The sequence below is a fragment of the Diorhabda sublineata genome, chromosome X, assembly GCF_026230105.1.
Source record: "Diorhabda sublineata isolate icDioSubl1.1 chromosome X, icDioSubl1.1, whole genome shotgun sequence".
In the NCBI taxonomy this organism is placed as follows: Eukaryota; Metazoa; Arthropoda; class Insecta; order Coleoptera; family Chrysomelidae; genus Diorhabda; species Diorhabda sublineata.
This window is the reverse complement of record NC_079485.1, coordinates 12,913,666-13,035,561: the sequence shown is the minus strand read 5'-3', so window position 1 is coordinate 13,035,561 and position 121,896 is coordinate 12,913,666. Positions and strand designations below refer to the sequence as shown.

Sequence of the window (121,896 nt, the reverse complement as noted above, 5' to 3'; positions counted from 1 at the left end):
GAAATCAGTCACATATTTTCTAAATTTCTTGAAATATTATTTTTCTTTCCGGTTTTAAGAAGATACGAAATAGATTTCACATTTTCGCGTCTGCTCCAATTAGATAAAATTGATTTGCAAAAATCCTTCGTACCGGCCTATTACATAAGTATTTTTTTTTCAATTCGGACTTTTACAGTTCTCAGAGGTTCGTCTTGTAAAAAATATATTAATGTACCATTCATTTGAACACAATTGCAAGGTGTGTGGTACTAAATAACGCTTTTTACAATTTCATATACGCTGACGATTCTACACTCTTAACTTCCTTTCTGTTCATCCGTAAATGAATTCGGTGCAAGTTATTCCACAATGTGGAATTATTTATAAGCATTGCGATGATTTATGCATCTCTCGTGGGATTACTATGTTTTGTTAATAAGAAAATCCGTTTATGGTGAAAATTTTCAAACGACATTTTTTTTTTTTTTTTTCGAAAACAATTATATTTATTGATAAGTTCACGTGAGGAAAAACGATGATTTCGACTTAATTTGGTTCATTTTATTAATTAGGATCGAGTACTCATGTTTTTATGCATATTCCAATCAAATTGCGGATTGAATGAATTACTATCTGACTTGCTGGGTTAATTTCATTTAAAAAAAAACGGAAAACATAAAGTTTCTCCAGTTATGATTCCATCCTGTAAACTCCCTATAGAGATTTTAAATAAAACGAAACTCTACGTTTTTTAATCGATATATTTATCAATTTTTTTACATTTAAAGTACATATTATATTACAAAATTACAATCCATCACATTCGTAAAGAAATCAATACAAAATAATTCGAAAAGTCAAATTGGAAGCATGAAATTATCACTCAAACGAGTTGACAGTTGACATTTTTGTTAAATAACTAAGTCCTGTGGAATACCGGAAGTATTTATTACATCAAACTTAGAGCAACTCAAATTCGTTGGCACGGTTGAGCATGCTATCCGCAAGAAAATACTAGTGTACAACAAAGGTGAAAAACTATTTGGAAAAACGAAATCTATAGTTACTGCGTCAAGTTAATCTCATATTAAACTCGAATGTATAATCAGTGTAAACAACTGTGAGATAGAGAAAAGAAAGATAACGCGCTGTTTCACTATCATAACAAAGTATCCAATCACATTTACCTTTGGAGGTTCATAACAGATAGTTTGTATGACCCTCTACCATCAGCCGATCTTCCCCAAAATCAAGATTGAATTACCTGTTGCATCAATTACTAAAACATGGTCTGATCAAATTAGACCCCGGTGTAAACTACGCGCGTAGTTACAATTTTTTTAGTGTGAACTCCGTGTAAAGTTTGCGCACCATATTTGAATGAGTTCGAGAAATTTTGTATTTCTAATGAAATTCCAGCTATGGAATCGTTGACAATATTGTAGAAGTGTTTTGGACGCAAAACATTCCTCACGGATCGATTTTACATATTATGGTCGATGTGTTTTGGGTAAGTCAATATTAGACTTGTACAAAAACACAGGAATCTTTTGCAAATGTAAAATCCAGTAGAGATTAATTGCTCAGCCTCCGTATTTAGTAGATTTGGTCTTTTAGAAATTCAAAAATCCGCTTTGGGGAACGCGTCATTAAAAGAAATTCGCTTAAGGTATTGAAAGCCTTTCCAGCCGAAACTGACAAGTGTATGGGAAATTGCAATAGCGCTGGTATACTATTACTGGCTTATTTTGAAGGCGAAATTGTCAAAATTTATTCACATGAAGGTTTTTCGAAAACTATAATCTTGAGATCATAACGAAATTTTGTTAAATATTCGGTGAAAATATCAAATTTAAAAGATGATCTACAAGAAACTTACGGTTCTTTTTTTCCTTGCGTTAATTTTTCCGTGATATTTATTCAGTTATATAATATTTTGTAGTTGTTTAATAATTGTAATTAAATGAATCACCCACATTTTGCATCAAATTTTAATACGAATAAGCTACTTTTATGTTGAAGTGTCATAAATTGCGTTGCTCATGATAATAAAAAATAGTAGACTGCTATTCAAAGGGAATAAATAATTAAGTGCGAAAAAACCATAGACAAATAAAACAATTCGTCATATGATCGTATTCACCCACCGCACCGGTCCTACCAGGGTAGACACAACTACAACCCGATTAATTCGATCAGTTTCTGAACAACGATGAACGTGATCCGGGTTAGTTCCTGAAAAGTCCTGTGCTGTATGGTTTTTTAAGTAAAAATGTTTGAGTTTCATGTAAGTTTAATGTAATGAATATTTAGTATATACACCCGGTACTTCACTGTTCACACAATATTTTAATAATTGTTTTCTATTTGAAACGCCCTCAAAATCAACTATATTAATTATCAAAATTATTAATTTGTATTTTTACTCGCCCTTTAGAAGGAATATCAAATAAACGATATTTTTTTATATTCATTCAGAAATTATACTAATCAGTTTAATACAGGGTCGTAAACAATTTTAGGAAGATTAAATCAGCAGGGTAATTGAAAATTAATTTCGATTCAGGAAAAACTGTTTGAAAATAATGATAATTTAATAAAATTTATTTCAAGTACAGTCTTAAAATTTTGCTTTTTTGCACATAACCTCAAATCTAGTTTGATTAAACATAATTCAGTCCTTTGAAACGACTTAGTTATAAAATTTTAAGTAAAAACTATTTAAATGATACTTAAAATTAATTATCTCGACTTTACAATATCATACATTTTTTTCTTCACTTCAATAAACATTTTTATGAACTAGTTATAAGAGTACTACCTCCTCGAAACAAATTTTGAACAGTTTTGTAACACTTATTCTAATGTAACAAGGTGTACCAAACGGCATTAATTCGACTGTACCATAAATAAGGTTTGATCATAAAGCTTCAGTTTGACTTTCGACCATCTTTATTATCTCGATATAATTCTGGATGATTTGTTTCTCTATATACAGTTTCTCTTCTATTTCTAGGTCTCTGAAGGTCTCTTTGGACTGGGTAGACTTTGAAGTAACGAATTTATTCGATCACGAAAACGCCCGTCTTTAAAGCAGCAGTCGAAAAGTCACTATCATCTTTTACGAGCCCCTGCTCAAGGTGACAAATTTGTTCCAATATTTTTTTCTTTTCCCCAGATGTTGAATTTCGAAATCCATAGTTCGAATTGATCTGGCAGTTTTGGGAAGACATATTTTTGATTACTTTAAAGTTTATGGCATATTTGAATATATTCAAAATTTGTTTTAAAGAAAATTTAGAGCTATTGGAGGAATCTTCTCATCTTAACTAATTTTTATTCCTATTTATACTACAAGTCATTTTTTCGTATAATTCTACGCGCTCTTTTCGTGCATTTCTTGCAATTCTTCTTCTTCCTTTGATAGAGGTATAGTTGAATGATTATATAATCCTTGAGCCATCAGCTGAAGAGCGAGGGGGTTTTTCTGACCGGATGCTTTTTTTATTTTCGCCCTTTTATTTTGGAACCAAATTTTAATTTGAGCTTCGTTCAAACCCAATTCGGCGCTTAGTTGTTGGCGTCGTTTTTCGGTGAGGTAACGATTTTCTGCGAATTCGTGCTTCAGTCTTGCCAACTGCGCGCCGGAGAATGCGGTACGAGGTCGTTTCTCTTCGGGAGATCCCGCGGTACTTACCGCCTTACCTCCTCCAGGTTTTTTCGGCCGTCGAGTTCTAGGACCTGAAACAACGAAAGCAACAAGTTAGTAATACGTAAAAAATCATATTACACCCAGAAATAAAGTCCTTCATGGTTTTTATAATCTTCTTCGATCCGTTTCTCAGCTAGTTACAATTCCTCAAATTTATCATCCCCTATATGTAGATAAAATTAAATTATCCGGTAAGAACTTTACAAAAATAATTAAATTTTGGGGTTTTTGTGAATTGATACGGAATATCCGAATATTTCTCACATAGAAACGTTTAAAACTGGCTTAAATAATTTCGAATTTCGCAGTTTGGCAAACAAACTGATGGCCGATCAAGAACTTCGCTTTAGCGGCGTCTCTAATTACAAAACTGTCAGAACGAGCTACGAATATACTAATATAACTGTCACTATTCACGTCTTAGTATCACCGAATATATTCTACAAATCATTGGCGTACTTTGAATGACTTATATTAATTGATCACGATTTCATATTTATCTTATTATATTTTTTTAATGTGCCTCCGTGTATATACTACATTCTTCTGATAAACCACATTAGAAATATTTTTACATATATTTTTCTCTAATAGTAATTCTCATGTAGATCTGACAGCAACGTATATACTAAAAATTGATGATAAATCAAAATTCCATTCCAGAGATTAACTATTTTTAAACACTCTGTTTTTACGTTCAGTTTAAGTGTGACGTAGACAAATAATTTCTTATCGACTGCTATATTCACACTCCTACCATTTACTAATTCCATCCGCAACAATTAATTTTCCTTCTAAGTTTCTGGCAAGTCACCGTTTCATCATTTCGACTATCTCGCGGCTTTGAAAGGGGAAGGTTGAAAGACGTGCCAAAAGATGCCGTGGGTGAATTATAAGCGGAACTCAACATCGATTGTTTCCGCAACGACTAATCATCACAAATTTATATGAAATTTTTGAATTAATTGGTATGGAATTTTTCGTCAAGAAAACGAATTGAAAGGGATGAAGAAATTGAATGAGCGACGACATGAAAAAAAAAAAGAAAAATGAAACTGTGATTCAGTATAATAACAATAATGGAAGATTTGATGTAATGTTACCTTCTTTATCGATAAATAAATGATTCTGACTCATACTTTCTCGAATTCCGTTCATGTGAGGTCCGCAACGAGCGCCAGTTTAAATGAAAACAGGCCTAATTAATTACGTTTATGGCTTAACTAATTTTGAACAGTTCTTAACACTGTTATTACTTCGACATCCCACGAAGAAATTATTTCAGATCGATCGGAATTTCCAACAAAAACCAAGACCTACATGGGTAACAAATAATTGTCTAAATAAACTAAAGTAGAGAAACAAATAAATACAAAAATAAGAAAGACAAGAGATAGAGAGACAGACAGAGAAATAGAGATACGGTGGAACAGAGAATATCAAAAATCAAGTGACACAGACAGAGAGAAAGAAGCAGGCAGAGACAGTGAAAACGTGATAAATAGAGAGTCATACAGATTAAAATATAGAAAAACTAAGTTACAGAAAATCAGAATAAAACTGAAACAAGAAGACAGACAGTAAGACACAGATGAAACCAGATATAGAGGAAATGAGAAATAGATGGAAAGATACAGGCAGAAATATAGATAAATTGGGCTATAGAGAGTCAGAAAACAGGGAAGCAAAGAGACAGTCAGAAAGAAAAAGAAGCAGACACAGACAGTAAAAGACAATGAAAGGAGATCTAGATAAAAAGAGACATATAGACATAAATATGGAAAAACTGTAAGTCAGAAAAATAGAGATATAAAGAGACAGTCAGATACAGGAAGAAGATTCCACAGGAAAAAATAACAGGGTGTCCTATATGAAATGACGGATGTTTGCTAGTGTTGGATCTTTGTCATTTGTCCTCGTAAATTTTCCAGCATTTCAAGATATCTTTGGACAATCACGTGACCTTCAAAAATGTAGGTACGGACCCATGAAACCACCCGTATGTATACCTGCTGACACACATACGCCCCATACATGTTTATTTCTTCTTAAAAGAAGACGTAGTGTTCCAGAACACGCAGTTATGCTGTTTGGCCCAGTTCAGCTTCATCTGACTACAAAATCGAACTACGGATTATCCTGACTGCATCCAACGTACTACTCGCAAAATTCCATTCCACGTTTCAACATTCGTCGTAAAGAACGATCGGATGTTTAAAGTTCTCCCGATAGCCGCACTGCAGATTGGTTCGGATGCTCAACTGACGCCAGCGCCACTGTTTCCATATGTCCGTTAGTTGTTACAGATACAAAACGCGACGCGTCGACAACAGAGCCTGTTTTTAAGAATTTCTGGTACGTTTTCCACACTGTTGAATGGCGAGTTCGGAAATTTTACTGCTCATTAACATGTTTTTCGAGTATATTACTGAGGTTGGAATTTGGTCGACAATACATTGGAACCCGTTCAAATTTCAATCCCTCCTGCGCCGGATAAGATGATAACAACAATTTTTTGCAACTGCCAAATGGGATGCAGTGCTAAATGTGGTCGCAAAAAAGTCTGTTCTCTGGCATGTAGGTACCTACACCTTGTCAAGGCTGTAATATTGAATCACCAATAATGGAGGATCCGTTTGATACCAACGAGGCAACATGCAATACATCGCAATTTATATGCACTCAGAATGAAGATAAAGAAGAAAATGAATTTGAAAGTTACGATTCGAACGATTAAATTTCAAACACTACCTCATAGGTGCGTGGAAACTTGCATATCTCAGAAACGGTGGCTCGTAGGAAAAAAAGTATTAATACGTTTTTTTTGGATAATTTCATGATCTACAGTTTTTGTTTAAGGTATTTTCATGATAAAAATTGCTGCTTTGCTGAAAAGGACGAAAAACTCCTTTTTTTAACCTTTGACTTAGAATAATTTTTTTTCCAAACAAGTGAATTATGGGAAACTTTCAAATTTTATTTTTGTTTATATTTTAAGCAATTTTACTGATTTTCAGCTTGGTGGAAATTAATGTACCTTCGAATGTCTAAATTGACTAAAAGCGGGAAATTCATTTTAATATTTTTGCCGATTTTTCGTTGTCTGACTTATATCAATCTCTGTATATACAGATATTTTTAATAAGCCCTGTATGCATAGTTTTATGGAAGAATTTCTGTCAAAAAATTGAGAAGTTCTGGTTATACATCGAAAATAATACACAAAATATTTTGACTAGTTTCCATCGGAGCTTTACGAATCGGGTTTTGCCCGGTTGTCAACTGATTTACTTTGAAAAGCGTGAATTCAAAATTGCGATCAATACAGAAATTACCTGTGCGTTGAGGACACAAAACATACCCTTAGGATACACGTTCTTGAAAAATAATTTTTAAATTTGAACACGACATTAACTCGATTCAACACAGCTTTGAAAATTATATTTAAACGGCATTTTCATGTCGAAACACCCCCAATACAGAGTCAGGAGTTGCAGTATTTTGGTCTCTGAAGATGATAGTTTGGTTATTGAAACGCGTCTCAAGCGATGTAACTGTGTTATTATGGTTATAGATCCACCAAATGCTATAGAAAATTCAACTTGACAATTTTAAGAATAGTAGTATTATAGCTTACGTGTGACGTCTGGATAGTCGTATACTTACTTCTTCCTAAAACAAAAAAATACATTCATGAGTATAATTAGGTTGGAAATATTCAAAAAATGTAATTAATGTAAAAAATTCGGTTAAACATCAACATCAAAATTTATAGATTATATTTCAAACAAATAGTCTTACTTTTTCAACTATATTTCATTGCAGCTAATTATAATTTCTATTTATCGATAAATCAAGCATCAATCTATAATGAAGTCTAATTAAAATCTAATTATTATCCGAGGTACAGAGCGTTTAAGTTGATTATACATTTTTTTTTTTAATTCAATCAATTTATTTTACAAACTTTTTATTGTGGCGATTTATTTTCGTAAATATATATTTATATATATATATATATATATATATATATATATATATATATATATATATATATATATATATAGAAATATAGAATTTTTATGCAAGCATGTCAAATTTTTTTTAAATTCCTGGATTTTTTGACAAAATGGTTGAAAATGTACCTTTATAGCTAAAGTATGCGATTTATTACATAGTTTTGCCTAAAACATCCAAAACTCATGTTATTTTCAGGATCAAATATATAATTTTCCATAAAATCCAATTTCTTTTTAATTTTTTTCAAGTTTCCGCGTATAATACTTTTTTATACGAGCAACTGATATCCTTTTCGAACTCCTCGTATCAAAATACTCCTTTTCTACAGAAATTTGCTGAAATCCGAAACAAAATTTTCTCGATTTTCAGAGCAAAGTACACACTTCGTATAATCACGAAAAAAAATTATTTTTTGTATGATAGTATCAACATTCCTTTTTCGATTTTTTTTTCTATTACAACGTTGCAACTTCACAACTGTAGATACTATAGAGAGCGTCTATTAAGTTTCCTCGGATTTCATAAAAAAATTCCTATACCTCAGTTTAAAGATGAAACTAGTACCAGCAATTTTGAATCCAAAGAATGATTTTACCAAGGTCTCAATTTTCATACACCCCCGCTTACGATTGTGGACCACTTCGAGTCTCCCGTGGACTCCTGGACCACTTTGGAAATCACGCTGATAGGCTATCCTTCGAATATGCATGCATATGTTATTTATTGGACACCCTCTATATTTTTCAATCAGCTACAATTAAAAATGGCAAATACATTTAATCAGTTCCGAAGATTGACAAAGGAATTTCTGCTAGAAAGACATTATTCTGTGACAGAATCCTACAATTTACCGTAATCATATGGCAAAATTCAATTTAGTATAATATATTATACAATGTGGTCCGTATGTATGGAATAAGTTCAATTTCAGCGTTATTAAAGCGTGTATTAAAATATACCTACTTAAGAAATAATCAGATATTTTCGTAAAATATTAGTCAAAAAGCCAAATTGATATGAATCTAGTAGGCTGCTATCATTTAGGTATTTAAAGTTACCAAAAGATGTCAGTATAATATTAAAGCGCCGTATTAAATTTAAATAAAGAACATTTGTCCGAGACTCAAAGAATAAACACTTTAATTATGATTGCTTGTGATGATAAGATAAGAACTCAAAAAGTGGTTTGTGAAATTTTTGATAATAAATAGCGTGGTCAACACGTTTCGCAGTCTACACTTAGCAAAATTGAACAAAAGTTTCGTGAAACTGGACATGTAAAAAATATTGAAAAACCATTTACTGATGAAAAAAATTTAGATGTACTTCTAGAGATTGAGGAAAATCCGCATGAGACAATGGAGAGTTTTTCATAAAGAAAAAAAACATCCTTACAAAGTTCAGTTGGTTCAGGAGTTAAATGAAGATGATCCTGATAAAAGGCAAGAATTTTTTGAATTGCTGAAGGACAGAATGAACGCAGATTTGCAGTTAATAAGCACAATAGTTTTTTTCTGATGACGCGATGTTTCATTTAAACAAAACTGTTAACAAACAGAACTGTAGATATTGGAGCAGAGAAAATCCTGACTGGATGTGTGAGGCTCACACTCAATATCCTAAAAAAGTGAACGTTTGGGCTGATATTATTAGCAATAAAATTTTTGGCTCTTATTTTTTTGAGAGCACAGTTAATGGTGAGGTTTACCTAGATTTTTGGATTAACTTCTTAGTGCCTATATTACAAATACTTTTTCCTGATGTTAATCACCCAAATGAGATAAATCGATCTATTTACTACCAAAAATACGGAGCTCCACCGCATTTTGCACGTCCAGTTGAAATTATTTAAACGAGGATTTTTCTTATAGATGAATTGGAAGTCGTAGAACGTTCGAATGGCCGGCTAGATTCCTCGATTTTATTCCTCTCGATTACTTATTATGGGTTTATTAAAAATAAAAGTATATTTCAATAGATCATACAATATTGCTGATTTAAAAAATGGGATATCGGAAGAAATTAAGAAAATAACTCTTGAGGTCATACAAAATGTTATAAGAAAATTCCAAAATCGCCTCGGTTATTTTGAACATTTAATTTATTTGTAAAGTACACTGAAAGATAAATTTAAAATTTTAAGCGACATTATTATCCTTATTCTACGTAAAATTTTGAGATAGACATTGTCAAAATTTTACATCTTAAAAATTAATTTTCCCTAATTCAAAAACTTTATATTGTCGAACCGAGGACTAAAATATCTTTCCAATAAGGTGCCACACAACCCCCTTTCTTATTCAAAATTTTCGAGGTGGTGCTTATAATTCAGAGTGGGTGCTAGATGGGGATAATATTTTCATACTATAAATTGTCAATTTAAGAATAAAAATTCACAAAATATATACGAGGTCTGGCTATTAAATAACGAGACTGCGCTCCTAGTGGGCGCCTTAGGCAAGTAGTGCATTGGATATCTAGATGTCTTGTCTATGTACGTCCCAAAACACATTTCAGTCACTATTATAGTATTTGTGCAGTAGCGGTTTGAAACGTGGCAATATGAATTGTGGCCTATGGGAACAATTATTTATCTCGTGCGTGTGTTTTTGAGTGGTGTAAACGTTTTAGTGATGTCCGAGAGAGCACTGAAGATGACTAGCGTCCAGGTAGCCCTGTGAATGTTTCAACTCTAGAAACAGTGACCAAAATCAACTAAATTGTGAGTGCATATCGTCGAATGAGCCAATGAGCATCCGGATATCGAGGATGGAAAAGTTCAAAAAGAAAAAGTGATAAAAAAATTTACTCGAGGAATTACACATGAGAAAATTTGGTGCGAAGTTGGTCCCAAAAAAACTGACTACAGACCAAAAGCTCTTTTGTCAACAGGTCTGCTCAGATTTTCTTGAAAGTTTAGAAAGGTTAGAGATAGATGTGCTCTGAAAGGGACCCGATTTGAGTCGATGTAAGCGGTAAAGCATCTCCTAAAGGTCCTCACCAAAGAAGACTTCCAGCACTGCTTCGATCAATGAAAAAAACGTTTGGAAAGGTGTGTGGCGAGGAGAGGGAAGTATATTGGAGCGGAGCATTCGAATGTAGAATAATTTTTATAATAAAACCCTTTTTCTTAACCAGTCTCGTTATTTAATAACTAGACCTCGTATTATAATAATTATTATCAATCCAAATTATTATTTTATAGCATCTAATATAAAATTGTGTCGTTTTGTCCATAAAATTGTAAAATTTTTTAATGACAAGTTTATCTTTCTGTTATACAGAACAAATTGACATAAATGAATACAATTTTTACAGTAAGCAGCAATCGTCAAATACATTTAAATCTTAATTCATTGAAAGTACCTATCACGCGCTATTAGTGATTATAATAATTATGCGCATAATTAATTATTCATCACCAGCAGTTACTCCGTAACATCAATATTAATCGTATAAATTAGGATAATCATATCGAGGACTTGAATTTATAATCGAATTGAATTATAGCGTCTACTTTTTTCTATACAAAATAATTTATGTTGATACAAAATATAAATTCTACGCGTTCAAATTCTTGTATTGTTTTCGCGTTTATAGGAAATATGATATTCTGTTCCATCTTGTCATATTTCATGTTTATAGAGACTTATTTTCTTCGTTGACTTTTATGCTTATCTGAACACGAGATCGATGAGTCACACTGTGAGTGTAAATTGAGATGTTTCGAAATGTATCCTTGAAAAAAAATTATAGCCGAGCTAAAATTTCTGTTATTCATACACGGCGATTCATAAAATCTTTTGATTATACCAAGAGCAATAAAGATATAAAAATATGAGACATTGGGTTAAAAAACATTCTCCCGAATAGGTCTGAGTAATATTGAAAATTATTTCCAAAGAAGAAAAACTGCAGCATCAGCTCATCGAGAATTGTGTACTTTTTAAGAGGCCCGAGTCCAATTCAATCTTAAATAATAATCTTGTCATAGTCAAGTAAAATAAATTGGAACCATTTAAGTAAAAATATAATCGTGATTCCCTGATGAAACTATGAAACAAATTATTGCATATGATGAGAAGCGGACGATAATCTGCTGAAGAGATCGAGGTTGAAGCCCAAACAATCTTCACAAACCTTTGTTAATGAAAAGGAACTTAATACTTAGTGTTTGATGGGATTGAATGGGCGTTGTCTTCCATCCTGATAACCGTAGGCCCCACATATCTTTAGTGATTAGCTCCAAATTAAGAGAGGCTTGTTAAATAAAACATGTAACTGAAAGAAGGTGCATGCTCGATCTGATCGACACCACATGAATTTCATACCTTCGCTGACAGACATTGTTTCTTTGCCATTCATGATTTAGGGTGTTGCAAATAAGTAATTGCTCTTTAGCTTGTGGGGAAGCAATGATGAATGAATGAATGAATGAAACATGTACTTATTACGTGTGGCTTATTGCTGATCTGACAACACGCACAAAGAACCCATCGAGCATACATTTAGATGTATAATAACACATCAAGAACAATGTTCAACTTGCTCATTATTTATTTACCTAAAATTTTGTGATTATCAGATACGATAACCATATAATAAATCGGATCACGGTTCTGCACGTGACAATATGACAAGTAGCTCCATCTGTGTGCACACAAAGGAAGCAAATTTTCTTAACAGTATGTAGATTTAAATTTGTTTTAAGGTTTTTTCTGATCTTCCCTCGTAAAAAGCGATTTAATTACGTATGTATGTATGATAAAAAAATACTAATACACGTGGAAAAATGATTCAATTTTCCGAATATAAAAATTTAAAAACGCTCATAAACTCAACCGCAATATATCCCTATGATATCCAGATAATAATCCCCTTTTACAAATAACTCCCTGGAGAATAAACTTCACGGCGTCAAACCTGTAGAGTTAGTGTTAGATCGCGACCCCTCTTCCTGTAAATGGATGTAGTACGCGTGTTCCGATGACGTTTTCAATATTAAAGCGACCCTTAAGTAAGCCGATAAGAGACGTCGAGGGACCCTCCCGGATTTGCGAGGACATTCAATTATCGAAGCGGCTGCAAACACTGCGATAACGACCGGAACACATCCCGGATTTATATCGGGATACGGTCCGGACTAAATCAACAAGACATTTACATAAATTTCCTTGTAAGCTTGTACTTTGTACATGGAAAGTAAAGCGGCATAAAACACTTATTAATTGTTATATAAAATTATATATACAGGGTGTTATATATAATTAGAACTAATATATTTAATATCTTGGAAAGAAAAATTTTGATGAAAAAAGTGATAATTTCAAGAGATATGTTGATTCGTAGAATTACTATTAGGGGAGGACGTGATTAAAAATGGAAAAATAAATATGAAATTTGTATACCTACTTTTAATAAGAATGGAATACGTCTCAAAATCTTTACGCGTCGAAAAACTGTTAGTACAGTCCTGGTAGCGAAGTTAGTAGTTAATCGAAATTAGAAGTATATTGGACCGACAAAACTGTTTTATTATTCGTTTTGGGGGTAGTAGAAAGAAAGGGTGGTGTATTGGTGCGAATCGTTTGAATTTTATTGGATTTTATTTAGGTACTCAGTTTAGATCATATCTTTTATCTTTTGCACGCGAAGAATACGAATAGGTATGGTTAATTTTCGTATAGAGATGTGATGTAATTTACACGATTATTCTAACAGTTGATCTGTACAATAACTATGATAAAGTTTCTGTAGACACTCCGTATAATACAGTTGTTACATGGAGATGTTTTGAAGTTAAGATGAAATAAATGTTATAAAAATATAAATAACAGATGATAACCCCTTTTCTACGCCTGCTCTTTGTTTTTGTAGTGAAAAATCGTAGCAGGCGTTGATTTTAATGTACAAACATAATCTAGATCGGAATATAAATAAACGAACAACGAATTTCTTCTTTCCAATTGTTATTCTTGTCTCTTTCTTCGAGACTACCGAAACTCTCTCGACCTAGAGAGTTTACACACATATAGGAGGTCCATCGGTAAATTAATGTGCTTTATATCCTTAATTGGTGGCCGGACTTCGCGTTGTGTGGTCCTTTCGTCTCTCTCGGTTTTGTAATCGAAACTATACATCTTTCTCCGTTGCCGGTAACGTAGACAAATATTAGATAAACGTCCGGCTAATGGGACCTTTTTGTTCAAACATAACCTTAATGTTTCTTTGGACGTTTTTTTCTTCTTTTTCTCGTTAGGTCGGGCCACTATTTTTCTTAATTAGAGTCATTTTAATGGGACGTTTTGCATAAAATTATTCAATTTCGAACATTTTTCAAATAATTAAGACATATTCGAATACCTTCAGCGACAAAAAGTCGTCGTCCAACGTTTTTATGCAAATCGAAAAAATATTTTTGTGAAAATAGATTAATTTAAAAATAATTTGTCTGCAAATGATCGAATAGCATTCTAAAGCGAATTTTAACAAAAACGTTAATGAAAAATGATTAAACGGATTTTGAACCTAAATTTTATACTTTCATCAAGCTTCTGTGACTAGTTTTTAGATCGGTTTACGTATATATGGGAGACATAAGTAGCCAACATTTTCGTATCCGACCGTAATCACAAGCTTAACACTAGTAAGTAGTAGAAAAAAAATTCTTTCTCCAAAAATTCTCAAAAACTAAAATTCTGTTTTGTAGGAAAGAAGAAATTTCTTAAACAAGTTTCAGTTTTGTTTCTTTCCAATTATTGAGAAAAATAAATCCATTTTTGCTCCGCCCTGTACATATATAATGAACCTAATGTGCCAAAGGCCGTAAGAAATTAACTCGTGCATATCAAAGCGGAATTACGGCTCGTTTTTCAACATACAGATTAAAGTGTTTATTTTATTAAATACTATACAAACATTCACAAAGAAACGTTTATTTCGAAATTAATAAGCTTGGAAAAAGTTGAAACACTTTTTTTCATCGTTTACTTATCAATGAAACATTTCAGGAGCTCCTGAAAACAATCTACAAGGTGATCAATTAATCCAGTTAAATAAAAAACAGATAATTTACAGAAAATTAAAAAAAATAGTTTGTGCTGAAGCGTCCTAATGAACCTCACCCGATCTTCATCGTTCACTCAAAGGGCTAGTGCGAATTAAATTTGTTGATAAAATCATTTGATTTATTTATAATAATAAATTCGAAAGTTATACATTCCAATTGTCTTAATTAACATTTTTGAACATAACATCTTGTACTGAAGCGGTCGGATAATCACAAAACTGCTATTTATAACGTAAACCAGACATAATAAGAAATCAATTTTTTAAACTGAAGTATTTCAAAAAACTTAAAACGAATGTTCAACATTTTGGTTAATATTTTGTATAAGATATGAAATACTTAATGATATATTCATTTTTTTGCAAAATAGCAAATCTTATGTACTAATTTTGTACTATAACCGTCAAAACCGATCTCACAGTACATTTTTATCGTGAACCAAAAGAGATATTGTGAAACCGACAACAAACAACGCGTTTTTTATAGAAAACTTGTCTATAATTGAAATAATACTACATTTTGTAAAATATCTAATAATCTTCCGAACTATTAGAACCTGAAAATTAATCATCTGTTAGTAACAACAACATAATTCATTCCACCCGAAATTGAGACGCTTGCCCCCCTACTACGCAGCATGTGAGATAGTCTCTCGTCTTTTTTGGTGACGTCATGAATAGTTAGTTGATGAAGACATCTCATCCTGTGGCAGCTTCGTGTGTGGCATTCTTTAACTCATCCCAACGAATATGTGAACCGATGGCATGGCCTGTATTCATATACATATGATATGTGTAAGAATATGTGGCAACGCTGGGTTACTGGAAGTCGATAAGTAGTTGACAGAAAAGATTTTACCTAATTATTTTGAAAATTAGGCAAATTAACAAAAAAGGTATGTCAAGATTTAAATTAGAAAAGGCGGAAATGTACAGGCAAAATTATTAAAATAAAAACGATTTAAATCAAAAAGTTTAGTTACATTTCTCTTGGTCGGAGGTGAAGCAAATAAAAATATGCCAAAATGGCATTAGAAAGGCGGGAAAATATTTGAAAAATGTAATACAAATAATGAATGGAAATATTAAGAGACCATAAGCTTCGTTACTGAAATACTGACTATTAATTTGACAATGACATTCATACACTCTGTTAAAGCTTTCTGATAAACTATATTATTTTGTAGTGCGTAAATAAACGAAGATGATGGTTTTTCGACGCGCGAACACGCGCCTTTCGATTTATTTATGGTCATCGCAAAGACCAGACGTACCGGAAATTGTAATGTTTAAAATCGTTTCATTCAAGACATCTTCTCCTTTGTATTTTCCCTTTATACAAACTCTGAGGTGGTAATCCAAGCAATTCCAGTGAATTTAAAAACTCCGTGGATAGTTGACTACATTATCCTGGTTTATAAGGCTGATTTGAAGTAAGCAAACTGTCCCGGAAGAAAATTCTGAATGGTCGCAACTTTATTTTTCGTTCGTTCAACCAGCTAATTATGGTTATTGAACTGTTGCGCTATATCTGGGGAAAACACGCTAAATAAGCTTCTCTTTTGAGTCTGCGACGTGTGTGAATCCGGTGGAGGTGTCCACTGCGACACTATTATTTCCAATGCTTCGCAAACAAATTTGCAGTTCCATCTTGTTGCAGAAATACTCGCATCTTGGTAATCACTATCACAAAAGATCGACAAAAAAAGCACATAACTTGAAATTTTCACCAAGTAATGAAATTTCGAATACCTAGGAATCCAAATTTCAGGATTTGGAGACCGATAGAGAACGAAGTAAGACAGCAAACAACTAAGGCCTTAAGAATAGCAGAGACGCGGCCAGAAACAGCGAAAACCAAAAGAATGATGGAAACAGCAGAGATGAAAGTGCTACGTGGGATAGCCGGAAAAACTCTACTGGACAGGGAAAGAAGTGAGAACATCAGAAGATTGTGCAAAATAGATGACCTCAACGAATGAGTTCTATCAAGAAAGAAAGAATAGAATTAGCACATAAGTCGTATGGATAATAACAGATTGGTCAAGATAGCGCGCGATAAAACCCCATTGGACCGAAGGAGTACCGGCCGACCTAGAACAAAGTGAAGCGACAACCTTGAAGCAAAATAGGAGGCAAAGAGGTCGAAGAAGACTATGCCTAATACACAGAAGAAGAGGAAGATAACTTGAAATGTCACTATCATTTTGAACCTTCTCTGGACTTCCACAAATAATTTAAGAGCAAAATTAACCAATAATAGCTAATTTATAACCAAGTACCATGGCAAACATTTTATAAGAGGTGCAGGGTAATAAAAAAGATATGATCTCGCACATATTTTCAAAGAAAAATGATCATGTCGGATAACCAGAAAACCATTATAGCTCTTATACTAGATTCGGAATGCTTAAAGAATCTAGTTATTCTATACTGGATATTAGCATACATTAGAGTAAAAAGAAAATATCTAGCAGATAAACTATCCAAGAAATACCCTTCAGGATGATAGAAAGCAGAAGACAAGAAATTTCTGGGCAACTATTATTGGTAAAATTGAAGAATGATTAATCGTGGGTATCAGTTCCAATCCAGATCCCAATATTACACTGTCGCCTGAATGGACACCACAAGATTTGGTTAATTGAAATATTTGCTGAATCTTATGAAGGATATTAGATAAAGACACGAACTGAAGCCAGTAGGTACTTTCTAAAATAGTTCTTAGAAGAGGTTTTTATAGCTTTTCTCCCCCTACCCCATTTCTTCATTTTAAATTACATGAGAAATTGTGGGTGTCATATTTGTAACCTACCTGGTAGGTGGTAGATATCTCGAACATATTTCCTATCCCATTTAAACCTTACCATAGAAAGTGGCGTATTATCTAATGGTATGATTAATTAGTTGATACAAATGTTTTTCGATAAGAAATTTTCATTTGGTTCGGTAGTTCATATTGAGTCATTTAACCTTATATGTCTAAATCCGTTGCGCCCACCCACCTTGAAGACGGAAAGAGTCGAGTAACGAGACACACGTGAAAAAAAACGAATACGGCGCATTCCGACATATCAACGAACAGATGTATGAGTTTATGGGACGTATTTTATTATTATTATTATTATTATTATTATTATTATTATTTACTTTTTAGCTTGGTACGTATATCTCAGGTGATTATGGAGAGAAATATCGCGAAATGAAACGAACGAAATTCGTGTTTATACATAGTGGTTTTTCGGAAGACTTTGTTATATTAAAACCCTGTATATATACGACATGTCGTATTCAAGATGAAGAAATTCGGTCATAATGCAATTTATACTCTCTGTAGATAACATTAACAAATTTACATACTCATATTTTTTTTTATTTGGGGTATGGTAAAAAATTAAAGTCTGGGTTATTCTGTTCTGAATGTGTTCTTGATAAATTCTTACGTTCGCGCCCGCGCTGTCGCTTGTTTGAATCCGAGCTCGTGTTGGAAACTATTTATAAAAATCCATTTCATTCGTTTGGAACAAACTTGAACGCGAACGCGAGCGTCAACGTGACTGCGAGTGTGAAAATTTGTATATAGACCTTAAATATATGCAGAATTTGTAAGTTAATGTTTCTTTAAGATAGGAAGGATCCGATGATACCTAGCCCGTATGGCACGGCACGCCAATCCTTATTTTTTTTTAATTATCGCCCCCAATTACGTTTAGGGAGATTGTTCAGTTTTGGAAATACGGAACACATCAATTTGATAAAAAAATTAGCACACTTAAACAAAAACAGAACTGCAATCGACTTGCATCAAGTTTTATCATAATTTTTTTTATCAAATTTGTAACAAATTAAACGGAAGCAGTACTTTTGTTAATTGCAGTATTTGAACACTTATCATTGAACATAGCAAAATTTTTTTCCTCTAATATTAACATTGTATTTAAAAACAGTTTAAGTGTAATAAAATGATATTTGGCAGTTGATTTTAACAGATTAACATTGTTTTTACGTGGCATTTTTCGTCATATTTAATTTAATTGCAATAATTTTAACTTTTACTTGTTTTGTACAGTTTTGGCCATAGCTTTTGTTAATATCAGATGTATTCCTTTTGATAATGCAATTGTCGAAATCAAAGTTGGTGAAGCTTATAATGTATCCCATTATGTCAGTTTGACAAATGTTAGGGACAGTGTTACCACACAATATCGTCGCATACAAAGGGATCCATCCGCAAAATGTCAAAACTCCGCTTTGAATAATGACCCGAGACTCTGTTCGATCTATTGTTCGTACTTTTACCTTTCATCCGCGCTATTATATGAGCTGTGACTTCGGAAAACATGTTTGTTTATCGATGCCCCTTTGTGTATTGGATTTTGACTTCGTTCATTCAAAATAAATCGTTGATAAGCGAAATTATGATCCATGACGTTAATTTAATAATTTCATCAAAAAGTTGATATTTAGTTGAGTAATATTTCTAAAAACTTGGTAATTATTATAATTTTTATTAATAAATATATAAATGTGATGTTATCAATTGATATCTGTAAATTTTAATTTCAGTTACGGAGTTTTGGTGGAAAAGTTTACGAGTCTTGAAGATCATACAGACATCGTTTCCGTTCCACCAAAACAAAATTTCTTCAATTAATGAAGTTTTACAGTTTTCTCTACTTCTACATATTCGATTAAGTAAAATAACAGTTTATTTTAATAATAATTTAATTGTCTACAAATCAAATACATTATTTTTTAAATAATACCAAAAAAAAACGGAAAAAAAAGAATTTTTATGTTTAAATTTTTATATACTTATAAGATGATGTGTATAATTCGTTCTGTACATTTTATATTACTATTCATGTATAAAATAAATTAATAATGAAGTCCTATAAACAGGTATAATTCATCGTTTTCTTAATATCGTCGATTATGTTGAAACGACTCAGTTAAAAGAAAAAGATTAATTACTCGTTACTCCTATTACCTACATACTTTTCCATACATTAACGTTATACACAGAGTCATAAATCCGTCAATCAAACTGCCTCACAAAGACGTCTCGTCCTCGATGTTTATTGGTTGTAATTTTTTTTGCTTTCGTACCGAGAATCGATTCTTCCAACATGAAATTATTTCATTTATCGAGATAAACAGCTGCCTTGTTTTAATATATGGTTATAGGTTATGTTATAACCATATAAAAGTGCAATTTAAAAATAGCTTAAATAATCTATAGCGTCTATAATGGATTATTGGAAAAGTTTTTACTTAATCGTATATATTTCCCACAAATGTGTAAATGAACAAACCAAAAATAGTGACTAATTTACATACATCTTTTTGCTATCGAGTAACGTCAAATTAATTTTGGAATCATTTATTTCTTTTCATGAAAGCACGTTTTATTGTCATTCTATTCAATATTTTATTATTTTCTTTATCACAAAATGAATCAATTCTGTATGTGATATAAAAAAAGTTAAGAAACGCGTCGTATTAGTGCCAATCATTATTTTTTTGTTGTGGGAAGCCATTAAAAACACGGAAATTCATCGAAGTTTATGATATCAATTTGATAGTAAGTGTCTTAGTAGAACTGCTGTATTTAATTAAGCCAAAACGTTCAAAGATGGCCGCGAAACCGTCGAGAATGAGCCGCATGATCGTCGACCACGAACAATCATCACACCAAACTACATTTGCTGCATAGAACAACTTATTTTGGATGACCGTATAATTAACTCAGAATTAGTACTGGTAGTTTATAGCCTATCATTCACGAATACATTCAACATCGAAAAAAATCGACGCGATTGGTTCCCAAACTGTTAAACTTTGAGTTTGTCGGCGCTTGCAGGCGAAATACGAGGCTATGGGGGTGGTCTAAAGAGAGGAAGAAGGAGGAATGAGCGCCACTACAGGTAAAGATAACCAGGTCCTGTATTTTGTGCTGTACCTTCCTGCGACTACCACAGGTTTGGACCACTGAAAAAAAACCCTCGAAGGTCAAAAATTTACGCACATATGGTTGCCAGAGTTGTCCAAGGAATTCTTCGATACCTACCGAGATCCAAAAGGTTCAGGAGAGGTGACGAAAAAAGTTTTTAAAAACAATAATTCAACTCGACAAGAAATTATTACGAACGATATTCGCTTTCTTCTTTCTATGTACGGAGGTCCTTAGAAAACTACTTGCTTAGATAAGTATCGATATGTCGAAACAAGTTCAATTGGCTTGTCTTCCTTGCTCCAACCTCAGTTTCTGGTCATCAACATCTTTTTCGGGTATAATACCAAGTTCGAGTGTGGCTTGGTTATCAGCTAGACTCTACAGACTGGGGCTGGAGTTGGTCAACAATACGTTAGAAAACATTAGAACACGTGCGCCGGAAAAACTGCAGCTGCAAAAAGGCATGCAGTGCTGAATGTGCTTGCAAAAAATTCTGTTCTCTGGCATGTAGGTATCTACACCTTGTCAAGGCTCTAATATTGAATCACCAACAGTGGAGGATGCGTTTGATTTCGACGAGGCTACATGAGACAAATCGCAATTACATGCACTCAGAATGAAGATAAAGAAGAAGATGAAAAAACGCAATACCTTATAGATAGTGCTTGTGCATATTATGACGATTACAACTTTTTGAATCCTTATATCTCAGAAATGGTGGCTTGTACAAAAAAAGTATACATACGTTTTTTGTAGATAATTTTATGATCTACAATTTTTATCTGAACTATTTTTATGATGAAACTTACGGTTTTGCTGAAAATCGCGAAAAACTAATTTTTAGTACCTTTGACCTGGAATAAAATTTTTTTCATACTCGGGAATTGATGGGGAACATTCAAATTTTATTTTCAATTATATTTTAAACAACTTTATTGATTTTCAGCTTGGTGGGAATTTATCTAGGTCCGAATGTCTAAATTGACCGGACTATATTTCAAGCAATGAGCATTCTATTGTATATGATCTTATATCAGGTTATAAAAATTGACCGATATCAACCAATCTTTTAACTCAATTAATAAGACATCCTCTTATTATAAACGGCTTATCTGTGCCTCTAGATTCAAAATACATACAAATTGATGAATTCCGGAGCTAACAGTTACAAAAAATCACCCTATATCAACAGATGACCATGGAAATCATATTCTATTTTCAGTAATTTTTAGAATAAACTTTAAGTGAAGAAAAATATTTAGAGTTAAATCAAATTTTAATAAAATAAACAAAGTATATTAAACGCTATACGCAATTGAGTAAACAATGAGATCTAATATTTCCATTTAGATATTAGTTACCATGGAAATTATGTTAATGTTTAACAGTTACGATAGATTTTAACGACATTGTAAATCCATCCATGCTATCTGCAAATTATTGCTAATTTACTTACAGTTATTAGTTGATTCTATATCGTGGCTCAATGATTAAAAGTAAGAGAAAAAATTTATGTACATGGTCTGATCAAATTAGTTTGTTTACGATACATACTTAAAATTGTTTGTTTCTAATAAAACTATGGAATCGTTGAAAATGTTGCAGAAGTGGAGTAGCCCTAACGAGATTAATATCAAAAAAAAAACTTGAGGAAATGGAGCTCGAAAGTATGTTGAGTATGTGGCGTGTTACTGCTAAGTACGTACCAGAAGACCTTTTGATAAAATAACGTCGATTAGATGTTGCAAAAGAGATAATTAACAACGTAGCTAAGGACGAGATGATGACACGTAGGATTGTAGACATGGCGTCGGGATCTAGTTAGTGGTGCTCCAAAAATGAGTCGGTAGAGTTTTGAGGTTCACCATGAATTCGTTCCAGAAAATCAAACGTTCAAAAAAGAGTACATTTACCGTTTATGTAAAGCAATTTGTGATTCATTTTTGACCAAACATGAAACTAGAGTAATCGCTTATCCACATTTGGTTTTCTGAAAATTTCCCTCTTTTCGAAACTCAAAAATTCGCTTCAGGAACGCGCCATGAATATATTAAGGTCATAAAAAGAAATTCGTTCAAGGAATTGAGGCTATCCTAGTCAAGATTTACACATTATGGAAAAAGGCGATAATGAAGTACGTAAATTTTATTTTTGGTCAATCGGGTCAAATTAACATGCTGGTAATATATATCTTAGGAAGATTATTCTCATATTAGACGTGGTACGTTGTACGAAGTTGGGAAAATATGTAATAATTATAACAATTTATAAAAATTAATTAATTTTAATACCATCATACATTTGAATGCTCATCGAGAAACGATTCGCAGATGTCTCAAAACAAACAAAATTTAAACTTTCTAAATAGAAATTTTCTCACATATTGCAAGAAGGCGAAACGTTTGTAATATTGTTTATCAAGAAGAATGTTTAAATAACAGAAATGTTATTAAAAATTTTCTTAACCGACGCTCACTACAATTCGTATCTTCATAGAATTATCGTTATTGGTCAGTTGATATCCCCAACAAAGTAACAAATTGTAAAAACTAAAAATCATCAACGGGTGCGGGCTAGTAAACAAATTATTAATCCTTTTATCGAAAATATTAACTTACAGACCTTTTTAGAGATTCCAAATATCGATGTTTGTGGTGCCTTTCACAAGTTACTAATTGAGAAACGATTAAATTCACTTACCCATTTAGATGGGTGTTCAAAAAAACTGTGAGAAACTTAATATTACCTAATGAGAATTATTGAAATGTCCGCTTGAAAATAGCCGGTCTATTGGGTGCGTTCAAAAAGTATAACCACTTCAAAACGGTCAGTTTTTCAAGATCATACTTATTTCAAAAAGTATAGTTGAAATGCCCATTTGAAAATGGCCAGTCTATTAGGTGCGTTCTAAAATTATAGCCTAAATGCCCTCTTGGAAATAGCCAGTTTATTGGGTGCGTTCAAAAAATATAAGAAAATAATTTTCATATCTATCTACTTATACGAGGTATAAACAAATATTGTTTATATAAAATTTTAAAGATAACCATTTAAAAACATTGTGGCATAAATATTTGTCATGTAAATAAATCGCTTATTTAAAAAAATAAGTTCTAATTTTACTGTATATTTTCAATCGAGCTACACAATATTTTGAAACTCCATTTAGTTCTATGAGTCTTTTGACACACATTTCGTTATTTTTAGAATAATCCTAAACGTGAAACAAACCGATAGAAGGAAAGCATTGAGTTCGATAAAATTTGTAATGTCAAGAAACGTGATTTTTCGAATAATCTTCATGAAATTCTTCCAAATTACGATCAATATTCATTTCCTGCGTCACTTATTTCAAGCACAAAGTATCCGTTTTAACCTAAAAAATAATGAGAGTCCTTCGAATAACAATGTTTAGGTCTTTTGTTGCCGTTTTATGGCGTTCTAAGTCATAAATTAGTTTTTGAAAAGGCACGCGTCGAACGTCATTCGCTTGTCAAGTCTAAAAATATCGACGAAATTGTAGAAGACTAATAAATCTCAAGGTTTCATCCTTGGTAATCGAAAGGTCGTTGTCGGATACGCTGGGACGCGAGCATCTTCATTTATATAGAGGACAATATACGGATATTTCTTTGAAAGTAAACGGTTTTTACGGTAATCATCCTGTATATCTGAATTTGTGTCTACACGACATACAAATGAATTAGAAATTGAAGATCTAAGGTATTTTGTAGAATTATTTCAACTAAATGTACATAATCGAGTACAACTTTCAAATACTTGTAAAAAATCCACTTTCCCATACGAGGCTGCTACTTAAGTTGTGAGATATGGCAAAACTGATGTGAATATGTCAAATCTGACATTACCATTTATAAAGTTTGAAATTTTTTATGGTGAACGTATTGTCACACGAGTCCTATTTGAGTTTTTCACAGATACTTGGAATATTATCAACAGTTTCCCGAGTTCAATCGTGGTCGCATTTCGCTACAGGTCGTCCAAAACACTCGCCTGTTTTATCGGTATAACTGGACATCGCTGCCGTTCCATTAGAAGAACGTAGTACGATTAATTTTGAATGGTACATCAGTATTTGTTTGCCAAATGTTTTCGAAAAACTCGAGCAAACCAATTTCTCATTCTCAACCACGACACATTAATTCAAACAAAAACGTTCTTGAACAGTCAAAACATCGAATTGATGGGTCATCATCAGCCGTATAGTCCGACGGTTTCTTCTTATTACCTCAGATTGAAAATAAATTGCGAGGTCAACGTTTTTTTACACCCGAAGAAACGGTTAATGCGTTCAAATAACATGTTTGGGAGGTACCCCAATCGAAATTGGTACAAACGCATTCAAAAGTGTATTGATCTCAATGCAGAACATTTCGAAAAACATTAAAGCCATATCCAATTGAAAATATTTGTTTTTATTTGTCTGTCTCTTAAGTAGCAGCCCTCGTATATATACAGGGTCGAATAAAATTGTGACTCATTCGAAATTTATTTTTAGTGTAAACTTAATAAATAAATTTTAGAAACCTTCTCTCATTTTCTAAGATTTGTTTTACAATTAATTTGGAAAAAAGGATTTCCCGAAACGCCCTCGTATGTTATATAAAAAAGTCACGTATGCTATTATTAAAAAAATATTTTCAGTAATTTCGTTTTATATAAATTATTATTTTATCAAATTTAAGATCTTTCCTTGTATTCTACATAAAATTTTTTATTTATAGAATATAAAAAACATATGATCCTCTCCCTGTAATTCATATAAAACTTTTTTTACATATCCAATAAATTTATATAAAGAAAAAACAATTTAATGAATCTCCCTCGTATTTTAAAATTTCGACAATCCCATAATCGGACTTAACGCGATGATACCTCACACAAAAATAATAAAGAGAAGTATTTTATTTAAAATTATCGTTCCCGGTAGATCTCTTGTACATACCTACCTACCTACATAATAATAGCGGGTACAGCAGAATCAGCGAAATTTCAGTCGCACACTCAAACATATGCAGTCGTACAAATACAGAGAACGAGTTATGTCGCAAATTATAATATTTATCCGGTAAGAAAATGTAGAAATCACGAGAGGAACTGTTAACAAACTTTATCTTTAACAAGTTGCAACGTGTGTGGTCCCCTCGGCACGCGAGATACTACAAATCCGACCGGCCGGTTTCAAAACACACACCTATTCATCTAACGCCACGATGTCTCTGGACATCCTATAGAAGAAAAAATCACATGGTTCATTTTATATAAAAATTAATTTATCAAAAGTTTATAGAAATTATGAAATTTTTAGTCTGTGTAACATCATAAATCTTTTATTGACCTATAATTATTTAATTTCGATTTTCATAGCACCGGACGACGGTGATTCAGTTACTACCGTATTGAGAGACTAAAGGGCTATTAAACTATTAGGCGCCAGTGATATATGAGTCACAGGACAATGGACTCTGAACCCGATCTCTAGATAATCAACATTGATAGGTATAAGTAGCCCCTTAAGGGACTTACTGTCTGAAGATGGTAGGATGTCCCCGATTTATAATTATAAAGTTGTGATTTCGATATTTTCGATGCATAAATTGTAAATATAGGATGTAAACATTAACAAAAAATTTGATGAATTAAAAAAATTTGTCTTCGAATCGTCCAGTGCTCTAACTACTACGCCACCAATCGCCATAATATCATAATTAAATTTGTTAGCTATTATCAAAACAATAAAAAAAATATATTAATAATTCATAGTTTATCTCTATTAATTATAATAAATATTAATATATAATAACGATTTGCATTTTACGACATCTTCATAAAAATTTTTACATTTCAATTATAAAGAATATAATTTATATCTTTTCTATAGAGAAGTTAATAGGACCGGAATTTAAAAACATATACAGGGTGGTTAATTCAATTTTCCGATACAAATATAGCCGAAGTATAATTTATTGATCAACGAGTGAATAAAAAGATAAACAACCAATAAAAATAAATCGGTGTAAAGGTGTAAAACGCGATCTACCATCCAGAGACAAGAAGGCGTCAAAATAGGCTTCAGTTTCGGCAACAGCTTCTTCATTTGCGCTGAATTTCTTATCGACGATCATTTTTTTGAAATCAGTAGTCACTGGGTACTAGATCTGTACTATACGGTGAATGAGGAAGCGATTCGAAATGTAATTCGTTCAATCTAACCATCGTTGGAAATAGTAGTTTTTTCTTTGATATTTCTTCATTTTTGCATTCAAACTATCCAACAACTCTATCTAGTATACGCTATTGATTGTCTCTTGCTTTTGGAGGTAGTCGATGAACAATATTCCAAAATACTGAAGCCATAACCTTCCCAGCTGATTGTTGCGCCTTTGGACACATCGGACGTGGTTCACCGACTGCAGTCCACTCAGATGATGATCGTTTTTACTCCGGAGTGAAGTGATGGATCCATGTTTCATTCGTTGTCATATATCGACGATTTATTATGTGTAAGCATAACCCAGCACTGCTCTGAACCATCAACACTTTGTTTTTTTTTGATCGTCTGTGAGTAAAATCAAATGTTCACGCATAATTATTAACACACTGCCTTCTGATATCTTCACGGCCTCAGCTGTCTCACGCAATTTAAATTTACAATTAGATAAAATTTTTTTGAAGTTATTTGACGACCAGAACGTCCACCATCATCGGTGTCTGTACGACCACGTCCAGATTAAACTTTAGAAACTATTTCTGAGCTTGTAAAGTATTCATATATCCATTGTTTAAAAAATAACGAAAGTAGCTTCACTTAAATGGATGTCACTTTATTCTGACTCATCGAAATGTCATGAAATTTGACATATAGTCTTTTGAAAGTTGGTGCTTCATATACGTCATATGGATTTGTTAATAGCAGCGCCATATGTGTGTTAGTCACACGATTTAGTAAGTGAATCTTTTACACCGAAAACGATTCAATTGTATCGATTACCTCTCGATTTCTCGGTAAATAAAGATCGATATTGAAGAGCAGATGTTTCCTCGACGTCCCTATCAGAGATTATTGGTTCCAGTTTTCCCTATTAGGTTTAATGTCTTTCTCTAAAGCAGAACCAAAGAGATCCATCTGTAGTTGAAATTCGCTCTGTTGACGTAACCGAAAATAAAATTAAAAAAGAATTGGATGTGAAATCCATCTGCCTTTATTCGATTCAGCTGTTTAGATAAAGCGAGAAAATTATTCTTATTAACAGAAAAAAAAATGCGTGAGTAATTAGAGGAATGTATTATGATATCATTGTGTGTGGTCCTATTAACTCGTTCGAACCTGGTCTGAAAAGTCGCGTTCAAATATATCGAATATATTTTATACAGGGTGCACATTTATATTAAATATAACTAAATATAATCGGTTCGAATGCTGTTAGTCTGTGAGATACAAGGTGATAAAGAAATACACATTTCAAAAAATTTTTTAGTAATAGTCTCTTTCAAAAAAATATAAAACCGATTTTTTTCACCAAGTCAATCGTCAGATGTTGAGAATCTCTGAACAATCACCTTGTGTAAGGTTTTACTTCGTTTATTATTTTATTCATTTCTCATTTATCCTATGAAATTATCCTAAATACGGCTCTGATTTTTAGTCGTTAGTTTCTAGCTTTTTATCGCTACCCCCAGACTTCATCATACTCTTCTTTTATCTTCGGAATTTCTCCGACAACTTTTATTTTTTGATCGAGTTTCCATTTTGGTAATCTGATAAAAGGGTCGTGACGTTTTAAGTTGATTAACCCTTCATAGGTAAGGGTGAGAATTGCGCCAAATGCGTTACAATACACCCATAATTAATATCATCACCGTAGGGTGAAACCTGAAATATATTTTCGTTATATTTGATCTAGCTATCTAATTATTTAATATTTAATCAAAATTGTAGTTTTCGATTATGTTCGTTCGATTTTAATCACCGAAACACAGTTAATAATCGATTATAATCGCTTTTAACAAATCTAGCGATCTTAATACATCAGAATGTTAAAGTGTGTTTATTCTAAGTTCAGTTCTGTTTGATTGATTTTTGATCGATATTTTAGAATAATTGTACCAGAAATCGTCGATGTTGTGCGTAAACTGATTCAGTTTTGATTGAATATTTGGTTGTCAGAAAATTTGTTCGCGTTAGATCATAGCTCAAAAAAAAGCTCGGGTCTGAATTGATTCGCCCTTCCGCAGATCAAAAATAAATTTCGAGGGCAACGTTTTTCTATACCTGAAGAAGCAGCGTGTTTTGGAGGTACCTCAATTGGAAGGGAACAAAATGTTGTATTGATCTTGATGGAAAATACTTTGAAAAACAATAAAGCTATATCCAATTATTAATGTTTGTTTGTATCAAAACTTAAATAACAACCCTCGTATTTGCGTATAAAAGCTGGGAAAATAAGTGTAGTTTGTAACGACCTGTTCTGTTTGATCGATTTTCACAAACTTGGAATATCGTTGGAAAAATATCAATATCATTGTGATAATTTTAAAATGATAGTGACGAGTGGGTACCTACTATTTTTTTGCGAAAAATTTTCAGTATAATGATTAGTATTTTCAACGCGTGTGTTGTTACAAATAAACGGGAGGAAAAGGAAAATTGTTAAAAAAACCCACTTCTATTTGGTCAATTCTCACAATCTCAATTAGTTTCGCTCTACGATTATAATGGATCTTTTTTGAAATGAAAGTACTTTCTATCTCTTACTTATCGATTTCCCCATATTTATGTCATATTATTTCGTAAGGCAGCTCACATTTTTCTTAAACGTTTCCTAACCAAATGAGAATTCATACGATTCCCCTATATATCGCAACCGATCTCGTTGTCAAACAGAGTTGCCGTTAAATCAGTGCGAATCTGATTGAAAAGTTTTTGTATACATAGACACCTACGAAATCTTATTTAAAAATATGTTCGATAAATAGAATAAGTAAACGAGTCGATTAAAATGAATTTTAAGTAATGTTTAATGCCCTGTATACTCTAAACATATCGCGTATCGTGTGAAACCCGCATTAAAATTAAAAAATTAATGACTTGTATAAAAAAAGGAGAGACAATTACGAAAAAACGGTACGAACCCATCGCGCGACTGTCTTTAGATGCGATCTCAGACCACAGGAATTAAGTAGAGAAGAAGATCTCTCGGGTTAAACGAAGGACGATATGTCATGTCAGATCAAAAAGTACACAATTCATCAGCGGAGGCCGCGTGGGTTGCTATGCCGCGTATTCATTCATAGCATCGTGCGCCACTTGGGTGGTCCCGTCGCAGCTCTTCGATTAAATCCGTCATTATTCGTTGTTTGTTGGTTGATTATTATTTGCACTCATATTTAATCCGAAATTTACCGATTTACAAACGATTTCGAGTGAGTATAAGAGGACGGGCTACTGTAATCGTTTCTCAATTGAAATTATAGTCTTCTTCGATTACGGATTTTCAAGATCGTGTTCGTAGGAAATCCGAAATCGTATACTTACAAGGAGCGATCGAAATGTTTGCTATTGGTAGTCTACAGTCGCGGAAAAAGTTGTAGAACCGCCGTTTAAAAATTATGTACGTTATCGCGATATTGAGTTGCTCTAAATGAGAATGGTCGTCGAAATTCGTGACTAATAAACGTAAAGTTGCTGTCGGTCTTTCAAAGTAGTCGGTTCGGTGACCACGACGTCCGTACAGTGGCGATTTTCTATATATTTTTTCCAGGATAAAAACATATTGCCAAATTAACAATACTTATTTGTTAATACTTATTATTACGACTATTTATTAAAAAAAGAAAAAAATATTTTCTGTTAATTACAAAATCTCCATATTTCCAGTTTTTTCTTTGACATCGTCGTTAGTTTCTTCATTTCATTTCCCCGTAGGTACATTCGAAAATGATTAGATTTAGATAGCGTCAAATTTATGTTTATAATTTACAGGATATAGTTAGTTGATTGTATCTATCATCATTTCTAGTATCAGAACGGTCATTAACATTTAAAGCTCACAGAATCGAAGTTCTAAACGAGGACTAGCTTTAAGGAAATCATATTTTCGTCCTAAAGATTCAAGAAATAAATATAACCCGATCCATTTTGATCAGGTTTTTTAACCGTACGTATATTACTTTATCCTTATTTAGTATCGTTTTGCTCTAAGATTCATTATGTATTGATAATTTCATCCATTATTTCTCTCTTTATCTTCCTTTAATGTTCCGAGAATGATCTCATGTGATGTTTTGGTATAGACAGATAATTTTGAAAACTTTTTCCTGGTGTATGTTTTTTTTTCACGAACTTTTTAATGCTTACCACTTTGATTTGTTTTCCCTCTAGGTTCTCGACTTAACAGAGCTGTCAAACGTACTCTCCTCCAAACTCGAGGAATTAAAATATCCATAATCGTATTGAAAAATTCGAAACGTCTCGACGGCGCCGCTGTTTCGACTTCTCACGCTACCTCTCGTGTATAAACTCTAATATTGACTTTTCAGATATTTTACCCTTCGGCTTCATTATATAAATGATATTTTAATTTATCGCAGCGGCCATATTTAGGAGTTTACCATAAATAATACAAATAATTTTTTGTAATAATTGTGAATTATATTCAATTATAATCTATAATAAAAGGATTACACTAATTTTCCTATAGATTTATTCTGTTATTTAGTAACTCTCGTTAAATAACGATCCATCTCGAATATCGACTCGATTTAAATTAGAGTTGCACACAAGCAGCTACGAAATTTTATCTAACAAAACATCCTGTATAATTTAACGATTTTATTAAAGCAAAATACGAAGTGAACAAGATTATATAGAAGAGAAAACCTCTATATGGGACGTTTGAGTTTTATCTTTTGCGTTTTATGACAAATAAATTGTCGTAAAACACTTTGGGGGCGTTTGTAGAATACCGCAGATCTACAATTTAATTAGAGGCGTTATAAATTCTATCGAATACACGTTTTCAGGTGAAACGGTCCATTAGTCCAGGCGCTAATAATTAGTAATTACATATTCTACAAAAATTATCAATATCAGCATTAAACAAACCAAAATCGAAAAACATAATTTCAATTTAGTCATTAATTCTTGTATACGTCGGTATGAATTTAGGCCTAAATCTCGTTTAAAATAATGCGAATCGAGTTTTCTGAAATTTTTCGTTGAATAAGCGCCCGGACTGTTATAGAGGTGCGACTTGGAAGTAATAAAGCCGGATCAAAGTAGGTATATGAGAAAGAATCAGGTGTATAGCCTTGATTGAATCGTTAAATCGTTTATGTTATAGTAAATCGATTGAACGCGTACTTAATGATATTATAAATCGATCTTTAACAGAAAATACGATTAAGATATTTTTGAATTGAATGATTAGATTGTGTAAACCAAAAAAAAATTATCTATATAAACTTATTAAATTCTCACGAATTTTTTCTACTATCCAATATAAGAATAGGTATTGTCGAACGTACTATTTTATCAGATTCACAATATGATGAATATTATGAAAATTGTATGAAACAATTTGTATTGTGATGTTGAGATGTACTGTCTAACGTAGTTTTACTTAAAACTTATATAGCAAATATGTCGTCTTGTTATTTTTATTAATTTGGTACTATTTTTATAACTACTTATAAGCAAACAAACCAATTTCATTCATTTTTTTTAGTTTACTAAATTAATTATTTGAAATTGCTGTTTGAGTGTTGGTGTGAAATCTTTCTTTTAAGCAACGATTAATATGTGAGAGCTTCAAATTTGATAGAAATCCAAAGAAGAAAAATGACCATAAGTCAAATTGATGAGAGCTTCATCGGAAATAAAATATGTAAAAACGGGAAGTGTAATGGTCGACATCGTTAAAGAGAAGACTAAAATTAACCAAATTCGGTAATATAACGTCTGCTACTGCTTTCCTACTCATTGTAGTGCACAAAAGAAGCTGTCGATGACTGGAAGATGGTGCTAAAACTCAAGTGAAACTAAAATCTCCAAATGGTCGCGATAGAGTACAAAAAAGACGATTCAAACATTTTCTTGGAGATATGCTTTAGACTTTTATGGATGATTTGAATGTAATCAAAATGGATATCTCATAGTGGCCATAGTGCAGCTCCCATTTAAGTGCAAGAGCTGGATCTTAGAATTGTATAAAATTCCTCAAGCAACCATTCAAAGCTTGATTTGTGGTATAAAATTCATACATTTTAGTTGCAGAATTTTTTACTTAGATGTAAGATGGTCAAGCTACGATACTATAAAACTATTTAAACAGTTATATCCTAGTACGAGGGTTGGTACTTAAGTTTTGACATAGACAAATATAAACAAATATCTATAATCGGATATGGCTTCATTATATTTTCAATATATTCTTCAACTAATCCACAAGTATAGCTCAATCTCACAGATGTCTTGCAATCAGTTTAAGCCCAGAATCGATGTTTTCTGGCAAAACAGACGATTTTGGATAAACTTCACGAAATTAATGACGAAACAAGGTGATTCGAGGCGGTGCTTCATCACTAAAAATTGAAGCGAGTTGATCGGTAAACTGCAGTTGGTTTAATCCACCTCGAAAGTCATGGAAAATCATCGCGATGTTTCAAGTATCTGTAAACAATTTAAATAGCACTCGTATGACAACACGTTCACCATTAAAAATGATAATGGTAATGTCAGATTTTGCATATTCACATAAGTGTTGCCATATTTCGAAACTTAAATATCAACCCTCGTATATTTAAATTGCAGAAAGAGCCATCCTGTGTTGTTATTATTCCAGGTTTTGTAATTTGCTTCGTCCGCTAATCGAAAGGACTATAACAATTTCGAAATAGATAAAACCGATTTTTGGAGTAAACTTTTTTTTCAAAAATATCCGGTTAAACGGGAAACATCCTGTATAAACGATGTGAACAATAAATCCAGCTTATAGCGTATTTAATCCTAGTAAATCTTGAATAATCTGTTGCGGATAAAGGTGGAATTTTTCCGTCTAAAAGTTGCTGTTATCGTTTTATGCGTTATTCTCATGTGACTTGTTAATCTCATTTATTGCCACATTAGCACAAAATTATTATGTCGTAGCTGTTAAAATCTTACGATATATTTTTTTAAATACCAACCGCAAGGTGGTCCTATACGTATATGCGACAGTGACAAATCGAAATTACAGTAATAAACGCGAGTTATTGAACGAAGAAAGAAAAAAAAACATCAAATTTTAATAGCCACATTAATATTTGAATACGAGGGAAGATGCAGAAGATCGTGTAAAATCGTTTCCATCATTTTGAGAATACTGATACGGATTTGTCGTATTATTGATAAATACAAAATGTAAGTTTTATATTTTTATACATGAATCTATTCTCATGTTGAAACCTCTTCTGGCTGCTACTGGTAACCACTTTAGTGCAGTCCCTGTCGTGAAACATCGATTAACATTTAGTTTCAAATAACAATACGTGAACATGTTTGGAAGTGTACAAATTTATGCATTAGGCCTCGACTACTCGAATGCTTCAAGAAGCTTAAATGGTAAACAAATAAATTATAATCACGCAGATCCAGATTCAATTGCCATGATTATTATAGGAAATCAAACTTGTGTCTATGGCTATGACTCCGAGATGTGGATTCAGAATTCTTAATGGGAAACTAGCGGCTCGGCTAGCCCTGAAAAGGCCCTTCAACCAAATTCGAACCAGTACCGACTTCTTGATCTTCGACTGTACGATACGAGCTCGAATATTACAAGGGAGTTTGCAAAAGAGAGAGGATAAAGTCTAAAAAGGGTTCGAATGGCACACCTTGACAAAAAATGCTTTTGATCCGTGAATTTTTTTTCACTCTGCACACCCAACCTACTCACACCAAATTTAGCAGTTTTCGGATTTAGAAATATAACCTTTGAGTGTTTTTAGATTATATCGTATATCCTCAGTCAGTAGGTTATTTATTGAGCCTAAAATCGATTTCTATGGTTTGTAGTTGTAGTTTTGGTGTTTTTCGCTTTTAGTTTCAGTTTATTTTCATTGTTTTTCTGTAAATTCATTACAATGATAACTTTTTTTGACAAATACAATAAATTACGTAACATTTGAATAGATACCTTCCAAATCCTTTCTGAAAACATAGTCAGTAGTAGACATATCGTGACATTATAGAGCAAAAGGAGATTAAAACTTTTTTGGGTGGTCCAAATACGTTAGAGGTTAATAGTTATTTCTTTTTCCATTTTTGACTAAATGTTACATACTAGTAGGATCGTTCGACCTATTGTGAACGTCTACCTTCTTAATCGAGTTGTTTATTCAGTAGTTTAAATCGATATTTTTGGATTTTTTTATTAGTCATTCGAATGAAGTAATTTTGACGTAGCTTCTTGGAAAATTGATAGTTCAATTCACTTTGTTTTTGTATATTTGATAAAAGTTCTCAATACTGTACTGATTTGTATCTTATATATTTTTCCTGAATATCAACTTATTAATTAAGTTCCAAGTTCATTTGCTTTTTATTGTAGTGATTCATATGTAATTTCTGCATATATAGGTAGGTATATACCTACCTGTACAAAATATAATCACTGTAAATAATTTATTTTCTTTATCAAATTTTCTTTGTTTGGAAAAACTAATTTTATATTTTATAAATTTCTAATAAACATTGAATCACTCAATTCTCTGTTACCACTTGTATACTGAGTGTTTCAATATAAATAATTTTCAATCTTATCTCCAATGATGTTCAGTTTAGATGAAAATGGAATAAATTGATAAGATATTAATGACAATTTTATATAGATACTAATTAATACCGCAAATACATAATTGTAAATGTGAAACATCGTTTTTTAATTATTTAGATTTTGATAGTGGAAGAAAGAAATTTTGGGCTTTTAAGAGTGGACTTTCTAATTTTACTTTACTCTATTTGTCTCTATAGTTGTGTATATGAAAAAATATATGAATTTACTCGATTTAGATACGTTTTTATATACCATAATTCCATCTCATCGCAGCTCTTCTTTGCAAAGTCATAAAGATCGAGCAATTTTTTTTAGAAATACGGAATTAAATAAAGAAATTCTTTCTAACGATAGTTACTTAATGTGCAAAAATAGTAGATGCTTTTTCATAAGGGAAATCTCATTTTTCAAAATTTGTTATTTGCAAAATTACAACCTTTTGTTTTTTGTAAGTTTTTTATATTTTATAATATTACTACTTAGTTATCTAATAAATAAATACCTGAACTCGGTCGATCACTATATCGAGTACAATAAACCCAGGCAGGCCACAAAATAGGTTGTTTCTCTTCCTTTTTTTCTTTTTCTTCGGTCCTACTCAAATCCACAGGTCCCGTCGGCACCACTTTGGTAGTACTTTCCACACATTCACGAACCACCCTCTTCGGAACCGTCTTCTTGACATGCAAAGGATCCGTGATCCTCCTGCCGAAATCTGCTTTCAAAATATTATCGATGGAAAATTTCAATCGAGGATTTTCTTCGTCCGAAACATCTTTTAAATTATGTTTAATGTTTACGTCACTAAAGTTCGATTTTGTACTATTAACTACTGGACTAGATGATTCTGATATTTGTATCAAGTGATTTTCGATGTTTTTAAAGGTCAGCGGCTCTTCGTTACCCACTGATAACACTGTTTCTTCACTACAACAGCTCGCGTTGTCTATAATATCACTAGAATCCAGGGATACCGAACCGTCGGTACTTTCCATCGTAGTTTGTCGGGTAAAATGTGTAAATAAACTACTCGTCAGAGCCGCCATTTCGCACATAAGTCACATTTTAATGTCGAATAACATAACTTTTTAAAAAAATAAAAACACCAAAATATTGTGTGCTGCTCTTTATGAACAGCAGATGTTCACTTCACGGCACTCTGAGACTATCTGACGGAACTAGTATCGTGAAGGGCGGAGTTACTGTTACCGTAGGCGTAACTCAGAGGCGTTCACATCGAATGGTACACGATGGGCTCATATTTAAATTTATTTATGGGTTTGCTTGGATGCACAATACACCAATTATACTGCCTTGAGGTGTACATAGATACATATGAACGTTTTTGGAGTGATGTCTTGTTTGAGTTGTTGCTAGTTCTAATTGATTGACGTGTTTTTTTTGTTAAATTCTCATCTTTATCTCTATCATTTTGATGTATGAATTATACGAATTTTGACATAAATATGTTATTGAAATTATATTTTCTTGTTAACTATTAGGTACCTACCGTCGGACAAGAGAGATAATTAATAACCGATTTATATAATGTCTGATATGTTACTTACAATTTATTTGAGCTAGCTATAATTGAGTCCATATTTTCTCTATCGTAAATTTGAACTACATATTGGCAATATTGTGGTACATTATCAAAAATTATGTAATTTTTCATGGTAAAATTAAAAACGTTGATTTATGGTAACGTTTTTGGATAAATCATTTTTTTTTCGGTGCCAATTTATGAATTAAATCAACTGAAAAGTCGTTATTGACTTAATTAAGTTATTAATTAACAGTAACCGGTTATTAAACGATTTGCAGGTTATTTCTAGCGTGTAATTATAATTAGCTACTTTATAATTGAATGTTTCATTCAATTCGCCGTAACTAATTTGAATCCGCGTGCGAAATACCTTGAGATATTTTCACTAGATAATTAGATTCATCGGTATTTATACGGAAACATTATTACTAACTATAGCACCCCTCCAAAAACTACGTAAAAATAGAATTAGAAAAATGACATATTGATATGCCATGTTAGCAAAAATAGTTTCTCCCTATATTTAAAAATAACAAATCTAGCTTCTGTTTGAACCAAAAGAAATGAAGAAAATGAATAGAATAGCATATGTTACTTTTTCCTAGATCTGAGGAAATTAAATAATCCCCACGAAAGAGCATACTGATGCCCGCCATAGATATTTCCGAAAGTATATTTGCCTTCTGATGAAGGAATAGGTATTGAGTAATCTCCATAAAAATGAAGGATATTTATGGAAATCCTGTGAGGGTATATGTATCTACATAAGTAGATCTACCATAGTTCCAAAAAAATTATGTCAAATAGTAACAAAATAGTTTATGAAAACGTAGGATTGTGGAATTGGGAAAACGCAACAGAATATTAGGTAAGCGGAGGTGCTGTACGTTTAAGTATTATTAAAAAGAAAAATTCAATAATATAGAAAATAAAATTATTATTGATTATGGAGTATAACAATAATTTTTTGTTATTTTCAACGATATATTATTTTTCAGCTCGAAATGTTCAATTTACAAGTTGATGATTCATTACGAAAATATGATTTTTTTCAATATAATTTCTTCGCTCTGTTTAAAAAAGCTTCATTCGCGTGAATTATGTACTTTTCGAGTTTTTATCCACAATCTTCTAAAACAACAGAAAAAATATATTTCTCGATCAATAGTATATTCGGAATATTGAACGATTCAATAAAAAAAAATAATAAACGTTAGTATATACGTGGTAGGTTCTTAATCACAATATATCGTGAATTAATCGATCGCTTCTCGGAATCGATTAACCGATTTATTAGTGAAATAAGAACAATTTACCTGATACGTGAATTCAACATCCAAACAAGAATTTTTACGATCTTCGCAAATATATTGCGATTTTAGCTAATGAAATGATAATTGCTTCGACAATTACACGAGAAAAAATGCGAAAAAGCGCGTCTTCGCTTCTAAGAAACTATCATCGACTTTTTTTTATTTCGAGAAACGTATTATAAACTTACACTGCCACTGTTACGTTATATATGGCATCTCGAATACCTACGGAGAAATTTTAATTACTTACGTTATGATGAGTTTATACAATCGAAAAGATTGATTAGAAAATTGTTACCGTCTGTTTGCAATATTTTTGTTTCAAATTTTGACTTCATTTTTTTCAGAACACATTTGCATTTAGGTATAGAATAATATAATTGAAGTTCTCACCTATTAAGACTCGTAGAAATGTCGACGTGACTGTTTATTGGTACTTCGTTATATTGAATTATGCGCTGTTGCCTGAATTGCCAGATTAACGTCCGTATCCATGAATTAACACTAAGTACATAGATAGAGAGAGAACTGAACTTTAGAACCATCTCACCCACAACCAACGTACAATATTTTTTTATTAATTCATTGTTGATGTTTAATAATAAAATTTAATAATTTAAGTAAAAGAACCTTGAACTACGTACCTACCTATAACGTATTTATGATGTGAACATAATATATTACGAACCACGTACTATTAAATGACGATAAATATTTTTAAGTAAAGAATTCGTTGCGATTCATCTGGGAATATTTGACAATTACTTATAATGCGTATGTTTCTAATTAGAGTTTTAGAAAACTCGAGTTAAATATGGCAACACCGATTAATTGATCAACTATATAGAAAAACTTTGCCACAGAGTTAAGATGATTGCCTACGTGGAAACCATTTTATTTTATGAGAAAAGATCTCGGTAAAGCGAAACACTTTTTAATGCACGTAATTTCGATTAAGTATTTTATTTGTTTATAATTTTGAGAATTTCCTACATCAAAGAGTACCGGCGGCACGTAAAACCGCCGCCGTCATCATCGTCGATAATAATTGAAGCCCGACCGTCATCGTCAATAGTTAGGTAATACTGGTACTTCTATGGAACATTAAATAACGCGGTACCTTTCGAACAATGGAACGCGCTACCTTTACTTTTCGAAAACATAACACGGAATTCTATTTTTGGTTTACAGTATACTATAACAAAACCTTTCTTATTCTCAATTGTTCGAGTGATAGCGATAATTATCACAAACCACTTATTTCTTTCTGAAATTTCTGAAATGAGTGAGATTAATTGATCAGCTATAAATGCGGAGCATTCTCCAGCGCCTTAACAAGAAATAGATCCTTTGGGTTGAAGTACTTAAGTACTTATATATGATACAGTGAACTATACACAATAATGGAATCGGACCAATTTTGAAAGGTCAGATCTGGCTGGAATATAATATTTTCTTGGAAACAATTATGTCTCAATCCATACGAATGTAGGATCTATAAATCACATTATACCTTTTGAGATCTTATATAAGTACTTAGAGGTATTTATAAGAAATAAAAGCAGACGTAACATATTTTAAGTTAATACCGCAACCGCATCTGGCCGAACATACCCGCCGATTTAATCCATAACAAATCGAAACAAAACTAAGTCGTAAACAACAAAGAAAGGACGATATATCAATTTCTAGGTTAGCGTTACCAATAAATCATGTCCAAATAACTCACCAAATTGACACCTACCTTCCTTATAGAATCCCTTCCTCTCTACACGATATTTACGTCAAGCTCCTCCTCCATCGCTTCGTACCACCCCACAGAAAGGAGTGGCTAAATAACCAATCAGTGCAACGACGTGTGTGGTCTTCAGATCTTTATTACATTTTCTGTTGCCAATTTAACGATTAGAAACACGGTAGGGGGGAGCAGAGCATCGCTAATGATACTTCTCAAGATAGTTCATCATCATGTACACACACACACATATATATATATATATATATATACGAGGGTTGCTACTTAAGTTTTGATATGGCAACGCAACACTGACGTGAATATGTCAAATCTGACGTTGCCATCGATCATAAAGTTTGACATTTTAATGGTGTGCTATAGTAGTAAACATTCATCTTGATCTAAAAATGGAATTAAATTAAATTTCTATAGGCATACTTGAGCATAAATTGACATTTGGCTACTAAAAAGATTTGTTCTCATTGGATACCGCATAATATGACAGCCGCTTAAAAAAGCGTCGTCCCGATTGGTGGAAAGACATGTAGAAAAAATGGAATCGCGGTGCTTCGAAAGACGTATAAGATCGTGCCAGCCGACGATTCATGGATCTAAGCATATGAACCCGAAACTATTGGTTTTATTTGTCTAAATAATAAGAATAGCGAAATATGAAATATTCATTATCACACGAGATAAATGACGTAATAAAATTTGATTGTGGTAAATTCATTTAACGACCGTAACACCGTAACGAATCGTTTATATTAGGTACAGGATATTTCCCACAAAATGTGTGTAAAATGTGTGAAAGAATCTTTATAATAATTAATTAAAAATTAATCATTTTTGCAATTATGAATTTAATCTATTCAATAACATTATATATAGGTACATATATATACATAAGTATATAGATATATATTAATTTCTTATTTCTTAGACCTTTTGATATATTATTGCATGTAAATGTTCTTGATTTTAGGTCTCTTCTGTTTCAAAATTGGTTTTTTTTGATAGTTTTTAAAAGAAAGATAAATTTTGACGTTTCGACTTTTCTTTAACTCTTTATATGATATTGACACTGACAATTTGTGTATTTATATTGATCACCTTCATCATGAATATCAAAATAAGGATACAAGGATTAGTACAAGGCACTTGATATATAATATTACACCAAAAAACAGAAGAATTAATATTATATATCAAGTGCCTTGTACTAATTGTGACGCTGTCTACATAGGGCAAACATATCAGTATTTAGAAAATAGACTAAGAGGTCATCAATACGATAAAAAAATAGAACTGTATTACGAACCATGAGATATCAAAAAAACAAATTCAATTATAAAGATTCAAAATTCTTGAAACGGAATCTAATATAGGAAAAATAGAATTTTTAGAAATGGTTCACATTCATAAGAACGAAAAAGCTGTAAATGATAAATAATTTAAGTAAAATTTATAGCTCTATTTTGTAAATTCTAATAAAACTACAAATATTGATTACTGCTATATATTTGAGATGTAAGGACTAAGGAAAAAATTAATTTTTATTATTAGAACAAAGGTCTAAGTTGATTTTATCCTTATTTTGATATTCATGATATTCATTTCCTTATAAATTTTAACATTCAAGATAAAAAGGTTTTTTCGAAAATAGCAAACTTTTTTCTAATAACTATGAGGGATATTAAAACTAAAAGGATTGAGATCAGGGATTGAGAAAATGTTAATGCAGTTGGCTACGTTTGAAAATTTGATTTTCTCCATACTTTTTTATCAAATAAAAATTCAAAGTGAAAATTGATGTTTTTCAATCATGAAAATAAACGCCGTGGAATTGTAATTGTAACGCTATCTGTCTATGTATAGATCAAAGTATGTTTTCTGTCAATAAATCGAAGGAAACTTCTTCAATGTGTAATTAAAACAAAGTCTCCATAAATAAATTAAAGAAAACTTCCTTTATTAAATGTATTTGAATATATAGTATAGTATTAGTATTTATATTCCACAATAGATGACTCTAAATGTTTTTTAGAATAAATGTATGTACTGGAACAAGTAAATATTTACATCACTCATAATTATAAACACTTTTTTTATAATCACTTACTATCGTAAAATATTTCAATTTCTCATTTTATATCAATTCTATGAAGTTGTAAATGCCGCGACATCTGTATATGAATGGATAAAAATTTTTGCTTCTAAAAATAAATCATCGGAAACTGTTTTTTATTGAATGATTATTAATAAGTTCTACAATAGATTACCTTCAATATTTTTTCCAGAACTCATTTATTACAACATAAAACGAAAGACACTTATATTGCTTATTATATAATTACAAATTTTGTTTGCAATTACGTTCGACCTTTCAATTGTAAAATATTCCTCTTAAATTTTTTATTAACACGACACCTATGTGTAAATAAACAAAGCTTTTTCGATTCACACTTCATTTCTTAATAAATTATAAAAATTTTTGTTCAAAAATAAATCTTTCAATTGATGATTTTTTATTTAAACTTTTACTGATTTATTAGAAAATGCTAGACATACAGATGAAAAGAGCTTCTTGAGAATTCATTTAAAGGAAATGCTAATAACATTGCTTGTCCTCCAAGTTGCCAAATAAAACGTGAAGGGTCTATCCGGTCGGATCGTGAGTGAACTAAGAATTCTTGGGGTGATTAATCGAGTTTAATTGCCGTATTTTCTCTTTATAGCTAACAGAAAGAATGTGCAATTACAAACTTTTTAATTTGTCTTCTGTCATTTTGAGTATTTTCTTTAATTACGTTTTTCACTGTCAACGCACATAATTAGGAATCAAATAATTGTTGAATATGTTGTGATAGAAAGGGAGAACAACAAATTATTTTTAATTAGGGAGGCTGCGAAATTACTGTAAGATGCTTCCAATTAAATTGTTTCTATCATCACCAATTGCCGAACACATTTGTATGGCAAATTTGATGTTATAAGGGAGTAACAAATAACCAAATGTAGTTTTTCTTAACTTTTGAGGATTGAAAATTTTGTGACGTTGCCAAAGAGACATTTTCCAAGATCTAGCGAAACTGGATGAATTGGTGTACAGATATATTCATGTCAACGTATAGCAAACAAATTTTTCTGAATTTAGAGAAACTACACAAAATCTTTTTATGTCGGTATATATAAAGCAAATTATGAACTTTTGAATTTTCATACAGACCAGTGTTATTTTAAGAAAACTTGAATTCAAACAAAAACATGACAAAATAAGGAATCTGTATTTAAAAAAAAATAAGTTTTTTAGCAATTTCATATTTTATTAAATCAACAAATAAATATAAATGGCTATAATCTGTGATAGAATCAAATAAATTTTCGATGCCCAGTTTCTACTAATAATGTTTCCATTTTAAGATTTATGTCGTTTGTGATATAGGGTTGAAGCGTCCAACTAGCGGCAAAAAACATCGCTTCATCTGCATTTCTAACATGAGCTGTATGTTCCAAAACCATATTTTTAACCTCAAATTAAATGACAAAAAAATTATATACTTCAATTCATAATGTAAACATACCTTGGATTCTTCCGAGTAGCTAGCAACTACAGTTTCAATCAAAGTAACCATATCTTCTACAGTTAAAGAAATAAATACAGGATCAACTCTTTTTTCTGTTTTACTTAATGCTAATATTTGTTCTTTATAAATTTCCAATTTTTCTTTACAAGTGTTTAAATGTTTCGTAATTACGTACAAGTCGTTTATAGCATCTTCTAATTCGTTAGAATATTTGTTTATATTTTCAGATTTCAATAGAATGATTCGTTTAATAGCTTGTGAACCTTTTATGTGATAATTATTCCAATTTTGAATATTGTTATAAATATCGGCAACTATATCCCTAATGACTCGAGCAGATCCCGTTAAATTTTTATTTGGAGAAAGGCTTACAGGACTCTGAGGAACTGAAATTATTTAATAGTTAAATTTCGTGTCATAAAAGTAAAAAAATACTTACGTTGTAAAGGTTGAAACTTTGAAGGCGTTAAAGATTTATTCTGCATCTTTTATAATGAAATATGAATATATTGCTACAATTTGTTCAATATATTTTAAAAATGTTGTCAATTATTATGATTTTTGTGATTACATTTTAACCTCCAAAAAAAGTCTTCTTTTTTAAAGACTATCATACATTGGAATTAGTTTCTTGCAGATGCGCTATAATACTCTCCACCTTTATATTCGATAAAATAATTTTAATATGTGATAATTAATACGTAAATAGTAGGTTGAAATAAATTAAATAAATTAAATACGTAAATTATACTATTTGAGTATGTTTGGATGAATTATTTCGCAAAATAGCTAGGGCCAGGAATATTTTTCAACAAAAAGAATCAATTTTATAATTAATACTAATTTACCTTGCAGTATAAATAAAATATTTTATGTTAATATTTTTTAAAATATAGTTTTGAATACACATTCAAGAAAACTAAATAATTTAGAAATAAAAAAGAAGAAGCTATTAATGTCAATATCACAATTTTAGGTTATATTATTCTGAAATAATGAGTTGTTTTATAAATTCAAACCGATTCAAATATTTGGATATTCCTGTAATAAAAAAATCTTTATTCTATTTTCAAACTAAAAAGACTACCAGATATAAACCTCTCAGAAATTTTTGTACACACGGTACGTATTTGATCTACTTTGTAATGAGGTACTTACTTTAGAATACACGTTTTATAGATAAACTCGACGAAAAGGATAGTTTTATACCGTTTCTTCAGAGGATAAATCTAAAACGTTCAGAAGCTAAACGTAGTATCGTAGTACAAGTACAATCACCACAATCTTTCAAAGAATTATGGTCGTTTTGCAATTCTATAGGAAACGTTAAATGTATGTTGCATTATTCAATCGGTATTGAACCAATGGTAAGATTATATTTTTAAATTACCGTCTTTTTCCAAATATATGTTTTTAGCATTTTATTATTGTCGAATTTGATAAAGAAACAGACATCGAGAATATAATGAAGTCTGGTATTTATGCAAATAGGAGTGTAGGAATGCCAACAAAATCTCATTTTTTATGGTTTAAAGCGCCTAATAAAAAAAGTTCTATATTAAAAGAGATTAAAAAATCTATCCATTTATCAACAGAATTCGGAACTAGGATAAAAGACGAAGAAGAAATAAGAATGACATTAATTAAATCTGTGAACGTAAATATTTTAGATTTTATTAAAAGATTTAGAAATAATTCAATTAAAGATTTCAGATCAGATAAAGACTTTATATGACATCACTAAATTAAATGATATTGGAACTCGTTTGAGATATTTAACTGCCTTACAAATAGAAGACTCTTTAAGGGGAATGTTTCCTCATGCTATTGCTTATCCTTTCGGATCCAGTGTGAATGGTTATGGCAAAATGGGATGTGATCTAGATCTGTTTTTAAGACTTGCTGATGATAAGGTGATTTGTATACATTTATCCTACTATCTCTTTCAATATAAAATATTCATAAAGAAATAGAAAATCGTGTTGATAAAACTGTCTTGGCAAACTTTGTTGTTCTCCATATCTTGGGAAAATTATAAGATTGATGATATGTTAGTGTATGGATAATATACAGTATTGTCAGACATATCTATATTTCTGCAATATTAGGATAACTGTAAAATAGAAACATAGTATATAGAAAATTGCCTTGCCTTGATATCAATATCTCTGTGTTGCCAAACTTATTTGTAAATTTGACGGATTGTCAAAAAGAACAATGCAGAAACGGAGATGTTGTAAAATGTAATTTTTTCACATATCTAGGGAATAGAAGTTGCTGATAGAGTTGCTTATAAGGTAGGCGGTGTTGCTGAACATTTTCTTCTTGAGGTAGAGAAAATTCATGATTGAAATTCAATGACAATAAACAGTTTTTTCTAAGTTTTCATATAAATCTTTTCAATGGTACAATATTGAAATGTACATAATTTTTTCTCAAAATCTAGATACCTATAAAAATTGCTGTTATGGTTGCATATATAGGATATTGCTCTGTTGCCAAATGTAATTGTCTAAAATATGTGAAATTTCGTTAAAAAAAATATTTACGTTTTTAATATCAGATAATAAAGAAAGTCATTCATTTCCTTTATATATTTTATGTAGATAGACGAAAATGGTCGATTAGTTTTCCACTGCAAACCCTTAAACGGATCGGATAGATCGACAACACAGAGATGCATGGAAACGATCGGCGATATAATCCACAACTTTTTACCAGGATGCGGACAAGTTCGAAGGATCTTGCAAGCGAGAGTACCGATAATTAAGTACCACCAACAATTAACCGATGTCGAATGTGATATATCGATGTCGAATATGTAAGTTTACAAAACCCAAAAATGGAAATTTAGTATAATTATTTTTTTTGTGTAGGTCTGGCGTACACATGTCGGATTTTCTATACATTATGGGAGAATTAGACGAACGCGTACGACCGTTGATATTCGCTATCAGAAAATGGGCGAAAGCTAAAGGAATTACGAATTCTTCTCCTGGTAGATGGATTTCTAATTTTGCTCTAACTTTACTTGTTATTGCGTTCTTACAAAATCCCTCCTATGGAAGACAACCGATTTTACCATCTCTGAATAAACTTACGGAATTGGCGGGTCAGTATTTGTTGGTATAAATAACGTTCAAAATAAAATGAATAAATTGAAAAATCATTTGAAAATTAGTTAATTTGATAAATTGAGTTGGTTATTCTTATACTGAACATACTGTTTACATTCTATAAAGATGATAACTTGCAGAAATGTACAATACATGGTGTAATTTTTAGTGTCGGTGTAGTGGTAGTGTAAACAGCATGTTCAGTTTCAATCTGAAAAATGCCAGTTTAGATGTCGACCAATCATGAATTAAAAGAATGACAAATGACAGTGACAAACAGCAAATGATATGATTCAATAAATAAATGAAATGACATATACCAGTTACAAATACGATGACGATAATTCGAAAAACAAAAAACAGTAGATAACAATTATAATCATTGTAAAATTGAATAAAAATGATAGTGAAAATCGTTTAATAAAGTGAAACGTTAATTCGAAAAATAAATGGGTCAATAAGTGACAGTAACAATGACTATGACATTGACAATAACGAAGATAATCATTACAAAATTGGATAACACGACAAATGACAGTAATAATGATAATTATAAAAATGAATGAAACGGGCAATGACGCCTGACATTGACAATTACAAACATTTGAAAAGGAAATGAAACGAAAAATATATGGAATAACAAAAACAGCAACGAAAAATGACAATTACAATGATAAATGACAGTTTTATTGAAGAATAACACCGTCAATAGTGACATTTGTTTCATAAATGACAGTTACTAAATGACTTTACTTTATTCGAGAAATGAAATGATGAATGACAGTTACAATGACGAATAACATTGACGTTAATAACAAAAAATGAAACGACAATTAAGAAGAAGAAAAAAATATAATAAAACGATAAATGGCAGTTACAGTAACAAATAACATTGACAATTACGATGACAATCATTCAAGAATCAATAAACAAATGTTAATTATACAAAAAATAAATTAAACGGCATGTAACAGTTATGATGGCAATAATTCGAGAAACTAATGAACTGACATATGACAGTAAGTTTATTGTCGATAACAAATTCAAAATTAAGTAATAAAAAGGTGAAATGAAAACTATTCCAGGTGCGAACGACCGGTTCCTATTAGAAGACGGTACAGACGTTTCTTTTTTAAGAGACGTTCGTAAATACAAACAACAAAACGAAAATCGCGATTCTTTGGAACAACTCGTACGACAATTTTACGAACATTACGCTCAATTCGATTTCGAAAAAAAGGCGGTGTGTTTGAACGAAACGGTAGACGTATCGAAACCGGAATTCAGTCCCATTTATATAATAAATCCGCTAGAAAGAGGATTGAATGTAAGTAAAAACGTTAGTACAGAAGAAGTGATTCGATTCCAACGGGAAGTTCGAAACGCCGCTTGGATTCTAGAATCGCAAGAATCCAAATCAGACGATTGGGGATTATTATCGTTGTTATATGATAATTCCTCTAAAATCGTTAATCGAACTAAACCTGGACGATTAGTGGAAGTTCGTAGTTTATTCGATAAGGAAGCTGAAATGGAAAGAAGAGGTCGAAGTAAGGTAATTAATAAACGTCGGTAACGTATTTTTTGAATAAATTTTTTTCGAATTATTCGTTTTATTTCGTCCCTTTATCCATCCGCCCCTCGTATTGCATCTCATACTTATACTGCACCAATTGATTAGTTATTTGGTAATATCGTACTGCACAGGAATATTTTCCGTTTTCTCTTCGCATCCTACCAATTGCACTAATAGAAGAAGATTTCCGTTTATCCTGGGTAAGGATACCCAAGAGTACACATTCACCCCAATAGACGGTATCTTATTGACTTACTGCTTGAATAGAAAAATACTTTTTTCTCGTATCTTACTAATTTTGTTATTTTAAAAATATTTCTCGTTTACTTATTGTATCCTTTTGACCGCGTTAATTCAAAAATATTTTCTTCTCACCCCTCGTATCGCATAACTGCATCCACATTGTGTCTCATAACCATTTGTCTGCATAAATTGAATAACACATTCTATTTGCCCCTTATTTGGGTTAATTTATATCTATTTTCATCATCTACTGAGTGCGTCATTCAAATATTTTCCATTTACCACTCTTAATCTAGAGACAGCGTTTTTGTTTTTAAATAGTCGTCTAGATTTACCCTTCATATTCTATAATTTTCGGTAACTGAATATTTCCCTGTTATAACTTGTTTCTCAAAATTTTTTGATAAATGTAAAAAGGTGGTAGTAAAGAAAATCGCAATTAATGGGTTTATTTATTGAATTTTTTTACTAGTAATCAAACTTACTTTAAATATTGATCATAATAACAATGTTTCTAAAAACAACAACAAAATACTATTACAGAAAAAACTAAGTTATCACAAATTTATCTAAAAATATTTTCCAGTACAAAATTATTACATAAAATTCTCAAAGATACATTTCTAAAAAAAAACACCAATTCGTTAAAATACTATCAATTAAATTAAAGGTTGAACACAAAAATATTGACCAATTTTATAAATACATTCACCAATGGAAAGTTATATTTTTTATGAGTAACATGGACTACACTATTTTAAAATTAAAGATCCTCATGAAAATTGCAACAATGTATATAAAAATGCTCATCCAATCATATAATGTGGACTGCAAAAACTATGAATTATACCTAATACTATATTAAATAAACTTTTAAACAATCATAATTCCTATGGAAAAAATTTGCATGATCATTTATTTACAAATTAGTGAACCAAGAAAAAACGAAGTGCAATATAGTTAATACTTTAGTTAAATAATTTGAATTTTACATTACAATGTGATCATTATAGTATCGAAAATATTTAGATTACGTTCTCGAGCAAATTACTGCTAATACCTAATAAAAAAACTAAATTTAACAAACTAATCGAATTATTGGTTAGTTTTCTTCAAAATGTTCGGTACAATTTTTCTAAGATGTCTGCTTTTGTCTTTGTGCTTGATGAAATTGGGTGATGTTGAAGTTTCTGGTGATACCAGAGGCAATTGATGTATAGGCAGAATTTGTATAAGAAGTGAAGATGGCGACGTAATTTTCGTTGGGATAGGCTGACTAGAATCTTCAGTAATGATGGATGTAACGACTGCCCCTGTACACCATAAATAATTTAGTATATAAAGAAAAAAATGTCTATGAATTTACCTTGATTTGTAACTGTTCCACATTTACTATGTAGCAATTTGAGGTCTTTTAATTCCCTTTTCAAATTTTCATTCTCCTTTCTCAAATTTGCAAATTGTTCCATCATTTCCTTCAACATTTGCCTTTTCCTCTTCCTACATCTATTTTGAGCGGCTCTGTTCATTTCTCTCAATTTTTCCAGTTTTGTATTGACTACAATTTTTGATTTATTTTCTTTGCTGTTGATGCCATTTCTCGATTTATCATCATTTTTATCATATATTAAACCTTTAGATAAAATGGGTGGTGACTTATCTTTAATTAATTTATTTTTAATGTTTTCTTTTATTTTTTTTCTAACGTTCACTGAAGAGTTGGAATCGTTACTAGTACCAGGAATTAGGCAAACTTCACAATCACTATTATTTTTTAAACATTTATTGTCAATATTGTGCGGTATGATATGGGGAGTATGTAAAGTATCATCTGAATTATTATTAATATTGGATGGTGTAATCACCGTATCACCGTTTTTAACTGCTCTCTTGAAGATTTCGTCAAAAGGATTGACATTTTGTAAATCTTGAAATAAACCTATTTCTTCACAATTTCTGATGAATCTAGTTGGTGTTGGAGTTTGATCTGCCACATCGTTCGACGAAATTTTATTAACTAACCCCAAATTTAACATCATTTCGTGTTTTTTTCGGTGCCAATCTAAATGATCTTTATTAGTAAAAGTCATATCACATCCTTGTACATCGCAAGCAAAAGGTTTTTCTTGAGAACCTTTTTCTTTCTGCATATTATCACTATAGATACGTAAAAATGTAACAAATACAATTATTTATTTGTCGATCATTGCAAACTTATATTATATATAGTAACTAATTGGTTTGTTATTTTTCATTATTAAAAACAAATACTTAACCCCTTAACTACTAATATTCTTCTTCTTTTTCATTAAACTTAAGAAACGTCAAATTTCATCTATTTATAATTATTGAATATTTTTTCAACCGATATATCATTTTTCTTCTTTTTAAATTTCTAATTCAATATGTAATATTTAGATCGTGTTTAGTTTTCAGTAATGCCGAAGCACATAATAAACAACTGAAAATTTTTGTCTGATAAACACAAATTCTTTTTTTTTCTATCAAATATGTCTTTTTTTTAAACGTCAAAATGTGTCATATTTTGTGGCAGTTTAAAATAATTTTTATGATAAATCAAATGACTAACATTTTTAATACTAAGAATAATACACTATCTTAGTTGAAATATAAACTCTTACCAGTATATCATTATTTTTTTAATTTATTACATTATTAATTGAATCCTTAACGTTATTCAATATAGCTGGTAAATTTACGCGTCCCAAATCAACAATCGAGAAGACGAAAATAATCTTGACATTAAATTTGACAAATGTGCAGTTCAAAGTAAAGGCAGCACAGTGATTTTGCATTTTTTATTAAAAAAAAACGAAAATGGGTTCAGTTAAAGTTATAACGGACGAAGCACATTTTCAAGCCGAACTTACGAGTGCCGCTACTAGACTTGTAATTGTAGATTTCACTGCGACTTGGTAAATAAAATATTAAATATGCATACAGACATCTGTTTATTAGTTTTTTAGGTGCGGGCCTTGTCAAAGGATAGCTCCGGTATTTCAACAATTAGCAACGAAATACCCCAAAGCGGTTTTTTTAAAAGTAGACGTTGATCAATGTCAAGAAACTGCAGCGGCTCAGGGCGTTTCGGCTATGCCCACATTTATTTTCTACCGTAATAGAACTAAAATCGATCGTATACAAGGTGCAGATCCTACAGGTTTAGAGAATAAGATCCAACAGTATTATGGAACTGATGATACTGAAGAAGGAGAAAGTGTCGCTGGACATGTAAGTAACTTACTTTTTCTTAGATAAATACTTATATTGAGATCACTTTTAGATGGATTTATCTCCGTTTATATCAAAAGTAGAATGTGAATGTTTGAACGAAAGCGACGATCATCCTTTTACTCATTGTCTAACATCCGGAGGAGGATATTTACAGTCAGATTGTGATGAACAAGTAAGTAAATGTAAAATATTGAATTGATTGATATTATGTATATTTTTTTCAGTTAATAATCTCAATTACATTTAATCAATCTGTGAAGATACACAGTTTGAAAATCAAAGCTCCATCTGATAAAGGTCCTAAAAACATTCGAATCTTCATCAATCAACCGAGAACTTTAGATTTTGATCTAGCAGATAGTTACACTAGTGTGCAGGATATAACGTAGGTCGATTCAATATTTATCTTTTATAGATTGAAGATTACTTCAGTTAAAAGTGACTTGAAAATATTCACCCTTCAGTTTTGATTAATAGTATTTCGATGGTTGATTTGTAACAAAAAATTTAATTCATAGTCTTTTTGGGGTCAATTTTTTATTTATAGCGTTTCTAAAGTAATTAGATTTTTTGATCAAAAATTTCTAGTGTAATTTCATATAGTATTTTGATGTAATTTTAGATTGACGCCGGAAGACGTCGAAGGCAATAATCCAGTGAATTTGAGATATGTAAAATTCCAGAACGTCCAAAACATTCAATTTTTCGTCAAGGATAATTTGGGAAATGAAGAAGTGACTCAGATCGATCATTTGGCTATAATTGGATCGCCGATCAGTACTACTAATATGGGCGATTTTAAACGCGTCGCCGGTAAAAAAGGAGAAAGTCATTAAACTTTGATTAAATCTCGTTTTTTACCTTTTTTAGAATTTATTAATTAATAATAAAATATATGCAAAGTGGAAAGTGATTTTATTTAAAATTGTTTTAGACATTGCATAACTATATTTCTTAATTTCATTCTTAAATTTTCGTCTGCGTTACAAACTACATGAGTGTTATTGTCTTCTAATTGAATTAGTGCATCTTCGTCTTGCTGAAACGAAATTTCAAAAATTTAACAAAAAATCTCCAAATAAAAAAATTGAATTGTACAATTAAGAGATTTTTAGAATTCAACAGTTAAATTTCTTTTTGTATTTCGTGAGTAAAATGAAAAAAATATTTCGATAGAATAAATAAAAAATTTATAGTATTTTTTAATTAAAATAGAATGACAAAATCACTATTAATAGAATACCATTATATAGTCAACAGTTTTATAACTTTAAACTTACATCATTTTCTTTTGTGAAAGTTTTTATACTACAGGGGAAGAATTAAATGTTAAATCAGATACATACCAAATGTATAACGACGACGTTACCTCCTAATGATTCGACTTTAGCGTCGGTAACACCCTCTTGCGCTAATTTTTGTAAAAATTCATGTGAATTCAGGGCGCCCCATTCGTATTTGATAGATTGATTAGTAGATACATTATTATCCTTAATTTCCTGAAAACGTCGAATTATAATCGATTGGGTAATAAATTATTGAATCTGTGTTGCCGAACGTAGATTTATTTCTATGAGAAATAGTAAATTAATGAGACATTGTTTAAGGAGCACATTTTAAGACATCCCGATATTGCCTAACATACCTCCAAATATAGAAAAATACATCAGTTTTCTTGGAGCACATGTAAATGGAAATTGATGATTTAAGTAAAAATGACTCGTCATAAATAAGTTTATGTAGATATGGTGGTGACAAATATACTTTTTCCTAGTATTTGAGGAAGTCGACTATTTTGTATTCAGAAACCAAGTAATCGTCTTCAGAGACTGAAGATAAACTAAAACCAAATAACTTGTGTATACTGTTTTATATAAACCTTCTCCCGTGAAAATTAATTCCAGCGGGAAAAAAACCCTTGGCGGGATTATTCATATTCATTCCTTGACTACTAAACTATGTAAGGAATCGGCCTTTTATCCCTATTGCTTTAAAATGCACCTGATACCTTTCAATCCTGTTTATACAAAGGGATTGGAAGGAATATTTAGCATAGTGAGTTTTAAATATGTTTAATCACATTAAATTAATTGTTGGGCCATCCTAAGGATAAAATACCAAATTTTGAAAAAAGTGGTATATATGAAATTAGCTGTGGTGATTGTGAAAAATGTATCCAATAATAAATTTTGAAAAGCATTGAAATTGCTAAATGTAAGAAGGCCAATTCCTTACAGCCCACCCTATAGTTTAGTAGACAAGCAATAAATGTGAAGATTCCTACTAAGGAGGTTTTCCCTCTAGAATTAATTTTCGCGGGAGAAAGTTTATTGGTTAGGTTAGGTTAGGGAAACAGGCAAGTCAAGTTATTTGGTTGTAGTTTACCTTCAGCCTCTGAAGACGATAACTTTGTAATCGCGCGTCTGACAGTGTAATTTTTCGATAATGTCGGGTAATAAAAGAATCGTTATATAGCCATTTATAAGAATGCGGTATTGATAAATGTATTTTGTTTATATTGATGGATTTTTTTGTCCAGTTATCGTTATGAGTTATAATGAGATGCGATGTTGCCGGACATAATTTTTTTGACGTACCTGTATATTTCGAACATTATCTTTAACGTTGAGACATCCCGTTACTGTCGATAGACTGATACCGGGTTTCACTTCGACGGGGACGATTTGTCTAGCTACCGTCGTATCGATATAAACTTGACCCTGTTTTCTTTTTAAAGGTAAATTCAATACCTCGCCCCATTTATAAGGTATCACCGAACTTTCGCTATGATTGCCGATAACTAGTTCAGTTAAATTCGGCGCCGAGACCGGCGGTTGCGTGTAACATTCGGGAACGACCAAAGTTTTCGGTTTTAGGTCTTTGATCAATTTGTTGGCTTGAGTAAAATTCAATGAAGTATCGATTGCGCAATGAGCCACTTTTATTTGTAACGGTTGGTAAGGAGCGAGAGCCTCGATATAATCGAAATCCGGTTCTGTAAACAAAATGATTAATTTGTTGATATAGAAACTTTTAATTACATCATCTTTTAATTAATATGGTAAAACACAAAACAATTTTTATTCAGCAATATCAATTTTGTTTTCATTACATTGGAGATCATCACAAAACGATAAATTTTGAAGTTTCGACTTTTCTTTAAGTCTTTATCAAAATATGATATTGACACTGACAATTTGCTTATTTATAGTGATCTATAGATCACCTTCATTATGAATACTAAAATAAGGATAAAATCAACTTAGAACTTTGTTCCAATAAGAAAAATTATTTTTTTTTTGGTTTCCACACCTCAAATATATATCTGTAATCAATTAAATTTATTAGAATTTACATAATAGAGCTATAAATGTTACTTACATTATTCAGATCTTTTTTATCATTTATAGCTTTTTCGTTCTTATGAATATAAACAATTTCTAAAAATTCTCTTTTTCGTGTATTAGATTCCGTTTCAAGAATTTTTGAATCTTTATGTTTTTTTGATATCTCATGGTTCGTTAATGCAGTTCTATTTTTTTTATCGTATTTATGACCTCTTAGTCTATTTTCTAAATACTGAGATGTTTGCCCTATGTAGACATCGCCTTACTACAAGGCACTTGATATATAATATTACTTTTTTGTTTCTTGGTGTTGTAGATTTTAATTTAGTGAAATATTTGGATAATGTATTATGTCGTCTATGACTTATACTAATATCATATTTATTGAAATAATTCTATAATTGTTGGGAAAGTCCTTGTACATATGGTAAGCAAAAATGTTTTATGTTTTAATGTTTCGTTTCAGTTTTGTTTTTAAATTGATTATAGTATCTGTTCATCTTTTTCTTGAATATGTTATTTATCATTTTTTCTGGATAATTATTTTCTTTAAATGCAGTTTTTGCTTTTTGAATAGCTAAGCATAGCTTATTGGAACAAAGTTCTAAGTTGATTTTATCCTTATTTTGATATTAATGATGAAGGTGATCTATAGATCAATATAAATATGCAAATTGTCAGTGTCAATATCATATTTTGATAAAGACTTAAATAAAAGTGGAAACAAAATAAAAAAAACTAATTTTGAAACAGAAGAGACCTAAGATCAAGAACATTTAGATGCACATATATAGATATATATATATATATATATATATATATATATATATATATATATATATATATATATATATACATGATTATAATGAAGAAATTTATATAAAGGTGGTTTAATTACCTGTAAAGACGATACAATTACGTGGATTGTTACCCCAGAGTTCAATGAATTGAACGACGTCGCCGAATCGCAAACTGGGATGACCGCAAAAAACGACGCAAGGCTAGAACATTTATTTAAAAAAACGAATCGAATTTTAGTTGATTAAACAAGCTATTTACCTCCTGAAAATCGGTACTGAAACCTTCGGAAAAAATATGTTTGAAATGTTTCAATTTGTTATTTCTTACTAATAAACCGTGTGGGAACGGTTCGTCTGGTAAATAAACTTTGTTCTGTTTAACTGATGATAACCATTCGGCCATAATATTAGAATACGCTAAAGACATATCGGCTACCGGAGATACGAAAAACATCGGACAATTTGATACACCCAATTCTTGCATTTTGCCAGAAAGACATTCGAAAAGATCGTAAACTACGCCTGTAGGGTAACAGGGTATGAGTACGTTACCGCCGCCTCTCAACGTTAAACCTACAATTCAAATATTTAAAGAAAAAAAAAGGTTATTAATATATACGTATAAATAATAAATACGTATGGTAACAATGCAATTTTCAAACATTTTTATATAAAAAGTGATCGAGTTTTTCAAAATCTAGAGATAAAAAATATATTTGATGGAATCACTACTCAAAAAGTATAAATAAAATTTCTTTAAATGTTTGGAAATAAAAGTATATGTTGAAATAAAATTTCTCTAAAGTCAATGAAAATAAGTACATTTGGAAACGTCTCTGTTTCCAATATTTATACTGACAATGAGTCCAATTACCGGAAAAACGAAAAAAAGTTGATCAACAATGTAATTGTCATGAATCAAATTTAATAATTGAATATACTAAAATGAAAAAATAAAAAACACATATGTCTGATGGAACAGCAATTAAAATATTTTATTTTATCCAGGTTTTATCAAATTCCTTCCATTCTTAGTAATGCTATTGAAATTAATTTATTTGAGAAAATGCACTCACCAACGACGACACAAAGTACTCCCAACATAGAATCCGGATTACTGATTGGAGTTTGAGTTAAATCTGTCATTATTAAGACATCGGCGTTTTTTAAAGCGTGATGATCCATTGGTCTCGGATGTGTGGTTAATGTACTAGACCCGCTCAAATAAACAATTTTTTCATGTTCAGTACTAATTATCCAATTGGCCGAACCTAAACACAAACCTGAACTAGCTGGAATTACTTGTAGCGCTCCATATACGTCCTACAAAACAATATTTTATTCATTTCATTTCACAAATAAATAAAATTACCCACGATTTTTTCGTTGTATCCCACCATTTGTATTTTAGATAAACTCGAGTTGACATTACTTTTATTATAAATTTGTTTCCAAGATTTTGGTTTGAAAGCTTCATTTAAGGGATAGGGACATTTACTTATGAAATTTTTCCATTGCGAAGCGAAATTATATTTGGGACATTGTTCGATATAAAGAACTATTTCTTCTAAAAGTAATCTAATAAAAATAAAAAAATTAGACAATTTAAATTTACTTATTGAAAATACAGACCTTCCGAATTGTAAAGTTGGTTCAGTAGCGTAAATAGTGCCCTTAAAGCCCGTACCTTCCGTTACGAACGGTAAAGCCATCATACATAAATAATTAGAAATTAATATGACATCTACTTGAGAAAAATCTATCAATTTATCTAAAGGTGGACAAAATTCGGGTGGTGAATCTACGAACGCCCTATCGCCGTTTTCCTTCAGCTCCTAAAATTCAAATAAAATGAAAAATATTACTAATTGTATCAATTTACATACGCCTTCTAAATCGGGGTCTATCGTATCGCTCGGCATCCAGTTTGGTAAATTCGACAATTTGTTGGAAGGTACGAACGAAAGCGGTAAAAAATTTAAAAGAGATTGCATTGAAAGACCGCAATCCAACATCATGGTTATCTCACGAAAAGTTAAAATGTGACAGGGCTTATTAGGATCGTTACTTAAGCAGTACTAAAAAGAATATTTCGATTACTTACATACATTATATCATTATAAGACCTGTATACTTACCAGCTTCATTTTTAATTATAAATAATTTTTATTATTAATAATTACACTCTAAGCATACGTTATGTTTATAACAAATTTCAAAACGTAAATATAACCATACTTTTTCTGCATCTTCTTCTTTCATTACATTCCTTCCGATTTCAACAATTTACCCAGCTTATTTCTCCTATCGATTTTCATTAAATTCGTATTACAGATAATTTACCGACTTTCGAAAGTCACTTTGCTTAATTTTTTTTCTAAAAAATTGAAAAGAAGAAGTGATTTTTTTTTATATAAATACATGTTAGTAAGTAGTTCGCTAAATATACAGTTTTTTTTCGAAATTGTAAGCTGTAGCATTTATACATCTAGGGCCTCTTATAATTTGAATATATTAACTAAGAGAGTAGTGATGTATATTAATTGTAATAATATCCACTTACCTTAAAAACGAAATAGAAATCCAAATTCAAAGATTCTCAAATAAAAAATTATTCTAAATGCACAACCAACGAAACTCAACAATAACACAACGAACACAATACAATAATGAACTCAAATTGCAACTTTGCTACAGGCACCCAAAATGAGAAACTTTACCACAGCTTAAGGGTTGAATATATTTTAAATAATTTTGGCGCCATCTGTTATTGGGGTAATTCGGCAATCAAAGCTAAGAAAACACGTAATTCAAGCTACGACGTACAGTAAGAAAAGACGTGCTGTGGACGCCAACTCTCCACTGCCATCTATTGGTGGCGTCCACCTCGTCAAATGATATCCTCATAAGGTTAACCTACTATCCTATTCTTTATACAATGCCATTGTATAAATAATGTGCAATTCTCTGATCACAAAAGATGTCTGAACATTATGAGATTCATTTGTTAGTGTTAGTAAGCTAGTGATTGTGGCTAGAAAAATAGTTTCTTTTTTAGCTAGAAGGCTAGTAAGACAACTAGTACGCTAGTATCTCATGCGGTCTTGTTTTCATCTTACTCACTTCAATTGTGTTAGCTGAAAATTAACTGGCATCATGTAAAGAACAATAAATTGTTTTATACCAGGACAGTATTACACTTTACTAGATTGCTATTCTAGCTCCCCCTTCTCCTGGGCAATGTATATACATTCTTAAATGGGGAACAGCAAACGATTAAAAGTATTTTGAATATTTAATGGATTACTAGGAATTTCTGTCAATTGTAATCTGCCACTTTATTGCCCATATTATTAAAATTGTAGGCTTCCAGTTGTTGTTTGTATCAACAATTCATATAAATTAATCCTGTTAAACCTTCAGGATGAATCGACACTCAAAATTGTAAAGAATGTAATATCTTTTAAAGGACTATATTATATTACATGTCACAAGTTGGTTATAGTTACAGTATTGTATATGGAAAAAATAATTTCTAGCGTCCTGTAGTTTACAGTAGAAACATTACTTAGTTATTACTTGTTTCTGATTTATGAAATATTAACTTGATGTTTTTTGAATCTAATGAAATTTTGTGAAAGCCAATGCTGGCACATGAAAGTTCATGTTTTTTCATGTGTTGACGATACAAAAATCAATGTTTTCTCTCTACCTTTTAAGAATACTTGATACATAAAAATAATTTGAACAAAAATTACAACTAGAATAAGATTTTCTAATGTACTACTTTTTTTCACAAGGTATTGAGATATGTCACCAAACACACTTATATTATTTGAATGAAATATTTTTAAATATTTTGTGTTAAGTCTTAAACAAATGTTTCAGATACTAAGAATATATAAACATTTTATAATAAAATGATAACATTCTACGTCATATGTTTAACTAAATTTTTCTTGTAAATAAAGTACAAGTAAAGTACTAATAATAAATATTTGCACTCAATATAAATACGTGATCGTTTGATAGAAAATCTTGTAATTTCCTTACAAATTGCTTTATTTAACATTCAGATATTTTTTAAATTCCTATAATAAGCCATAAGTCACGATTCAACGTTTCTATTTTATAGCAAACTACAAATTTTAAAAACAATTTTAAAAAGTATAAATAAAACAATTATATTTGAGTAATAAAATTTCCCATTCTGAATGAAATTAACTAAAATTATACTATTTTCACAATATATAGAATAGAATAGAAAAAACTAATGAATTTCGTCATAAATATTTTTATTGTTTTATAATGTTGTGGTTTTCAAGATTTATAGACCTATGTCTAAGCGAATAAACCACTAATCCAGTCAGAAGACTATAACATACCTTTTAAAGGCATCAATCATTTCTTTGGGCGATGTCAATCAGGCTTCATGCAGTTTATCTTCAATTAAATATTATGGAATACCAAGTTGAAGCTGTTAAATGAATGGAACCCAACAGTTTAATATTTGTGTGTCCAAATAAAAAGCTTGTTACATGCAATTTATCAGCTTGCATTGTCGCGATGCTTTGGATTGATTTTTTGTTTTGATTTTCGAACTACTGATCGGTCTTATCTTTCTTTTGTTCTTATTATTATTATAATCATCGAATATTTATTGTCTACTGAATATGGTAATATATTTATGTGTTTAGTACATACTCATATATTTGTCAATTTAATCAGCCGGGGATTGGAAAATGGCATAATTATTCTTAATTTTATGAGATGATTGTTTTTTGGTTCTTTTATTCAAAACCAAAAACAGAAAAAAATACATAAAATTCCTACAATTTTGTTTCTTTGAAAGATAATCCTTACATATTCGTTAAAAACTTTTATCAATATTTTTTTTACTTCCACCATAAAATTAGCGCAGGAAGAGTGATAAAGCATGTTATGTAGGAGTATTTGTTTCAAACAAAAGATAAGAAGAAGAATGATTCAATACATAAATATCAAAAATAAATGAAACATTTGATTAAAGAAATAATTGATAAAAAATTGGAGAATTCTTTTTACTATTCAATTTTAGTTGCCAGTATTGAAATTAAAATTTTAATCCGCGAGCTTATTGAGAATTTCGCATAAATGGGCACGACGATACTTAATACACTTTATACCATAGGTGGGGAACCTGCGGCCTCCGCGAGGTTCTTGTGCGGCCCTTTGCCACCTAGTACAAAATGGTAGAGTTCGTTTCAAACAACTATTGTACATCAACGCCAGTTGCGTGAAAAATCCCGCCAGACAGTCATATTGTAACATGACGTCAGAATACTAGTCTGAAACGGATCCTAGCACGCATGAGCGAGGCTCTGGCCCACAGACCATCCGTTTCAGACTTGGACACTCAATGTAAACAGTTTTCAGCGCCCCCAAGTTGCAATAAGAATGAACTAAACGAAAAAAGCCGGCTTATCTGTGTGTGTTTTTCCTTTTTTCTTATTTTTTTCCTTTTTTTATTTGGAAGGAATATTGGGAATTAAGAAATTGTAGAACTTTCAGGTAAGGGAAAAATTATTTATTTGTCATACAGAGCAGCCACATGCTAGCAGACGATATGTTTACATCGATATTGATTGGTTGCATCATCGATTACACAGAGCAATTGATTAGTCAGCTGATTGTCTTTGCAAAAAAAATTTAAATTAGCGCTAGCAGCGCCAACTACCTTGTCTAAGAAGTAAACAAAACTCGATTTCAGATCTCCCATTTGAGTGTCACACCTTGCTTTGGCTTCTCTGACTCGCATCTCTCAACGCTTCTCTGTTGCGATCTTCAGTTAACAGTGCATGCTTATAACAATTACATGGTTTTTATTGTTTTTCTAGAATGTTGAATATCCATGCCTTCGAGAACATGCTCGTCGTTTACTTTCCTACTGTTGCGAGACAACATTTTCTCTCATGTCAAAAATAAAAACAAATTTAAGAAGGCAAATTACACATTTAAAGGATCAATCAAAGCTGTGTGTTACGAAGATTACTCTATTACTGATAACTAATGTTTGCATCTCGATACTAACGCTGCTGTGACCGGCTATTCTTGTGATACTTGCAACGTCCAATATTTTGAAGAATATAGCCAACTACCAAACTGTTGTGATTTGCCAGTATCACTTCATCAGTCAGTATTTCTGGTTCAACTTTTATTCCATTAATTTCAGTATTGTGCGTAATGTGAAAATGGTTAAATAAATTTATTCAATAATTTTGTAGCCGCTTCTGACCTTTTTTCTAACATTATACTGGTAAATGCAATTAAATTTTGTTTAAAATAATTCTCGTCGAAGCCATATTTTTCCAAATTATTTAAAAGGTATTCTGTAATGGTGGATGGAAAAAAAGGAATCGTTTACGTTGATTTTATTTATTTCCAATTTTAAAAATATAATTAGAGTAGATTCTTAACCTAATGCTGTAGATTCATCAATGAGAATCGAAATATTTCCACTTGTTTTAATAATTTCTGAACAAATTCTTAATTTCATATTTTTGAATATGTGATTAATTATATTTGTGCAGGGATATCTGGCTGGACCGTAAACCAGGTGCCAAAATTGGCATTTAATTCTTGCAATTGCAATAAATTATAATAATCCGAATATGGTCGGTCGTGTTTGGCTAAATAATAAGCAGTTCTAAATAATAAAGACGTGCTCTTAATAGACGCCTTATTTAAATTGTCTATTACATTTTCTATTGGCTGATGCTGTTCGCTGCTTAAATTTTTTTCTGAATTAATGTGCGCAGTTGTTTTCGTGTCTTCAAAAATTTTTTTTCTTAATATGACGTTTTATCTTTACTTTGATAACAGTAGTACTTATTAATCTTATTATTACATTGTATGTAATAAAGGTTTTAATGCATACAATAGTTTTGTGTGGCACTTATTCACTAACTAAAACTTCCACTTTCTATAAATGTGCTGTCGCAAAGATGGTTTGACACTGATTAAAAAAATGGTTTTAAATACTCAAATTCTTACACTAAGGGTGGGAAATGTAAAAACCACAAAGATGGGAATCTCCCAGCAATGCACATTTCAGATGAAAATCGGTACGTTTGTCGGCATTTTTCTTAGCATCACTGTAATAAACTAATAAAGTTTAAAACATCTACCAATACTGGAAACAGACATCTGAAAATTCTAGTTCACAACAAATGTACAATAAAAATTCTTAGCATTACCATTTGGGTATGGCAATAAACTATACCAGGGATGAGTAACGTACGACCCGTGGGCCGCTTGCCCAAGGAGTAGACAAATTAAGGCCTTGGCATCAACCAGGAAAAAGGGATATTATTCGTTTCTTGCCACTGAACGAATAACCACCCTATCTCCACCCTTCCCTTGATAATGGCGAGTGGGAGTCGAAACGTCGAGTATATTTAAAATTTCAATGCGGTTCAACTCGTGAACCTAGTTCTTTGGTTAATTTATTCATATTTTGATAGTTTTGACTTAAAGAAAAGTCGAAACGTAAAATTTTATCTTTTCTCCAAGCCGTTTCGACATAGTTGTATATATATATATATATACAATTTTAATTGATAGAGATCTAAAATCAAGATTAACAGAATCACCAGCTCACCAGTTAGCTCAAGACCAGCAGTGATTAATAGCGTTCCTTTTGCATGAAATCTCAGATAATATGATCCCATTTAAGTGTAGCTTATTCAATACTACCTCCCACTTAATTTTACTCAAATCAGAGAAATTGAGATATACATATTTACCTCTCTCTTTACAGATGCAGCACCCTTTTTTTTACGGAAATAGCTCAGTTCGCTCAGTATTTGACGGATGATTGAAAAGTTTGAGGTTATATTTACTTGTTGTTTGATTAGTGCCCACTGAGTAACATCGTAGTTAAGATTTGCGAATTTATTTTGCATTTTTTGTTAGAATACAATGAACTGGATGCATTTTTCAGTCTGTTATTCCATTTTATCAGCTTTATTCAAAATAAATCAGATCATTTGTAAAAGGAAAGTGTGTTAGTTTCCTCGATGTCCATTTGAAATTATTGACCACAAGAGCTGAAATAGATCCCCTTGATTTTTAGATTAGTTAATTTACTGGTTAACTTTTGTCTAACAATACCCCGTGTTGTATAAATTTGTTGTAATTACCTCTGGCGTACACTTTGCATTAATATCAGCATTCCATAGAAGAAATGAAACTTGATTAAAATTTTACTTAACAATTTCTGCTATTTCAGTTATTCTTTTTCCTTTTCTCCGTTGACTTCTATAACGCAGTCGCCGATTTTAAGACCTGCTGCACTCATTTTATCCACACTTACTACCCAAGGATATGGATCCCATTTGCTCCTAGTCAAATGGAACCCGCACTGCTCACTATTTTTTTCGATTTCAATTAATCTTATTGATGGATGATAGTGATCTTCGTCAGTCTCTGCTAACATTTTGTATTGAAATGGATTAACAACAATTGACTTTTAGTATGCATTTTCACCTACATGTTAATTTTTCAAGGTAGGTAGTTGTTTGCCTTTAGTAGCTACAGAATACCATTGTGCAACGAATAATTGCTTATATAAGAATTCATACACATAAAATTCAAGTTAATCAAGTGAAAGTCACTATAATAATTTTAATACGTTTAGGTCCTCAGTAATAAAAAAGAATACACAAGTTACATCTAGAAAAATACAGACGACTTTAAAAATTAAAACGTAAAAAGATTATATTTCATAAATACTTAATCAGCATTTATTTTAATATTCAAAATAACAGGAATTCTTGTAAATACCATTTTAATGAATTTTGTTAATTTAATTGTTGAGCTCAATTAAATTCATTCAACATTTGTAAAATTGTAACTTGTTTTTGTGAATGAAGTTTTCTAAAAATAAAATTTCGAAAGTAAAATTTGTAACTCGGTTTTATCATTTGAAATTCATATGTATAAATATAATGATTGTTTTTACGAAAATTTTATAGTTATGTGTTCAATCAGTTTGTTACATATTTTTACGTCACACACGTCCAGTGAATGATGACAACGGAAATTTATCCCACTTATTTTCAAGTTCGTAGACTTCCAGTAGGTAGCACAATATATTATTTACATAATGTAACTACAACATATATCATCTTCAGATTGATGAAAAGTATCAACGTTGAAAACCTTTGTTATAATACGCTTTTAATTTTTGTAATATTATCTAATTAATAGTTGAAAAACAGTTAACAGAAAACATCCATGGGCGGAGAATTTATTCTCACACACTTAGGATGAACTTTTTCAGAAACCAAAAATAACACGTTTACACTTAAATACAAGCTTAATGACTAGATTTATGACGATTTCTGAAAATTCCAAACACAACGTTATAAGTGTAACCTGTCGTCAAAAATGCAAGCAATATTACTTGTTGGCTTTTCAGAGCCGCAAATTAATATCCATTGTCGTTTCAATGATAATGATATTTTTCCATATTTGATGAGTTTAAAATAAATTGTATTGCTAACATTGGAGCAGAATGGAATAACCTATTGTCTTATCTTATTTCTTGTTTATTTATTATTATTATTCATATTAATTATGCAAAAGACTTATGCTGCCGGTATTATTTACCTATCCCGGATACAAAGTATCAAAAGGACTAGGCTCGGTTCACATAACGAACTTGCGCACTGTGTGGCAAGTATTCAATGATACAGGTTTCTGGATATCGGCGAAAGTGTTTTTTGGTAATCTCAGTTTGGCGATGCTATCGTGCAGGGTCTTAGGCACGACGCCAGTTGCTGACATAATAACTGGGACTATTTTCGCTGTGCCACATCTGTTTAATCTCAATTGCGAGATCCGCATATTTGGCCAGTTTCTCCTGGTGTTTGTTGAGAACGTTATGGTGTTTGTTCGGACTGAATTGACTCTTCTCTCAACCACCACGATGCTAGGTCTGTCGTAGTATAGTCTAAAATTGTCATTTTCAAGCACCTGGTACTTGTAATACGGTGTATAAGTATTGAGAAGACCAAACTTGTTGGCCAGTTTTTGGTGAATAGTGTTGCACACTTGGTTATGCCGGTGTAGATAGTCGGTATTAGCTAATACACTACAAGCAGATGTTGTATGTTGGATAGTCTTTTATGTTTTTGGCACTTTCTGCATTTGTCAGATTGAGTGTTCGGATCCTTAATAATATTTTTCTTGTAGTTATTCGTGTTAATAACTTGATCCTGGATAGCCATCATGAAGTCTTCGATCTCTGGAAAGAGATTGCCGCTAGTAAGCCATCTGTTTAAAGCTTCTTTGTCAAGATGCGACTGGTTGACATCGTGATGATGTCTACCGTGTAATGCCTTTCGTGACCACTGTTCTAGCTTCTCGGTGTCCAATACTATATTTAAGTCAGATTCTGGCGATGCGACGTTGAGGAGTGAATAATACTTATCCGCGTTGGATATAACTCGGTGTAGAGTTGAGATTTCCGATTTAGTATGAAAGAATTCACGTAGTTTCATTACCTGTCGAGAGTGCAGGCTAAGAAGGTCAGTCAAGCCTCTTCCACCCTCTTTTCGGGGTAATGTTGTTCTAATAGTGGATGACTTCGGGTGGTGGTTGCTGTTCTTCGTTATCATTGTTCGTATCAACCTCTGAATACCCTCTAGCTCTGTTTTCGTCCATTTCAGGATTCCAAAAGAGTACGTTAACCCGTTCGCTGCGTGTGACGCCTAATGGCGTCAAACGATGCACCTACTAGGTGCGTATGACGCCATTTGGCGCGTCAGTAGGTAATATTCTATATAGCTTAGATTCAATCAGCACTGACCGGAGGCAATTATATTCTCGTCCGCACATTCTTAAAGTTCTATTGCAGGTGTTTTCAAGGTCGTTCGTGATTTGGCTTATTTTTCTAGTATTTACTGTTTGAGATATGAGTGATATAGACAATAATCAGGCGGGTTCCTCAGGTGTTAAAAGACACAAAGTAACAATAATAAATCCAAAAAAACTTACTTCTTATGAGATGGAACAGTTATTATACACTTCAGACAATGAAGATTTGAATTTTTATCCAAATTCTGATTATGACGTTTCTTCAGAAAGTGAAGAGGAGGAAGATAATGGTACGTATCGAGGAGTAGTAATGAAAGGTCACGAATTTCTCTATGGAAAGATCTGACACTAGAAGAATTATTAAAATTTTTAGGATTGGTGTACCATATGGGTCATATCAAAATTAACAAACTGCAAGACTATTGGAGGAGTAGTCGGCTATTTAATTTGAAATGCTTCTCTGTCACATGAGTCGAGACATATTCTTGAACATATTGAGATATTTGCATTTTGCCACCAATCCGGGACCAAATGAACCTGAAGCTGCCGATCGTCTACACAAAAATCGACCAGTCATTAATTATTTTAATGACAAAATGAGAGAATTATATTATCCAGGCAAGAGCCTCTCACTAGATGAGTCCATGGTTTTGTGGAGAGGTAGACTGTTGTTTTGCCAATATATCTCAAAGAAACGGCATAAATATGATCTTAAACTTTATATATTGACTGAGCCAAATGGACTTATATTCAAATTCGCTATTTACACCGGTCAGTTAGATGAAATGGCTGGAAAAGTTTATCCCCAGAAGGTTCTGGGGATCTGCATGTAACAAAATATTACCTCAATAAGGGACACTCTAGATTTATGGACAATTACTACAATAGTTGTGAGTTAGCTCGAGCCTTACTAAATAATAAAACATACTGAACTGGAACCTTACGGAGTAACAGGAAAAGTAATCCCAATGTAGTTTTAAAAACGAAACTGAAGGTTGGAGAAAGAAGAGCGCAATATTCCGATGGACTTATGGTTGGCAAGTGGAAAGATAAGAGAGATGTGTTGTATATCTCTACAGAATTTGAGAACCAGATGGTAGAGGTAACCAGTAAAAGAGGGGTTGCCAAAAAGAAGCCTTTACCAGTTGTAGAATATAACAAATATATGGGTGGGATAGATCGGCAAGATCAGATGATGTCTTATTACCCTTCCCTAAGAAAAACATTATATTGGTATAAAAAACTTGCTATTCATATTTTGCAGCTTTTTTCTCCTGTTCAATTCTTACTTGATTTTCTGCAAATACTCTGGCAAAAAGTGGCATTTTACGACTATCGTTTAGCAGTAATTGAAAAGCTATTACCCGATCCCGACTTATCAAAGACAGTTGAAATAACAATAACTAAACATGTACCAAGCAAAATTCACGCCAAGAGAACGCCAAAAAAAAGATGTCGCTTTTGCTTTCAAAAAAAAAAAAATCAGAAAAGATACCGTGTGGGAATGTAAAGTTTGTGCAGACAAATCTGGATTACTGGCTGACCCTTGTTTTGATCTTTTTCACCAAAAAATACAGTAACTTTTTTTCATCTGTTTTTTTTAATAGTGTTGGACATGTTTTTGACATTTTTTGAGTAATAAACTTGTATTTTTTTGGAAATTTTTTAATTTTTTGCTGTTTTTGCTAAAAATAGGCATATTAAAAATGTACATTATCTATAAATAAAGTTTTCAAAAAAAACCCATTAGCACTGGAGCACGGTTCATGATATATGATACGCAGTGAAAGTGTTAAAACAGGTGTGGCAAATGTATTGATTGCCTGGACTAAGTTGCCTGTATTTCATTCGGATTTCATAAGTGACTTCACTCTTTTGGTGTATTGATCCTGGATTCTAGCTTTTGCCTGCTTGAGGTCCAGCAGCTTGGCCTAGGGTAAGGTGAGAGTAAAAACTGGAGCTGCCACTGGTTGAGGTTGAGGTAAACTTAGATGATAAAATAATAGACCAAAGCTGGCCGCATCAAAAGTCTGTATACAATTCCAACCGGAAAAAATATAACTCCCTAATTTGTGTTTTGCTGAGGGTCCGCCAAACGCTGTCCAATATGGGCCGAACTTCACTGCAGTTTTCAGTTTGTTTTCGGTCCGATCTCGGTTTACTAAAATATTATTAAGTTAAAAAAATGTATGTACGGTCAAATCTGCAATGGGATTTGAGCGAAACTTCATGGACTGCAACGGATGGTAAAAATGAACGTATTTTTTACTTGATATATTTTATCAAAGCGATAACGGTTTTGAGCTCATAAAATGTGTTTAAGTGGTTCTGCACCACCAAATAAAACTTGGAACAAAGAGATTTTAACAAAAAAGGAAAATCTGACTTTAAAAAAATATTGACCAAAAACGATTTTCAGCTAACCGGGTTCTATTACAAACATCAATTTTCTTTATACATAAATATGAAAATAATGAAAGTAATAAATGCTCTATTTTTGTTGTTCGTTTTTTGGAATGTACCCTATATAAGGGGACTGTTAAGTTCTTTGATGTTTGTTTTGTATACTTTCAATTTTTTCTTTATTGTTTATCAACACTATCAATTTGAAGCACCTTGTATAAAAAAGATACATAGTTATATATAAGTATAATTTAGAAGAAAACGTATCAATACAATTTCTATTTCAGCAAAATATACATTACTATGAGTATTTTTTTATATTCTGTTCTGGAACTGGTAAATACATGCATTAAACTACAAATTAATCGGTTGCTCGTTTCATATGTTGATTTCTATCTAGTAGGCCATACAAGCTATTAAAATTTCAACAGTGTTTAGGAAAAAGTGGAAAGTTTCTTGTTACAAAATACTCCATTTATATTCGGTTTGATGATTGAAATTTTACTGTGTCGCCATTCATTTATTCTGTTTCGATCTGCATGCTTAATCGATTTTTTTATGGTTTCGATTCCTATTGAACTGTAATACCTGTGAAAAAGACACCATGTTTATTTTCTGACTAAATTCGAAATCACATACATTTGGTGATAATTTTAATAATTACTTAGAAATTTGGCTTAATATAATATGGTGATAAAAAAAGTGCCATTAAAAAAATGATTAAATTTTTAGTTTTTGTGGTGGCTGCATAGGTGGATCAGTCATTGGTAGCAATGAGTTTTTATTAATGCAAGACGCTATTTCTATTTAAAAAATAAGTGGATTTTTTAGTTAACTTTTTTTACTTAACCAGATTTCTAGAGTGCGTAGAATTCACCAGATATCTCAGTAAAGTGACTTCGAAAAAGTTCGGATTCGCAGGTCATCACAAATATATTTTTGCTTTTCTGAGTCAGGGTGGAAAAAGTGCTTTTTTTCAAGCACATGGAAAAGTATATTAATTCTAACGAACAATATTTTGATCATAATTACTTGATTTTAATTATTAGATTCGAAAATAAATAGGAATACACTACGAGAATCATTCATACTTTATAAAAAACTATCTGTATTTTGTGACGAAGTCAATAATGCTGTTTATTTAAATATTTATTAATAAGTTTGGACCATGTTTACCGTGCTCAGAGTGTGAATTCATATGTTTACAATTATTGTGCATTTTATGGAAATCTGTGTAAATATAATATACCTACTGCCACATAAATCAATAATATTTATTGTTTATCGTGCTTTTCAGATAAGAACAATTACTGATTAAAACTATATAAATATCTAAATGTAGAAACCATTTATTGTAAAAATAATATCAGATAATATGCTATGTTTGCGGTGATGACGCATTCATTTTCTATAGATAGTGAATACAACGTCCTGTCTCAATTGAACAATATAAAAAGTATTAAAATCGTTTTATTTCAATGAGCAATCAAAATTGTCAAATCCCGCATATCTTTTTCTTTCAAAAATGGCCTTTTTGGTTTGCTGGATAAGAATTTACAAAAAATATTTCTTGAAAGTAATAAGTAAAAAAAATCATTTTGACGATTTTTTACATCTGGCACGACAATTGCTTACCTCTTGTAAAAAAATTCCACTTAAAATAAAAATTTCACCATCTAATCTGACATATTTTAGTTATCACTAAAACATGTAGAAAAAACTTTTTCTACTTAAGTGATATTCACTATCAATTATAAAAGCCTAATATCTGATCAATACTCAAAAACATATTTAACAAAATTATATTACTCATTTTTGAAACCTGATTTTATGGTAATTCGCAGCTTTACTTTTAAATTTATACATGATAAATTCAGGATTTTATATTCAAATTGAATTTCCATGACATTATTTCAATGAAATGATTCTTAATTTAAATTATTTATGTAGACAATTAATAAATACATTTATAGATGTACTTATAACGAGATACCTTGAAACCGACATTGAAGTCATACATTGTTTCTTCCTGCTTCTAATTAGTATTGTTTAAGGTACGTTCCAGATTGCTAGTCTTGATTATAGTTTTAACAAATAAATTGTTTTAAAAAAAATCACCAATATTTTCAATAATTACTAGACGAAATCAGTTATATTTAAGAAATAAATTACGGGTGAACCTATAGTTTAAAACTCATTTACGACCTACCTTTGTCTGTAAAAAACAACCTATGAAAATTATAAGCATCATTAAATCAGTTTCAAAATAACGGAAATTCTCACGTAAAAATAGAAATTTACTAACAATTTGATGTTTTGTCAACAAACATTTTAAAAGAATATTGTTTTGGCCAATTTAATGAGACTCGTTTCAATTATTAATAATTTTTTCTAGTAGTGTCCGAAAATATTTACATTTCCAATAAAACTATACAGGTTATAAAGAAAAGGTAAGGTATTTTTAGGATAGTAGAAATATACATAGATAAATCTTTATGTGAAAATGAAATAAATCTGTACTGAAAAAAAGAAGAAAAAATTATATTTGTAGATCTGTGTTATTAGTTTACATCGAGAAGTTTCTCATTCAAATTTACTATTATAGAAAATTGTGATATATGTTTAATTGCTTAATCAATTTTTTACTATTTATTTATTATATTTGTAATTATTATTATATTTGTAATCATTACCTATATCCCGTTATTTTCCACAATAGTCGAATAGTCGAATAAAAAAATTTTGTCTCATTGAAGTATATAGTGAAAATCAATTTCATTTTCTGTAATTGCGCCAATCTAATTACAGGAAGAGGAAGATATATATTCATTCAATCCTTTACACATAAGTTTCTAGTAACATGCTCCGATAACTGTATAATATTTTATTATATTTCAGTTTACATAAAAAGCATAGATCAGCATCTATTATGTTGTTATATCATACTCATAAATATAAAATAGATACCATTGAAACAAGATTATTCCGACCTTCATTCAAAAAAGTGATTAACGATATTATTCATCCTTAAATCCTTCTACCGCAAGTAGGTGAAGGTAAACTATAAGGTAGATTGTCTATAACTTCTTCTTTTCACGGATATTACTATTCCGTTAAGTATATATATATATATATATATATATATATATATATATATATATATATATATATACTATATATATATAAGCGGTTTCTTATTGGGAATGTGGCAATGAAACACCAAAATGGACTAACTTTAATATATTTTCCGAGCTTTCGATGTATCCATCGTCTGGGACTGAAATTATGATCAAATACTAAAATTTTACTTACATTAATTAATTAAGATTTCCGGTGATTTTTAATATTATTGATGCTTGTAAAAATGTTTGATATGATATGATAACATTAAATTTCAATAGGTTAGGTCGTTATGAATGTAGTTGAATATTCATTGGCTAGAATATAAATGATAATAAATTTTATAGGTTAGTTAGTTATAAGTGAAGTTGAAATTTATAGGTTAGGTGAGGTTAGTTAATTGTCAATGGCGTTGAATTTTTATAGAATTTGTTTTTTCAAAATCCAAAAGATATGCCTAAATTACACAAAATTACAGGTCATTTAAATCATTTTTCTTATTATTGATTGGTGCTTTATCTTTTACTTGAGTAAAAATGGATTGAATTGTATGATTTTACCAGAAATATAACACTCGTTTCTTACGTACCAAAAAAAAATAAGGCTGTTCTTGTAGTATCATCTTCCCTTGTAGTCGCAGGAGCCGTCGATGGCCACTTACCGTATTTTATAGGCTCTTTGATATAAGCACTGTCAACTCATTTATTTTATATAATAGTTATCCATAAAATTACGAGAAAGAAAGGCCTGATTTTATAAAATTGGTAACGCCTCATTTAGAAAGAAGGTCGAAAAATCCAAAGATAAACAGAAAATTGCGACTAAGTATTTTTGAAATTCTAGGTAAAACAAGTACTGAAAGTCTACCGGAAATTAGAGTGGAAACGTTAAAAAAAAAAGAAAAAACTGTTCCCTTTGCTCTTATAAAAAAAAAGAGAAGACCGGCGTATGTTTGTTACAATTGCCAAAATCCTATCTGCCTGGAGTGTGCGAAAAAAATGTGTCCAGATTGTGCGTCAAATTGATGATTTTTAGACATTGTCATTTTTTTCAGTTTTAATGTTATGAACTTAGTTTTGGATATATTTTAATTTGACTCTTTCTGTATACAGAATAATAATAAATTCATTAAAAATTTTAGTATTTTAATTTTTGTTTCGAATGTTTAAACGATAATGTCAAAATAATGAACATTTTAAACTCCGTTAATAAATCTCGGTCCCCACTAAAGTTTGTATTTTAATTTGATTTCTAAACATAATTTTCATATCAATAAATGTATAAAATACATATTTCAATAATTAATAAAAAAAAAATTCCATAAATTAAAATTTATCCTACATTTATAATAGGCGTCTCTGAGACGTATGGTTAGTGACAACGTTACATATTTGGTAGGTTAGTAGTTAAGTGTTTGACTATACTAATTTAATATTATGTTGTTTAAAGATTCCAGAATGTTTAGGAATAACTGATTTTATATATGGTAAAGGTGTATAAATATATGGAATAGAAATGTTAGAAATGACGTTTAAAAATGATGATTCAATGTTCGTGTCAATGTCAAATGAATTATACAAAATTCGTTTCTAAAGATATGGAGCATATGAGTTTTCATAGGAAAGTTTGGAAAGTATTTTAATGTTTTTTTATGGAAATTGGATCAGAAATTTTGAGGACTCTATTTTTCATCTGTTTGATTAAATTAATTTTAGTGTTTCGTGGATGATATGAATGATAATTGATATATCTGCCAGAACTTATTGGTTTCCTATACCAGTGAATTAAAATTTTATTATCTTCGTTTCTTATAAATTTAGTATCAAGGAAAGGTAACGATTTTTCAGTTTTCTCATTTTCTAGTAAATTGTATATAGGGATCAAAACTATTGAAGTAAAATAATAAATTATCAATTTCATTATATGTAAGGGATAAAATTATATCATCTGCTTACTTTTTAATGAAGAATAATTTGAAGGGTAAAACAGATATTACAAAGATATAATCCATTACGTAATCTGCTAATATAGGGGATATTGAAAACCCCATTGGTGTTCCAAAAACTTGTCGGTCATTTTTATTATTATAAGAGTAATATGTATTGTTAAAAATGAATGTTATTAATTCTAATAGAGTTTCTTTATTAAGTTTGCAATTTTCACTTATATTGCTCCATTTATTTATCGTATATATTTAAGTGTGCATTACTAAATAGGGATATTACGACCAATCCTAACAATACATAATGCGGTGGTAATATCATATTATCAAAAGTTTCTTTTGACATGACTCGCGCCTGACGTCACGCTGGAATCGGAATGTTTTCTTATCCATTAAAAGGTTGAAGTTGTATGTACTTACTGGATTTTCGTGTGTTTGTGATCTTTTTTTGTGTTTAGCGGCTATTATAGAGTTGACCTAAGTGTTATTATTTCCTTTTAAAAGTTTGTACTTTATATTATGAGATCATAATGCCGTCGTTAAATGCAAAAACATTAATCGAAATACCAAAGAAACAGGTATTAAATACTTTGGTTTTCAAAAAATATAGACTTGGCGAAGCAGTGGACAGGACTTTATGGTAGAAAAGATAAAATTAATTTAAAATATGGTAAATAAGTGTCGTTAATCACAAAATAACACACACAAATTCTATTTTTTTTTTCCAATAATTATACTTATTTTATGTTGTTGTTGACTCACTCGTAGAATTATAAACAAAAATTATTTCAGTCTGGTTGGAAATATTTAGATAGGTTAAAAATATGTTGTTTATTTTAGCGCCTGTTTGTTCCATTCATTTTGAAAAGGGTAGTTCCATATAATGCAAAGTGTCTAGGTTTTAAACATTGTTTATCAACCCATATATGATCCGCTGGAAGAAATAAATAAAATATAGCCATAATATATACGAAACAATATTATTAAAATAAATAATTTCATAATTTTGCTAATCATATTTTAAATAGTCCTTAATTCTGAACTCAACCTAATGTGGAATAGTATTGTCATACTTGACAGAGATAGTTTGAATGGAATTATTATCTCTTCATTGATGAATAACTTATCAAAATCAAAATATCAAAATTGTTGCTCCATTATACTTACATTACTTTGACCGTATACTTTTTTAAAACGTTCAATTCAATGTTCATGGTGTGCAAGGATGAAAATTGATAAACATAATTACAATAATACTATATTATGTTATGTAAGCAAGTTATGAATAATTATATTTTTTTCATGAAATATTCGTCTATCCATAATAATAATATTTGCTGAAGCTATTGGTGTTTCTCCAATTTATAATGAGTCATCCGTTCTTAAACTAATGATGTTATTTAATGTTATGCTATGACTCTATACAGAAAAATGTGTTTACTCATAAGCCAATTACATTTTGACTTTAATTTAGATTGCCAATAATTGTTGAATACTGAGTAAAATAGAAAAGATGTGTATTTCCCAACTTTGAAGAATGTGATGTTACAAATTCAATGGATACATAGAAACAAAATATAAAAGAACACTTTTCCCTCCCAATTGTTTCAGAGACACTCATAGGTAGCTGAAAATAGAAAACCTATTTTTAGTTTTTCAATAAATTAGGTATGTTTTAGAAGAAAATTTATTGTCGATGAAATATAGCAAATGTTAACAATATGAGCTAAACATCTAAACATATAGAGTGTCCCATTAAGAATGGGACTTGAAACATCAAAATTAGATAAACTCAGTCTTTTTGGTAACAATGTTTGCTTTTCCAAACTTAAAATCTATTATATTATTTTTGATAATGCATATTCTCCAAACGTAAATACAGTACAGCATTTGGTTTTATTGAGTACGTAGCTGTAAAATAATTCATTTCCTACTGTACTTTTTTAACCATTAGAATTTTATATACATTGATAAAAGCTAAAAATCAAGTTCCTTCACATTAACTAGAAATCTGTTTCTGTACTTTTCACATACTTCTTTTTTCTTCTAGCAACGTTTTTGTAGCTATGACGTATATATCATTTCTTGAATGATGCGTTTCTGATGACTAAATTAAATATTGATTTTACATATTTTTTATCAAAAAAAAGAACCACTTAAATGGTAATTTTTAACAATGCTAGCACCAAACGGAAATGACATGAACGAAGTTATTCAACCTTATCCAAAAGCCATGGTCACATAATACAGTTGCAGCAATTAAAAATTGACATGAATACTTACTTGATAAGAGCTGCCCATGATGTAAATCGTCAATATTCTCATAAATGATTAAAAGATATTTAAATATAGTGCCGAGATCATTTTGAACAGAGGTTATTTAAGTCGGCAGAATTATGTTGTTAAATTATAAGATATTATAGGGATTAACATAAAACATAAATGTTTTGAAAACATATTTATTTTTCTTATAACAAAATATAACAAAACATGAGATTCCCTTTTTTGCAAAGAATATAACTAGCTAAAAATTCTTCAAAATATATTTGAGTGGATTATTGGTTGACAAAATCAAATTTCAGATACTAACTGACAACAATGAAAGTATACAAAACCTAAAAATAAACAGTCAAATTTCAACCATAATTAAATTCAATGGGACCAATAAGACTATTTCTAATAATAGATAGATTATATCGCTGGACAAGTCAGCGGGACATTTAGACTGACATCATCATCTAACAGCTGTTTTTAACCTAAAGTAGAAATCATACAAACGATTTTGATACATTGGAAAAATGATTATTTTAAAATTGTGGCTCTAATTTGTTTTTGTATTCTATGCATCAAAGTGCTGTTGCCCATGTACCCTTATATACAGGAGGGAGTGTACTTCATAGACAAAGCTCAGCTAACAGTAAACAAAATAATAATGCTAATGACTTTTAAGTAAATAATTATTTTCTTTAGATTCTTTCCCTATATTTTATATTAAATACCTTTACTAGAAATATAAGGCAGTTCATAGAATCCATTGAAACCAAAAGCATAACTTTTTGCTTACACTGATTCTACTAAGGTTCTGCTTTTGTAGAAGTGATGACGTGTGTCTAAACATCCACTATAACTAGTATACAAGGTGGTCCTACAAACTTTTTAAAACTTCAACAATTTATTAAACTGAAGTAAATTAGTGTATAGATAACAGTGCTGAAGAGTGTGAACCAAACTAACAATTTCTGTAACAGGAAACAACTAAATGACTGACAGAAACAGATATACGGAGTGCGTCATAATTAACTAAGCTATTATAAAATGAATGGCAAATCTAATGGATAATCAAGGATGTATTGTATAGCTTTCAAGTTATTTAGAAATTATTAAACTTCGCTATTTTGACAAACAATACTAATACCCAGTAAACTGTACTTTCTGTATCACATAGCGGCAGCTATGATATGAGGACAAAAAGATAAATTTAATTTCCTATTTCGACGTTTTTAAAAAACAATTTAAATCGTGTTCAAAAGATAGTAGTCTATGCAAACGAGCTAAACTAACTGCCCATCAAAAATGATATTCGAGGAATAGTATTTTATAAAAATTGAAAAATTTGAATACTAAATTAGTCACGTTGAAATGTGAACAAAACTAAAAGCATTTATCTTAATTCGACATAGATTAATCTGTAGGATAAAATGTAATGTAATGAATATAATTGGAAATAATTCAAATTATTTAGACACTTAACACTTAAACTTGTAGATTTACTGCTAGGATTTTAATATTTTTTTGTTTTTATGCCTTTGATTATTCTAATGCAATAATAAATTGTTTCTTTCATAGTTCATTGGATAATTTAACAATTGCATTGTTTTAAAATTAGTTCTTCACCTATTAGCACATTTTTGATTTTAGGTCCTTCACTTTTTGCTGTTACGCGGCAGATCTCACAAAACTAAGCTTCGAAAATGAATACGTCGTATTGGGTAACAAGATAATAGAAGAATGTAAGATTATATCATATTTATATCTAATTGAAAGATATTTTCTCATTTATTGCTTTATATGTAAAATTACTTTCTTCATGCATAATGATAGACAATTTTAAACAATTGTAGTATATCTAGGTCCTCTATACAATGAATTTTTAATATAGTCACCTATATATTTTTCTGTAAGTATAAAATGTTATTAAAAAAGTTATTATTAATAGGTATATGACTAAACAAAAAATCGTTTCAATATTACCATTGAAATTGGCTTGCTGCTATCGAAAATTCCAGAAAAATTAAATTTAAACTAAAATTTTTTCAGTCAGTGTCCAAATGATTACAAATTTGTTTCATATACCACGATGTGTATCAGAATTCAATCTAAATGATATGAATCATTTTTTATTTATAGCAATATTTTTTTGCGTTTACTGGGCATTAAGCTATTAGTAATATTTCATAGAACGCGTCTTGCACAATCTTCTAGTTATTTAATTCTAAGTAGTTACCACAAAAATTATAATCTGTTCGTATTAGGTAATTACGTATTCGAAGGATTACCATATAAAAGCCTACATCTAAATAAAAAATGTACAGAAATCCAAAAAAGACTTACCAAATAAAATATTTTTGACATACAATCCATTTGTTAAAATTAGCCTCGACTAAATTGAAAAACAAAATACGTGAAATTTTAAAAATTTTTACTAGAATGTTTGATGTTTGTTTGGAATATTTTACAAAAAAAAAATCTTGGCAAATAATTTATTTGTGTTTTGAACAATTGGGCAGTTCGTTAGTTCCGTTTACAATGCACATGTCACGATATTTATATAACACCTGTGAAGCGCAAGGTCACTTCGTCCTTCCACAAGATTGTTTGTCGATTTTTTTTTTCACTTTACAATTTCTGTACAATATCGAACTTCTGTTTGAAATCCATGGCCTCTTTTTTGGGGTCGAATTTTTTTTTGGCCGCCAATTTCGCTCGTAATTCGGCAGCAGTCATGCTGAGATTTAACTGGCCGTTTTCTTCTCTTTTACTGCTGTTGGAATATTCATGTTTCTCGTGATTTTTTACGTCTGTAGGAATGATACCGTCTTCGTCGGAATCAACTACGAGAAGTTTAGTTTCCCCTGTTTGAGATTTTATGAGTTCTACTACTTGTTTATGTGTTTTATTGGCGATACTTTCACCGTTAACTTCTAAGATTCTGTCGCCCTGTCTTAAGCCTGCTGCCTCAGCAGGCGATCCTTCGTCCACTTTGCCGATATATTGACCAGGTTTACCTTTTTCAGCGTGTAAATTAAAACCGTACCCGTCGAAATTTTCCCATTTTTGAATGTGACACAAGCGCGTTTTTTCGTTCGACATCACTACGTTCACTAAAACTAAATTTTCGGTTTGAAATCAATTTCTTAACATCACGAAACTTGTTTAAGCAACAGGTAAACGGTATGTCTGTCGGTTAATAGCCAGTTGCCGCACTACGCTTGACGGCGGATGATGGGAGGTGGTACACGAATGGTGTCTGATATACTACTTGATACTTGTGCCTTGGCCCCCCGTATTCGACCACCAGTCTGGTCTGCTGTTGACACGTCCTATGCTGCTTTTTCAATTTTTATATTTATGAAAAATATCATGTTGCAGTTTACATCAAGTAGAAAGGACTGAATATTTTAATTTAATGACAATATTTTATTACATTTAAAATCTAACAAATATTATTGTACACTTGTGTACCAAATCATATCGCACTGATTTTATACTATTGACTTTTTAGTTAATTTAAAATAAATGAGTAGCAGCAATGAAAAAGTAAGAAAAATATTTTCATTAATGAAAACAAAAGATTAATTTAAAAAAATTATGGGTCCTAATAAGATGTAATTTTTCCCGTAGAGCAAAGTGTTATAGAAAAAAAGATATTGTAACTAAAATGTTTTTATTTTTATTTATTATCAGTCATACAGTTGTACTTAAATTATTGACTGTCTTGTTTTACATATATTAATTTAAAATACAAAATTTTCACAAAAACAAAATCAATATAAAGGTATTCAAATATGGAATAGATACCCAAATATGGACTACTATAAAATTATAAATAATAAACCTTTACTTTTATGAGATACTACAGTAACTTTAGTCAATTTTAAAAATTTACTTAAATTACTCACAGAACTCGCACATGAGGGATTTGATCCATGTCTATCCTCGAGTATCTTGAAAAACCGGGCTGTTATAGAACATAGACTCCGCACTTCTGAGTCAGGAGCTTTCTGTCCTATGAGAGCATCAGACTCACTGTCTGTGTCATAGTGTATTTCTTCTTCATCATTTGAGTCAATGGGATTATTAGACTTGGTTTTCTCTTTTTGCTGCTTTCTTTTAGATTTGTTTCTTTGTGTTCCTTATTTTTTCGCTTTGCTAACATATTCTCTTTTTCATTCTTCTTTCTACTACTGTCAATGAGTTGATTTTTGTATGGAGAAGATGTTATTATTTCATAGGGCGACACCAGATTTAGGGTACAGTTAGCAAGCCTAGAAGTTGAGGGTTCTGGATGGAATTTTTTTTTTTTTTCTTGGCGAGAAAGAAGTTTTAGTTGAAAAAAATATTATCAGGTGGACCTGCATCGTTGGTTGATGTTTGTTTTGACTGAGAGTTGATTTTGTTGGAGTGATATTGATTGTGCAGCCATCTTTAACTACATCTTGTTTTTATTCAATAACCAAATGCCCGAAACGCGAAAGTCATTCGTTACAATTTCCCTTATTTTCACTTTCAAGTAAGATCTGCCAATAGGATAAGGATTTAGTAACCTGTTATTGTTTCTTATTCACTTTCGTATTTCTTCACTATAATAGGTTTTCAATGTTCCCATAAAAGTTTTATCTAAAGGTTGAAGTTGGTTAGTTGTGTTTGGAAGTAGAGAAATAATTTCAAACATTCTTCTCTTTTGCAATTTCTATAACGTCGATGTTTCGAGTGTGTGAATAATGATCATCTATGATGGTATGATAAATCTTTCGATTCTGTGGTCGAGTTAGTGTATTTGATGCTTAATCCTGTGAATATGTGCATTTCTATCCATCCTGATGGATGTGCAACACCTACGGCACCGGGAGAACTACTTTTCATTAGCCGTGTGCTCATATTTTTCCTGGAATAAATGATGTAATGAGGCACAATGAATGAGCCTCTTTCAACTGAAATAAGTGAAACTATTTGCCGTTTTCCTGTGTGACTGAGAACTTGGGGTATCTTGCTTTGAACCCCTGTCACTCCTGATTCATCAACGTTAAATATGAGATTCAGAGTATTTTTGCCCTTAGTGTAGACTTCTTCAAGAAGATTAAAAAAAACGAGTATTTTTTTTACTGAAACCAAAAGCTCTTACAAAAGCTTTATCCAGCAATACCGGAGTCGCCGGAAGGATGCTCCATATCATTGAGTTCGGCCAACATGTACGCCATCATTTCTCGTCAAGCCGTGAAACTTGCTCTCCATCTTTAAAATATATTCTACTAGATGATTTTCGAGTTGATCACCTAAAACAGATTTTCTTCCTAACTTATTGGCTGTAGCTTCTTCTGGAGATAACTCATTCTTCTGACACAATCGAAACAAAGTTCCTTGGTACATAAAAGCGTTTTGCCACTTTAAAAAAACCCATTTTCTCTCTCTAACCATTCGTATAGCTTCTTTTATGTGATCTGTATTCCATTTTCTTCGTTTTCATTTTGAACTCGAAGACGCCATTCTAAAATCAAAAATTAAATTTGAAATTTATCCAGATGATATTTTCGTATCTAAATATGAATTAGTCGATATTTAGAGTGCAGGGACTATCCATATTTGCGAATTTCAAAGTAATCAAAACGTACAATGTACAATTTTTTTAGATAAACACAATGAGACAAAAAAATTTCTAAAACAATCAAATAAACATGTAATGCAATCAATGCATAATCATAAATATACAATATTATTTCCAACTACGTATTATGAAATACTTACTCCAAAAACTTTTCTCACGGTGTCAAAACAACACCTTCATCGCGACCAGAAGCGTCGCCCGATTGATAAGTCGAAACCTGTACGCGAGTATAATGATGAAAAGAGACAGAAGATCACTATCTTTAGCAACTAGGAGTATTTGTGTTCGAGTAATGGCGGTATTCCATTTTAGGGATACAATTCCATAATCGGCCACTTTCCTCTACTCATAACCGCTTGCATTCATCAATATAAGTTCATGGTTACTTAAGGAATGTTTTCTGATTCTAACAATTCTTGTACGTTTACCAGGTTAAGTATCTGACTTCGAACTAATTATTCAGAGCATTCTATCTAATTCCAACATGTCTTACCAGGTGAGTAGTTGTAACATCTTGCGTGAAACATGATATTCTCTATACATGAGGCAATCACTACAATATGGTCTTATGTAATGGTTTCTAGAAGTGAATATTGACTAATTTTGAGCCATTTGAAACTAAATCCTCTCAGAACTTTTTTGATCCTTCACCAACTTCATCATACTCTATAACGACCTTTTGAAGATTAAAGACTTCTGGTCCTATGAAAACTTTTTCAATAATCGATAGTCCATTGTGATGACAGTTCTTATGGGAGAACACGTCTCGACGTTACGGTGCCGACAGCATTCATTTTCTCTCTCGTTCGAGACAATTTCTGTCCATATAGCAGTTTTACATATATGTTTAATCAGTTATTTATGACAACCATACCTTACAAATTGATCACATCACGCATATTTTTTTTTAACAAATACATCTTATGTATTAAATGTTCATCTTGCCGACTAATTCTTCTGAATAACAAAATAATCATTTGAGCAGAAAAACTTAAAAACAGCAAAAACTAACTGATTATGAATAAATAAAGAATTGATAATCAACCATTTTTAGACATAGTTTATCTTTCTAGATGTTAATCCGTGTGTAATAATTATGATAAATTTTATGTATTTCATCCCAAACCACTTCATAAAATTTGTACTTAAATCGTAAGTACTTCGGACGTTATTTCTTCAATCGTCAGATTTTTATAGAATGATGACCTGTAAACTTCAAACTTGCATTTTACGATAAAAGTAGGAGCTAAATATATTACCAACATAACCTTATTGAGCATAACCCATAATGACTAAGGTGAACATATCCATATATCTTCTCACGCCTTGACCTTGGAGGATTATCTAGAGAACCTGTTTCCAAGTTTAGTTTTCATTATTACTATTCTTATAAAGCAAATGTTTCCTCTGATCAGAGTCGGTTTTAGTGTTAGTAACCCACAATGCTAGACAAAAAAATTTGTACTAAATAAAACAGATACTTACAATAACAGTGATAAAAAATTGATAATGCAGAGGTATACTGCCAACTATAATTCATTGTTTTAAGAAAAGTATGACAAACGTACGATTTATCTATATATAGTTTATTTCTTGAAGTTCATGAATTTAAATACAAATTGTTACAAAAACTTGGACTTTTAACATGGAACGTGATAAGTTGAAAATTAAATATCTTACTTGCTGTGTAAGATACATAATAAACGGAAAATTGTACCTAATGGCTTCATTGTCAAAAAAATTTAATGGTCAATTGTGTACACTAATTCACAGTGAGATTGGAATAATTCCAGAATAAAGTCTGATTTTTGACGAATAGTTATTTCTAATATAAATTATAATAAAGTATAATAAAATGTATTTCCTTTTAATATAATAAAGCACAGTAATTCTACTAGTTTTTCGACAACCATTCCTTCGAATACACAAAAAACTTGATTTTCGTAGTGTTAACTTCAACAATCATTGCTGTGCATTCTCCGTTATATTAATATTAATTATTGTTCATAAAATGTGATTACACTTCAATAAGACCAAACAAATTGAAGATGCCATATTTAGAACACATTATGTGCTTTATTTAGTATTAATATTTGAAACAATCAAATTCCGAGAGCACCTTCCATATGTGTAATTCTTCAACTGATTTAAGAAATATTGTATACGTATACGTATATAGGTTAGATGGTGTAGCGTAGTTTTTGTAAGGCGGTCGCGTATTCTTTAAAGTTGAACAACACTAATGTGTATCAAAGGTGTCTAGAAATTAATATTCAAATTGAAAAATTTTCAACAACAGCCACATATGCAGCACCCACGTGCTATATTATATAGTTTAATTACAATGTAAAACCAGGTGAAAATTTTGAATCCGGCCTAATTATCAGAACGCTTAACTCCACATAACATCGAAAATAGACTATTAACGTCATCTCGAGGGGTATTATGAAGCTTATCCATTGGATTACTTCGCATGCCTTATTAAAATATCACCAATTTATTATGAATCAATAATTAAACCACCTATCTCCTGGCCACCATTTTGTAATACGCAGAATTGACATGTGCTGTTATAATAAGTAATGTAAAACTTTAGACTATTGTTGAAAGCTTTCTACTATAATCGTCACTGCTCTAGGGAAACTCATCAATAAGGATCTGACAGGTGAGGATGAGGAATTGATATTGTACAGTGATGGCTGTACTCACGAAAATAGGAATGCGGTATTGTCCAACGCCTTGCTCAATTTTAGCATGCTACGTGAGCACATACAAATGACACAAATGAAGTGTGATAGCATGCACTCTGTTATGGAAAGAGCATTGAGACACAAAAAAATAATGTAACAGAGGAGTATGCATATCTGGCTAAAGTGGCTGACAGTGACTAATATAAGAGCTGTGAGGTACACGTTTGATGGAAAGATTATTTATAAATTGAGATATATAAATAGTGAATGGGAAAAAGAACTCCCAATCAGGATGAAACATGTGCCGTGTCTTGGCATAACATTCCTCAATTATATTCAGCAAGACTGAAAATATAGAAAGAGAAACACTTGCATTTACAGGCCTTAAAAGATGCGATGAAAAAGCATTATCACTTTTTTTATGATGATTTACCTCATTTTTGAAACTTGTCATTGCATTTATTATTTGGGAGTGTTATTTTTATTTAGATTTAATGAGAACTGATGTATGTATATTTCAACAAACTTTGAGACTGATTTTGTACTATTACTACTTTAGCGTAAGTAGCTACTAGGTACCTAAGATTTTATGAAAACTAATAAAAGACCTGTGTTTTATAAAAATAAGAGTAAGCTTAAAACTAAAAGTTGTGCACAAATAAACAATAATAGGGTTTTGTTGAAAATTTTTTGTCAATTTTCATTAAAGATTGATTGCGATTAAAAATATCTGTAAATAAGAAATTTTTGTAAAAAAATTCTTGACTTTTATTACAAAAATATTATCTAGTATGTTGTAAGCAAAGTTATAAATAAAAAGTCCTAACTCCACTCGCACTTCTTAACTCCAAAGAAAAGTTCGTAAGTCCATTTTCTTAATAATGTAATTTGCAAATTTAGAAATAAATTTTAAAATTGAATTCCTTGATATTTATTGCTACTAGATTCATAAATGCATTCAAAAGATTCCCATGCATAGTAAAGTCAAAATAAAAAATTTGCCATAAATCAAGAACGCCTTCAATTTTTTTTCAAATTAGGTGACCAATATGCTCCTTAATAAAGTAATATTTTGACATAAACAAACTTTGGAAAAATTTAATCAGTGGCGCGCGCTGGAACAAATTATTTTTTTAACATGTTGAGCTCTGGTGCGGTCTATGGGCCCGCAACTGAACTTTTCCCACAGTCCGGAGCGGTCCTATGGACTGCACAACGTATTTTATTTAAAACCTTCTCCTCGGTTCAAAGGACCGTATTTTAATGTCTTTTACAGTTTACTTGGACCGTCCTAGGTCCTTGAAACATTACATAATTTAAATAATATTTGACAAAAAATTTTAATTTGTGCCACTTTCATATTACCTTGATCTTATATAATATTTTTTCAAACACATCGCACATTTTTGTGCACTGTACATATAAGCTTAAATCATCATTCCAAGGATAAAGAAGCAAAGAAAATTTTATATTTCCCTTTATATTTATTTAAAATAAAACGTGCGAAAAAATGATGTTTTTTATATACGGATAGGACCGCTCTGGGCCCTGGGGAAAGTTTTAGCCCAGAGTTGGCCCATGGACCGCATACAAAAAACATCATTTTTTCGCACTTTTTATTTCAAATTATTGTTTCTGTTCTTTTTCCTTGAACCCACACGCTATATGGAGTGTAAAAACACAAAAAATATTTTTGGGCCTCGGGGAAAGTTTATAAAGTTGGTTGGGGCTCAACGTATTAATTTTGTTTTAAATTGCCTGATTATGTTTAGTTAGAAAACTAATAACCTTTTATAGAGCTAAAATGAACGGTGTTGTAGAAATTTGCCTCTAAACAAAAGTCTGCAAGTACGTAAGTAATTTACAAATTGATTTCGAATAATGATTAAGCGTAAGTAGTTCAAAACAAATAAAAATTATTCATAACCTCAATTTCAAACAAAAATGTATTGTACGTAGTTGTTTAAACTGTTGGTCGCTTACTTCAATACACTTATTACACCGTTTGTCATTGAAAAACGTGTCTTTGAGAATAAATCTAGATGGGATTGAATGATTTCTGCCGCAGCTTGAATTCTAGCTATTCGATCTTATTCAGATTCGATGATTGTTTCGTACACTAAAGACTTCATATAGCCCCATATAAAAATCTATAGGATTTAAGTCAGGTGATCTTGGAGTCAAATAATTGGGTCCACCCCGACCAATCCATTTTTCTCTAAAACTTCTGTGTAAGTAATTTCTTGCCGCTGCAGCAAAATAAACAGATGCCCCATCGTGTTGAAGGCGCGTATAAATTGCTCCATTCAATTTATTTGGTAAAGTGTGCCGATTAAGCAGTCTCCAACCATATCTAGCCACACATTAACCGAATATTTATGCTTTACAAATATTGAGTAGTATTTAATTACCTGCAAACTTTTGTTTAGAGGCAAATTTCTACAACACCGTTCATTTTAGCTCCATAAAAGGTTGTTATTTTTTTAACGAAAAATAATCAGGTAATTTAAAACAGAATTAAAAAAAGAATTTGCTCCAGTGGCTTAAAAAATAGGGGGATTAAAGTGACAATTAATCCTGACCCTTAACACCATATTTGAAAAAAAAAATTGAATGCGTTCTTGATTTATGACAAATTTTTGATTTTGGTTTAAAATTTTGAACATCCTATATCACAGCAACTACGCCCCATATTCCTATATCAAAATGATTCATTTATTGAAATCTCTCTATAGTAGAGCGTTGTCGGTCGAATATAGAAACACCCTGTATATTTGATTTATAGGAACGAGCATTGTTTAAACAATTTCTTCCCTTTATTGTTCTAGTAAAATACCCAAAAAAACATTTAACGAAGATCGTAATTCATTTCGAAAACTTTTTTTATAATACGAGGGATCTTTGAATAGTTTCAGACCTAACAAATTGATTTAAAGCAGTTTAAAATATATCCTATATTATTAAGGGTATAGATTAGTTCAAGCATAAACAATCATTCATGCTGTGGTTCAATTTTTAGCTTTACCTTCACCAATTTCTGTTTTGTATTACCATTTGCTTCTCCCATTTAATGTTTCTCTTAATAATTTCGCTGTATGAGTTTATATCTATATATTCCTGATTCTTCTTATGGATCCGTAGTGTATTTCATTGTAGTCATTATGTATGTATGTGGCCAAATTATCTATTGTCTTTATTCATTTTTTTTTCTATATGTCTTAGCTACTACTATTTTATTTATAATGACTCTCCAACAAAATTAACTCATATTAGGCTAAAACTTCAATAAAAGAAGTTTAGATTTTTCGACTGGCTCCGTGTTGTTACCCCTCAATATTATTTTTAACTGGAATTATTATAGTTATTTTGTTCGGTTGACGTGATCTCAATAATTTCTCTTCTACTGTGTAAAGTTGCTGTACAAGAAATAAGTAATTATACGATAAGACTCCCGCTAACTCCAATATATCGAAGATGACGACTACAGTTCACTGGTTAAGCAATACCAATGGAAAACAAAAGAGCGAGTATTTTGCGCAATGCAACCGTATAGCAAGAATTGTTCAAAATTACCTTGAAGTGATCTAAATTCAAATACAATCCATAAGAGTTATCTTCTAGGCTCTTATGAAATGCTCTTGAAAAAAAATAAAGTGGGGTTAGAAGTGTGCTCACACACTATCAAACTTTAATTGATGCCAGAGTAGGCAATAATATGGTCCATCACCAAGATTTTATTTCAAATTCGTTCTTGTATAATTTTTTGTTAAATTGCTGTATTTCCTAGATTAAAGTTGGAAAGTATTATATTTAAATCATATTTTTCAAGGCCATACATGAACTGGTGTATAATAATTGCTAGTTAGAAGCTGAGCAGTTGCATCCTCATTATTTGTATTGTATATCAAACATGAAATATTTATAAAATGCCAATAAGAAATTATTACGAATAAATTCCGCCTCAAATCCCCCATTTAATTTTCTCACATAAACTTTTCATACAAGTCTGCTATAACTGTTAGAACTTGTTCAAGAGATGAAATGGGAGTGGGTAAAATAAAAACCATTTTAAATATGAGTGGGCACATTTGCTACATTTATTTAACAATCTGTATGTTATATAACAATTAGAATACAGGAGAACATGCTTAACACACGAAAAGCTACATCCTAAATGCTATAATGCTAACAGTTTCAAACGCAACAGATTGTAAAATCATTAACAGCAACACTAAAATAAAACAAAATATCAATATACTATATTACATCTTTAAATAATTACATATATTCATACTTTGGGTATATACAAAAATTTGACAAAATATACTTATAGAATATTCAAATCTATAATTAAAACTTAGGGAGAATCACAATAAAGTTAAATATACCGAAAACAGCATATATAGCAAATGGAAATGCATTATGTATAAAGTGACACTTTATCTTTAAAATGGGTATATATAGGTATACAAGATGTAGACCCTATATCTTGCATAATAATTATCACATATAAGTACGAAATATACCTCTATACAATTTTTAATGACTAGAATACACACAAGGCTTTTCAACTAAGTTTTCCATAATCAAAAACAAACATACTACGGAAAGCTCGTTACATCCGAAAGTAAAATAAAGATTACACTAGTTTACTTAGTTCAACTTTCTTATGCATTACTAAAAAATGTATATGAAAAATAATACTAGGTTTGTTTGTAACTACCTACTTGATGATACGCGATATGAAAATTGCTTTCCAACAGTATCAAGTTCAAGTAATGAACAATAAGTTTTACGTTCCAGTAATAAATTGAACTTGTTCAGCACTAGTTCGAGACGAGCAAAAACGTATTGAATAAATTTTGTACGAACATATGTATCCAAACCAATCTAGTGTTTGAAGATATACCTTGTTACTTTAAAGAAGATAATTTTAAAAACTCCTACAATGAATAAAAATAATTTCTGTTGCCTCATGTGTTTGTTGAAATCATTTCAATAATATAATCTCCTCTCTTTGTATTTGGTTAAAATGTGACATAGAGAGAAGTCAGTGGCGGGTCTAGAATTTTATTTGGAGGGGAGGCGGAAGGCAAACTAAATGTAACTACATTATACAAAGTATTCAAGCGTTAACGGATATCATACAATCGAAGACGTAGTAGTGGAATTAAGTCATTCTTGCTAATGAATACAATTAACCAGTTTTAAACTTATTTGTATAAAATTCACATTCTTAAAAAAACTCTTAGCCACTGAGAGAAGTTAGTAAAAATGAAATTATGTTACAGACATGGTAAATATATGGCGGTCCACAATTATATACATTAATTTCCATAGCTTATTCTTTCAATTGATTACCAAACGGTTTTGAATATGGAATTAATATATTGGAAATGGTAAATTTATTTTAAGTCACCATCTACTTCATCCTATACGAAAACAAGGTAGTTACTGGAAAATATATACAAAATCAGTTATATCAAGTGAATTAACACAAAAGCATCTTTTTTATGTAGGAAATTATCAGGAAAGAATTTCTTTTAATTAATAATTGAATAAAAAATGTGTTGTAATAACCCTTACTTAAACTCCAAAGCTAACCTGTATTCATACGAGATGGCGTAAGAGGTAACATGAATTCATTACTCTCACTATTCTTACTCTCAAAACAAGATCTCAACTTCGTAATTAAAACTGTTCCAAGGTATTCAATTCACCCCTTAGATAGGTGTACAAGAAGCAGAACCATCATTTTTTGGTGTATATATTTGTATACATACAATTTTACATTCGAAGGAACATCCGTATTCAGTTTGTCCTGGTCATAAGTTACAAAGTATGAAATTAGGATGAAAACAGTTTAAGGGATTATTAGTGGCTCATTAGAAGATAAAACAATAAAAAATATGCAAAGACAATGAAAATGGAATGTGACGTATTAGATTTTAGTTATTTTTTAGTGGAAAACTCTTAAACTCATGTTTAAAGAAACAACTTGAACAGCTATGATATAAAAATCATGTAAACTAGTGTTATTAAATATTCATTATATCTATGATCGATGCTGAATTGAATTTTCTCCAAAAACTATCTGAATGTTAAATATTTCACCATATAAGTTTACAATTCAATGTAAATCCTTATTGAAATTACAAATATCAAATTAAAGCAGCTTACGAACATCAATGTTGAACAGATTTAAAAAAAATTCCATCTACTGATGAAAGTGAACCAAACTAATAAAAAATCTATAATGAGGGGAGATTCTCTCACTCATTATAGATTTATATTTGGTTACTTTTGACAAAAAATTATTATTTAATATAAACAATCCAATATTGCTAAACAATTAGTAATTCAACTCGACCCTCAAAAATTGTTATGAATAAAACCATTTACATTCTTAAATTGAAATATGTCATTTTGCAATAACAAATTCCAAAATAGATATTTCACAAAATTTCCAAGTTAAAAAATCTTATTTTGGTTATGCGAGTATGGAATGTTCATTTTTAAACTACAGACTTTTGACAAAATTTGAATCATATAAACATTCAGTAGGGTATAGCCCATTATTCTAAAGTTCAAATATTTTTGTGTACCTTATTTTTCTTCCTCTGACAATGATTATTCCATTTCAAATCTTAGCATTGACCTAATTGGCCACAAAAATATTTTCAACAATTCAGTCGGATAGTTATTATCATGTATACATACAATTTACTTCAAGTCAGTCTCGTCTTGTAACATTTCATCGATTTCCTGTTCCCAATTATCGCTTTTGGAGTTTGTAGACTTTTGTTCGCTGACCATTTCATAGTCCTGTAGTTCGGCTTCTAGTTCTTTTTCCCAATCTTCCACTATATGAATAACATTAGGGTGAGGATAAAGACAAAAATAAAAAAAAATTAATGAATAATAAGCAATGTAGAGCACTGTTTAAAATACTTGTCTATTTGATGTTGAAATACATTTCAGGTTGGATGTTCGTAGTAACAAAAAAAATATAAAGCTATATACAAAATATTGAGCATTCTTGCTAATACCAGATGCTCAGGCAATTAGTTTCCTGGTTGTTTTGTACACTTTAAACGAATTCTGAGCAGCTGGTGGGTCCACACCTTTGAAAAAAAATCATCTACAAATGAAAAATTTTTTTTGCAGTAGGTAGGATATCTCTTCAATTTCCAAATAAAATGCATACCAACTTTCCCCCTTGGTACTTATTGAACATATTCATATATAAGCATCGAGATTTTAAAGGACATTGAAATTAATGGGTCACTAATTGAAGTGATCGAGAATAATTTTTGTAACAATTGTGTTTTACTAATTAGTACCACAGGGTTGCGCTATTTATAATTTATGATAGTCCTTGTTGTATTTCTGGTAATAAAATTTTCTGCTTTATTACTGCCATTATATTCTTATTGCTAATTCTCTTGATAATAAACTGTATACATATTTTCAGATGTTTAGCAGCTTCCTTATTGCAACTTTCTATGGTTGTGATTTCTGGTTACCGATCGAAACAAGGAAAAAAATACAAGTACCACAGTTTAACTTCAAATATTTGTTTATGAAATCGTTAGCAGGGCTTGATATCATTTTTTCAATTAAATTGTTATTAACAACAATCGTATTGTACTGCCTTTGTAATGATATGTTGAGCTGTTTTGATAACCAATTTTTTTATTTGAAAATTGAAATTTTTCATTTGAAAATGAGTATAAATCTTAACATAGATATATTATAAACCTCTACTAACATTTTCTTATATTATTCCAATCAATCTGTTTTGTATTGTCATTTTTAAGCAACTTAAACTGGACCCATGTCATAATTGTGGGAAGACAAAGGGAATTTTATACACTTCCACGTAAATATTGATACAGGTTGTTTAAAAATTATGTAACCTATTTTTTAAGACATTGTTTGATCGAGCCATATTTATACTATTATATTTATAATAGATCATGGTTATCTTCCTATCTTGTTTTAAAATATCTTTTTAAGTTCTTCAAATATTGTATCAAATTTCATGTAAGTACACAATTTTGAAGATTCCTATGAATAGTGAAAAATGTCAGATAAGGTGATTCATTGACAAAAATCCCATGGATCACAGTTTAGTCCACTGTTCCAAACCGAGTTGCCCAAAGCCATCTGTATAGAATTTGTGCACACATGTAAAAACTCAACTTTTCGTGAACAAATTGACCCAAAATATTAAAGTAAGTTAAATAATCCTTGTGTTGAATGTACCGCCTGATTCCCAGAATTTTCAATGGCTATAAACAGATCTTATTTAACGAGAAATTAAGAGGCAAATAAAAAGGTCTATGAATTAAAAAACTGAAGAAACTAAATGGGATATTTTTCTGTATTTGAAAACACTGAATTGCATGGAGTTAACATGCAATCTGAGAAAAAACAAAATCTAATTACAAAAATTACATAGTGTGTACATGAAGTTTAAATTACATTTGTTATTTTCTAAATTAAACATAGTTCGTGAAAATTTTAAAATGAGTATTTTAAGACCTTTTATGAACATAATTCCATATTGAAAAATACAACCAAGTATTCAATTATTCCAGTCAGGCAGTCTAAAAGAGATTCATTAAATGTTTTTCTCGACATATTACAGGATTCCTTTTGTTATTCCTTTTTTTCAATCTATGTAAATCATCTGAGTGTACAGCAGCTGATGAAAGCCTTTCAACTTCCGCTTCCGATGCACTGGAATTTTGTTGTGACTACCTTATTGCATGTGCAAGCTTGAACGGCCCTTATAAAATTCGAAATAAAGTAGATTGATAGATAAAGTTGGAATTGTTATTGTTTTGATTTTTCATGAGGAATGTGTTATTTTATTCTTGCACTGTATATGGAGCTGAAGTGTTGTAAAATAGAACTTATGTTTGTCCATCATTAACAGAAATGTCTATCCATCCAACAATCATCAGTAATGAAAAAATGATAGTTATTCATTTTATGAATTAGCCTTTAATATGTAATTATAATTCATCAAAAAAAGCAATTTATTATATATCATCATTAATTGGTAGTATATGGATTTTATAAATATATTTGTATATTCATTGGATCATACTATTTAACACATTTAATCTGATTTACAAGCTTGATTTTTCGAAAGTCGATAGCCTTCATAACAAAACCCAACATTTTCACATTTTATAAATACAAAAACTTTTAATATTAGTAGTCACAACATTTATTAAAATTTGATAGGTAACAAAGATTATAACATCAGCCAATTGCAAGTGACTGCAAGTTTTGATAATGGAATCCATCAAATATATAAATAAATAGAATGAAAATTGTGCTTGCACAAATTCATAACATTTGCTAATTGAACAGGGTACTCAGTGGACATAGAATAACAAAATACAACAGAATTGACACCATGCAATATTAAATTTTTTTTTCAGTTATCCAAACCTCATTAAAATATAATACTGTCCTATTAGTATTATTTCTAATGTAAATTACATATTTGTATATACAGGATAATTCAAATTACATTTTAATGTCTATTTTACTTAGAATAGAACAAACATTAAGTCCACTAAGAAAAAGTATTTAACATTACATTGAGTGAATATATTCCTTCACTTTAACGAATCTTCAGAGATAAGGATTTCCCGAATTATTTACCATCGCATGTAATGAGATAATAAGAAATAAATTTGATTCACCCTGTATATAGAGATTATGGCGTTTAACAAGTTAAATGAAAATTTGGTTTGTGTATGTAAAGCCAAACTAATTCAACTAAAAGTGATGTGAAGAGGAGGAATTTACGACTTAACTCAATTCTGGGATTTAGGATAGAAAGGAAGCAAGATGTCGTCGATCCTCTTAAGCTGCGACAAAACAAAACAGGAAACTAATCTTATGAATCGTACTCTGTTTGTAATATCAAAATATACAGTTAGAATAAGCATGCATAAATCAAATATTTGTTATTCTTGTATCACAATCACTGATATGTTTTCAATGAATATTTGTTGTTTCATATTTTTCTAGATTTAACAATTGAACTTCTACTCAAAATTTATCTTAGAATAATATGAAGAACAAAATATAAAAAAATGAAGAAATGTCCACGCAAACAAAATTGAATTGAAAAAATAAGGTGAAACTCGGTAATACATTGTTTCTATTCTTCGCATTGTGAGTTTCGAGTAGTTCAGGAATGTTTTCCAATGTTTACTAAAATAGCTATCCATTGGAGTAGATACATGACTTCTAATTAATTTTGCTTCCAATCAGCATCAAAATGAATTAATTTGTGATAACTATTTTTTGGGGTACCCCTTTAATGTTAAACTACATAACTGGAGATTAAATATTTTTTCAACATTGTTATTAGATAATTGGAAAATGATAATATTCTATTTATAGCATAGAATTAAATTATATTCTTTGTTCCAGAGAGAATATCTCTATACATCTTTATATTTAGGTGTGATACTGAAAAACAAATAAAAGAGCCGCTAGTTTATCTATACTTACCATTGTTTTTTGATCCTAATGCAAGTTTTTTCATTCCTTCATTTACTTCTTTCAAATCTTCGCTACTGACTTGCAATGTGTCAGATACAAATTCATGCATATCTTTTTTTGTACTATCGTCTACTTAATCGAAAAAATAAATCAAAATATGTAGGTAATTTCAAACTATATCCAATAAATTGAACGATTCGTCAATGAAAATTGAACTTCCAATAATACATGATCACAGATCTATTGCTGATAAATCTGATCTATATTTGTTAAATGATTTTAATTTAATTTAGAAGAATTTATTTTTGTCTATAGTTTGAATTTATATTATTCCAAAAGAGTTAAATCAAATCATGGCCATGGTCAAGTACCTGTCATGTAAAATATGGTACAATTTAACAAAATATTTCAAACATATTAATTTTCAACAATTAAAAAAAAATAGGCATTATGTTTTCAAAATCACTTAACACATAATAATGTCTCTTCTCCCTTCAAATCATCTGATTAAAATTCTCTAATATGAAAAATACTTCTACTCAATTTGAATAATAATCTACTCTCTTGGTCCATGGCACAGGAAATCATTCAAATCAATAGTAGCTTACAGTTCAAAATAAAATAACCTTGAAACTATAAACTACATCAACTTTCTACAGTTCTGGAAATTAAATTTATCAAAAAATCATTGACTGCCATATTCGAGATATTAGAAATGCAATACTTCTAAAAATAAAGAGGAAGTATCAAAAATGCAGGTATGGTCAATATAATGATTGTGAAAGTTAATATCAATTATCTAACTTTTTGAATAATTATTATATTTTTTTCAAATAAATTATCGCCTGCATAAGAGCATAAATAGTGAATAGGTAAACTTGCAAAATGTGCACTAACTTCAACAAACATTTGTCAGTTAACAACCACATACAAGGTGGCTCACAATTAATTTCTAGAGCTGACAGTATATCCAAAAAAAGAGGAATTTTTTTTGTACGCTTTTTCTAAAACTGAAGAAGAAGGGAAATACAACTCTAAAATGAGAACCTGTTTTCTTCCAATATCTCTGATTATAAGGGATAAGGATAATTAAATTCATAAGAATATTTATTCCCAAAATTGTTTTCTTACTTTTTTTTTTACAAAAAGCTGCCTCTTAAAATACATTTAATAAGTTCCGGAGATTGACAAAGGCATTTCTGCTTGAAAGACCTTATTATTCTGTGACAGAATTCTAAAATCTACCATAGATTGGCATAATTCAATATTAAGTTTGGGAGTAAAACATTAATATTTTATAATAATTATTATCAAGCCAAATTGTTATTTTATATTATCTAATATGGAATGTGTCGCTTTGTCCATAAAATTGTAAAATTTTCTTATGACAATATCTCTATCATCTCTAATATTTATTGAATAATCTGTAATCCCATGCGAATATTAGACATCTCAATTACCTATATCACAACCCTTCTAATACTCAACTTTATTGATACCTGTATTAGAGCATTAACTAAACAATTAGATGAAAGGAATAAAATTTTCTCAAAATATCAGTTATGTTAGAAACATTATTTACTTCACTTAAAATCGATTTTATAATTTCTCAAGTACCAAAACAATTTCAATATTGAAACAAGAATTTTACAGTAGAATAGGCACAAAGAGCTTAGTCGATTGTCTGCTGGACGGAATATTTGGTCAAATAAAAACATTAATAATAATGTGCAAAAAGTTGTTCTGGTAATTTTGTTTTGTTTGATAAATATTACCATTTTGACTTATTTAATTCCATATCAATTATCCTAATGTCTTATGAACTCTGTAATCATAACGTTCTTGTGGTAGAAAAAATAAAAGTTGCATTTCCCTTATTATACAATTTTAGGAAAAGTCTGCATAAAATTTTAGTTTTATTTTTGGACGTACTATCAGCTATGGAATTAATTTATTTATATGAAAATAATTATATATCCCATTGTTTCAAAGAAAATTTTCTAAAAATAATAGAGTATTATGAAATATTCTTAAAAACAATCATATTTGACAAGAGAAAAATTTTTTTAAAATATTCTGCTATGTGACAATTTGACAAAATTCTTTCCATAATATTTCATTTATAAATTTAGGTTTTGTAGAATTCTATCTTTATCCAATTAAAAATTGAATTTTGTAATAATTAGACATGGAAACATATCAAATATGAATGTTTCTGATTTTTCAAAAATTTAACAGGTTTAATTCAAGCACACATTAAAGTCAACCTTCAGAAATATGTATAAGATACAATATATAGTAATTTGGACTTGATGTTCAAGTGGTCATTTAGTTTATTTCTAAACAAAGTACTCAAAATTGTTTTCCAAATTAATTATTTATAATAAACGAAAATTGAAAAATATATTCACAATGCTTCTCATGGCTTCCAAATAAAATTTCAGAACAAAAGTAGAAAGTGTGGACTATTCATGTCAAGCTTGCAATTTTAATATGAGTATTTATCTCAAGATGACTTTCTATGTACTAAACTATGTCTTACCTATTAGTTGATCAGAGGCATAGGTTTCTGTAGCAGATTGACTATCTCCTTCCCGTGACATAAAAGACAATTCATTGGCTTGACAAATTAGGCTTACACGATAAAAATAATTTCGCCAGAAATTTTCTTCTGAGATACTGAAACCAAAAATACGTTTCAATTAACAAAAACTTAGCAGTTTGACTGAAACCAATATCAACTTACACTTTAGGCACAAGTTCATAACGCATCTTCTCCAAATTGGGGTCTTGCTCCATAATAGCCATGGCAACTGGGTAAGACACTTGATAATCAAAAACGAAGTCTACACCTGCAGGTGGACTACGAACGAAATTTCTACGATCTGTGGATAGGCTAAGACACTCATCTTTAAGTGCTTCTTCATTAGCACAACCGACCCAAGGTGGCAGTGGGGAAGAAATGCTATCTCCTTGATTTTTAATAAATGCTTCTTGCTCGCGATTAAACTCACCTAGTATGCTCTATAACGGACAATCATAAACGTAAAATACAGGTTGATGAAAATATGAATATTAAAATGTGAGAAATTATTTTTTTTATCATAATTTTTCTATTTGCTTTTGTTGTAAATTAAATACAAATTAGAATTAGAATAAGAAAAAAGTATAAAATAAACATCTAATATCAGTTTCATAATTTGAGCGAAAGAAATATTTGCTACACCTGTCGAAAATAATTTACATTTAGGAGCCATATAAATTTTAATCCCCACAGTAAATGCTTAATACTTTCGAGCTTACTATACATCCATATATTATAACAAAATTTGAGAAATTACAAACTTATACTTACATTTTTTTCGACAGATTCTTTTATCTTAGCACTTGCTTCGCTTACAGTTTTTCCAGCTTTATTTACAGCAGAATAAAGAAAACTACCAAAGGATTTAGCACCTGCTAAAGCCTTCGTTTGTACTGAAAAAGATGTTAAAGCAAAACATTAACAAATTCAATGTGTTAACACCAACTACACAGAATATTACAATCTGAAACAGTCCATAATCTCCAAAGAAAGATACAACTTCATAAGAAAGCGAAAATTGCTTGAATCCGATAATAAATATCTTTGAAAAAGAAACAAGTATCACATGAAGAAAATTAATTATATTAGATAAACAAGAGCGTAGCTTATTATTACTATTTAGCTGATGTAGAGAATCAGAATACATCATATGGATCATGTATATCAAGTTGTCACTATTGATATACGAAAATTTACAAGATTTTCCTTATATCCTTAATCGTAATATTTGAAGTCATTCCATCATAATACAAGGTAAACATACTATGAATAATTCCAACACTAGCTTCACCCTATTTAGTTGTAATATATAATAATATAAATAGAAATGTTCGACATGATAAGAAAGAGTTGATTGAAAATAGTTGTCATAGCATGTTTTTGGTGCTCTATATTTTTTCACAAGCTATTCAATGACATCAATTTTGGATTTGTATGACTATGGGGTGTGGAGAAGAGCTCTGTGTTTTACAGTTAAATAATGATTTATTTTTCTCGTCTAATGAAATATTTAGAGTGGATTTGTTTTATATATAATAAGTATGAATATAGAGGAACAACACCTAAAATTTTATAATACTGTAGTATATACTTTAGACATTGTTTTAGATATAACTGTAAATTTCATCTTTTGAGATTTATAACTTTACAAATGATAAACAAGAATGTATTTACTTTATTTTGGTCCCGATTACTCTCCCGAAATTTTTGTGTCAATTTTCTGGACACCCTGTATATCACCAACATTTTAATGAATATAATATTCCAAAAAATAACAAGTATATATAATCAATGTATGTATGTATAATTAATTAAGAGTAAAAAAGATCCTGTATTAATAGATATACTCACAACACATTCAAAAATTAATGAAGACTGATATTTCTTAGGAAAACACTTTAGTGGAATGGGACAAGAGTTTATAGCTATAGAAAACACAAAAGAAAATTTATAGAAAGAAATCTAGACTCGAAAACACATACACAACATACAACATCTTTCTATTGTACATACCATTTACGAATTGACTATCTTTATCTTCAGTGGGGGACTCTGCAGCAGATTGAGGTCCTGAATCAGCTCCACCAGTAGCACTGTAATTTCTATATTAAGTTTTGATGTTACACAATAACCTTTGTTAGAGAAAGTAAGATACCATTCTACATCAGATATTAAAACTATTTCAAATGATTGTATTCAAATACACCACCTTTATGTTTCTATATACAAACAAATTCTCCTTAAGCCATATAGATCTTTTCAATGAGTTGGAGCTGAACCCATTAATGATAACTGCCCGTGTAAAGTAGGTCACTACATGGTTAGTCGTTTTATTTGCATATAATAAATCAATACTTATAGACTCATATGAGACTAAGTCTATAACATTCAAATGGTTTTGTAAAACAAGTCCAAATATATATATTTTTGTTTACTTTAACAATTTCCTGAAAGGTAGTAACCTCCTACTTTTACCTATGTGAGAGTAGAATGTTTCAACAGGCCAATCAAACCATTTGAGTCTTGTAGTTATCAATGAGAGGAAAGTCTGTTTAAAATGCATACCTGAACAGTATTCTACGACGGGCTATAATTACCCCTATTGCAGTCAACTGTTGTCATTGGAAAGGCCTATACCTATGGTGTATGAATTATTGAATATTTTGGTTGCATCTATTAAATAAAGATTTTATTTAAATTTAAATATTATTAGATTCAACTTACTTTCTCTTTCACAACATCAACTAAGTCATAATATAAATATTTAGTATACAATTAATGAATTTTTGCATAAACAATAATTAGAAACCAGAAATTATATTACAATGTGAAAATAATTATTTATTTTGAAATATATAATGAATTTTTGACATGCTTGTCATAAATCTAAGTAGGAATTTTTTCTTTCTGTATATAACTTATAAATAAATCATATCTTTAATCATACCTATAAAAAAATTACTTGAAACAGTTGTATCAAAATACTGAATTTATGAAATATACCAAATATTTATACATTCTGGTTACATCAGAGTATTTATCTTACCTTGAGTTGTCATCTTCATCCTTTAAAGGGTGAGTGTCAAGACCTTGCGGTTCCGGTTCAGATAAAGGCGGTTGCTCTTGCCCATCAACAACTTGTTCATTATCAGCTTTTCTTAATTTTGGAATACTTGATCCCAACCAACCACCAATACCTTCAATTTGATTCTTCACGTTTGAAAACATTTCAAGTTTTCCGCCTCCACTTGCTTTAGTTGGACTGAAATATAAGCAGAACATTTTAGATTTACAAGCACTACATATCTATGCACTTTTATCAGATTCAGTGATATAAGGTAGCATTATTGTCATTAATAATATGTTGGCTCCAACTTGTCAACTTCTGAGTTGTTATTTTGAACTACCCTGGCAAGTGCTTAAAAATCTTCCTCATTGAAACAATTATCATATTGTATAGCATTTAAGAGGAATGATAAGTACATAATTTGAGGAAAAAAGATAATTATTAATGATTAAGTACTTCAATACTGTTTTGAAAAAATCTGGACCTATCAAATTATATCTAAAGCAAAAATATTATTTAAAATAAGTTCGATTGAATTTCAGCTATTTTTAATATACATATTTTGAAATACATAAGTACAGCTATATATGACTTAATGAGAATGTATAAACAGTGACACAGAAACCCAAAAGGTTCAAAAATATAATTTTATTTCCAGTCAGATTTTGACATTTTCAACTTTCTATCAATCAAGGCCACACATACTCAAAATCTGTAAATAAAATAATATTTTCAGTTGTTTCTATGTACTTTAAGTAAGTTGGTGGAGATATGTGCACTATAGACATAGGTAATTATTTCTACCAAATTTTTAATTATTTCAAATGTTAAATGTCATTCAAAAAGTAAAGGACATTTTTCAGTAAATACAGAATGGCACTTAAAAGTATATTCAAAGCTTGTTAACCATTCTTCACTCTTGAATTACTTAAGTATTTAATGTTTCAATTTGTAATTTATATTTTATTGATATTACACTTGCAACTGAAGAAATGCATTTTATACATAGTAAGTATTTATATATAAGAACTTTTATATATATTATATAATAACATCAATTAACAAAAAAGAAACTGCAAAAATGTTCTGCTTATTGAATATCACATTTTTTATTCAAAATATTGTCTAAACTGTGTAGAATTGTATACATTAACCTACATATCAGGTAAGTCGTTAGAAAATGTAATTAGGATAACTAAAACATAAGTATCTATTCTCTAAAGGAAACACTGTTTAAAAATAAAACATAAATATTTTATAGCAAATATTTCTTGAGATTTGGTTAATTATTCAATTGAAAAATAAATTCCAATTTTCTTTGACATTTGTTTTACGTATTGCAAATGCTGGGAACAATTAACCATTTTTTATATCAATAAGTAAAAAATAAGAAATTGTGATTTCTGCATTCAAATTATTCCCACAAATGAGAATTTGGAGACATATTTCAAGTTGATATAACTTTGATTTTTTACTTTGTCAAGGTACATTGATCAAGGGTTTTGTCTGTTATCAGCAGTCTTTGATTATACTACTTGACAAATGATCTAAAGCCTTATACATAACATTCAGAATCTGAACAAGGAAAATAGAGTTCGTCAGTAGAGTTTATAATCAATAAAAAATAGGTCAAATTAAACTCACCTTCCTTCTTTCTTTTCAGATCCAACAAGTGCATTACTGTCTTCAGTGGGTGTAGGGACTTTTTCTTCCTGGTCGCCCTTAACACTACCCATCCATGAGGAAACTTGATTAGTAAGTCCAGTAAACATTTTTGCTGATATTGGGGATCAATAAAAATAGGAACTAAGTAAAGTCTCAATTCTTCAATAATAGAATGGAACGATGCCGATTAAGTGATACACATAAAGAACATATTATACGCAAATACCGAATTGCTTATTTTATTTCCAGAATATACTTTAGACCTACCAGATCATGAACTTGTTACTTTTACCAGCCACTTTGCGCTTACACTCGGCGCATCAAATTTTCGATTCTAGTGGAAATGGCTGACCAATCATATCCCTGGGAAATTTATAGAACCATTGCGCCCTTACGTTTTCTGAAAACGACGCAATACGTCACAATGTTAGCATTCTTGATCCATTTTCCCTCAAGGTCGAATTTGATAAATTTGTATTGTTCTATTACTTTTATTTGAAATTTAATTATAGAAAAGAATCCACAGTATAAGAAATAACCCCTATCACTATTCGAAGACATTTATTACATTTGTTAATATTAAAAATCTCTAAATTCAAATATTTGTAATCTTAGACAGATTTTTTAACAAAATGTATACCTATGTATTAAATCGCCTTGGTGGTTTGAGATTAATACACTAGCATTTAGTAAATTAAAAATGTAATCAGTTGAATTAAAAAAGGTTTAATAATGTAGTAAGTCCAACCAAATTTTGAATTAAAATTACTGGAGACTAAATACATTACTACAGTGAACTTCGTTTGAAACATGGTAGTTTACAAAAGGAATATTTCCAGTTATTTTTTGTACCCTATAGTTTATACAGTGCCTATAGTATAATAATCTTCTTTCCTTGTTAAGTGTATAATACATAATGGGTTGCATACGCTGTGGGTAGAAATCAATTCTTTATATATTTACATCAAACTAAAGCTGAAGATTTTCAAATATGTCAATGTCATTACTGTCAAAATATCTCTAGTTCATGTTTTCAAGCAAAAAATTGACTATTCTGAAACATTATAAGTTTCAAACAAATTAGTGAAAGCATTTTCTTTTAATAAAAAAATGTGTTTAAATTGGTGACTTACTTAACAATAATTTGATAAATATTAAGTTAACATAATAATTACGTGTATACTGTTGTTTTCATTAAAAAGCATGTGAACAGTGAATTTGAGTTAATAGGAAGATCTGTAAATATTTTTTCCTCAGAGCAATATACAAATTCATATTTATGTATAGATTCCAGCTTTGACACACTGAGAAGTCGAAGAGCAATGCAAGCTAAAAGAAGGTATTTACTGGTTTTTGTAGTTGCCTTCTTAGCTTTTTGGTATTTTGGTGGATACCATTTACGACGTAATCAAGATATAAACATTAACATAGATAACCTTCCTAACTATGTTAGTATGAATGTGATAGACACTGGATATTTAGTTACAGGAAGAAGACTCTTTGAAAACTCTAAGAATTGTAGAATGGAAACATGCTTTGATTTTAGTAAATGTCAAAAGGATTTCAAAGTTTATGTATATCCTCAGGAGGACAGCAGTGTGCCTAGTCCGTCCTATTTAAAACTGCTCAATGTCCTATTAGAATCTAGATATTATACTGCCAATCCTAGAGAAGCTTGCATTTTTATACTGAGTATTGACACATTAGATAGAGATCGCTTAAGTAATGATTATGTTCGTAATATGCAGAATAAACTACAGCACTTACCTCATTGGAATAGTGGTCTAAACCATGTAATATTTAATTTGTATTCAGGTACTTGGCCCAATTATACTGAGAATGATTTAGATTTTGATTATGGAAAGGCAATATTAGCTAAAGCTAGTATGTCAGAGAGCCATGTACGTGTTGGCTTTGATGTAAGCATACCTTTATTTCATAAAATTCATCCAGCAAAAGGTGGAGAACCGGGAGCTTCTTCGGCAAATAATTATCCATTAGAAAAAACATATCTTCTAGCATTTAAAGGAAAAAGATATGTGCATGGGATTGGTTCTGATACAAGAAATTCTTTGTATCACTTACATAATAGAAAAGATATTATTATGGTTACGACTTGCAGACATGGCAAAAGTTGGAAAGATATGAAAGATGAGAGGTGTGATGAGGATAACAAAGAATATGATAAGTATGTTTTTTTCAATATTCAGTGATTTTATTACTGCAAAATAAATAATTGAATATACACTAAAAATTCATATATTATATAGGCCACGCTTTTACTCAAATTTAAGTACAATCCATAAAGTTGTTTTTTTAATATAGAAAAAGAATGTTTTGATTTTGTGCTAATATCATAGCAGTAATTTATTTGTAAATGATTTCATTGAAATAACAATTTTGTTGCTAAGTGAAAATTTTAAATATTTGATTAAGTGCTTTTTCAATTGTTGAATGCTACTAAATTGTCAAATAGAATGAACAATGTATTATTTTCAGTAAAGTCTATTCTGGCTGATAAAATTTATCTAACCAGTATAAAAGCATTATAATTGGTTTATAAAATTTTGTAGTTGATGAACAAAACAATAGGTTACCTTAAGCTGGAAAATATCTCTTCAAACCTCCCAACACAACTTAACATTCAGTTGTCATGAAAATTATAAAAAATTGGGTATTTTTCAGTTACCAATAATTTAAGTTTCATAGAAAACAATGTGTCATTGATACATAGAATATTTATTTTATGCATTCTTAAGAGCTTTTGGGTAAATTTTAGCTTAGCAAGATATCATATGAAATAGGAAGAAATATTTCCACAGCTTTGGTAAACTATTAACCATCTTGATTAATTTACATTCTAGTGTCTTGAATCCATATTTTGTCTTGGCATATAGTGACAATGTAGGTAGTAGGTGTTCCATCTCATCCATTTAAAGAGTCACATTTATCTTTTAATACTAAGTTTACAAAATAATGTTAAACTTTTAGAAGTCTTTTTAATTTAATAGTTAGTATTGCAAGAGTTTATTATTTATGAAACTTCTAAGTTGAGATAAAAACCCAGAAGTTCTACAAAATATGAATTATCTAAGAAAGTTCTTCATCATGCAAAATAGTAACCCTTTCATAATTATCCAATTGTTCCTTATACATATTCCTTATAATTATTCAAGATGTCAAACTTATTCAAGAAACTTAACAATTTAGAGTATTCAGTTTAGTACTGATACGAAAATTTAAATTTTAGTGATAATTGGTGAGCTGATTACATAGTAAATTTCTCTTTTCTCCTCAAGCAACTAAACAGTTAAACAATATATATCATATAAAGATACGTCATTTCAAATGAAATCTCAAAATCATATATTTGGAAATGTTATAGTATTCCACAGGTGTGATATATCTTGTGTAAAACGTTTGACTTAAGTTTTCAATTGATTTGACTGCTTTGTCTTATTTAATATATTTTATTTTTCTAGATATGATTATGAAACTTTGCTCCAAAATTCCACATTTTGTTTAGTTCCAAGAGGTAGAAGATTGGGATCTTTTAGATTTTTGGAAGCCCTTCAAGCTGGTTGTATTCCTGTGCTCTTGTCAAATAGTTGGGCATTGCCGTTTTCTCAAGTCATTGACTGGAATAAAGCTGCAGTTTGGGCAGATGAAAGATTATTACTACAGGTAATTCAATTACAAAGGAATTTATGTATCCATAATTAAAACTTAAAACAAAATTATGACTGAGAACTGAATACTAATCCAAAATTAGTAATAAGTCAAAATCTTCATTCATTTCAAATGAATGAAAAAAATAAATAAATGGGGTTATTTTTTTCTGGCAATTTCACATAATACTTTCAACTATTACTTCATGAGTGGATAATAAGAACATCTATAAATTTGTTTTGTTATATGAGAAAATATATTTGTCAGAAAAGTGATTCATTTATATTTAGAAATTTTTTGGCTTGACCAATGTTATTTCTTAAAAATGCTAAATTGATGTACTTAATCGAATAACTGCATATACTTTCCAATTCTGATCAATTTATCTTTTATAACAATTTTTGATATTCTCAAAAATAAATAACTTTCCATTGAGTGAAAGTATATTTTTCATATACTGCTAAAATATTTGACATCTGGTGATTTTATCTTTGATTTTACATCATGTAGTACTTTTCAAAAACAAATATTTATAATTTCCTAAAATTAATAGTGAAACAGTTTCTCATATTATTCTTAAGTACATAAAAAATTTCATAGGTCCCCAATTTAAATTATATTTATTTTAACAGAGTAATTTTTTCTATATGTGATTAAATTTGTTTTTTTTCCACAGGTACCTCATATCATACGTTCACTCTCACCTAAAAAAATTCTCCAGCTTCGCCAACAAACCCAAGTTCTTTATGATAGGTATTTTTCTTCCATCGAAAAAATAGTTCATACTACATTAGAAATAATACGCGAAAGACTTCCTAAGCAACCTATCAGAGATGGAACAGCATGGAATAACTTTCCAGGGGCCTTGGTAACTCTCTCCACCTATTCAGATTCCGCCGATGATTTTCCTTTTCATGTAGAAAAAGATGAGAGATTGAGTTTCACGGCAGTAATATACTGTCAATTAGGAGTGCCATTAGTAGTAAACTCGCCACTTTACAGACTTGTAACTAATGTGGGGAGGAGTAAATATTTATCTAAAATATTGATAGTTTGGTCAAACGAAAAGCGTACATCGAATAGAAACAGATGGCCAAGTTTACCTTTACATATTCCTTTGCATATTATCCAGCCTAGTGCTAATTCCAATATAGGAAGTGAGGCCAAATCCAGTATATCTCAAAGATTTTTTACTCATAGGGAAATTGAAACTGAGGCAATATTATCTTTAGATGAAGATACTATTTTGACGACAGAAGAAATTGATTTTGCATTTATAGTTTGGAAACAATTTCCTGATAGAATTGTGGGATATCCAGGAAGATCCCATTATTGGGATGATTCCAAATCAACTTGGGGATATACTTCCAAGTGGACCAATGATTACTCTATTGTGTTAACAGGAGCTGCTTTTTATCATAGATACTATAACTACCTTTATACAGAATGGCTAAGCCCTCTGTTACACAAAACTGTAGAACAAAGCCAAAACTGTGAAGATATATTAATGAATTTTTTAGTTAGCCATGTTACTCGTAGACCTCCAATTAAAGTTACTCAAAGGAAACAATACAAAGAGCAGCCCAGTGCAGGTGGCTGGTCGCCTTGGAATGATCCAGATCACTTTATCCAAAGACAGACATGTTTGAATACTTTCGCAGCTGTTTTTGGCTACATGCCACTTTTGAGATCAAATTTACGACTTGATCCAGTACTTTTCAAAGATCCCGTGTCTAATAAAAGGAAAAAATATAGAAAAATCGAACTTGTGGGTAGTTAGTATTGGATATACGAATCTATAGATTTGTAGAATGTTATAAATTCTACAATGCTATTTTATCAAATGAACATAATCATTTTATAATAGTTGGGTTGTGGGCATTTTCTTGCAGATATTGTTTCATTCATTAATTTTACTTCTTCAATTATTGGTTCTAATGAATTTTCATTGATTTGTAAGTTGATTAGTTTTCTAGTTATATGTCAATTTATTTGGACGTTTTCTAAAAAGGATAATTTTGATAATACGAATGTATTCTATGTATGACTCCAGTTGAAAACTCATAAAACCAAAGTTTGTTTTTAAATATTTTTGTTGATACCTTTTTAACAGATATTGGATAGGGAAAATTATTCTTATGTAATAAATATATTAGCAATGGTTTACAGATAATTCTGCAGTTTCATATTACTGTAGATGTCATGGTAAGATGGCATCATAATTAATGGAATTTATATAATTTTATATTATCATTGTTCCATGAGCGTATATTCTAAACAATATAAGTTGTTGATTTACTCATCACTCTGTACATTAAAAATTGAATATTGAATTTTAATTATTTACTTAGTCTGATATCCTTTCAGATTCTCACACTTATACCGGTTGTAAAAGATATTAAATATGACTAGTTTTCTGCTTGTAGTTGTTAATTTGCTCTTTGAAATTGAATTTTTATGTTTCATATCTTATTTTTTATATGTTTAATGTTGTAATTTGTTTATAAAAATTGTGATATAAGAAAATAAAACAATATTTGCCATATCATTTTGATGGAGGGCTAATTAGAAGCTGTTATTACGAACTATACAAATTTTTATTCAAATAATTTCATTTATCACAGATTTGTTTCGAAGAATTATATGAAAATATTGCAAATATGTTTTTTGACGAAGAACTAGTCCAAAAATGTGTTGTTCACACACTCTTCTTGATTTGAGAATACGCTTTTTACAAAAAATTTTCAATCTACCACGTTAATGGAAAATTTGCGATGCAATTCAATACTTTAGAAGGTAAATAGTTTCAGGAACAATTGTTTCTTCTCAGAAAACGTATTTCTTTGAACAGGAAAGTTTAATTAGTGCATATTTTTGTTTTTTGTTAGTAATCTTTCAATATATTATAATTCTACCATATATTTTTATATATTTTGTTATACTATATATTTATATGTACCACTTTATTTACCAAATGTATATTTTATAATATAATTATGCATAAGAAAGATGTTGGATTTACCAAAAAATGTTGGATAAAGTTTTTTAAATAACTCAAGCCCTCTGCATATTTTTTAGAAAATACACCTTAATATATTTTATGTTATTTATAATCTGTTAAATTACAGATAAATTACAGGAACGTTTTTATAACAAAAATGAATTAAAGGAATAAATATTTTATTGATCTCTTTTGATTAGATGTTTGTATTCCTTCTTCTATTTGACAGCATCCAAGTCTTTTATAAAAAGCTAATACGGAATCACGGGAATAATGCTTGAGTTTATCTTGATTATCCAGTTTTTTCTTGTCTGTAACGCTTATTAGATATCTCCAGAAAAAAAAGTTTAAAGATGATAAAACAAGAGTGACTGACTACTCTATTGTGCCTCTTTTTAAAATCCAACTTCCAAGTATATTCGAACAGCAACACTATAGTATGGTGAAGCACTATCGTGCTGGAACCAAATGTTATCAACTGGATTTCTTGCTAGAACAATACTTGAGTTCATTCAAGCTGTCTTCTACAAGCAATGGTTATGTTTTTAATTTTAAACTGTCTTTATATTCTAAGGTTGACTGCCCATGTAGGATTAGACATCCTAAGGAGATTTCCTATCGATCTATTTATAGCCGTTTTCTATTTATCTAAAAATTGCATTGCCATTTTATTTTTTCTGCTATTTTTCTCTGTAAATCTCTCACTTTTACGTTTTCTTTGCTAATATTCATACTCTTTAAATTCATATTGACCTGATCATTCCCATCTTATATTTGGTCTTTCCTCTGTATACAACTGGTTTCCAATTTGTTCTTTCCTCAGTGTATCCTCTTTATTTCTTCTATAAGTGTGTTTATCATCCTAATCTGCTTGGTCTAATGAATTTCACCATGTCTTTTCCATTAGTTTTTTCACCCATTTTATTATTCATTAATCTCATTTGTATCTCCTTTTTTAGCTGAACTGAAAGTTTTATTCTGAACATCCTCAATTTATTTTCTTGGGTTCTTTTCTTACATTAGCGAATTTATACAGGGTGTACTGTTTAAAAATATAATGATAACAGTTTTTTGTAGACCTAGCAGATATAATAATCAAAATGTTATTGATTTTAGATCTCTTTTGTTTCAAAATTAGTTTTTTATCTTTTTTTAAAAAAATTATCAAAAAAGGGACCTAAAATCAAGAATATTTAGAAACATATATATATATATATATATATATATATATATATATATATATATATTGATGCATCTAAATGTTCTTGATTTTAGGTCTCTTCTGTTTTAAAATTAGTTTTTTTTGATAGCTTTTATATATATATATATATATATATATATATATATATATATATATATATATATATATATATATATATATATATATATAATCTTCAATTTATTATTTCTTAAACCTATGTTTATGTTTCTAAATCGTCGTGATTGTAAGTCTTTTATTATCATATTATCATACTTTGATAAAGACTGAAAGTATTCGAAACGTCAAATTTTTAAGTGTATTTCATTATTTATAAAAAAACAGAAGAGACCAAAAATAAAGATGACTTAGAAGCATATGTATATATAAATTGAACCGTCGAGAATTTTTAAAATTCCAACGCGGTTCAATCCGTGAACCTAGTTCTTTTGTTGTTCAAAATCCTGCCGCGGAAACCTTTACGAATATATATATATATATATATATATATACATATATATATATATACATATATATATATATATATATATATATACATATATATATATATATATATATATATATATATATATATATATATATATATATATATATATTATAATACATTGGGCGGTTTCTTATTGAGAACGTGGCAATAAAGCACCAAAGTGAACTAACTTTATTATATTTTCCGAGCTTTCGAATACTTATGTATGCATCGTCTGGGAAGTAATTAAGATTTTAGATGGTTTTAAGTTGTATTAACTTATTCTTGTAAAAATTTTTAAATTCATTGGATTCAAAATTCAATATTCAAAGTGACATTGATGGAATCAATGGTTATAAATTTTTACAAGAATTAATACAATTCAAAATCATCGAAAATCTTAATTAATTATTTCCCATGAATACATAAGTATTCGAAATATATTGAAGTTAGTCCACTTTGCTGTTCCCTTGCCGCTTTCCCAATCAGAAACCTCTCATAATATAGCTGTCAAAGACTTCGTTACAATACAATACAATATATATATATATATATATATATATATATATATATATATATATATATATATATATATACATATATATATATATATATATATATATATATATATATATATAATTTTGTACAATTTTTTATGTAAGGATTTTTTGTCAAGAAATTGAGTCAATAAAACGGCTTTTGATATTGATAACATTTTAATTTGTACATCACCTTTTCGACTTTGCTAATAATGCAAATAATAAAATGTTAGATTAATCTAATTCTTGAATAAAATAGGGTTATGAAGTAATGCACAAAATTCATGGAACGTACTATGTTCATTCTTGAAAAATATGTAAATTCCGCGTCTTTTGACGTAAGTCAAAAAAAAAATAGAATGTCAAATTTGTCAAAGTTTTGCCTTCATCTATTTTTTTAACAGGAAGCTAGATTTTCAACATTATTTGTTTCAACTAACTTTTTTGCTTTATAAAAAAATTATTCAAGTCATTGGGGTCATTTAGGAAAAAAACGATAAAATTGATAAAAACGGAAATGAACTTCTCAAACTATGTTTTTTCACTATGTGACATATGCCAAGAAAAATTTAACCCTGATATACACAATTTTCGATCATCTTCGTAGTTATACGAGTCATTTCATGTCTAATTCGTTCATTTAAGTCCAAACGTCTGTCCGAATCATCTTCTAAGATTTCGTTAACTAGTTGAAGTTTGTATTATGAGTGCAGTTTTTTTCTTTAAAACTACTAAAAACGACTAACATTTTGTTGTGAAGCAATTTCCGTTGTAGTTGCTTCTAAATTCTAATGGCAACAAAATATCTAGCTTTGTATCCTCGATTATTCCTAGTTTTCCAGATTTTGGATTATCCCTCATTATTTCTTAATTTTCTCTCAGTATTTTTTTATATAACCGCATTTTTTTTATTACTTTGTAATAACTCTGTATATATTCATCTTTAAATAATCTTCTAGATTGTTAGATGATAGTTTATTTATTCCCTACGACGTTATTACTAGACAGAGGAGTTCAGTGATGAAAGCGAACATTAATATTATTATATTATATTATTATAATATAAACTTTGGTTTGTGCTATAGGAGCAGCTTCCATATTAAGGGTTATAGCACAACTTAATATAAATATAGATACTGTTCTTTTTCGGTTATGTAGATGATTGCATTACTGCCGTACCAAAGAATCAAATTGAAAATATAAATAAAAAATTCAATTCTTGTCATAAAAAACTTCAATTCACAATTGATATAGAACAAAACAATAGAATTTATTTTCTTGATGTCACATTATATAAAATTAACAAAAACCTAAGAACAGAATGGTATACGAAACCAACTTTATTCTTAAGATATTTGAACTTCAATTTATGTCATCCTATGTCACAAAGAAGATCAGTGATTATAAGTTTAATAGATCTACCCCATTGTCAGATCTTGAATGTAGATGCTTAGCTATTCAAAAGCCAAAATTTGCATTGAAAGAAAATAATGATTCAGATAAATGATAAATAACATATTCAAGAAAAGGATAAATAGATACCATAATCACTTAAGAATAAAAACAGAAATTGAACATCGAAACATATGTGTAGAGACTTTCCCAACAACTATCTAATTATTTCAATAAATAACCAGAATAAGTAATATTATATACCAAGTACCTTGTAATGATTGTGACGCTGTAAGCCAGCGGCTGTCTGCATAGGGCAGACATCTCAGTATTTAGAAAATAGACTAAGAGGTCATCAATACCATAAATAAAATAAAACTCCATTAACGAACCACGAAAAATCAAAAAACATATATTCAACTATAAAGATTAAAAAATTCTTGAAACGAAATCAAATAGACGAAATTATATTCATGATGTAGGTAATATAATTAGGTAAATTGTCAGTGTCAAATCATATTTTGATAAAGAACAAAGTAGGTCGAAACTTCAATTTTCTGATGTTATTTTAAACTGATTTTTATAAAAGAAGAGACTTAAAATCAAGACAAATTTATTATCACGAAAAACGTATAAAAAGGTCTAAGAAGTAAAAAGAAAAAGAAAAACATTAGATAATAATATTGTAAGGGGTACTGAGAAGAATGTGAGAAACCAAAAGTTTCAATTAATCTCCTTTGTCTTTAAAACTTCCTGACAATACAGCACTCGAAGTATTGGGTTTTTCATAGTATTCATGTACACAAAAATAAACCCAAATCATAGTTATATTTTCCGCCACTGGCTGTGCAAGTATTCAGGACGTACCGTTGTTATTATTATTATTTTATTATACATGTAAACATGCGCTAGTTCGCTAATGTTGAAATGAATTAAATTAAATATGAAATATTAATTTATTTATATAATTATAACATAATTCATGTAGTTTTTCAATATTTAAAAAATATATTTTTATTTATCTAGTGGAATATAAAAATACAATTTTTTTAATGACGTTGAATTGAGTAGTTGATGGACCTCTGCTCTGGGACAAGAATTAAAAGCTACCAGTTTTATTTGTGAATTACACTAAATTCAGAGGATGTAATTAAAAATGATAGAGATATTTTGAAAGATAGCAGTGTATATGTGTATTAATAAGAAAAAGTTGAGCCAAAATCACATGTTACTCATGACTACAATGAAAACAATTGTAGCTTGCTATCAAATAATGATGCTTCAACTATCTCTGATATAAATGGCGATACGACAAGTACAGATGGACACAATGTTTGACATATTAGATGCTGTTTCAAAAAGAAATATCTCGTTTTTTGTTGGCTGTGATAAGCATAAGAAAGAATTAACGAAAAAGATCATTAATAATTTCTTAATGATGCGAGGACATTTTTTTTAAATTATATTGATGATAAAAATTATTTATCACTTTTATATAAATATTTAATTGAGTTTTTGAATATTTAACATGTTTTTCTTTGTATCTATTTTAATAAATAACATGTTTGACAATAATTTTTTAATTATTTTTTTTATCAATTATGTTTATCGTAATAATGAAGAATAGGCAACATTTGATAATTTTTAAAAATATTTTAGTTTCTGAGAGTATTTTTTTGAGAGAGATGTCAATAGCAACAAGACTTTACGCGTAAGAATTTAAACGAGTACTTCTTGAAAAATGGCGCTCTCTACCGGCAAAAAAAATCTGTCCCCTATATTGAGACCATTCGTTCAGACTCCTTATATCTATAATTCGTGATACAGCATATCATAACTCACAATAGATTTGAATAAATAACCAAGGGACACAAACAATGCAAATGATGAAAATACTATTGAAAACTCCACTTATATTTGTATATTACAGAAAATTACAATCTCGAAAAAAATTATATACCCACTAAAAACTTCTAAAAGATTAGTAGTTAGGTATTGTTCTAGATGACATAAGAAAGAATTATCCCAATTATCATAAACTAGTGTTTGTTTGTGGGTAGTATAATAACTTTCGATTGTTTGGTCGTTCCATGTATGTACATAATTTAACTCAAGATCTATGTCAGTACATATTAATAGCAAATAAGTTTTGTAAGAAAAATGCAAATATAACATGGCAATCGGCCCGTTATGTTTTATTTTATTTATATAATATTTTTCCTATGTCGTTTATTAATTATTGTGGAGCAGTAATTTTAATTCTGAAGGTAGCTGGTTGAATAATTTTTTGGCATTCAAGGTGTTGGAATTTTTCACCAAATCAGAGGTGGGTGTGGTTAAGTAGATGTCCAAATTTTTTCTTCTAGTGGGGTGACCATGAATTATGAAAGTGTTTGGGAACCAACCACACGGATTTTTAAATGAAAAGAGCGGGGAGAGTTGAAATTTTGTATTTTTTAAAATACAATTCGCAATTCGTTCTACTACCTAAGCCATAACGAATAACGTAACGAATAGCTCTTTTTTGTAATTTGAAAATAGATGGGAAGTGGTGCAAACTACAAAACCCCCAGAAAGGTAAACCATAGCGAAGATGCGAATCGAGGAAAGAGTAGTAAGTTGTTAAGGCAGTATCAGAATCGAACTGTTTAGACACAGATTTAATGGCAAAACAAGCAAAGGATGATTTTGAAGGACACCGTCAATATGTAGACCAAGAAACTTGATCGAATTTGAAAATCGTATTGCCATTGTTGATTTGTAGAGGCTGTAAAACTCCTTTGTGAATTGAATTACCATTAATTGGTAAGTCTGTGACATCATTAATGAATACCAAAACAAGGACCTAAAACTGAACCCTGAGATACACCACTGCCAACTGCCAAATTACTCGAAACTTTACTTTTAGCTCGTACCATTTGTTTTCTACATTCAATGTAAGATACAAACCATTTTAAAGGTAACACCTGGGATACGATAATACTCTAGTTTGTTAATCAGAATATACTAGACCATACAATCGAAGATCTTAGCGAAATTACAAAAAACCGAAGCCGTATATAATTTATAACACATTAAGCTCATTAAGCATATACCTCACATTAAGTGAGGTATATATTTCATCAAGAACAGAAGACATAGCGTCATTAGGGCATTTATTAGGTAGGAAAGCAAATTGTTGAGCTTTCAAATTTTTAGGTTTAAAAAGAAAAGGCAATAGACGGTTTTTCATTAGTCTTTCCAAATGTTGGATGTTTAAACAGCCCTTGTTTATATACATTCTCATTTAAGTAACCCCAGAAGAAATAATCTAAATGGGATAAATCTGTGACCTAGTTGGCCAAAAAATTCTTGAATATATGTCTTATTGCCAACTTCGTCCTGCTGATGTCATATTTGTTGCAGTTCATGTATAGCTAGATCATCTATAAAATGATCAATTGAGTTTATAACTTTGGATATCTTTGTGAGGACATGTATTCTCAAAAAAAGAGGACTCAATTATTTTATCTTTGTGAATGCCCACCAAACATTTTTTAAAAAAATATTGATCGCGAGTTTAAATCGTGAAGTTAGGGTTGTTGTCACTTCACCATCTTATTTGAATTAAATTTAGCTTTATCTGAAGACATTAGTTTTCTATCTATGAAAGACCGTCTTCATTTTTTTCTTAGTTGAGAAAAAAAATTCTATTCTCCTATCTCTAGGTTTTGGTAAATGAATAAATTTCGGTTATATCCGTCAAACTTATTCTCGTTTTTGAAATGGTACTTTTAACTACATTTTACAGCAACAATTCCCTCGCAGAGAATATTCAGAATTTTGCATTGTAGCATCACATCACACTTCGTCGTCCCACGTGTAACTGGTTTTTCATGCTTGTTTTCATATTTATTTTCAACATCTCCTTCTTCTTCTTCTTCTTCTTCCTGCTGTGTATAGGCATCATTGCCTGTTTTTCTTCACATCATTGCCTCTGCTCAGTCACCTGGGAGGTTGTCACTCCATCTTTTCCTAGGTCTTCCAAGGCTTCTTTGTCCTGCTGGTGATTTGTCCCTTGATATTTTTACAATTCGTTCTTCCGTCATGCGGTCAATGTGCTCATTCCATTTTATCTTTCTATCCAGTACCCAGTCATTGATATTATCTATCCCGCATGTTCGTCTTATGTTTTCACTCCTTTCTCTATCCATTAGTGTTCTTCCCGCTATTCTTCGAACTATTTTCATTTCTGTAGTCTCCAATATCCGACTTCTTTATTTCCCATTTTGTATCCTCTTAGTTTGCGTACTTGTTTTATGATTTCATCCATCACTATGTTAAATAGGAGCGGACTGAGAGAGTCCCCTTGTCTAATGCCCCTATTTGCAGGTATCTGTTCAGTTGGGTCATCATTTATTTTTGCTTGGATCGTATTTTTTGAGTACATATTTTCGATTATTTTAATGACATTATATGGTATCTGTCTATCATAGAGAAGGTGTATTATGTCTTTTAATTGTATTCGATCGAAGGCCTTCTGCAAGTCAAGGAAACTCATGAAGGCCGGTCGATTATATTCGATCTATTTTTCCGTTATTTGTCTTATGACAAATATTGCGTCGGTGCAGGATCTTCCCGATCTGAAACCCTGTTGTTCATCTGCTAGTGAGATACATTCATTTATTTTATTTGTTATTATCTTTGTGGTTAATTTCAGCGTTGTGCATAGTAGATTTATTCGTCTATAGTTCTCGGGCATTTTTTTATTTCCCTTTTTAAATAGTGGAATCGTAATGCTATTTCTCCACTCATCTGGTATTCTGTGTTGGGCAAATATTTTTTTGATTAGGGTTGTTAGTTGTTGGTTTAGATTCTCTCCTCCATATTTAAATAATTCGTTGGCGATGTTATCCGGACCTGTGTATTTCTATTTGGTACAGATTGGGTAGATATTTAATTATCCCTAGTGGTAGTAGCGTACGGTTGCTAATAATATTGGCAGAGTTTGGTATTTTAATTTTCTATATATGGCTACCCATAATGGTTGAATTCGTCTGTCTAAATTTTTAAATGATTTTTTCAACTTTTTTTCTTCTTAGACCTTTTTATACATTTTTAGTGATTACTTGTTGTATTGTATTAGAAAACAACATGTTATTTTAAACCGATTTCCATCAGGGCCGGATTAAGCTGGGGGCTTGGGGGGGCTATAGCCCCGGGCCCCAGGTTCAAGAGGGCCCCATAATTTGGAAATCATTCTGTATTTTTTGATGTGTTGATACCACAGATCTAACGTATTGATATTATTTTGTGAATTTTTCCGGGTTTTCGAATCCCTAAGGGGGCCCCGTCATTATTTTAGCCCCGGGCCTTATAAATCTTAATTCGGCCCTGATTTCCATAGAAAAGACAACGAAAATCAAGACAAATTATCACGGAAAATTTTTTAAACGTATAGTTCTGTTAAATTCGTGACCGAAAATTATATTATTAAGTTATTTAATGTGCATAAATCAACATTATTGGAGCTTCTCACCTTCTCGTGCGCATACTGACAAAACGTTTATCTTTTGGTTTTCCGTATAAGTTAAGGAAGAAAGCCGTAAGTAAGTCCATATTCTTATTGGCTGTTCTTAGCACTTCGTTTTGTGTGCTGTTAGGGTAATTCAAGCATTTTTCCATATACAACTCACTGTTGATAATTTTAAGGTCCATGCTTCCACTCCATATAAAAACACCATTCAAATATTGCACTTCACCGTTCTTAGTCTTTGCGTTTGCTATTCTTCCCACACCTGGATTCAGTTGGTTCTTTATTATAGAACCCAAGTACAAGAATTTGTGCACCTTTTTCATTTTTCCTGTTATTTTTATTCCATAAAGATCACCTTTTACTGTATTTTGAAATTTGAAAAATTCTTAGCGTACTATAGAACCAAACAAAATTTCAATGTCAAAATATTTTATTACTTAACATATTCTCCTCTTAATTGTATACATTTATTACAACGAACCTGCAACGTCTCTAGAGCTTTCAAAAAAATGTTTTTGCTCTGCAAACCAGACCTCCACAGCTTTTATTACCTCCACGTTGGGAGAAAATTTACGATCTTTTAAATTTTTTTTCAGTTGAGGAAAGAGATGATAGTCGGACGGAGCCAAATCTGGTGAATAAGGGGGGTGTTCTAGTAATTCAAATCGAGCACAGATCGAACGCGACGCATCTACCGTTGCACGCTTTTGGTCAACATTCAAACATTTGGAAATGCATTTTGCAACAATTTTTCTCATGTCTAAATTGTATGAAATATTCAGTGCTTCAGATATCCGTTTTAGCCCAATTCGACTGTCTGATAAAATCATGTCATGGACTGCATCGATATTTTTGGGGACTGGCACAGAAACTGACCTTCCCGATCGGTCATCGTATTCAATGGAAAATTTACCTCTTTTGAGGTTTGCAGTACGGTCGCATACGAAGCACATTGAACACCAAGGGTATTAAGCATATCTTCGTAAATCTGCTTACCTCTTAACCCTTTTAAATACAGATACTCGATGATGGCTCGATTTTCACAATTTCGGTGGACATCTTTTTTCTTTTAATTTATTACGTAACTTTGGTTTTCTTTTTTGACGTCAAACTTTACACTGACACTTCTAATAAGTTATTGTTCGTTACTATGGTAACGCAATATTTTGTTTATGCATGGAACTGGTCTAGGCTAACTAGTTATCAATACATCCTCATATATTGAATGAAATTATTGTCAAAGTACAACCTCGTTGTATATTTCTTTCTCTGGTAATGTTATTTCCAATTATTTCCTTATTGAACTTCACGAGGCACATTACGACATACTTTCTCTGATCTTGACACATTTAGAGCAAAGAGATCATATCTAGTACCGAGTGCATTTTTCACTCCAGACTTTCCAAGATTATCTTCGCATTTGAGATTTTGTTGTCTAGTAGCATGAGGCAAAGTGTGACTCTATGCTGAACATTTAGTTGCATTGAGATTTTTCAGAACTATGACAAATGCAGACCTGTCCCAGTTCGAAAGTATCTTCTCAATATCGTAAAACGCACTAATAAGTTTCACCAGTAATTTGATGTTATCTTTCTCGATCATTTTAAATAATATTGCAGATATTCCCTGTAGCCCAAAAGTTTTCTTTATTTAGTTATCTTTATCAAGTGCTCCACATCCAACTTCAGTATACTTGTTCCGTTAAAGCAGTTTTCCCGTAACTCAGTGTGACCTTTCTGTCATCCTCGTCAAAAAAATTGATATACATTATCAATGATATATTTATTTGCAAATCCTATACCAGTATATCTTCAAAACTACTACGACCCCTTCGTTGTGTATAAAGATTTTTTAATCAAGTATTTCGATTAATATAATACACAAATTAAGTTTTATTATGTATTAATACCACTGTTCCTCGGTTGTTCTGATTTAATAGTGGGCGACAACCTTGCAGTTGACAGTTATATTCGTTACATGACGATTATACGTACGTACGTTTTAAGACGTTGTCATATTGCTGGTGTATATAATGTAGGGCTATCTCTATTCAATTTTGCTTATAGCACTACTAAAAACTGTTTTTTCAGTAACAAATTGTTTGGGATTATTCGTAATAATTGTGCTAATATGTCAAAACAACTAAGACGTCGCCGTAAAGAGTTCGTTGTTATCATTAATTCACGATTTTAAGCAAAATCATGAAAATAATTGTTTTCTGCATGGGCTGTATGAAAAGTAAATTTAAATATGAAACTTTTTTAGTAATATCTTTTCTTTCATCAGCTTATTATTTATTCGAAAAATACAAATGAAAGACACAATTTAGAATGAGTTGAACAATCTCAATATATCGATAGCTCAAAAATGATCTTGTATATCTATATATTTTTTTAGATCTTTTCATGTTATTGTTAATAAATCGTCTTGACCTTAGCTCTCTTCTAATAGAAAATTAGTTTTTGAAAAAGGTAAAAATTTGCATTATATCAATAAATGATTTTATTAATAAATCACCTATAATATATCAAATCAAAATCTCAAAAATAATTTGCAGTCAAATATAATTATGAATTTTATTCAAATTGCTTGAATTCTTCAGGTCTTTGTATCACTTTGTATTACTTACTCGTTCATATGTATGTTGTGAACCATTTCTGAAAATTCTCTTTTGCCTGTATTAGATTTCGTTTTTTTTTATCATTTTTATAATCGAATTATGTTTTTTTGATATCTCATGGTTCGTTCTTTTGGTGTTGGGTTTTTATATTTAAGTTTAGTGAAATATTTCTATAATGCATTATGTCCTTCATGACTTTTACTAATATAATATTTATTGAAATAATTAGGTAGTTGTTGGGAAAGTCTCTACACATATTTTTCGATGTTTGATTTCTGTTTTGTGTCTTAAGTGATTATGGTATCTATTTATAAATAATTTTCTTTAATTTCTTATTTCTTAGACCTTTTGATATATAAATGCATCTAAATGTTCTTGATTTTAGGTCCCTTCTGTTTTAAAATTCAAAAGCTTAAAATTTATCTTTCTTTTAAAAATTATCAACAAAAACTTATTTTAAAACAGAAGAGACCTAAAATCAAGAACATTTAGATGCATTAATTTATAAATAATTTGATAGTTATTGGAAAAGCCCTTGTACATATAATAAGAAAAAGTGTTTTACGTTTTGTTGTTTTATTGTATCTATTTATTTATTTTTGTTAATTACTAATTACAAATTTGCATACATTTTTA

General features: G+C 30.4%; 9 protein-coding genes and 1 long non-coding RNA gene across 24 annotated transcripts; 3 read left to right on the top strand and 7 right to left on the bottom strand.

Moving 5' to 3' along the window:
• Nucleotides 1-727: 727 nt before the first annotated feature.
• LOC130450574 (homeobox protein invected-like) lies at nt 728-36,618 on the bottom strand. The gene is made up of 2 exons (XM_056789025.1): nt 36,075-36,618; nt 728-3,723 (listed from the first exon to the last, which is right to left on the bottom strand). Exons 1-2 carry the CDS (start codon nt 36,616-36,618, stop codon nt 3,359-3,361), a joined length of 909 nt encoding a protein of 302 aa, XP_056645003.1. The 3' UTR covers nt 728-3,358.
• A 6,853-nt stretch (nt 36,619-43,471) lies between these two features.
• LOC130450972 (cyclin-dependent kinase 2-interacting protein-like) lies at nt 43,472-44,349 on the bottom strand. Its single transcript, XM_056789736.1, has 3 exons — nt 44,193-44,349; nt 43,751-44,139; nt 43,472-43,697 (listed from the first exon to the last, which is right to left on the bottom strand). Exons 1-3 carry the CDS (start codon nt 44,236-44,238, stop codon nt 43,539-43,541), a joined length of 594 nt encoding a protein of 197 aa, XP_056645714.1. The 5' UTR covers nt 44,239-44,349; the 3' UTR covers nt 43,472-43,538.
• A 361-nt stretch (nt 44,350-44,710) lies between these two features.
• LOC130450660 (poly(A) RNA polymerase, mitochondrial) lies at nt 44,711-49,140 on the top strand. The gene is made up of 7 exons (XM_056789174.1): nt 44,711-44,875; nt 44,933-45,120; nt 45,171-45,410; nt 45,460-45,666; nt 46,360-46,574; nt 46,630-46,865; nt 47,955-49,140. Exons 1-7 carry the CDS (start codon nt 44,749-44,751, stop codon nt 48,443-48,445), a joined length of 1,704 nt encoding a protein of 567 aa, XP_056645152.1. The 5' UTR covers nt 44,711-44,748; the 3' UTR covers nt 48,446-49,140.
• Nucleotides 49,128-51,174, bottom strand: LOC130450661 (uncharacterized). The gene is made up of 2 exons (XM_056789175.1): nt 50,055-51,174; nt 49,128-50,001 (listed from the first exon to the last, which is right to left on the bottom strand). The coding sequence occupies exons 1-2, from the start codon at nt 50,836-50,838 to the stop codon at nt 49,784-49,786; spliced, it is 1,002 nt and encodes a 333-aa protein (XP_056645153.1). The 5' UTR covers nt 50,839-51,174; the 3' UTR covers nt 49,128-49,783.
• A 267-nt stretch (nt 51,175-51,441) lies between these two features.
• Nucleotides 51,442-52,870, top strand: LOC130450659 (thioredoxin-like protein 1). Its single transcript, XM_056789173.1, has 5 exons — nt 51,442-51,624; nt 51,676-51,940; nt 51,993-52,115; nt 52,168-52,328; nt 52,566-52,870. The coding sequence occupies exons 1-5, from the start codon at nt 51,527-51,529 to the stop codon at nt 52,777-52,779; spliced, it is 861 nt and encodes a 286-aa protein (XP_056645151.1). The 5' UTR covers nt 51,442-51,526; the 3' UTR covers nt 52,780-52,870.
• On the bottom strand, nt 52,840-58,789 carry LOC130450657 (integrator complex subunit 9). Of its 2 annotated transcripts, XM_056789171.1 has the most exons (11): nt 58,654-58,789; nt 58,229-58,467; nt 57,977-58,168; nt 57,723-57,925; nt 57,467-57,668; nt 57,167-57,413; nt 56,350-56,663; nt 56,189-56,291; nt 54,541-54,938; nt 53,290-53,442; nt 52,840-52,982 (listed from the first exon to the last, which is right to left on the bottom strand). In XM_056789171.1, the coding sequence occupies exons 2-11, from the start codon at nt 58,235-58,237 to the stop codon at nt 52,863-52,865; spliced, it is 1,941 nt and encodes a 646-aa protein (XP_056645149.1). In that variant the 5' UTR covers nt 58,238-58,467; nt 58,654-58,789; the 3' UTR covers nt 52,840-52,862. The 2 variants fall into 2 exon arrangements, with proteins under 2 accessions (XP_056645149.1, XP_056645150.1); XM_056789172.1 differs by lacking the exons at nt 57,977-58,168; nt 58,654-58,789 and having other exon boundaries at nt 58,229-58,335.
• An 18,071-nt stretch (nt 58,790-76,860) lies between these two features.
• LOC130450905 (Na(+)/H(+) exchange regulatory cofactor NHE-RF2-like) lies at nt 76,861-80,038 on the bottom strand. Its single transcript, XM_056789616.1, has one exon. The coding sequence runs from the start codon at nt 79,783-79,785 to the stop codon at nt 79,312-79,314; it is 474 nt and encodes a 157-aa protein (XP_056645594.1). The 5' UTR covers nt 79,786-80,038; the 3' UTR covers nt 76,861-79,311.
• A 307-nt stretch (nt 80,039-80,345) lies between these two features.
• On the bottom strand, nt 80,346-83,942 carry LOC130451167 (uncharacterized). The gene is made up of 2 exons (XR_008910683.1): nt 83,783-83,942; nt 80,346-82,180 (listed from the first exon to the last, which is right to left on the bottom strand). It is a non-coding gene; the product is annotated as an uncharacterized LOC130451167 (long non-coding RNA).
• A 5,111-nt stretch (nt 83,943-89,053) lies between these two features.
• On the bottom strand, nt 89,054-103,714 carry LOC130450731 (synapse-associated protein of 47 kDa). Of its 14 annotated transcripts, none has more exons than XM_056789319.1 (9): nt 103,480-103,714; nt 102,819-103,239; nt 101,154-101,369; nt 100,121-100,200; nt 98,879-99,000; nt 98,270-98,547; nt 98,066-98,202; nt 95,533-95,652; nt 89,054-91,850 (listed from the first exon to the last, which is right to left on the bottom strand). In XM_056789319.1, the coding sequence occupies exons 2-9, from the start codon at nt 102,944-102,946 to the stop codon at nt 91,711-91,713; spliced, it is 1,221 nt and encodes a 406-aa protein (XP_056645297.1). In that variant the 5' UTR covers nt 102,947-103,239; nt 103,480-103,714; the 3' UTR covers nt 89,054-91,710. The 14 variants fall into 14 exon arrangements, with proteins under 14 accessions (XP_056645297.1, XP_056645293.1, XP_056645295.1 ...); XM_056789315.1 differs by having other exon boundaries at nt 95,533-95,655; nt 100,121-100,209; nt 103,480-103,640; XM_056789317.1 differs by having other exon boundaries at nt 95,533-95,655; nt 103,480-103,638.
• Nucleotides 103,715-103,824: 110 nt separating this feature from the next.
• On the top strand, nt 103,825-110,676 carry LOC130450730 (exostosin-1). Its single transcript, XM_056789313.1, has 3 exons — nt 103,825-105,027; nt 106,322-106,523; nt 107,185-110,676. Exons 1-3 carry the CDS (start codon nt 104,162-104,164, stop codon nt 108,286-108,288), a joined length of 2,172 nt encoding a protein of 723 aa, XP_056645291.1. The 5' UTR covers nt 103,825-104,161; the 3' UTR covers nt 108,289-110,676.
• Nucleotides 110,677-121,896: the final 11,220 nt, after the last annotated feature.

Excerpts from the sequence above, each read along its gene's own strand:
- LOC130450574 (XM_056789025.1), bottom strand. The coding sequence starts at position 36,618 with ATGGCGGCTCTGACGAGTAGTTTATTTACACATTTTACCCGACAAACT. Across the intron at positions 3,724-36,074 it reads TAGTGATCGACCGAGTTCAG|GTCCTAGAACTCGACGGCCG; the intron begins GTATTTATTTAT and ends TCGTTGTTTCAG.
- LOC130450972 (XM_056789736.1), bottom strand. The coding sequence starts at position 44,238 with ATGCAGAATAAATCTTTAACGCCTTCAAAGTTTCAACCTTTACAAC. Across the intron at positions 44,140-44,192 it reads AAAGTTTCAACCTTTACAAC|TTCCTCAGAGTCCTGTAAGC; the intron begins GTAAGTATTTTT and ends AAATAATTTCAG. Across the intron at positions 43,698-43,750 it reads GCTACTCGGAAGAATCCAAG|GTTAAAAATATGGTTTTGGA; the intron begins GTATGTTTACAT and ends ATTTAATTTGAG.
- LOC130450660 (XM_056789174.1), top strand. The coding sequence starts at position 44,749 with ATGAGTTGTTTTATAAATTCAAACCGATTCAAATATTTGGATATTCCT. Across the intron at positions 45,411-45,459 it reads CATTAATTAAATCTGTGAAC|ATTTCAGATCAGATAAAGAC; the intron begins GTAAATATTTTA and ends ATTCAATTAAAG. Across the intron at positions 46,575-46,629 it reads GATATATCGATGTCGAATAT|GTCTGGCGTACACATGTCGG; the intron begins GTAAGTTTACAA and ends TTTTTTGTGTAG.
- LOC130450661 (XM_056789175.1), bottom strand. The coding sequence starts at position 50,838 with ATGCAGAAAGAAAAAGGTTCTCAAGAAAAACCTTTTGCTTGCGATGTA. Across the intron at positions 50,002-50,054 it reads TGGAACAGTTACAAATCAAG|GGGCAGTCGTTACATCCATC; the intron begins GTAAATTCATAG and ends TATGGTGTACAG.
- LOC130450659 (XM_056789173.1), top strand. The coding sequence starts at position 51,527 with ATGGGTTCAGTTAAAGTTATAACGGACGAAGCACATTTTCAAGCCGAA. Across the intron at positions 51,625-51,675 it reads GTAGATTTCACTGCGACTTG|GTGCGGGCCTTGTCAAAGGA; the intron begins GTAAATAAAATA and ends TTAGTTTTTTAG. Across the intron at positions 52,329-52,565 it reads ACTAGTGTGCAGGATATAAC|ATTGACGCCGGAAGACGTCG; the intron begins GTAGGTCGATTC and ends ATGTAATTTTAG.
- LOC130450657 (XM_056789171.1), bottom strand. Across the intron at positions 57,414-57,466 it reads TGGGATACAACGAAAAAATC|GACGTATATGGAGCGCTACA; the intron begins GTGGGTAATTTT and ends ATTGTTTTGTAG. Across the intron at positions 52,983-53,289 it reads ACGTCGTCGTTATACATTTG|CAAGACGAAGATGCACTAAT; the intron begins GTATGTATCTGA and ends ATTTCGTTTCAG.
- LOC130450905 (XM_056789616.1), bottom strand. The coding sequence starts at position 79,785 with ATGTCGAACGAAAAAACGCGCTTGTGTCACATTCAAAAATGGGAAAAT.
- LOC130450731 (XM_056789314.1), bottom strand. The coding sequence starts at position 102,946 with ATGTTTACTGGACTTACTAATCAAGTTTCCTCATGGATGGGTAGTGTT. Across the intron at positions 98,548-98,878 it reads AAGAATCTGTCGAAAAAAAT|AGCATACTAGGTGAGTTTAA; the intron begins GTAAGTATAAGT and ends TGTCCGTTATAG. Across the intron at positions 95,656-98,065 it reads TGCCTCTGATCAACTAATAG|TAGACGATAGTACAAAAAAA; the intron begins GTAAGACATAGT and ends TTTTCGATTAAG.
- LOC130450730 (XM_056789313.1), top strand. The coding sequence starts at position 104,162 with ATGCAAGCTAAAAGAAGGTATTTACTGGTTTTTGTAGTTGCCTTCTTA. Across the intron at positions 105,028-106,321 it reads GATAACAAAGAATATGATAA|ATATGATTATGAAACTTTGC; the intron begins GTATGTTTTTTT and ends TTATTTTTCTAG. Across the intron at positions 106,524-107,184 it reads ATGAAAGATTATTACTACAG|GTACCTCATATCATACGTTC; the intron begins GTAATTCAATTA and ends TTTTTTCCACAG.